This window comes from Haliotis rubra, unplaced genomic scaffold, assembly GCF_003918875.1.
Source record: "Haliotis rubra isolate DU_JTF1 unplaced genomic scaffold, ASM391887v1 Scf185, whole genome shotgun sequence".
In the NCBI taxonomy this organism is placed as follows: Eukaryota; Metazoa; Mollusca; class Gastropoda; order Lepetellida; family Haliotidae; genus Haliotis; species Haliotis rubra.
The window spans coordinates 1390895-1535073 of NW_025765836.1; the positions used below are offsets into that span (position 1 = coordinate 1390895).

General features: G+C 39.9%; 4 protein-coding genes and 1 pseudogene across 10 annotated transcripts; 4 read left to right on the top strand and 1 right to left on the bottom strand.

Annotated features, from left to right (window-relative positions):
* Positions 1–17070: 17070 nt before the first annotated feature.
* Positions 17071–37105, top strand: LOC124273875 (YEATS domain-containing protein 2-like). Of its 2 annotated transcripts, none has more exons than XM_046709215.1 (18): positions 17071–17309; positions 17895–18053; positions 19081–19178; positions 19338–19424; positions 20238–20423; positions 20918–21027; positions 21295–21456; positions 22031–22142; positions 22669–22713; positions 23275–24716; positions 30669–30745; positions 31507–31586; positions 32078–32216; positions 32670–32873; positions 33626–33744; positions 34347–34421; positions 35319–35386; positions 35509–37105. In XM_046709215.1, exons 2-18 carry the CDS (start codon positions 17960–17962, stop codon positions 35633–35635), a joined length of 3225 nt encoding a protein of 1074 aa, XP_046565171.1. In that variant the 5' UTR covers positions 17071–17309; positions 17895–17959; the 3' UTR covers positions 35636–37105. The 2 variants fall into 2 exon arrangements, with proteins under 2 accessions (XP_046565171.1, XP_046565170.1); XM_046709214.1 differs by having other exon boundaries at positions 17071–17242.
* Positions 37106–40167: 3062 nt separating this feature from the next.
* On the bottom strand, positions 40168–66511 carry LOC124273876. The gene is made up of 3 exons (XM_046709216.1): positions 66230–66511; positions 45944–46147; positions 40168–41781 (listed from the first exon to the last, which is right to left on the bottom strand). The coding sequence occupies exons 1-3, from the start codon at positions 66247–66249 to the stop codon at positions 41511–41513; spliced, it is 495 nt and encodes a 164-aa protein (XP_046565172.1). The 5' UTR covers positions 66250–66511; the 3' UTR covers positions 40168–41510.
* Positions 66512–71989: 5478 nt separating this feature from the next.
* Positions 71990–89755, top strand: LOC124273878 (NF-kappa-B inhibitor alpha-like). Of its 6 annotated transcripts, none has more exons than XR_006897764.1 (4): positions 75476–75612; positions 76316–76475; positions 82077–83392; positions 89673–89755. XR_006897764.1 is itself a non-coding variant. In XM_046709220.1 (4 exons), exon 4 carries the CDS (start codon positions 82092–82094, stop codon positions 83124–83126), a length of 1035 nt encoding a protein of 344 aa, XP_046565176.1. In that variant the 5' UTR covers positions 75476–75612; positions 76316–76475; positions 77920–78011; positions 82077–82091; the 3' UTR covers positions 83127–83716. The 6 variants fall into 6 exon arrangements, 5 of the variants coding, with proteins under 5 accessions (XP_046565177.1, XP_046565176.1, XP_046565175.1 ...); XM_046709220.1 differs by lacking the exon at positions 89673–89755 and adding an exon at positions 77920–78011 and having other exon boundaries at positions 82077–83716; XM_046709219.1 differs by lacking the exon at positions 89673–89755 and having other exon boundaries at positions 82077–83716.
* Positions 88847–91016, top strand: LOC124273877 (NF-kappa-B inhibitor cactus-like). The gene is given in 3 exon segments (XM_046709218.1): positions 88847–89147; positions 89661–90480; positions 90483–91016. Coding segments are annotated over 3 exon segments (1173 nt in total). The 5' UTR covers positions 88847–89099; the 3' UTR covers positions 90788–91016.
* Positions 91017–93018: 2002 nt separating this feature from the next.
* Positions 93019–112047, top strand: LOC124273840 (annotated as a pseudogene).
* The last annotated feature ends 32132 nt before the right edge of the window (positions 112048–144179 follow it).

A 144179-nucleotide genomic window follows, 5' to 3' on the forward strand; every position in this document is an offset into this window, starting at 1 on the left:
GTTTCTCAATTTGTTTAACACAATGTTTCAGAGAAAATTCTTACTCCTTCTCCCAGGGAACTATACAGAGTGGATATGGACTCACAAGATAAAGGTATGAAATTCTTCAGCAGCTTTAATCAAATGAAAGACATGAAGAAATAAATGTCTTAATCAACCTAGGTAATTTTCACTCTTCCGGGCTTATTAATATATCATTATGACTCTCTGAAATCTAATGAAAGGTTCATTATAAGGTATTAGAAGCTTTGTTGAGCATTGCAGGAACCTCATCTTACATCCAAGGAAAACGTAACCATTTTTTTCTAGAGATAACAGAAACCATGTCTATTAGGGGTGTCGTGATACGCAAATGTATCGATGCATCACTACATTTTTACTGACGATACGATACGCGATACATGCTTGTGTGTATCGATTCCTATTTTAAAACTTTATCGATTCAAATTTTTATGCTATATCCATCTCCTTCAAAGTCTTGATAGTAAAATTATACGAGACCGCTCCGATAAATAGATGTAGCTAGCTTTACTTAAAAAATAGGTTGGAAACTAACAGCTTTTGTGACTGGCTAGACTATTTTGATGGACCAATCAGCGAGCGCGTACGTTGCCGGTAAGGTAATGCTATGAAAAGGTGCGAAAATTATGTATCGCGATACATATCGTATCGTGACCTTAAAATCGTGATACATATCGTATCGTGAGATTGGTGTATCGTGACACCCCTAATGTCTATGACATCTTTCAGAGTCTATCATACCCTAAAAACCATTGTTAATTTCGGTCATCAAACTCAAATGCAAGAAAACAATCAGAATCAATCCTTGGCTAAAAGGAGACTCTTAGAATAAATTGCCAGGCTAGGTTTACATATCATAAGTAGTGCCCTGTGAGACATTTACACAATGTTCTTGTACTAATTACTAGTAATTAGTGTAATAATTTATTCACAATCATTGACATCATGAAAGTTGTCAATAAGTGAAGGCTGGTTTTATGAAAACTTCCTAAGACAGCAACCTGACCCAAGTCAAGTGCTCCCTTGAGCTGAAATTTTATCAGGTATGTACTAAGTGTACTTATAGTTTATTCATTATTTTAAACGTTATCTATTTCATTAAATTGTAAATTAAAGGATCTAAAAAGTGAAACAATAATTTTACAATTATACACCACTTATGATTAAAAAGTACTACATACCTCATTATTCCATATTCATTGTAGAACTTGTCGGAGACTACTTGATCGTTAATGAAAATATGCTACACGACACAAACTGTAAATATGGCCACTGCTGGTTCAACACCAAATGTATCTATCCAATTCTGTTCAGTAGGTATATCTTGTGATAGCTGATTGGACACTAATTACAAACAAGTCAAGCGAGACGAATTATTTCTCGCAGAACAATATCGACTCAATTGTAATAATATTCGATTTCTCACCGTTGTCGATCTCGCGGGCACCTGTTTTGATTAGCAGCGAGTAACGTTTTATCGCGTCCCTAGTAATGGAAACAAAATGTCTCTGTTTACGTTACGACACGATATACTATACATTTCATCGCTACTATACAACGGAACGGTACAAATCCCATACGTGAGGAAGTGTTTTAAAAGTTGTAACTTACTGTCAGCGTTTCAGAAGCAAATATCCATAACAACAGGTACATATATCCAGACCGAACTTCGCCATCTTGGTTGCCCCGACCCTCGACCTTTACATTTGCATATTGTGAAAAGGTCATATCCGTTCTATAAATTGGTGATTGATCAGTCTATCGTGCTGTCAACAGCAGTGATGTTAATTTTTAAGTACAAGTATCTTTGGCTAATAACAATTGACTACATTTAATGGGTTCTATTTTTGTTCATTTTTTGTAATTGCTTGATCGGAATTCTGGAAGTTGGTGAGTCAAAAGTGAAGCATACGGCTTCATTGATAACATCTTCATGTTTATTGCTTATTGCTTTGAACAATAAACTAGAAGCTTTTATCCATAAAGTCGTATGATTTATTCCTTAGTTGTAGTTTATAAATAAACATGCGCAGTTAGATACATAATAAATGTTTTGAATTTAATTTGAAGCTTCAGAAGAGTTGGAAAAATATTAAATTCCAATATATTATAGTTTAAAGAGGCTATGCATGGACGTATCGTCTCTGGTATTCACCAATTGAATACGTCAATGGCCTATCACAGAATACAGAAACAATGGAAGGCATATTGAATATAATTTTCATGACATTGAATCAAATACACATTTTGCGAATGCCAATGTTTGTCTGTTAAGCAATAAATATGTTCATCCTTCGTTATTCCAGCCTGTTAAGCATTTGGTCCGATGTAACCACGTTTTTTACCCAGTCTGTTGTGACACACTTTCGTTCATGTTCTTTCTTTTATTATGTCGCAAAATGAGCACAGCAACTTATTGCATAACAATAAAAAAATCCCATATTCGTGATCATATGATTCACTGTTAAACAAATGCATTGCACAATAGAATCTTCATCATCCAGGTTACTTTTAAGTAAAGGTAATGGCGCGTGGGGAAGACTGACTGACTGAGTATGGTTTTACGCCGTTTTGAGCAATATTCCAGCAATATCACGGCGGGGGACCCCAGAAATGGGCTTCACAAATTGTACCCATGTGGGGAATCGAACCCGGGCCTTCGGCGTGACGAGCGAACGCTTTAACCACTAGGCTACCCCACCAGCCCGCGTGGTGAAGACTGACATTTGATGTAGAAACAGAGACAACTGTGACGTCAAAATCAACGTGAAATAATACCTATTTGCATGAGGCTGTTCATCCATTCATTGGTGTATTATCAGCATTATTTCCAAGATTATTGTTACGTCACAGTTGCATATGAATTCTAACTTTTTGCTATTGTGACGTCACACAGCTGACGTCATAGTTCACTGGACATCAAATAGGGCATCTGTTTAGACGGTTCAAGTGATACCTTGGATCTGGCCCCGATTTCTCGAAACAAACATATAAGTTTGTACTCAAATTTCAAACTGAGTTTGACAATTTGAAACAGCAGACTGTCTAACTCAACTGCATTTCTAAAATCAAAAACCCAAAACAACTCAAGTATTCTAAAGGTAGGCCAAAATATCTACTTAACTTAAATTGTCTTCTATGTTTGAGTTAAATATTGATTTCAGTTTATCCTGGAAAATGTATTTTCTTGCGTTTTCTCAAATTTGAGTAAAAACGTTAACTTAAGTCAAAACTCAGACTTAAGTTTGTTTCGAGAAATCAGGGCCTGATCTTACTCTTTGACTGCGTCACAAATGGATTGTTAACGTTACGTAACTAAAGCGTCAGTTTTTTCATGTGGCGACATCTCTCACGCGAAAAGTATAATTCCCATTAAGTTATTGAAAAATGTTCACCGTATTTGATGTCTCATGGTATTACGCTAATCAATATAGCATATGTCTTTCTAAACGAAGGTATCCTATATCTCGTTTCAACGCTCCTTTAGATGTAGTAATGTAATTTTACTAATTTACACCCACAAAACAGCTGATGAACATAGGCCTCGGTGCCAGATTTTTTAACAACATAAATTCATACAAGCGGTGATGATGTCGATTTACTCTAAATCAGCTGACTTTATTTGAAGAAGGGTAGGTCAGCGTACGTCCGTCCCTGTCAGCACACATGGAAGAAGGCTGTACTGCATGAATCAGCACAAACACGTTGCATAAAATATTATAACACGTGTTCGGTATTACAAATACACCAGTATTAAGCCGAGTAAGCCGATACTAGCTAATCTGTCTCAACTGGCATTCGTTTGTATTTTGTACCAGTAAAGGTCTAATGATAATGAAAAGGTAATGTTGATTTTAGACGAAAAGTGGGATGTTAGTTAGAAAGTGTTGAGTGTATTAAAGACACGCTTGTTTTCTGCAAGCATGAGAAGATACCTACACATCGCTTACTACGAATGTCGCAGTAATCAAGCTTGTGAATGTAGCAATGACTTACACCATTTTAAGCCTAGAAATATTTATACCGTGGCTATGTATACGTTTGCAAAACCATTAATTACAATAATACAGTGACAACAAGAAATAAAAACAGAAATTGTTTAATATTAGATATTAATGTTTAATATAGCAGTGCTGTAGAACTGATTTTGATATGCTAATCTTCCGTTTTAAGTCAGCTGCTTAATTTTCCTCCCACCATTGGCTGCACAACAATAAGCACAAACGCTGCTAACACTGCACTTTCCCTGAGACTGGTAACTACGCTTTGTCCTGAAAGAAGACAAAATTGTTTCCCTGTCACGAACGGCTAGATGAAAAAACGCTGCCTAGATGATAGATCTACATACATTCCATGCCACGTCCCTCCTCAACATATTGCCGTCCAAATGCCGAGAACGGTGCCTGACACGACGTCGATTATGTATTGTACCTGACGGATTCAGTTGACAACGGAAAATCAATAATAGATATCGACTACCTGAGGCAATACCCAATTAAGGAATATGTGGCAGTGCAGAATGGCGCCGCCGCGCGGAAACGCATCTGTATAATGTATAAGTGAAAGCTCAACCATTCCGCCTCGTAAGAAGCACTATTTATCTCTTTGACAGACCTGATCGACCGCCAACATTAATCATTACGTCACCCAGTGTGTTCGTACGGGTGAATTTATCTCACAATAGGTTAGATTAAAATTGCCTTGAAAAGAAAATCAAGGCGCATGTAATTATTAATCAAAAATGGAGCTCGCCGAGAGTCTGTTACAATTAAGGGAACTCAATGCAGACTTGTTACATGATGTTCAGTACCAAATATGGAGCGAAGAAACTTAGTTTGAAAAGTTTCATGATAAATACACACAATGTAAAAATTCTCAAGACGCCTTGAGTGAGCGAGCGAGCCTGAACATCGCTTTCAAGACTGGGCTACCCCAGCAACCGATGTAAAGTTGAAGTAGGGTGTCGAGATGAAAAGACAATGTTCAGAGTCACGTCCCTTTAGCAGTCTGAAGCGTCAGAAGATATACAGATTTGACGATTCTTTGAGAACAACGATGAAAATACACAGCAATTTAAACTTGATCCACCATGGTGGATATTTAAGAGAGAATGGATTTCACTGCCAGAAGTGGCCAGATATACATGTATCTGTGTTTTATATGGGTATAAAAATATATCTTCTTCTATAATGTGCATAGATATTCTCACTGTGATATTCTCAGAATTTCACGTATTATTATCCACATATGATATGCAAAACACAGAGCAACAATGGGGATTAGTTGCTGACTTATGTTACAGAGTATTTAACCATGCCTTGGGAAAGCCATTTCAATGCCCTGACCCTTGTGGCATACAGTTTTCATTTGCCATAAAACGTGTCACACCAGGTTGTATACCGCTTATAAATTTTTTAACGGTAGATTTGCATTCACAAAACTTACTGTCGGTTTGAGGAAGCACGTATGCCTTATTATAGTAAAACCGAATCACGAACATGAACTTTAAAGGGGAAGTTTCTCAATCCATTTATATCAGTACATTCTTATGTTCCCATGCATGGTATAATTACATGTAAAATACAAGTACCGGGTCGATCTCTCAACGCTAAGGTTTTGTAGTTCAGTAATTTATCGTAGTGCTATGTGCACATCAAGTTGTGTATAAACATGAAGCACGTGGGCTGTGACTCATCGGACATGCCTGTGATTTGTTTTGTTTTAACGAAAATATAAAATATAACGAAAATTCATGAATGACAAATGCCGGTCCAGATACATTTTAACAAGCAGTTTCTAAGACATTCCCCATCCCATGTTCATCGATATTTTCAACACAAGGATATGTTTGCGATTCCTTTTATTGTATTAATTCATCCAACATAAATGCACTCCATGCTGCTACATATATTTATATGTCATTTCCTGATGACAGATTGGTAAACCAAACAACTTACCATATTAAAACGGCGCTACGGGCTCTGCAGAAAGTGAATTATGCTGTGTAGCCTGCTGGCGATCAACTTTAATATCTAATACAAACACCATCAGCTTACTACTCATGGGCAACACTGACGAAGATAAAGTACGTGGAACATGTAAAGTGTGAGCTTCGGGTCTCTTTGTTGTTTGGAGGAAGAGGATATCTCAAACAATCCCACACAAATACATAGGCGTAAAGATCATAGCAAGGTCAAATATGCAAATTAGATATGACCCATGCACTCAGTTGTTAGAGCAGACGGATGACCGGACGCCGGATTGCGTGCCATGCCACACGCCTATCGGGCCTTTCAGGCCTGTGGAGCTAAAAATTAAATAACATGAACCATAAAATGAAATTTCCAATCCCATTAGTGACTTAACTTTATTCACCGAACCTTAAACTCATTCAAGAAGCGTTTTTTTTTATCTATGTGTTGAGCATTTAATTAAAAAAACCATGTAATTATTGCCTACAAAATTTTAACAAACTCATTTCTTATGGAAACATAGGAGGCTAATGACTTCATTGTATTTTACCTTAACCAGGAAGCTAAATTGAAAACACTAAACTGATCGATGTTCCCTACAAACATGAAAAAGTTCGAAAAGCAAGATCAGCTACCTTTTAGCTCTCAAAACTTAATGTAAATACAGTAAGGCGAACCAGAAATGGTTTAACTTTTGTTTCCGTTATGTTAACGGAAAAATCAAGTTTTGTCTTTGTCAAACTGTAAACATTTAAAAATAAACCTAACGCTATCATTCACAATGTTATTTTCGACATGGGACATTGCTATTCATTCACAGCAATAGGAAACATGTACGCATACATTATTTGAAAGCACACTCGTATACAGACTAGATTTTGATGTGCTCCAAACATAATAACATTCTCAAATCAAATAACGGTTTCCTCAAAGGAGAGGGACATACAGACGCACGGTGATATACTGATATTTTATCTCAATCACTTTACATCTTGGTTTCTAAACAACATCCGAATGATATTAAACGTTCATCCAAACATGAGTTTACTCAACCTTGCACACAGCAATCACAAGCTGAAACTATCATACCTCATCCTTAGGTATATTTCATAACAAAAGATAATAATAAATTTATTTTTCATGTGGTGAAAATTATCATCTAAACCAAAAGCAAGCATAAGCACGGCTTCTTTGCATTCAGCTCTCCTACCCAACCGACATCAACACGGAATTGCTTGCTTGAACAAAAATAAGTCTTAAAACAAGACAATATAATTGCATTAAATAGGCAAACTCATTAGATGTCAAAACATTGACAGAGCATATCTACCCCTCCAAAGAATAAAACTGTTAACCATAAAGACAAGAATACAAAGAAGCAAACTACCTGCAGTAGTACAAATTCTTTACTTTCGTGGTTGAATGATGCGAGTCTCAAACCCACATCTTCGCCACCAGGGCTCACTGTGGTCATAGTTAAAGTCGAGGTTAAAGTGTTGTAAGGCTGAGTTCTGGCGTGAGGTGTCTTACTGAGTTTTAGCCCCTCCTCGAATACAACCACTAAAAGTACAGGAATTTGTACTCTTGCAGACAGTGTAATCCAGAAGTCGGCTCCTGTGCATTTGTTCCATTAAAGAGGAGAAAAGTTTTGATATTATGTATGCCAATAAAGAAACTTGACTGTCGGCAAGAGTGCTATATCATGTAGCATATCGCGGCGAGGAAACATCAGACTTTTAACATAATTCTTACTAGTTAAACTTCCTCCTCTGCATGTTAAACACTTCTGTGAGGTGAGACCACTCAGTCTACGTCACTCGAACTAGCTAGTAGTTAACTGTGTGCCAGTTTTCATTTTGACCCTTTATAATTCTCCAGCAAGGTGATTCGGTTTTGCTTCTGGAGTATTTGTTTCAAGGACGTTTTTCCATGATTACTTGCTCTGAAATACTGTTTAGTTACGATATCGTTAAGTTTTTCTAGCCCCTGCTGTGTAAATCCAATCAAATTTCCATGAATTCCAATCAGTTCAGGAACATGATGCTGAAGGATGTGAATATACGGGGTAACATCACATCTCTGATACGCATCTACATACAGCTTGATCCATGAATTAATCTCAGAAGACACTTCATTCACATTTGGTGCACTTGATTTCACTAAATCGTTTATGGAGTGAAACCCATCCCAGACGGATTGTATAACGCCTGCCCTCTCTTCATCGTCAAGTAATTCAGAGGCTTTAAATACCTTTGAGAGTTTCAATTTCTCGGGACCTTGCAAATCACGAAACTCTATTTTCCGTGTATCTTTGTTGATAAAAATTCAAAGTTTATCCTGCTCCTTTTAATTGTTTCTCCAGTCTAGACATGTGTTTAAGCTTATTTCTATCAAGGCCAGCTTTGAAACAAGTGTTTGTCTTTACATTGTCCAACAGTCTCAATTCACACACAAGAAGACTGAACAGCTTATCTGTAACCCTCAGTAAGAGATGCAGTTGGTCAATCACCACGTTTCTTAGAGGTATGTTAGGAAACAAAGGATCGTTTGATAAAGAATAATCAGTTTTTGTTTTTCTCTGCATTTTGTCACTATTCGATGCCTTATAATCAATTCGCGCCCCTTTGTTTGGATCCGACATTGACCATTTTTCTTCGACACGATAACGTTCCTGTTTTGAACACTTGCAGTATATACATGCGTGTTGAGATGCAATAGAACTTATTCCTACAGCAATGAGCAAGAACTTATAATCTCCACCTAGATAAAGAGTAAGTTTCAACTGTACACCAGCTATGGAGATCCACGTTCCATTTAATTCATCTGTTTCCTTCCTTAAATTGGAAAGGGCCTGAGTAAGTTCATAGTGTCGTTTCCTAGTGCATACAATGGCTAGAGGGTAATTTCCCAGCGCAGAACCACATTTACTATCGTTAAGGATAGTAAAAGCCACGTTTATCACATGTAAGTGTTTCCCGATCCGTGTCCCATCTGCCGAGATTTTTACTTAAAGACATGTCCCGTCAATATAAGCATCTGGGTCATTTGCGATCAAATTTGGCACAACAGCATGTAACCGCTCTCGGAGTGACTGTTCATATCCTAATCCGTCTGGAGTTTCCTTTATGATAAAGTTACTGTTTAACTGCGAATATGTCTCTTTACTTTGTGAGATCTGGGGAAGATTTTTGAACAGCATAGTAAGTTCATGATAAGCATTGTTGCTTACATTAAAACACATCTAATACATACAAGAGTCTATTCAAGCTGTCTTCCCTTATTTCTTTGTCTTTTTCAAGGATAATTTCATCGTGTTTGCCAATTTTCTATTAGTATTGACAAAACTTGGTGTTGTCCTCTTCAACAAAAGATAGTGCATCCTTACACTGCTCAATTTTCCTTTTCTTTGCATAAGAGTGAGTACAGTCAGCTAGTATTTTCCTTTTCCGATCTCTGTCCTGGACCGTCTGGGAGCCTTTACTTTCAGTTTACATTCGGGTTTTAGTGCTTCCACTAGTTTAGTTTCTAACTGCTGGTTTTCATGTTTTAAATTATCAATGATGCACTCCAAGTTTTGTTTTATTTCATTAACTTTTAATTCACTGCGATGTCCATCTATACTTACATTCCACTTGTATTCTTTTTTTTAGAAAGATTGGCTTAAAAATGTCTGAACTGCCTTCCACCTTTCCTTTTACACGTTGCTGCTTGTTTCTGAGTCTGAATAATTCTGATTTCATATTGTCCTTTTCCTTTCGCTGACAATATAAGACACACCAATTTCGTCCTCTAACTTGCTAATGAAAGATTCCATGTTTTCTTTGGTCAACTGATTTTCCCAAAAGTTACTCTGCAATATGTTAAATAACGTCAGTTTTGAAATGACTACCATGATGAGACGTAAACTGTAACTTTTCATGCTGGACTCTTGCCTATATGACTATAAACTGGTGGCATTGAGGAGATCTTTCAGTCGGGACACGTTTCCTGGGGCTTTGACAAAGGTGAATGAAAGTTGATAGCCTCTATCGAGGAAACACTCCTCTACGTGGTCTGGAAAGACTGTGAAATCAACCAGTGACCTCCGCTTACCAAACCAAAACTTGACTGTGTCAGTTTTGACAAAAAGTTATCACCTTGAGCATTGATGACTCTGTAATCCCACCCGACCCCAGTATGGGCTCTAAACATTGTCTGAGGAGGATCACGTACACTGTTCTGTCTCTCCTGGTCTGGTAAACCTCACCAATCTGTTTAATTACCTCGAAATCATCACTGGTTATAGGTACTCGAATAAACAACTTGCTGTCTGTGTGTGAGTTATTCAGTGCTTCTTTATTTCAATCTGTAGTTGTCTAAGTGGTAGTCTGTCTGGTGGAGTAGTGTCAACGATGTCCTCAACCTTAATTACTTCGTCATATGAAGTGCTCCATCCTGAAAAAGTAAATCTCTTAAGTTTTGTGTAAGAAAATATTTTGTGATTTTTATTGTGATTTTAAAAAATACTAAAACACAAAGGCCCATTTTGGGCGCAGAAATTCAGTTTCAGAAACACAGTTTACAAATATCTGTCGGATAAAGTACGTTTTAGAAGTTCCAAACATCTTCAAACAAAATACAGTGGAATCTGTCATATTCGGACCTTTGGGTAATCTGGTTTTCTTTACAGTTCGGACCTTAGTGCTGGTCCCAGCAGAACTTAGTTAAACTATCATTACACAAACGCTGAATAAATCGGTACTAGTGTTTTGTAGAAATTCTACACTTTACCACTAACCACTAGGTTATGTCATTCAATTAGATACCAATGTAATGAACCCGGCAAAATCCTGTCCTTGGTCGGTCGATAATTCTAATGGGATACAACCCAGGTGTCCATGTTTTTGACTGGAGGTACTGGCCTTACCACAAGTCTACGCCCATCAGCCAAGTCTCTGTAAATGATAAATCTGTCAATCAGGATCTGGATGTAAAGGAAGAATGTTTTTTAAATAACGTTTAATCTCATGTGTAGTAATGATACAAAAATAAATTGAAGATGTATTTTTCCCCAACTAAAATTAAATAAGTTGAAACTACTTTACTAAGTTTCACGGGGTACAAATTCAGGCGTCACCGGTGAGTTTGCAACGTGCCGTCCCACGTGGAATCTTTATTAACGTTTCTACCAAATAATGCTTATATCAGAGTAAAACATCAATTAAAACAAAACGTAGGTTGTTGTTAGATGTTAAGCTTATTTACCTGTAAGAATTGACTTTTGATCCGTCGATATTTATAATTTGTCTTTGACGCAGACGTCTGCTTATTTCTTTCGCCGCCATATTTGTCAGGAGCGACCGAGGGAGATAACTCCTAAAGTTTGGATCATGAAATATAAGCGTTATGATCAAACGTCAGAACAATGAAACATAGGCGTAGGAACTGGGGGGACAGGGGGGTCAGCTGCCCCCCCATATTTTTACAAGCTGGAATTTTTTTAGGGACCATAATAGAGAATTAAACACCAATTCAAGCCTCTGGTAACGTTGAAAAAATAACATGATCAAAAATAAAATTTCCGCTAATGATAGAATCCAATTTTTTTAATTCATGTCACTCAAAAGTGAAAGTAGAGGCAGTCAGGCTGTTATTAACAGCCAACATGGATTCGAATCAGCGGTAAGTTGACAACATACATTGACATTACAGTGCAGTCTATACAGTAACATTTAGTTTACAGTAATAACCATATTTTAAGTATAATAGGTGCTGTTTGATTTATTTATTGAAAATCTAAACAATAACAATAAGACACGATTTCAAACTCATACATTGGCAGTGAGAGAGCTGGTTTTATCTGAAAGCCGAATGAATGTATGAAATAAGAATAGCTGCATTATTATACCCCCGCTACGACGTAGTCGCTGGTATATAGCGCTAAGCCCGTCGGCCCGTCCGCCCGTCCGCCCGTGCGTCCGGAATGGTTTCTCTGAGCATAATTTAGAAACTGTAGCACTTACAAACTTCAAATTTGGCATGGTACTTACCCTTATGGTGCCATTGTGGGTTTTGGCTTTCAATTGCATGATGCAAAAATTGAAAGTTTTCCTAAAATATTATTTTGGTATTCAATAATGGTATTGAAGGCGATCAGACTATAAGCGGGGGTATGTGAGCTGTGCTCACTTCTGCCTTGTTATTGAATGTAATTATAATATATTTATAGTATAAAACTATTGTTTTTCAGTACCCTATTGTTCTATTTGTCAGCACCCAAAATATGATTATCATAAAGAAAAAATGACAGTGACTCCAATTTCTTATTTTTCAGATATTTAAGACCAAGTATAAAGAGAATAAGTTATTATAAAGACCTTCTTGTGAAGTATTCTAAAGCTGCAGACAAGGGCTGGGACACTCTTTGTGGAGAAATTGCAAAGCAAGTGAACTCGTCTTTCCTTTTCATATATCTCCTCTCTCCACCCCACCCCCGTTATCAATTTCGAAATCTTGCCCCCCCAACTTTTAAACTGTTCCTACGCCTATGTGAAAGCTATAAATACTGACTGCCAGCGCGTTTTCGAACTACATCCTGACGCCTAAACACACCCGAAAAGTGTATGTCGACCAGGCCATTCTTCCGTGAATATTGGTAGAGTGTCATTCTTGATACGAAAGTTCGAATAATCTCTCTGAGCTATATTAGTAGTGTTGGTTTTCATTATCCATTCGATCCGTGAAGATCCGGGGTAGAATAGGTCTTCAGCAACCCATGACACATGTCATCGGTTCCCAACTGCGCAGATCGATGTTCATGCTGTTGATCACTGGATTATCTGGTCCAGACTCGAAGATTTACAGACCGCCGCCATATAGCTGGAATATTGCTGAGTGCGGCTTAAAACTAAACTCACTCACACACTCATTATCCGTTCGTCAGCTCATACTAGCCCACACAACTAATTAAGTCGCTGTTAACTTGAGCCAATCCACAGGAGTTCAAGTTCATAACGATTAGAAATATTCCACATGCACTGCGACAACGTCTTGTACCACCGTCAACAAATCGACACAGCCTATCTAGACGTTTGTTCTTTACAGACAGGAAACAGTGGAAGTCGTCGATTGTAACTTTTTCAGATGAAACCAGCTTCTTTCTGGACTTGCTGGATAGATAGGCGTGGGCGTTTTGGGGGACGTCCTACTAGCTAACGTCAACGTGGCAAATTTGGGGTTGGCTCGGTAATGCTTTCTGCCGCTCAAGAACTTCCAGAACGCGACAGCATGTTGTTCATTGAAGAGTCATTGGAAGTAATACTGGAACAACATACTCGCGCCAACTTTGCGTAATGCGCGCCATATTGGTGTAGCTTTTCGGTGTTTCAAGACGATAACGCATCAACACGGTGCCCACCGTGAACGTTTCGTAACTGACTACCCCCATAAAGGCGAGAATCTATGGTAGTCGACCATAAATTTCTTTATTTAGCAACCCTGAAGTTAGAGCGGGTTCGAGAGCGACGTTCTCAGCAGTATATTCCATGCCGACAAACCATAAGAGATTGCGGGTTCCATTCACGCCCATGAGGTGTTTTATTCAGTAACGAAAACTGGGTTCGCATAGCAGCCTGAATTCGTCTTTTAGCGTTCTAGCAGCGGGTTCGTGTGGAATATCTATAGCAGTGCTGTTATTCATGTAATAAGAGATTTGTACCAATCGAATAACGAATAACGTTCTAAAATGCAAGATAAATATAGCCTACCATAGCAGAGGGTTCGTGTTTCGTTATTCGTTATTCAGCAACACTCTATATGGAATATCTATAGCAGTGCTGTCATATATATACATTGACACTCATGTAATAAGAGATTGCGGGTTCCATTCACAGGTGTACCAAATGAGCATGAGGTGTGTAAGTATTCAGAACCTCTGAATAACAAAAAACCAACCAGCACTGGGTTCGTTGTTCAGTGTATGTGTGTCTACGCGTTAGATAACAAATATATCGTATGTTTCCTTAGTCGTCTTTAAAGGGTGTATATCAAATAACTATAGTAAAGTCGTCAAATCGACTAAGATTAACACATCAGCTTCATCTTAAAGGTGTACCGTTGTCCCAAACCTGCGTAGTTATTCGGTTATTTAGAATTACGAAAACCTTACTAGCATGGGTTTTTCATTTTGTTTATGTCTAACAATCTGACCAAATGTAAGGCCGTCTAAGATGTTTCCAATCAGTTGTTAGTTACTAAGTGTTGTCCAGTAATTGTCCAGTAAGAAAACCAAGATTTACTATTTGGGAAGTGGTTGTCTAGGTGTCTAGATAAATAAAATCATTGCATCAATTCCAGTTGTGAGACTACGATCACAGTTTCCAGCAAACACTAACACATTCAGTGAACTAGCAGTAGACATTGTCAGTTCGGAGGGCAATGAGATATCCTACTTCAGCTCTCGTGTCACCATCACCTGACCAGTTGTGTAATTCATGAAAGCATAGACACATTGTTACACATTGTCTGTTAACACACAATAAGGCAGGGTCAGTATTTTAAAATGTAGACAGCATGCTCAAGTTGGCCATTCACCTGTGAATGGAACCCGCACTCTCTTATTACATGAGTGTCAATGTATATATATGACAGCACTGCTATAGATATTCCATGTAGAGCGTTTGAATAACGAACCCGCTGCTAGAACGTTATTCGTTATTCGAAAGACGAATAACGAAACACGAACCCTCTGGAAATATGGTAGGCTATATTTATTTTGCATTTTATAGAATTGATGGGCATACAGGGAATAACGAACCCAGTGCTGATTTGTGTTTCGTTATTCAGAAGTTTTGAATAATTAAACACCTCGTTCTCATTTGGTACACCTATGAATGGAACCCAGTTTCAGTGTATATATGTGACAGCTCTACTATAGATATTCCATTTAAAGCGTTTGAATAACGAACCCGCTGCTAGCACGTTATTCCTTATTCGAAAGACGAATAACGAAACACGAACCGGCTGCTAACTTCAGGCTGCTTATGTGCATCACGTCTAAATGCCATTGAAAGCCCCTGACTACCCCCAGCAGCAAAGCCTCACCAGATAGCAGCACATGCCAGGCCGTGAAAACGAATGTTCGACAAATGGTGGGGGAATAGCCGATTATTGATTGAGCTATCTTTAGCATTGATGTTTTTGCGACACACCCTGGTCGTCTATCGTGGTCGCACCTACAATACACCGCCCACGTGTTCTGTCGATACCTCTTTGCGTATTTCTGTAAATATCTGTTATTTATTTTCGCAAATATAAAGACAGAAAAAGACAAGATCCAATACATTGTTGTGGATGTCAGTTTTGTCAGTTCCGAAGCTGACAGTGTTCTCTAATGATAATATGAGACATTTTGGGATAATATCATCAACGGTACGCAATTATGTGTTGATTCATGCAAAATCATGTGTTAGCCTTAATGTTCCGTCACCATCAAAAGTCTTTGATATCAGTCTGAAAGCACTAAACGTTCTGTTCTGTGTCATACAAAGGTAACAAATTGGTATTCCTTAAAATACTCCACATATTCACACAAACATCTTTAGCCTGAGAAAATGAGAGCATAACTTGAGGCTTTGGACACATTCTTCTTCTGGCTCAGGACCGGAAGTTCTGCGCGCTGGAACACACACTTTTATTATTGCGGCTACCCGGTCCGACGCCCTTCTGAAGATGTAAATCGATCAGTGGATCCAGAGCATAAATAATCCACTAAGTAATCACCACGGGTTGGTTTATCAATCAACCATACACCCAACAGGTGTCTGGTGTTATTAATTGTATAATCATGACAACACAGTGTGACTTTGATTACTGTGGTTCGGACGAGACGTAGGATCGTACAAAATGTCTAAGCACTACTGTCAGTGACGATAACAAAAGCTCGCACTGCCTTTTGGGGGACAAGTCACTGTGTTATGTTGCGGCGTTAGATACAGTTATCGTCCCGTTGTCATCAGTGATCCAGTGTATTATTAACTTGTGTATATGGCAGACAGACAGACAGAAATAGTTTCTTAACGTGTCACAAGTTAAGAATGCAGTATAAAATCATGATTATAGCGTAAGTAAAAAATCTTAACAACCATGCAGCCAGTTTGGGGCTTATAAGACACTATCATAAAATCACAGAAATAATTGACGTCTAAAATATACTCATGCCAATAATGGTTGTCACCCACCTCCCCACCCCAACCCCACACACACCTCACACACCCACCCCACAACCCCTCTCCAATTAAAAAAAATGAAGGGGGTGACAACCATTATTGGCATGAGTTCTAATTACAGTACAAATACATTTAATATTTTTGGGGTTATTTTCAGTGAACAATTTGATAAAGAGATGCAAGGGGTTGGTGGATGGTGTTTTGCCCTGCAGTGAACAATATCAGGATCTAAATAATCAAATCGAGACCAGACGAACCAGTGTGCAATCGTCCATGAAAACGGCGATGTTCAACGAGCCATTTCATACAGATATGTGCCATGAGTTAGTCGAATAGCTATGAAACTACACGACCTTCTATATTATTTCAAGTATATCTTTATTAATATGCACTGTTTGAACTAACATTTCACAAGTTCTTTAAGCATCATCAAAGATAAACTATCCGTGTAATATGAAGAAAAAAGATAACCAACACCTCTACGCCTTTACTTCAAAACCCATTTCTTGTGTCCCCCGCCTTGATATTGCTGGAATATTGCTAAAAGCGGCGTATAACTAAACTCACTCACTCACTTTACTTCAAAGAGGCTTTGTGCACTGGCAAACAGATATAGTTCACAAATATTCTACCATTTCAAAACGAAATATCAAATCATTAAATATTAACCATTAAGAAGAAATTAATTTGATTAATATTCCCAATTTTGGTGCATGAACAACAATTACAAACAGTACTTATCAGTGGTGCACTGAGTAAGTGAGATAGCTAACTTTTTGTATGGATAACTGACAGACGTTATTGTCGCACAAACTGACACAAATATGTGGGATAGGGGAGATAACTCTAATTTTCAAAGTGGATTAATTTTCACAAAATGGCGGCACCCACGAACAGGTGCTCAAGTGATTTCATAGTACCACGGAAGAGCACTGACGCCCCCACCACCCTTGCCATCTAACCGACAGTATTCTTAACTGAACGTTACTTGTCTCTTAACGCATATGTTTCAGATTTGAATCATTCGACAGAGACAAGCTGGTGGTAAAGATCCATACGTTTTCCAAATAATCAAGAACTCGTGTTTACCATGTTTACAGACTCCAACGATGTGTGTAAATATATATTTTGAACAAACTGTAACCAACATAAAAGCTATTATGTATTAAGATTTAAAATCTGTTTCAAAAGTGTAATTTTCAGTTAACTAATACACTAATGTATATGAACATATAAACATCTTATTCGGTACCACCGGACCAACTTCTCGAGGAAAAACGTACAATATTCACTTCCTTTCTGATTTGACGTGCTACATTGTTTCACATCTATGAAATATTTAGCATGATATATACAATTATTGCATTTTCGTTCAAACAGCTAGAGGCTTTAGTCATTTCCCGCTGTAATAATACCTTTCATTTTCGCACTATATTTCTGTTTCATAGTTTTCTTGACCACATTTTAGACAAATAATTCTAAAATGGTATCTATAAGTTAAAAGTGATTGCATTGAAATACAATGTGGCATCAAAAATATTTCTGTCATGTAGGGGAAAGTGTAAACCATAAACGTTTTATGTATTTATTATTATGGTGAAAACACTTTATGGTAGTAAAATTGTCAAGCCATGTTTTTAATATTTTATGGAATCATAAGTACATAGTGACTTAAAAGTGATGTGTTACTTTTCAGCCTGGTAATTGTGACAATGTTGCTGAAAGAAAGGTGCAACTGCCCTGAGTGAGCTGAGAACAATAATGAGTAACAAGCGGTCTCACATCGACATTGACCCGGATTACGAAGATGTCACAGACCAGCAGGCTAAGCGACAAAGAGTGTTGGAGGAAGATGGTGAGATCCTAGTGATAGGGTATAACTAACTCTGCTTATGCTGAAGAAGGTGTTTTTATTAACCAGTTTTATCAAACAAAGCACAAATGTTACTTTGATGGTACACACTTTTGTGTGCTACTCAGAAATTACCAGGGGTATGAAATGTTCAATATAATAAAGCTTCAGCCTGTATCATTTACTCTGGGAATAGTCTGATTAACTTTCTTTCTAAGGTGCAGTGATTTGATATGCTTGTCTGAATGATTAGCTCGTTCATGAGCATTTATGCATGTTAAAAGCCTCACAGTTGTTGGCTCAGTCTTAGTTTTACGCCGCTCTTAGCAATATTCCAGCAATATCACAGTGGGGAAACACCAGAAATGGGCTTCACACATTATACCAATGTGGGGAATTGAACCAGGGTCTTCAGCGTGATGAACAAATGCTTTAAGGGACCGTTCATAATTTATGGCTAGACAGGGGGTGAAGATGATTTTTATGGAGAAACATGTACAATGTGAATGACACGCATGCACATACACACACACTAAAATTTATGTTGAAAGTAAGTTAGCCCCCTGCATGTCATGTACAAAATCAATGACTCTCCCTCCCCCTTCCCTTAATTTTTAAGCATATCCCCTGGTACATGAGCACACAATTGATGACCTACCTTCAAAGAACAAAATGGGTGGGAACCCCCCTCTAAAATCATCATCAACCACTTAAGCTTCCCTACAGCCCCCTCAGTCTTTTGAGGTGCTCTCAGGTCCTCACTCAGGCAGGGGTCATCTCTGAGTAAAGGTATGAATTTAATAAAGATACTGAGATCAGCATTGCTCCAGCATTATTCACTGGCCTCCAGAATTCTTTCAAATATGAAGAAATGGGTCATATTTAGTGTTGGTCACAAACTGTATTAATATATGCAAAACTGAGTTGATATAAGTAATTACTGGGTTGGAAGTAATTACCACATGCAATTTTAGTTGAATATCTTATACTCACAATGAAAATTATGTTTTTGTGTTGCTTTCTATTATAGCCAAGGAAGCCACCATTAAGAAGATTGAGAGCATCATTAAGGCCCAGTTTGAGGCTGAGATTCGACACAAGGAGGCGGAGATCAGTGTTGCAGATCAGGTAGGTCAGAGGGCTCATGCTTATTGACACTCATAGTGTTGTCAGTCGAATATTGAGCAAAACTGTTGACACAATGAGACTGTTTACATGTGATCACATGACCTGAATATTTGCATGATAGGGAACACAACTGTCACAGGTTGTCTGTCTGTGTTTCAGCAACTGAACCAGTCCCGCCTAGTTGTAGACAGACTGCGAGCCTGCATTGTGGCCTGTCACTACTCCACATCAATCCCAGGAACCAAGGTAGCTGGATATGGGGTTTATATAATGACTTGGTTATTACTTAGATGTGGGAAAATGATTCACTGTTAGCAATTATGTTAAGGGGTTCCATGATCCACTGAAAGAGCAGGTCAAAAGATGGAAGTTGGATGAGAACAACTAGGATTTGTAACTGACAAGGAGTTCATTCATCATGTTCATGTGGTTGAAAGGGTAAAGAGTTTTGATGTTAACCTGTAAGTATGAATTCACTTCTAATCCAACAGTTCACTTCTTTGAGAATGTTTGACACTGAAATGTGATCTACAATATGAAGGTTGCAGTTTCTGACTGACATGTAGAACTGGCTGATGAATGAATTGAAAAGTAATGACAGAGTGCGTTACTCGTTGGTTGGTTGTTGTTTAACGCCGTGCTGAGCAGTATTCCAGATATATGGCGGCAGTCAGTAAATAATCTGGACCAGACAATCCAGTGATCAACAGCCTGGCCACAGAATCCTGTTAGTGGGCTCTTACGACAAGCATGAGTTGCTGAAGACCAATAGTAACACAGATCTTCACGGGTTTAGTGCTTTATTCACCTCACTCACTCTGATGTCAGGGTAAACTCCCCGGTAGTGTTCGAATAGGCACCTGCCGGAGGTCCATGGCTGGTAAATATTGTGTAGGGCAGGTTGTTTCAAATCTATAGTGGTCCTTATGGCCTTCTGTAAACTTATTTGTAAATTCATTTTCACAATAAGCTGCATATTTTTTATATGAAAAAGCATCCACAGCTTGTGGGTCTTGCTTGCAACCTGGCGACACTGCTCCCATTTGTCATTTTGTACAGGACAAATGCCAGCCCCCGTCTATCCATCCTACAGTGAAGACCAGGCTTGGGAAGGCCCCGGCTACAGTCACCAGCAACACAGCCCATGATGGGGAGTTTGAAACAGGATCTGATGTCTGGCCCCAGGATCATCTCATGGAGAGTGAGAAAACACCTTCAGCCACTGATGGATCCTCATCTGTTAAGGTGTGCTCTTTAGTAGGGCAGATAATGGAAAAATCGTTCACTTTGTGATACAAGCAACAAAATTTGCATGCATGTTCACTTTGGTACACTTACTGAAAAAATAACGTTGGCCACTCAAAATTCCAAGATGACCACCATTTTTCAAGATGTCCGCCAGTTACATTACACTATCTTTGTTTCAGCTCCTAAAAACAGAATTTCTCTCAGATTTTCAACGTATTTGTGTCTCAGTGTGTTAATTAAGATATTGTCCATGCTATGTAGCAAAATATGAGTGCTTCCAAAATCCAAGATGGCCACCAGTTTTCCAAAAACAGTAAAGTTTTGAAAATATTTCTTCCATTTTGAACTCAAAACAAGACAGAATCAAAAGTAGTCTCCATATTTGACTTTCATCATAACATCTCTAGAATGGATGATGTAATAGGCCAGAAAACATATTGATATTTGCTTGCATTGTTCAGGCATGTGTTTAGCCTAGTGTTTTGTTGCAGCCACTGGAGTCTGCTCCACCATCTATAATTCTTTCCCCTGACAAGATCGTGGATACCAGGGGTGCACGCTTCAAGATCAAAAAGAAAATCATTGTTGGAAATATCTCAAAGTAAATCGTTTGATACATACTTATAAAATTCTTCTTCCCTGATTTTTTACACATAACTTACCTGAGATACTGTACATTTTGCTAAGCCAAGAAGTTGGGTTTAAATCCCTGTTTGGTTCAGATTAAAGAAATAAAGTTTACACTAGTCCTTCACTCTCTGTGCTAGCTGATACCCTTATGTTTGCTTCTGAGATAACTGTTGGTGTAGTTATAGTAGTGGTTGTCCGGGATATACTTTCACTTGGTTAACATGTGTCATGTGTTCAGATTCATACCCCTGGAGCGTAGGGAGGTCAATGACCAGTCAACTCACAAGTGGATGGTGTATGTACGCGGACCAAAGGACAAACCAAACATTGACACCTTTGTGAAGAAGGTGTGGTTCTTCCTGCATCCCAGCTACAAGCCAAATGATCTTGTGGAAATAACGTGAGTTGTCTTGTTGTGACTTTTGCATATATTTCACACAAAATTCTCATTATATGAATAAAATCAGAGTAAAACCTATTGACAGTGGCACTAAAGTACTGGCAGAACTAGAATGAACTGAATTATTTTTTCATCCTGAGCCAACACATTGCACTTTCCTCCTTCACTTCAAGGGGGCAGTGGGGTAGCCTAGTGGTTAAAGCGTCGGCTCGTCACGCCGAAGACCCGGGTTCGATTCCCCACATGGGCACAATGTGTGAAGCCCATTTCTGGTGTACCCCGCCCTGATTTTGCTGGAATATTGCTAAAACGGCGTAAAACTATATTCACTCACTCACTCCTTCACTTCAATCATATTACTTAAAATCCTAAACATTTCCACCTCATGAGCATTTTCCCAAGGGAAGAGAGTTAACTGACTTGAAAAGCCCAGTTTTCACCTTTTCCGTAACAAATTTTGGTGTTATTGATTTGATTAACAAGTCTATGCATTGTCCAAAGTTGTGTTATGAAATCAACACCTGGTTCTGGTTCAAGACCTTTCTGTGGTTCATGGGTTGCCCTCTCCTTACAGACAACCCCCATACCACTTAACTCGCAGAGGTTGGGGGGAGTTCCCGGTCCGTGTCCAACTTCACTTCCTGGACCCACGAAACAAGCGGGTCGATGTTATCCACAACCTGAAGGTAATACACCCACTGTTGTGACACCGGAAGATGTCATAGTCTGGGATGTAGCTGCAGCAGATTCTGAACAAAACTCTCTCTAGACATTTGCTTGTATTTGTCTTTATACAAGATTCTTTATTTCCTGTGCTTTGAACAGTCAATTTCGCCAGTTTAGTACTTGTACATTCTGTTAGATATTGTGAATAAAGAGTCAGGAAAACTACCAAACAGCTCTGGATCTTTGGAGATCCTGCTTTACATTTGATCCTCAGCAGCCCATGCTTGTTGTAAGAGGAAACTACACTTGAAGTATGAGGTGGCTGACTGGATGAGGTGGCCGAAATTCACTGACTTTGATGCTGTATGTCATCATCTCCCGGTAGGTCAGTACTGACAATGTCAGCCACTGGTTTGTCTAATCCTGACTTGGTTGCTTACAGAAAGCTGTCATATCATGTGTGGCAGGAAACATCAAACAAACTAAGGAATGGTGATTACTAATATCAGTTAGGTTTGACAAATTAACTTAACCATTTTGTTTCAGCTGGACAAAACCTGCACTGGTCTACAGACGCTTGGTGCTGAAACTGTGAGTACACTTCCTGAACTTCACTGCCTTCATGGTGTAGTGGTTAGAGTGTCTGCCCATAGAGTGGAAGGTCGCAGGTACTACACCCGGCCGCGTCATACCTAAAGACATTAAAATATGGTACTTCTTGTTCCCTGCCTGGTGCTCGGCATTAATGGGTAAAACAAGGACTGGTCGGCTCGGAGTCAGTGTTATGTGTCTGAGTGGGATATTCCTTTCAGGTTGCTTTGATATAAACAAATCAAGCGAAGTTAAAGAGTACCCTATTCTTTGATATGACAGATTAACGATTGTCAATTTAAAGAATAGGTGTTCTTTCATTTCTTTTAAGTATTATACAGGGGCGGTGGGGTAGCCTAGTGGTTAAAGCATTGGCTCGTCACGCTGAAGGCCCGGGTTCGAATCCCCACATGGGTACAATGTGTGAAGCCCATTTCTGGTGTCCCCCGCCTTGATGTTGCTGGAATATTGCTAAAAGCGGCATAAAACCAAACTCAATCAGTCTGTTTGAGTATTATACATTCAGATACTTAAGAGTTAAATTTGAGTAATGTATTACAGATTGTGGAGATTGAGTTGGAGCGAGAGACATCACAGAATGAAGTTCCTCTGCCGTTGTCGTCTGACTCAGGCCGTCTGCATAGCAAACAAGTATCAGATGACTTCAGTGACAATGTGAATACGACGATTGAAAATCGGCCTGATGATAGTGTGTTCAGTGCAGATGTTAGGCAGAGGACAGAAGTTTCAATGGAAGTTGATACAGAGAACAGTGTCAAATCTAACTCGGTAAAGACTGAAGTGGGCAATACAAATGGAAACAAGGACAGTTGTATTCAAAATGGTGCTCAAGATATGAATAGTCCACCCAAAGTCAATGGTAAAGCCTCTATGGCACCCAAATGCAATATAACAACAAACAGTACTCCCAAAGTCATTCATCTAAAAACTAAGAGTGTTTTACATAGTGACATTATCACAAGTCCTAAGCAAGAAGATAAACATTCCACAGTGTCTCCTACCTCGGCCGAGCTGACTCCACAGCCTGGTGTTATGTACATGCGATGTAAGGACCAGCAAGGTCACCTCCTGCTGCTTCCCTACAAGCTGGGCACCCCACACGGAGCTGGCACACAGCAGCCCGACCCCAGTGCCTTGAACAAGTCACCTGCTACACCTACCTCAACTCCTAAGACATCAGGGTCAGTGTCTATACCTCAGCCTAGTGCATCTCCTTCCACAAAGACTACAAACCTTGTCCTGAAGGTCACACCAACAGGGTTAAAACTGGTTCCGTCTGAGAGTGAGCCGAGTTCCACGTCAGTTGCCAAGCCAACTCATATTCTTCAAGGGTCTGAAGCTGGTGGGAAACCTAAACTGAAGTCTCTACTTAACGCTGGTTCCTTCACACCCAATACAAACTCTGTACTTCAACAGAAGGGGACTGGTGGAGTCAAGCCTGGTGTACTGAAACCCTCCAATACATCTGTGAACTCATTGTCCAAATCTCATCCAAATCTCAAACTATCCAACCAGACTGTGCCAAATCTAACTTCTAAAATGCCTCCACCTCGCTCAGATACCAAATCAAACCAGTCACTTGTTTTAGCAAATATTGGTGACAAACAGATTTTGTTGAAGGTCGTACCAGGGGCAGATAATCAGGTTCTCCTTGTGCCAAATCAGCCATCTTGTACACAGCAAACCAGTCAGTCCTCAGGGATTGCCAAAACTCCCACTGTATTAGGCCAGCCACAAAAGTCACTTCTCACAACAACCTTGACAAATCCCACAACACTCCCACAACAAATAGGACAGAAATCTCTTACATTCTCTTTCGGATCATCTCCCTTTAGCATGCAACCAGCTCACCAGAAACAAGATGCCACAAATTCAGCCAGTCAAAAACAGTGCTCAAATTTCGACCCTGAGAAGAAGATTCATGTGTGGAAGAAGAAAATTAGAGATTTGGCTGGATTTAGTGAAGAAATCCTGCCTTTGAGGTAAGGATGCTTCTTTCATATGTTGAAATATTCATAGTGAGGATGGGTTGTCCTCTTGTCAGGAACTGCATTTCACTGTACAGAGTTTTGTCCCTTTGGCACCCAAAAGTCCTATGATTATGGGTTTGAATTCTGCTTTGCCCTAATCATATTTCTAGGTTTGTCAGCATCATGCAATGCTCGTAGGTTTCACCTGAGTGGTATATGTCTGAGACCTGCATCACTTACTGCTTTTATTCCCCTTTTACCTGATACACTGTTGTAACAGGAATACTAAGTGGCATTTAAACCAACTCACTGGCTGTTATTTTACAGCAATGCCTTAAGAATATTTTCACTTCTACCATTTGAGAGAAAGTGGCGACAATGGTTAATTTTTAACTAATCCTGCACTACTTACTTCCTGCACTTATTGCTTATCGCTCGAAAAGCGTGGCTTGCCAGATGATGTTAAAAGACGTAGAACTGCAATCACTTCCTGGTCTTGGCTGCTACTCGTCTGCGCATGCGTCACTGGAAGGTGACGTCAGCCACCTCAGATTATTGCTTTTCGCACGCCTCGCTAGACGTGTGGGTTGCCAGCTGTTCATTGTTTCCTATGGGATTTTTTGTGTGTGGTTAATAAACTGACTTTGTGTGTATTATTTTCTTTTTCTTCTGTGAGAAGTGTAGGTATTATCTTTCACTTTCTCTTATTATTTTAGTTAAGTAGTTCTGTTGAGTGATGTCGTTCGTTTATGCACGGTCCCGTCATCACTCTATTACTTCACCATTTCAACACTTCGCCGTATTTGTAGTTGTGTTTTATTTGGTTCAGGCTTATATACTATACCATACAGTAGTGGTATATTTTATTATGTCTGTATTATGGTCTCTTTATCATTCAGTTCTTTGAGACGTTGTTCTCAATTATGCTGTTGTATTCATTACCATTGTATGTAATGTTTTATGTGCGTTCACTGGGTTTTCTGCTTCATTGCAGATCCATGTACAGCGCAAGTTGTATACATTGTAAGGGTGGGAAGTCTCGTAAAGACCCTCATCCCCTATGTTTGAATTGTACCAATCAATGTTCCCCTTGGCCATAAATGTGCCAGCTGTGCTGTTCTTTCACCCAAGAGTTTCTCCATTTATCTCCAGGTTTCTAGGAAGCGCCTGGGGCAACAGCGATGGAAGAATATGTCTTCTACTGCAGGTAGTGTTACCTCGACGCCGGTCTTGATGACCGCTACATCTACATCCAGTCCACAGCTTCCACTGTTTCTCCGAGTGCGTCTGTCACCAGCATCCAGATGATGACCTCGCCTCTTATGTCACCGTGCGTTACAGCGTTTGGCGCTTTGATGCTTGGAACTTCGGCACCTGGCGCTCCTTCGCCTCCTACGTTGTTGCCGATGTTATCACCGCAACGGCCGATGGGTCAAGAGTTTGCGCCGTGTCAGGCACCCCAGGCTCCTGTTTCGCAGTCCTTTTCAGTGTTCCCGGGGCAGGCGCCTTATGCATATCAACCGTCTACAGGTTTTCCAATGCCTCAGGCGTCTATGATGCAGACCCTTCACCGCAACCTGATGTTGCAAAGTCGCTTACTATTTGGGACTCGCCTTCCTTAATGTTACCGACACATGAGGCAGTCAGGGAGATTTTATCTACACTTAATGAAGATTTTCGCGGGGATGTCTCTCAACCCAACTATTAACGCGCCTAGAGTCCGACTTGATGACTATCCTATTCATGGCTTGGACTTTGCCCAGACAGTGACTAAGATGGATGAGGAGATAAAACGTGTGACAGGCTCTTCCTCTGTCCCCTCCTATAAAGTTCAGGACACAAGGGTAGCTGCTTTGGACTTGGAACTTAAGCGTATGCTCCGCCCTATATCGGCATTGGCGTCAGCGACTGATGCCATTACTCAGGACCTTAAGGAAGAAAATCCTGATCGACTGGATCATCTCTCAACTATGATGATGTGGCAGGTCAAGGTGCTCACTGACCTTCGTGAGCACCTTCGGTCAGCGCTTGCCAACGCATGCGGCATTCGTTGGCAAGGCTTCCTCTCCTTTTCTTCATCGGATTCGGAGTTTCAACCGAAGTATTCAACCAACCCTGGTCGTCGTCGACACTGTTTAACAACGCAATTCATGACATTTATCGGGAGGTGTGTGAATTTGCCAAAGGGGAGACAGCTGTGAAAGCTTTTCAAAAGGGGCAACACCCTTCCTCCATGCCATCCAACACCTACCAACCCCGCCGACCGTCTGTTTGGCGTGCCAGAAATCCAGCGCCGTCTTGTGGCAGGGGACGTGGTGCCAAGTCTAGATCAGACAGGGGAGGATATAAATGTTGCCGTGCTCCCGCCTAGGGCGATGGTCGTAGAGGCAAGTAAAGTGAGGGACATGCACGACTGGACACTCCCACCTCCAGTCGTCCCAGTTTATCCTACACCAGTAGGTGGGAGAATAGGGATTTTCTGAGAAAATTGGTCCATCCTAGAGGATCCATACGTCACCGATATATTGAGGCAGGGGTTTCGGCTCCCCCTCCTCTCTGATCCACCTCTGATGCTGTTCCCGCAACGGCACAATCACTCCCAGATTCAACACCACCTCTTAGCGGAGAACATAGCTATTCTTATTTCTCTATAGTTATTCTTTATTCTCCAATATTCTTAGTGCCAAAGAAAGGGTCCACGAAAATGAGGATGAATCACAATCTGTCCTATTTCAACGAGACTTTCCTGGAACGTCCTCCGCACTTCTGAATGACGTCCCTTGAATACCTCAAATCCATGGTATGCGTCTACGACTTCCTCAGGATGCATACTTGCAGGATGCATACCTCCATGTTCCAATACGCCCCAGCGACAGGAAGTACCTGCGATTTTATTTCAACATTCAACATTTCCAATGGGCTGTCCTCCCAGTTGGAATTTCAACGGCCCTGTGGTTGTTCACACATATCACAACTCCTATTTCCTGGTATCTTCATTCAGTGTTCATTTTAGCCTTGATAAAAAGTCGGCCCATGGCCCACCAGCCCTCAGTTATGTGGGCCATTTAGAAAATAGTGTGAGTCATGTCAAATTGCTATGACTTGTTAGACATACAGTACTAATTAGTTACTAATTTGAGTTCACTTACTGGTCCGATAATTGTCTGTGCCATTCTCTGTAAACACATTATTTTTGTGATGGGTAATACACACCGTACATAGCATGCGATTTGACTCTTTTTTCGAATGATACCCATGGGTAAAGCTGCAACCACGTATTTTGAAAAACACGTGGGCATGATACATCGCCCTGGCATTTCTCCTCAGACCCATCCTCTTTTTGGTTATCATCGTCGCTGTTGGTTGTGCTTTCTGTATCGTCATCATGACAAGGTTTTTGCTTTTTTCGCAAAATAAGAAAGAATTTTCGATTGACCAATCGGAATCTGTTTTACAAAGCGCATCAGGCCACCAGATTACCAACTGTTTGTAGATGCCTCCATGCAGGGTTGGGGCGCTCACTTACACGATCAGACGGCTGCGGCCTTTGGTCGGGTCAACACCAAAGCTGGCACATAAACAGTCTGGAGTTGGAGGCTGTGATCCTCGCTATCCATCACTGGGCGCATCGACTACGAGGAACTTGTCTTCTGGTGGCCACAGACAACACCGCGGTGGTATGGTACATCCGGAAGCAAGGGTCGACACGCTCATAGTTCCCCGATCAGACTTTTCGTCCCTTTCAACTGGTCGACGATCTCCACATTCTGTTGAGAGTTCTGCATATTCCGGGGTGCCGAAACATACTAGCAGACGCTCTCTTGAGACCCGACAGAGTTGCTCCCACGGAATGGATGCTACACAAGGAGGCCTTCTCTCTCCTGAGTCACGCTCTGAGTTCTTCAAACATAGATCTGTTTGCCACCAGTCAAAACCATCAACTGCCAGTGTATGTGTCCCGAGTCCCGGATCCAGAGGCTTGGGCGATGGATGGTCTCAGCCTATCGTGGGAGGGGCTTCACGCGTATGCTTTTCCACCGCTGGTTCTACTACCCAAAGTTCTCGCAAAAGTCAAGGGACGACTTGCCTTCGACTGATTTTGGTCGCGCCTTGGTGGCCAGCCAGGAAATGGTTTCCCGTTCTAAAAAGTGGTATGAGATCCCTTTCCTCTATGTGGAGGAACGTTCTCATGCACCCTCACAGCCGTCTTCCGCATCCTGCTCCAGATCGGTTCAATCTGCACGCATGGACCAGAAAGCACTGAATGCTAAGGGGTTTTCAGTCAGAGCAGCCAAAGCCATTGCGACGGCGCACAGAACTTCTACTAGACACTTGTACGACGACAAGTGGCAGTCGTTTGAACGATTTTGTGGTACCAGGAAGCAGGATCTGCTGAAAGCGTCGCCTCAATTCATAGCAGATTTCCTACTTTATCTCCGAATGTCCAGGCGTCTAAAGGGAGTCACCATTGCCACGTATTTGGCGGCAATTAGCTCAGTTTTAGACCATTGACTGCGTCTGTGGTACACGAAACAGTTATTTCTTCCCCTATCCCGGGCGTCACAATCAGATGTCAGCAAAAACACAATTGCCTTATGGTTGAGAATGACGATTCTTCAAGCATATAAAACGGCTGGGCTGGACCCTCCTATATCCTCTCATCCACACGAGATTCGACGAGCGCTTGATTCGACTATGGCGCTTGACAGTAATTGTACTGTGTCATCCATTATGAAAGGTTGTTTCTGGAGGTCGGACACAGGTTTTGCCAGTCATTATTTGCGTGACATGGCTGTCAAGGATGTTAACGATGTCCACAGCTTCGGACCATTGGTGGTTGCTCAACAACTTGCCATCCCCCGAAGAAAGTGACCCTCCCACGGACCACCATGTGGGGAATGAGTTGTTTTCTTCTGAAACAACTAGGTATGTCAGTTAAGGAGTTATACTTGTGTTTCAAGTCCATGCTTTTTACTGCATTCCTTAAGCTTCGCCAGCTTTAAAATTAGTGGTTCTTTTCATTAATGACTCGGTCTTATTTGCAAATTACCACTGCCTGATCATCACTCGCTGATTCGCTCTCTGTTCTAGGCGCATTACCAACGCTTACCGAGCATGGGATTTACAGATTGAGCTGGCTGCTATTATATAAGCGAGGCGATCCTTCAAATGGCACGCCCACCTTCCAGCCTGTCGGATAAAAGTGCAGGAAGTAAGTAGTGCAGGATAAGTTAAAAATTTAGTAAAATCTTAAGTATTTTTTATATTTGTATCCTTATCCTGCACTACTTAGGATAAGGGCCCACCCTGCACTATCAGCTACCTCTTTGTTTGCCATCTGTGGGACTTCTGGCAATAATCTGAGGTGGCTGACGTCACCTTCCGGTGACACATGCGCAGACGTGTAGCAGTCAAGACCAGGAAGTGATTGCAGCTCTATGTCTTTGAACATCATCTGGCAAGCCAAACTTTTCGAGCCGTAAGCAATAAGTGCAGGAAGTAAGTAGTGCAGGATAAGTATACCAATCTATAAAAATATTTAGTTTTTACTCATTTTGTTCACTCATTAAAAATATTGATCTTTGTAACTTTGTATGACAAAGTGACAGTTGTTACCACTGATCAATATATTGGATAGTGTGCCTCAGTGACAGTAGACAGAGGCTTGTACATTTAATCTTATACAGGGCAGTGGGGTAGCCTAGTGGTTAAAGTGTTTGCTTTTCACACCAAAGACCCGTGTTTGATTCCCCACATGGGTACAATGTCTGAAGCCCATTTCTGGTGTCTGCCATTGTGATATTGCTGTAATATTGCTAAAAGCAGTGTAAAACTTCACTCACTCGCTTTTCTGACGTAATGATCAGTTACAGACTGTGATATAGGTGAAATATTGCTGAATATAGCTTAAAACAGTATTCCATGTACCATGATTGCTTCGTTACATCACATATTCAACTGCAGATTAGTGGACTATCCAGATCTGTTATCAATTATCCGAGCTGCAGTTCGAAGACATCCTGTTGTCAATGAAGTTGTAGGTAAGGGATTCATAAAACATGATATTTCTTCTCAGAATTTCCTGTGTTTAATGTGTTGTTTTATCGTTTATGGTTGGCATGACGATGCCATTTCCATTCTGTTATCTGCATCCATGATTGTCCAGGGAATTGTATCTTCTATTACAATCAGTATGTTTGAACCATTTGCCTGGCTCTGTTTTGGAAGCACCAACTCCGTCTGTTTTAGAACAAACATTACACATGATTTCTCTTGCTCATGAGGTTGTAATCAACATCAAATAAAACTACCTCTTTTGCATTTGTTGAATTTGAGTTTGTCATAGATCTATTTTCAAAATCATCCAAGGAACTCTCACTGTATCACACAACTGTTATAAATGGTTTTATCTTACCTCCGCATCAGAATGTTGTGATCTGATTCAGTCATGTGATTTTCATGAAATAGCTTGTATCTTGACTGTGAGGAAATTAGATTTTTAAGCAGGTGAATAAATCCTTATACCTATACATGAAGAAAAGAGAAAACAACCTGCACGTAGATTTCTAAGGTGAGGTGCGATGGGGTAACCTAGTGGTTAACGCTGAAGACCCTGGTTCGATTCAGAACATGGGTACAATGTGTGAAGCCCTTTTCTGGTGTCAGGTGTCTGATATTGCTGGAATATTGCTAAAACCCAATTCACCCTTATCAGGAGAATAAATCCCTGCTACCCCAATGTGACTCCCCTTTGCCTTGGTGCCACTATTCAGTGATTATTTTGTACTAAATTTTTCCCCAGACCGCAGTCTTCACCCATACTGTGCACATTCTTCAGAGGAATGGCTCGGCTGGAATGTTGGCAAGAGACGGGCATCAGAGGTATGCTCAGTCATATTGTACCTCCGTCACTTTGCAGTGGCACAAATTCTGAGCATTGAGCACAAAGTGATGAAGTCTGGATATTGGTGGTTGATATAATTCTTTACAAAATCTCATCAAATTTATCATATCTCACTGACATTGATCTGAATAATTGTGAAGTCATAATAGTTTCATTCAGAGAACTGTAAACAAGCAGCAATATTTGTTTCTTCCATCCATGCTCATGGTGGCTATATGGATGAAACAGTGCTGATGATTTTATTTTTAACTCACTTTTTCCTGCATAATCGAACCAAGATCCTTGAGTTGATATGATAATTTATAGTTTAGTGAAAGTAAACAGGCAGACATGATAAGATTGTTGATACATTGGCCTTGCTAATGTCTGTGAGCTGAGGTTTTCGGTTTTCTCTTTGTGTATAGAAAGATGTATTCATGGTTTTATCAAACCCAACCCAATATGACTAATGCTGCTTGATGTTTTCCAGTGGCAAAGAGCTGCATCTGTCAGGAACTTCATTTTAGACCATCTGAAGGAGGAAAGTTCGTTCAAAGGGGAGCAACTCTGGACCACAAAACAGATCATGACTTGGTGTCGTCTTCATGCATTCAGCCCTCACCATCTAGGTACAAGTTCCTTACATTTTTATATTGTGTTAATTACAAGGGCAGATCCAACAGTGATGTACACACTCACACACAAACACTCAAGCATACACCTTGTATACTACTGCACCCTTTATGTTAACTACATCCTTGGCCACTTTGTGCAAAAGAAAATGTCAAAATCCGCCATCCATCTCTGAATATGTTGAATATTTATGGCCAGTTTTTACACGCGCCTAACCCTGTAAAGCTTCACTGGAGTTTCTGTGCATCATGATACTCTTAAGCAACAACATTCTTGGTATAAGGAGCACATGTTAGAAGTGAATTATAAGGTACTTTTCTCATGTTCTGAACTCGTGTTCACAGCTACTTTGGTTGATTTCTGTTGATGACGATTAACTGTAATATAAAGCCTCAATCTTGATGTTGTAACGAACATTGTTAAAGGAAAGTAAATCCACATTTTTCCAGAAAATGCAGAACATGTTGATGGTGTTGCGAATCCGCCAGTGTCTAAGTCGATGTCTCAAAAACATACTCCTGATAGCCCAGCCAAAAGACGACTGACCAGTCTGTCAGACCATGAACTATATCTTGACAAGGCAGACACTCTTCTAGCACAGATGGTACCCTCGGATGACAGTGAAGACAGTGACCTTGACATTGTGTCTGTTGGTAAGCTCAAATATCACCCTGGGAGTTCTACCCATACTACCTGGGATTCTGGAGCAAAAGATCCCCCCAATGCCATACTTGTTGTAAATGCCACTAGGGAAGTGAGTTGGTAGTCCACCGAAAGTAATTCATTTCTGGTTTGTTTGGTGTTTTTAGCTAAAATGACAGTGTGAGGCAGCTTCCTTGCTAAACACAATAGCAGGACATCAATATCTTGAAAACAAGTACTCACACTTAAGTTGTACACCCACTGACTAAAGGTTAGTTAGAGGAATACATCAATCATCTTCATATGTATGCTGTAAGCTTGTGAGAAGGAGGTGAAACTGGTGTGGGAAGGGAACGAAAACAGATTTTGGGGGTCAGGGTTTGGGGATAGGTATAATGTTTTCAATGTTGCTGTACTGCTTGAAACACAATTCACTGTGGCCACAACACCTGTCATAATGAGGACATGGTGTTGATGGAGCGATGGCAGTGCATTTGCTTTTAATGGCAATCTTCAAGTAATGGCACCAACACTCTAAATGCGCTATGAATAGCCTGAATGTTCAGGTAGTGGATTCCAGATAAACAACAGATTTTATAACAGCTTTTTCACTTTTCAAAGCACAATAATCAGAAAAAGTAGTTGCTAATATCACACGTGACTGCCTTTACTATAATAGTTTTTTGTTCTGATGTGATGACTTTGAACTTGTCCTCAAACACCATGATTTCAATCATAAATCATCTTTTTCTTTTCTGACAAGATTTGCCAAGGGTGAAATTAAAAGAGGAACCGCCTGTTGAACTTGAGAGTAACCATGACAACACTGATGTTATTCCCTCTGGTGATGAAGCTGCGTTTGTACAAGACATTGCTCAAGAGGTAGTGTATACTGCCCATGTTGTATATTGCAGTGTTGTTGACACTGGGCTCAGTTGTCTTCGGCAAAGAGTGGGACGGTTTCTTTGGTGTAGCCAACAGTGAAAAATTGATGATGAATCATAGATTCCTCCTGGAACAGGTGGTCCGACTTAGTTGATGGCTTGTCAGTGAACTCAATGACAGTGTATATCAATAATATAAGTAACTCAATAGTCAGGTCCAGATGTATTGCCGTTATCTGGCTGTAGCTCTCTCTCTCTCTCTCTTCAGTTCGTTACTGAAAACATGTTTGAAGACAGCTTACTCTGCAAAACATTGCCAGCTTTCCTGGGAGGAGCTCAGTTGTTTTGGTTTGAGAATTGAACCAGACATGAACTAAAGGTCTGACATCCATTTGAAAATGTTTGGATCCATTTTAGTACACTGTCTGAATGAAGCATCCATGTTAAACTCTAGCAGGGGATTTCAGTTTTTGTCAAAACTAGCACACGCAACGAAAAAACCCTCACAAGATTGTGTCAGATAACTTATGTTTGTATTTTTCTGCTCTGTGTTGCTGCAGTCAGTATGTTTGTGTATGCCATCCCCTGGTTGTATTTCAGATTGGAGTGAGGTTCCATCCAGCGCAGATTGAACCTGGTGTAGTCGGCTGTGTTGTAGAAGACACCATCTACACTGTGAGTGTAATTACCTCCATGGCCTCCATGGATATATGTGATGTAAGATAAGATAGACTCATAGAAGACACCATCTACACTGTGAGTGTAATTACCTCCATGGCCTCCATGGATATATTTGATGTAAGATAAGATAGACTCATAGAAGACACCATCTACACTGTGAGTGTAATTCCCTCCATGGCCTCCATGGATATATGTGATGTAAGATAAGATAGACTCATATTCATAACAAGCAAGTTGCACGAGTGACAACATTTGTATTTTCACTGCTGCCGAAATCCAAACAATTATTGATATGACATCTTATCCCAATTCTACACAAATGTAATTTTACTATATTGTATCAACATGTTTAAACATAATTATTGAACAGATTAATTAAATTTTTAACCCCCAACAGACTATTTCTTCACATTCTTTTACCGGGGCATGGGTGATCTTGACATCTAATCACTGTGCAGAGTTGCCTCCCTTTGGCCTGTGATTGTTTTTGATGCAGAGTTCACCCACATTGTGTTTGTCTGCACTATGCCTATACTAACAGGTTTCTTTTAAGTGATAAATTTCTTTGAGTGTCACTTTAAAGTTGGAAGTATTGACAAGCTTTATGTATGACAACTTCTTCAATTTCATGAGTGTGACTTATCAATACAAAATGGCTTGACAACTGTTCGCTAATCTGTATCATTGCAATCACAAAATAATCGAATTATGTTATCCATAAAGTTTGTCTGAGTGATAACTGTCTGAGACCTGCTGACACCTTTGATTGCCTTCCGACATTAAGGTGACATAATATAATGTCCAAGGCAGCATTAAGCCCCACTGACTGACTCACTCACTCATGCACTATCTGTTACCATGGTAACTCATGTTTACCATTTGTCTCTGCAGGTGATGTCAAGACTGGCTGAGGACATCTTGAGAGAGACGTTTTCAGTGGCAAAGTTGGAATCAAATGGGTAAGCAAAGATCAAGATCACTGTTGTGTAATGACCTTTTCATTAATATTCTCAGCTAATATCATTTTCCTTCAATACTAAAGATGCACGTAATATTTTGTGTTTATTTGTCTCTGTTCCAGCACTGTGGAAGAGCTATCAGCAGGCAACGTATTTAAGGCAATAAACAACATGGCAATAACAGATTTTCTCACTAACAAGCATCTTGGTATCCATGACAACACATCACCATCCTCTGGAGTCAGGTGACAGGAACCATGGCAATAAAAAGAAATTCCTAACCAGTTCAGATGTAACTGGTTGTTTACACTTGAATATTGTACAAGGCTAAAGTTGAACTGTGATTCAAAACAAAAATGGTATAAGATATATGCAGCCATGAATATAAATGAAATTGCTGTTATTTTGACCATACTCGCTTATTATACATGAAAATGTGTAGTTTATACACGCTCTAATTTAACAGTAGAAATTCCTGTACGACAGCATGTTTTAACGCTTAAAAACCAAAGTATAACACTCCAACGTGAGAAAAGGTTACCGGTGTCTCCTAATTTATTTGAAGTCATTGCCTGCGAATTTCTGGCTGATTTGTAAGAGTGAAATCTGACAGTTGAAACTAACCATGGATTAAAAATTATTCCATTTTTTTTGTTGTTTGTTGCCTATTATGAACGTCACTTGGTACTGCTCCAGATTTTTGGTCACACGATTTGATGGTCCCTTTTGGTCACACGGTCCACATGTTGTGACGAGTGCTTATTGTTAGACATAGACATAGTTTCAGTAAAATCAGGAGCTAGTGCTCAATAACGGTTCACAAATTTCTCAGGACTTTCAAATGACTGGTTACGACAACAACCTGGTGTGCGACCAGTCACGAGTATCACTTATGACAGTGAATGTATGTAGCTATTCAAGCAACCTTGAAAACGTTGACATTACAGACAACAATATACTTTATGTATCAAACAAAGACTTTCTAAATCCCATGGGAAAAACTCCATGAACTGTTAGACATTCCAGAAGTTTCTTTCTTCGATTGGAAATTTTGATTTGAACTTATGAAACATCTTTTAGAAACCAGTGGCAGAACGCTCAAGACAACAGCTATCTGAGTGTTTAATGTTAACTTCCTGTTTGTCATGTCATTGACAAGTTCTGATGCGGCCTCTATTCAAATATTTTCAGATCTTTGTGCACTGGGATCCAACACAGATCTGAGTTTGATGAGATTGAACTGAGACATTGAAACTGTTACTGGGTAATCACTGATTGTCAGTATGTATTGAAGAAGTTTAATCACACTTCCCAGGACAAACTCTTCACCTGAGGAGGCAGTGGGATACCCTCGTGGTTAAAGCGTTTGCTCATTACGCCTAAGACCAGGGTTCAATTCCCCACATGGATACAATGTATGAAGCGCTTTTCTGGAGTCCCCTGCTGTGATATTGCTGGAATATTGCTAAAAGTGGCATAAAACCATACTCGCTCACTTACTCACTCTTCACCTGAGGTCAGAGCTCAGCTGTGTTCAGGGTAGTGAATGCATGTCCTCTTATTTCTGGAAGGACAGGTTTTGTTTGGCAAATGTTATTGTTATTTGTTGAACAAATGCTAACTTTGTTAACTCATTTATATTCAGTTTAAAAAAAATGTAGTTGCCATGAAATATTTAATTTGTGATTGATGAAGATGTAGAATAAATATTGCTGCATTCATACTTGTTGGTTGTATCTGACATGAAACTGGAGTTTTTTGTTCTCTGTACTCTGCTTATTAAGAGACGTACACTATAACATGCAGATAGGTGTAGTCATCTGTAGTATAAATGACAGAGTTACTTCCCTTCTATCACTCCATTTGTCATTGTCTACAGCCTTTGGTTTCGGTGTAAGGGGTCTTTTCTCCTTATGTTGGTTGCCATAATCTGCTGTTGTAATCTGATCAAGACAGACCCTGTCTTTCATTTAGGATTTGTCAATTGCAGTATTACTATACTGGTTGATTCACTACTTGTAAGCTTCTGTCCTGCCCCTTACTGAAACACATTTAACATGTGTCATGTCTTCTTAGGCAAGTGAGTTTGAAATATGCCTCACATCCCACAACATGGAGGAGGCAGGGTAGCCTAGTGGTTGAAGCATTCGCTCGTCATGCCGAAGACCCTGGTTCGATTCCCCACATTGGTACAATGTGTGAAGCCCATTTCTTGTGTCCCCAACTGTGATATTGCTGGAATATTGCTAAATGCAGCGTTGATCTAAACTCACTCACTCTCACAACATGTGTACCCAGTAGTAGAAGACAGTAATATGACTGGTGATCCAATTATACTTGAAAAATCACAATGTTATGTCATTTCAATTTATTGTTAAATAAATCAGTAAACATTATGTAAACCTGTAAACATGATAGCCAGATTTCCTGAACGCGATCAAGAATGCAAGAATAGTTGTCCTGGACTCATAAACTAACTATGTTATCATCCCAAACGGGATTTCCTGCAATGTGCACTATCATTCAAAATTGCCACACCCATGTTAAGCTGTGAGGTTGAGCGTGCAACCGATAGGTGCAAAAATAGGTCAAATTGGTCAAATTTATCATATTTTCCATTAAATGAATCATGGGGAGCATCGTTTTATAAGTTTTCGTCGTCCCACAAGGGCACATTGAAACTATTTTATCCGTGCCATTTCAATATTTACTGTACAGTGGCACGCAAATTAAGCACTATTTCAAATCCCTGAAAATCATTTCCCTGTTTCAGCTTGAGTGTCAGATTAAGGACTATTATGATGATAAATTTGAACCTTCTTGGTAGAATTATCAGTTTGTTATTTTTTGGCTTGAAAATGCTTGCCAGAACTTTTAATGAAAAATATTGTTTCCCTCAGTGTAAATACTATTTTCCTCATATGTAATATAGTTGCATGTATCAGCTTGTGTTATGTATATTGAGCAGCTATTAAACTGAGAAACAGTTCAGAAATGATTACTGGAACAATTCAGGTTGATTCTAATGGGGTGGTGCAAGCCTTGTGGATAGAGTAGTTGCTTGTCATTGACAACAGAGCTCCAGATAAGATTTAGCTCATGTGGGTACTGTACCCAATGTATTTTTTGGAGTGGGTATTATGAATGTTGAGTGGGTATTTCATTTTCCGTTACCCACTGCTTTCAAACATGTGCGTATTTCAGTCATTTTACTCACCTAAGTATTATGTGACTGAGTAAGTTTACTAAGCAGGTATGTCCTGCCTTATGTCATACCTAATCAAAACCAACTTAAATATAATGGAAATGATTTCATAAAAAATCACTCATCCTATACTGACAGTACAACACTAGTCCTATACTAACAGTACAACTTGATAGCAATCAATGTCTTTTTCATTACGCAAGCGATTTTTATAAATATATTCCGTATGCATTTGTTTTAAACTTTTTGCGTATCTAACATTTTAAATGCGTAATTGGTACGCAACAATTATTTTTCAATGCGTAATTGGAAATTTTCTATGCATATTTTACCCGGATATGCAGCTTATCTGGGCCTCTGGACAAAATTCTGAATTCATTTAGCAAACAAATATATACAAATACAAACACACAAACACACACACACACACACACACACACACACACACACACACACACACACAGAGATTCCATGCTGAAAGTGGATTAAAACCAAACTCGCTGAGCCACAGATACAAAAACACTGATGGTATAATGATTATACATTTTATTTTATTTTAGTTTGTCTACAGTTCGTAAATAATAATGTAAATCATACAGTATATACAAGAAATATCAATAAAAATTGTACATTCGGAATGCAAACCAGAACTTTGGTGAGGCTGTGTTGACATATTGTTGGACTTTCATTTGTTTTGGATACCTAGTGCACCTATCTTGAAACAATACAAGCTTCATTGTGTTTTCCAATAGACTATAGTTCTGACACAGTTGAATGTTAATATATACACTTGAACGTAAGACTATAAACTGAAATGACCGTGTTTATCAAATGTTTATCCATGTTTATCAAATGGTGCACCAGTTACACTTTTGGAAAGAGCCCAGAGAAATACAGATTGTAACCCTTTCCATCAGCAAGCTCTAGCAGCTAATAGTCTACAAGTTCTGTTTCTATAACAGAAGAAAATATGTGATTATATGACCAAAATAAGCCCCATAAGAAAGGTCATGGAAAATGTCACCTGTAATTTACTGCATCACACAATGCATGTGTTTCCTATTTAATGTAAGTATGGAAGAAACAATTGAATTGTTAAACTATTAAGTAATAATGATAGATTAGTTATCATAATCATGATAATATGGCAATGATGTATATAGCATGAGAGTGGTGAATGAATGGTATTGTAATAAAGGTGACTGGTCCATGGCAATCAAGTGAGTAATGATGGTGGTAGATACTAAATGATTATCAATACAGTCATGATCTCAGGAATTCATTAGATGGGTAGTTCTCTCTCTCAGAAAACACCTATCCGATGAACCTGCAAATTAGTCTGAAATATTGATGTTATATTTAGTCACCACAGTGCTTCTGTTGGCTTTGTGGACCATGTTCTGTTGTTTCATATGCGAAACAGCGCAATATCTCTTAACCAATCTATAGACTAAACCAAGTCTGGTGGTTTATTTCTTGCGTAATCTATATAAATGACCAGTCTTAAAACTATTATCCGGTTTGGACCAGTTTGCAGTTTTAGTTATGGCCGAACGACATTTAGGAATCATCATCATTTTGGGAAATATAGGACAAACACAGCAACGAGCGATACTAGTTTTTAGACTGGTCATTTATATAGATTACGCAAGAAATAAACCACCAGACTTGGTTTAGTCTATAGATTGGTTAAGAGATATAGCGCTGTTTCGCACATGAAACAGAACAGACCATGTTCTGTCTGAGGAACTTTGTCAACATTAAACTGAGCATGATTGTTTTCCTGTTTCATAAGTATGATGGCTGGATCAGTTGTTCTGTTGTATTCAGAAAGTTTCTTAATGTGTCCATTTTAGAGAACATTCTGTGAAGAACTTTTTGCATATGTATATCATTAAAGACTAATTTGGTTTCAGTTGCAGGTTATAATCTAAATAAATGTAGTTTCTACAACCACCAGAACCACTTGATTTCAACGTGACACAAGTTATCTCCCTTGACATTCCAGTTTGCCATTTGTGTTTGCCAATGTTCAACCAAATAATGAAAAGGTTTCTGTCTATGGTTATACTTTAACATTTCATATATGTAGAGACAGAATCAAATTGACAAGCCAGGTGCTGTTTGTTATGTTGGGAGATAACCCAGCAGCAGCACCTTAAAGCCACTGTCACCAAAAGACTAGCATCACATTGTATCATACATGCACTGAACAAGTGTCAATATAAGGGTTATATACCAGTCAGGAATCCTTCCATGTTATATGAAATGATTGGAAAACATACAACATATCACTTGGTCCGATCTTCATTATTTATATTAATGACGAAGGTTAAATATGCAACAGCAACAAACATAACATATCCTGTTTCTTCATAACTGCAATACATTTAACCGATTTCTTTAAATGTGTATCTTATGCTGCCTGTGTTCTGCCGCATCAGTTGAAATTGCATTATTATGCACCTTAACCTGAGATCAAAACGAGTTGATAGTATGAGTTACGACACCCAACCTCCATCCCATTACATGAAAAAGTAAAAGTACATTACAAGACATATAATTGGCAGCTAAAGAACGTGATCACTATCTTGAACTGGTTCCCTGGTTAGGTGTGTATCTCGTACAGGCTATTGTGGTTATTGTTGTTGACAAGCTCATCTTGATCACTGACAACATATATACAGTCTACATGGTTTTGTAGTGAGATATAGTTACACTTTAATCAAACGCATAGCTATCTGATGCTCAATAAAACTAATAGTTTCCCAGGAAATCAACTAACTGTTCGAATGTAGTCGGTCAAAGAAATCCAATACACTTTAAAAATACCTCAAAATATCAGTGATATTTAACAGATCCGTGCCCTCGAATGCATTTTTCACAAAAATCAAAATCATGTCCACTTGTCACAGAAGTCTAGTGTGCCACCTGCTGATTCCTTGACTGGTGGGGCTCTACCCCGCCTCGGAACATCTTTATTCGGCATAAGAGGTTGATGAACTTGGGCAGATCAATCTGCTTCTCGGGGCCAGCAGTGCTCTTGATAAACATCTCCACCTCTTTCTCTTCTAAGGAGTTGCCTTGGCCAGTTTTCATATCTTTTATGACATCCCACAGACGCCCGATGTCCACAAACCCACTGTGGTCCTTTTGGAGTTCGTTGAACATGGCTAGGTAGGTGTGGGCACTACATGAAAAGAAAGCCATAACATATAATTAAAATTGAGAAATAGATGACAAATTGTAGAGGGTGCATTTATCACCTGCAAGAGGAACATCTTTTGTCTTGTCTAACTTCATAGTGTTGGTTAAGGGACCATGTTTCAAGTCAAGAGAACCGGTTCAATGTATGTATATCAATTCTATCCTTTAAGAGGCATGTCCAAATTATCATATAAACTATTATTCATTACCTTAGAGACCTGTGCAAGTATAGTGAACCCGATACCCAATACATTTGGCAAGACATGGGCTGACTGGTTGTGTGCCTTCCCACACAACGGGTTCATGCTCTCAACCCAATTGTGTCCTGGCCTTGGTGATATTGCCGAACTTTAATTGCTGACTACCTCGTAAACCAACATCCATTAATTTGATGTGGATATCACTTTGTATCCGATTTGCCACTAAGACCAAAAACACTGAATATTTCAGAGTTCGAGTCATCAAATTATCGTTTTACCAATAATGGTGGAGCCAGATTTAAGGAACTTGATTTAACTTCCACTGGGATTGAATGTGTGGTATGGTGAATTAAGCCTGGTGGTATAGCGTGTGTACAAAGGTTTAGGTGAGGACAGTTCAGGGTTAGCAAGATTTAGACAAATTTGATATTTTACAATATTGCGGAGTCCGTGAACAAACAAGCTTAAACTTCACAGATGCTGAAAATCAATGCACAGGATTAAGAAGGAATGAAGTGCATGAATTATTTCTGATTTCGAGAAATAGCTTATGTCGAGACGGTTTGAAATTGATCCAAAAAGCTTTAAGCCGATTGACTCGCTTTGTCAAACAGGCGTCAAAGCTTCATCGGCAATGACTACAGTTCGGAGTTTTTGCATGACACCTGAACAATTGGGAACACGATTTTAAAGTAGAAAATCTATTCCAGACGTGGGAAAAGGCAATTTTGTGTTCAGAACCTTTATTATGGCCTTGTTGAAACAGCTTATTCCAACGGCCAGCCTAACAAAAGATCAAATGCCTTTGCAATACATTATGGAAACAGGTCGACACCCAAACGCGCACTCATTAGCTGGTGGCTTTCAGATGGTGCATGTTAGGGAATAAATAACGCGCACGTAATGAGTACCAAACTTATAACAGCGATGGGTGTGTCACTGAGAGCATAACGTGCTGGGCCTAGATTTTCGAAGCTCTCTTAAAGATAGTCGTAAGTTAATGTTAATGAATGGCACTTACGACTGTCTTAGCGCTAAGAGAGCTTCGAAAATCTAGGCCCTGGAGATAATCAACGTTTTATTTTAAGGCATATCTGGTTATCTATTTATATTCGGACAATGAGTGTGACACAATAAGGCATGTCATGTACAGGTCCATCGGGGAATTGCTCTTCCAATGTCTTTGCTCGTAAGGATTCATGTTCCGCGGGTAGCAGAGCCTTAAACGCGTACAAATGTGAACTATAAAGTTTTTGTATAACTAGCATGTGACTTCTAACGATGTCATCCTGAAAAGAATACACAGGTGATGGTTGTAATGAATGGTATAAGATTCCTAATGACAATATACCATGGGAGAACAAAAGCCATATGTTTACTTAGATTGTTTATTATGTGTGTAGAACCCATAAAGCCCTATTGTTCTGTGGAGTGGCGTTTAATTATGGTAATAAACGTCAGGTGTAGATTAAGAAAGGATCTGCATTAATGTCGACTATACGGTCCTAATGGAATTCATATTCAGTGGGCGAAACCAGGTCGCCCCATGCAGTGTTATGGGAAGGAACCATATAAAACACGTGGTTCAGTGCACATACGTGAAAGCATACCTCGACAGCTCGTAATGCTGACTGCGTGCCTCACGTAATCCACGGTTAACCCTTTTGAGTCACTTATTGCCTTTGTTAATAGTTTAGATAAGAAAACACTGGATTCATGCTGTGAATTAATATCGGCGTCACATTTACACAAAACAATATTTTGATTAACAGTTTAGTATTAATATCTAAAAGTATGTAATTGTATAAATTCTGCGTACTACATTGATTCTAATATTTGATATGAGCGTTGTCACAATATCAGTCACTGATGTGTCCAAGTCCTCCGTCATATTATTGGAATTTAGCCAAATACGGCGAAAAACAACAAAGCAAACATCATCAGTACTGAACCTTGTGAGCATGTTTTACTTCTTCAAGTAGAGACTGGGCGGTGGGATAGCCCAGTGGTTAAAGCATTCGCTTGTCACGCCGAAGGACCAGGTTCGATTCCCCACATGGGTACATGTGTGAAGCCCATTTCTGGTGTATCCCGCCGTGATATTGATGGAATATTGCTGAAACCCAACTCACTCACTCACTCACTCTTGTCGCGACCTTTTCAGTACCACATGTTTCTACAAGGGTGGCCAGCTCAGAACTCGAATCTACTGGTTCCTGCCGGATACATACGAGAAACACTACATTACTATTATGTAAAGGATTAAATACTAGCTATGTCTGATATACCATCGCCTTCTCTGATACATGAACTATATAGAATAAAGCAGACTGATTCTTATTTTGTACGTTATCTGAAATTCTTCAGGGGCGAAGAGTCATGTAAGGGTACAGGGTCGCCAGACAACACGAGACTACTGCAAACCAGATTGTTCAAATAGCTTGATATTTCAGAACCACCATATATTTGTCCTGACGCTAAGCCACCATTGTATACCGAAAAGAGCCGCCAATTACCGAGTGATTACGAGACAGTAAACAAAGAGCCACGTGCTCTGGGTACTAGCGGCAAGCTCTGTTGACAAGGACGTTCAACACCTGAAAGTGCACTGCAAACAATGTCACCTCCAGCGCAAACGAATATGTCATGAAGCAGACTCGTGCGTCTGAATAATTTCTTCAGGAATACATCATCTTGACAGGAATGTTTACAGCGAAGACAGCTTTGATTAAATACCGAAGTGACCACATGTACGGTTTAAGGACCACTTATATTTCACTTATATGTTCTGCATTATACTAACTTTAATTTCCGAGGGAGTAAAAGGTCACAGTAGCAGTGAATTTCAATCTGGTTGTCGGAAGGGGGAGTGTTTTTGAGTCAGCGTTTAAGGTCATAGCAATATATTCTGCAAGAAGTATTTCAGAACATCTAAACGTCCGGGATTTATCCGGATATATCAGTTTAGGTAAACACCTAACGACCATTTTTTCTTCCTACATTTTCTGGCGCGGATAAGTTTTTCTAAAAGCGTTCTGAGGCCAGCCTCCAGAGTACCAAATGGAATTTGTGGTGAGTGTCCAAACTAGATATCTTGCCTAAACAACCATCCAAATCCCCGAAAGTGTTTCTTTCGTATGAATATATCCTCCCTTCATATTCGAGAAGAACTGAGGTAAAACGTGACCCAGGCAGTTAGAAGTCAGTTTACCTTCGCGCCATGTATAACATGTAAGGGCCATAATCCCCGTGATCTTCTGCAAATATGCTACCTGGTTCATGCACTGTTACTTCTGGCCTTTGTTAAACTGCAAGTGGGCGACTATTCTACGTTCAGACAAACAGTACTGAAGGCCAGGAGTTAAACGGATGATAAATGGTAACAAATAAAATCGACAGTACCTTCACACAAATATTCATGGATTGTTTAGTCCTATATATTGTTACTTAACGTGTACGTTATCACTGAAGTTACAATGAAGTTTAATCTGTATCAAATCCATTGTATTTCACCACAGACACATCTTTGTTATGTTTTAGAAAGTGAGTGATGTTGACGGGCAATATTACAGCTATACCACGGCGGCTAGTAAATATTCGGGGGCGGTGGGGTAGCCTAGTGGTTAGAGCGTTCGCCCGTCACGCCGAGACACGGGTTCGATTCCCCACATGGGTACAGTGTGTAAAGCCCATTTCTGGCGTACCCCGCCGTGATATTGCTGAAATATTGCTAAAAACGGCGTAAAACCATACTCACTAGTAAATAATCTAGTCCGGACAAGAAAAATCCGTGACGTGAGTCTGAGCCATGTGTACGCTGATACGTGATCACTGGTCATGACGTGATACACACATGTCGGTCTACCCAGTGACGTCTTGCTATATTGTTTAGAGGAAATGTCACAGAACAATCTCTCTGTGGCACAGTTGTTTTGTAGTACTTACTCTCCTCCAATCGTGTTGTAGAACTGATTGAACTCCCACAAGCTGAGCTCGTTGTTTTGATCCTTGTCGAACACTCCGAAGATAATGTCGGCTTCCTCTTCCGAGAGATTAAACTCCTTCTCCAGCATGGTAAGAGCGGCGTCTTTCTTCAGTCGACGAGTGAAGTTTGTGACGTATTTATCAAACATCTGCTCGACTTCTTTCCTATAACATCAAAAACACCAGAATATAATGCGACGTTCAATATATGAGAGCGATTTGAGATTTACGTCGCTTTGGGGTAACATACCAGCGATATTTGGGTAGGTGGGCACCGTGCATGAGCTTCATATATTGGACCCCTGTCAGGAATCGAACCTGCGTCTTACCACTAGCCCATAAATTGGGATATTTGGGGAATTTCTAATGACATTTGTTGCAGGATTTGGGCCTCTGAGCAGGTCTCGATAAATCCCTGGAGATATGTCAGTGACAATATTTATGGATTGGTCAACGAGAACATAATTATGGTTGTCGTCCTATACCATATACTATTTGTATGAGACGCTTTTATAACATTACAAGAGTTAAGATATACGACTAGAGATGTTCAACAAGCAGGTTATGGGTCCCTCGTATACCATTATTTGCTGTGTGCGAACTGAGTATGTAAGAAAGAACACTCGCAAATGTGAATTTAATGAACATACAGTGACATTACTTTCCTAACCACCATCCACAGTAGATGATGATTAAAGAGGCCAAACCCTTCACTTCACAGAGAGTCAACCATGCGCACAAGTGGAACAAAATGATGCAGAGTGGGTTATAATCATGTCATACCATCGGAGGACATGAAAAGACGCATTGAGTCATATTATTGTCATGATGAGCTCTGAACAAACTTGGATGGTCAATCCCGAGAGCACAGTTATAAGCATGTTCTTTGTAATATCATAATACTTAAAAAGAGTCTCAATGCCATAGACGAGGCTTGATTTGGCATAGATAAAAATATATCTAAGTAATATAACTTTAAACTGCTTATACATCAAAACCGCAATGTAGGGGAATAATCAGTTTCGAATATATACCTGAACAGACCATATTTGTTCATGAAAATTAGCCTATCAAAAGATATGCTCTAGATCTCAGACAATTCTGCTTCGTCATCTGTATGGACATACGAGACAGTACACGAGCTGTTCATGTATATGTTATTAATCTATTACACGTCACACCAATATGTACACAGGGTTATTGGGGTGTAAGGTGGCGATAAGATGCCGAGATATATCTACTGTGGTCGACAGAGCAGCACAGATGGCGTCTGTATACGTGGCGTTTGACACCAATAAGGGGTCCTTGTCCAGCCATGCAAACAGGCATGTTGATACAGGGGGACATAATCCAGCATGGTGGACTGGACATCGCCACCAACCATCAGGCATTCGGATAACACACTGTTACAGAAAAGTACGAATATAAGACTTCCAGTTCGATAGAACGCATTCGTTGAACGCATTTCGACTGATATATACGAGTGTCCGTTAAGGGACAATAGTTCCTTATAAGCATGTTTATTATAAACGTAGTTTACTGTATCTCTCTTATTTCACCATCATCCTCGTATAGTTGTACAATATAACTGGTGATGTTGGGAAGGCTGAGTAAACGGTACCGATGATTTAACATGTGTGCGTCTGATGTCCTCACTTTGTGTGTCAAGTAAAGATTGTTACATATCTATAAACTTCAACCATGTATGAACTTAGTTCCTGTGTAAGATAGTTTTAAAGTTAAGGAACGACCCCCAAATTCTGAAACAATTACTGACTCAAGACATATCTTGTTCAGTAAAGCTTCTCATATAGTATGTGAGAATTGTTTACCCAATGTGGCTAGTTACTGAATACAGTCACTAGCTTCTGTCGTCGTTCATTGAAGCATGCAACAACAGCCTGTCAAGCAAGCATCCCACAGGGACATCATGACCAGGACAGCCTGTTTTCGCTCCAGTTATGCTCGTATACGTATGTGTACTCACCACGGGTCATGACAACCTACGACCCGTGAAGATCCGGGTTAGAATTGGTCTTCAGTAACCCATGCTTGTTTTAAGAGGCGGCTAACGGGATGGGGTGGTTCGGCTCGCTGACTTGGTTGACACATGTCGTCGATGCTCATGCTGTTGATCACTGGATTGTCTGGTCCAGACTCGATTATTTACAGACCGCCGCCATATTGCTGGAATACTGCTGAGTGCGGCGTAAAACTCGCTCATGACAACCTACAGGTGACAGACACATGATACGGAGTATCCTGTATCAACGTTGTGAAGACCGGAACCAGTGTTATGGCATCCAGAGTATTCAGCACAATAAGAGGCCACGTGTCTGTTTACTTGCACGCTGAAGGGAGTTGATAATTTACATCCTGCATGATACGGATATGCGATTGTCAAAGATGAGTGGGACATGCGGTTTGTTATGTATATGCCGTATTGTGCAGTGACGCCCTAACGGGCATACCTACATTTTAACTTTCCTGTGGTACATTCTTCAGATACACGCTGCGAGTTCAGTCTCAAAAGTAACACAAAATTTCAGTTCCACGTTACTTTTCGGACAGGATTGGGCTCTTTCTTGTAAAAACGCTGACGACAAACAGGCCAACTTTAAGATTTAACTTTATAAATTTATTTATCATTATTCAACCAATACCAGGAGTAATGCTTTATCATTGATAGTCAACCGTGATGCTGTTCAGATTAACACGAAGATATAGATATAATTATTATACCTTTGTATGATTGGGCCTTTCAACTATCAAGAAAGCGGATTTTTCGGGACTAACGGTACGATACCGTACAGAGAACATCCTAACGGTCGCTTTGTGGAGTTGGGTCCAGGTTACAGGTTCTCGTAGAGTGCAACCCAGTTAGCCCTGGGTGCCATTGTACACACAACCTTAGCGTTACGACAGTCGTAAGTCTATGTTAAAGTATGGGAGTTATGAATCGGGCCTTAATCTGGATGAACGAAACATGGCTTTAGAGTTGCACATTCACACTGCATATAGAAGTCCAACAGGACGGGTTGCTGGACAACCGGGACTTAACTGTACAACATGTGGGACTCCCACGATAGCAGTATTGTTAGTGAGTGCTGTTCCTGAACGCGAGCAGTGGGTTTTATTTACAGTGGTGCAGCGGTGTTGTCATTGCGTGCTGTCTTTGTGTAATGCCACTACGGCCTTGAGACTTGGGAGCGTCATTATCACCGACAGATATCACTGGTAAACATGTGAAGAAAGCACTTCGTGAAAGTAAAGATAAAAGGTTAATATATAAATGAAAGGCTGTGTGTGTTCCATGTCAAGTGATGATCACAGAGAACCACGGGCACTTCACAAATAACAAGTGGAGGGACTCCATTGGTATCTCCAACTGAATATACCATGTTCCCCAACTGTTGGTGCACGCCTCCCGCACCGCTCTCACACAAGCATCCTCATTAAACAATGAACTGCGAGACATGTACTGCTTCTCTGAACTAAGGGTCTAAAGACACACTTTGTCGCGATACCACACGTACCTTGACGAACAGGCACTAAGTGATACATGGCAGTTGTGCGACAGTTGTCATCGCAACCAGAGAATTTTGATTACCTTCATACAGTTTCGCTTTACTACTTTCTCATAATCCGTAAAATGTTAGTATTTTATGCTCATAGTATTGTGACGAATATTGAGACACGACCTTAAGATGCGTTACCAGCGCCTTGGGACCAGGTATGGTCCAAATTTTGGGAATGACTGTACAGCCAGACACTGAACAGGTATTGGTGCCCAAACATAAACTGATATGTACTGTTACTAAAGATAGAAGGTTACTTTAAACATTTTAAATTTTTGTTATATGTTTAGAACATTGGCTTATCGAATGCACAAAGTCGATGATTTGACATCCCTACACAGTGGGTTAGTCGATTTACTTACTGATAAATCGAGACTATTAATCAAAGGTTTCCTGTCTAAACATATGGGCCAGATGTTTAGGAAAGTTTCAGTTAACAGTGTCAAAATACACGCACGCACGCACACACAGCGGTACATTTTCTGAGAGGGCATAACATGTAGCGTCGACATACCCAACATTAGGATCAGTATGGTATGAGCAATCAGGTTCGATAACAACGATGGTTGATACGCCATAGTGATACACATGTGCATATTGTGATTATTAAACAGTACACATTTGAATATCAATAATGCATTTTGGTGCAAGTGGCCAGGAAACCAACTGTACAATACTCTGTCATGTACAACGGAAACTAGCACAAAACAAAAATAAATAATGACACAATTTTCAATTTGATCCTTCGAAATGTATGCCCGTTAACACACTTGTACGAGTGTGTGTTTTCCTCTCTTTAAACAAAACTTAACACAAATAAGTGCTGTGTACTTTGTGTGAAGAAAATATACCACTCGATTCGTAAGCGAAAACATTATCCAAATACACATGTAGCTTACGCTTATGCTTTCAGATACCAGCTGGTCCTCACTCATTTAACTACCACACAAAAACCACGGGAAGTCCACGTTTTTCTCACTGAAGACAGAAGTGTGATACCGCAGATGTAGCTGATCAATAAATGGGGATCACCTAGGCGAATTAAGTCTCAACACGTGTACAGTGATAGCGGAACATAAAACACACGTGTGTGACCATGTTGTTTTTATAGCTTCATTGATTTCATATGCTAATGCTTCATAAAGGACATATCTCATGGGCATGGATATTGCAATATTATTCCTGTTGTTAATGTATTAAAATCGTGTATATTGATTTTTACTACATTGTATTTTGTATATGTGTGCACGTGAATATGATTGGGTGGTTACGTTTATCGTGCATCAGAACTGATAAAAGCATAACATGGGATAATGAACAAAATTTGTAATTCCATGGTTGTCGTGATATCTGGACACTGATATTGTCGATCCTCCTAAGGTTGGAGCAGGATTGAATACGTTTTACTGTATAACCGTACATGTATTCTACTTCAAGAGATGAACGTCCTCACAAAACATTCAACATCATAACCTACATTCTCATAGCGCTATGTCACTCGTACACAGACAACTGACGGTAATTAATTGCTACACATTTCGGACGGGGACGAGGCACTAGCCACCCAAGGATCCTGCGGCGGCGATGCCCTATACTGACATTATTTCTCAAACCCGATTTCTTTGTTGTCTTCGCTAGTCACGCCGAAGATCCGGGTTCGATTCCCCACATGGGTATAATATGTGAAGCCCATTTCTGGTGTCCCCCCGCCGTGATATAGCTGGAATATGGTTAAAAGCGGCGTAAAACTGAACTCACTCACTCACTCTTTGTTATCGCTATACTGTCACATACTGCTGAAAATCCGCATACTCGATAAACGTCTGAGGGATAGGAACAATGCTACGAATACGTCGCTTCGGCCTGTCGAGTCTGAACCAAGTAAACTAATGGTTGAAACTAAGAGCACCTATTCCTGTCGGTCATGCTGTGTAATCACATTCGTTAGTCGTCTCCTACCTGAGTTACCTTTCGTCATGTCACCGGAGGTATTTCACCAGTAAGAAGCATTGTGACGTATATGGTCAACCAACTCTTCAGGACGTGTAGCTTGAGTTCCATGCTTATGCAATATTGGAAATTATTACATACGCCTATTCGTATTTTTAAGTTTAGAGCGTTCTCTAATTCGTAGACCAACAATTGCAGGTAATTAATTGGCACCACCGATTACAATGCCTTTATACTGACAATATAACGATCCGAACGCGATCGGATGAAAGATCGTTCTGACGTGATCTGTAATGGGTTGAACTTAGTGTAGCGGGAGGTCTGATTTTAAAGAAATTGTGATATATAGCGGCGCTTAAGCAAACTTGCTCACACAGCTTTTCAGTATAAAGACGCTTGACTTTCACATACAACTTCCCTGCAAATTCCTAGAGTTAATGATGGACTAAACACACACAACAAGAAGATCCCCAGTTGGGAAAGACACCAGTCAAACTGAACCCTGTCCGATACATGCTTGTTGGCCCACAGCGTGTTCAGTTTTAAGGATCACAGTCACATTACTTTGAAAATCCCAGTCTAAATACTACTGGAGGTGAGCCAATATTTGCAGTATCTGCTTTTAGCCTGCCGATGTTGTATACAGAGGGATGACCGACCCACATGTCAAGCTACAACCGACACAGTTTCTATACATACTTCGAACTGGACTTGTTATCAAGATGTCGTTTATATAATCTATTTACTGCAACGATGTCCTGAATTATTGTCTATTCCCTCCTTTCAAAAGTGACCATTCTTTGAAACAGAACACTTTCGGCTCCGAAACACCTTATACCGGAAAAACAATGAGACTATGATTTGCACGGAAGATTCCTGATGTATGAAGTGGGTATGTTAAGATGTAATGAGGTCTAAGTCCGCGCGCGCGTGTGTGTGTGTGTGCGTGTGCGCGTGCGCGTGTGCGTGCATACGTGGCTCAAACTGTCCTAGTCCAGTCCTTGGTCTATCCCCTTTATGTCGAGTTCCAAATAGGGTACCACGTACCATCTTTAAACGGTTTTGGTATGACGAGGCTGGGGATTCGAACCACCGACCTTCAGCGCTCCGGGAAGACGCTATTACCACTAGACCAAGGATGTTAAGAATATGTTCCTTTGCAATTGATTATCTCTCAGTCTCAGGTCCTCAGCATCGAAATTGACATACAAATATAATATGAACTTGAAAAGAATGAGTTCAGTAAATGATTAAAACAGGCAACTTAACAAAACTTTACACCAAAACATGTCATGCTAACAGCAATTTGAAGCATCATCCATGCAATTACCTCGAAATGGTGGAGAAATTCATCTTCGATGAAACATACACATCATGCATTGTATAACTTTTGATGGGTAGTATATAACAAATTAGCTCAGGAATACGTTCATAAGTATTGGCGAAGGCTTTGTCAATGAATACGATGTGTTCATTGCACAAAGACATGGACACATTGCAGTAATCTTATCACGGCCAAAGTTTAAGTCTGGTGAATATGACAAGTTGTAGATACTGTTAACGCTTGACCCGTCCGCCATGCCGTACATCAGAGACCTCCTTCTGTTCCCAGCGTGCACGGTGGACGAGACTTCCTGTGAGTGATATGACGGAGATAAGCTAAAGATGAACTATATGTGATTTATACCTAGATATAGTGTGAAACGTTGGAGACGGGCTGACATATATATCTCGATGTGTCAATCTGGTGCGTATCGCAATGTTTATAGATGGAACGACATTCTCAGTTGATAATGATGTCAGGAAATATTAATTCATTATGTGTTGAACTTGAGGCAAATGGAATTTTTAAAAGGTTTTATAAGTATTTGTATTTAGAAAATCAATTTCAGCCAATTTTCCAAGAAAGGACATATCAATCATACCGTTATCGTGTTACTTCCTATGACACTATAGTATATATCATGATATATAGCCTAATATAGTCACTAACAAAACTAGGAACTCTTGCAAAATTAAAACTATTTCTGTGAATGCCAGCAGAGACCATATAATAGATGTCAGCAGAGACCATATAATAGATTACGGTCTCTGATGTCAGGTGCATATTATTAGATGGCCAAATGATTAATGTTTCATACTTTGGTGATTATAAGGTTTAGACAGATATTAATAATGATATATTCTTCTTTGAATTTATATAGTACAGAAATCATATGTAATTCGGCTAATATTATAGGTATTACATATATGATAACTCATTGCACTATTAGCGCCGTGTCAGTCAACGCATTTGGATGCTATAACTATACAACTGACACTGATTGTCAGGGTCAACCTGTCCGGAAATTCCAAAGGAAGAGAGAGTGAAGGAATTGTGACAGGGAAAGGCAAGGCTTGTCAATTAGTAACATTTAGTCGACAAATTGTAAGTGGGTTACACAAATAGCGGCACGGTCCTGAGACGGACCGAGAGTGAAAGTGCATTACATCGTCCAAACAAACAAGGCGGAAAAAGTGAAAGGATGCAGAAAGCGACGTGTGGGATTCAATGGGATCTCTATATCAGTGGTGTGTGAAATGTTACACTGTCCCATGGGAAGGTCAGCTTCCGTGGAGCTACTTATAAATCTGGACTTATGGCCCCTTCTTATGACTCACTGGTCATTATCAAACACGTCACTGGGTGTATGTTGGCCGGGTGTCGGGCATGGACATAGAATAACAAAACCCATTGAATAAGGGCCCAAGCTCGAAACAAGGAATGGTTGGAATCAACGAAGCATGTTAAACCTTTTGATGACAGACTCTTTCAAATGTGGACATGATAGAAGGAAGTTAAAGTCTGAGAGTACATTGTAATATTGTATTGTTTCAGTCATCTCTTGAAAGTAAATCACTTCGAGATGTGAAGTTGTGTTATGTTTAAGACATATGAGTACCTCAACATAAAATTGTCAGATTCACCTAAATACAACAGGTAGCGGGGCATCGAACGAATCTTTCCCTTCCACTGTGAACATACTCTATGTCACTGGTCATGACTGTCGGTAGTTAGGTAGGTGCATGGACTGTGGACTGGGAGATGAGCGCAATAGGACAACGACCATGGTCGTGAAGGCATTAGGACGTTCTTGTGCAAACAAATATACCACTAAAAGGAATATATATGTGAACCGAGAACGAAGAAGTAACTATACACTGTCACTTAACTACTGTCAGGGAGACAAGTATTCGATAAAGCTACACAATCGAAGGTATCTATTCCTGTGAACATGTACAATTTGGAGAATCAAACATCCTAATGAAGGTTACGTGAATACACTGTACTTGTAAGTTACACGACAATCCAGTAAATTCGACACGACTGATATCTGAATGACACATTGTCCAACCTGCTATTTGAAGAATCCGAGATATCTATAAACAACTTTGACGACGTTCCAGCCCATAAACCTGACATATTGGTCCGATAGAGGAATACCTACAGTTGCATATCAAAAGCTAAATGTGATTATTAATACGAATGACATTAAGTACTTACTTGCACAGATAAGGCTACCGTTTGATCGGAATTTACACTGACTCCCTGACCTGTCGGCATCTTGACCGATAACGTATAGTGTTTTGTAATTGCCATATACCGGCAAACTTCGGATCCAAGGGCCCGTTGTTCTTGATTTATACTGACATGAACTCACGCAAAATAGGTCTAATGGACATTTGAATTACTGTATTATGAGATTATAAATGCATCAGATATCCCATATTACTATGCATTGTCAATGTTTATTAACCTCTTTGACATCGGTAATGCCGTCATCTTATTACACTGACGCGTTTCCCCTCTGTAGTCAGATTCACAAGCTACAGCTGAGAAATTACAGAAGCGACATTATTACACCTGTAAACCTCAAGGTATATCTTATTCGCCATTCAATGATCATTTCTCAGCTTAAACGGAAATTGTTTTACCGACCGACTAACAGTAAAGATATCCCTAAGCTTGACTATAATGGATATCTTCTGCATCTTCTTCGTCCAACGCTTTATCGTAGAATGCTATTCTTAGAACGTGCTTAACATACAGCAGGGAATCGCTTTCGAATATTACAAGTGTAATCAATGACATTCATAAACTATATCAAACATCGTGTCTGATCCTACATGCCCTGTCAGTAGATGTTGTTTATCATGCCGTTTATTTGTTTTGCCATTTGTAAATTATCCGGAGATAAAACAAAAACAAAATATTTCAAATTGTCGTGGTCGTAACGAATCTTATTGCGGAATAAGGCTCGAAGGTGTTCAGCTCGTAGGCCCATATCACTAGAGTCAGACAGTGTGCTGAAAACTTTCCTGGGGAGTCATATATAGGTTAATTAGCTTTCTTCGTCACAAGACCCGTGAAGACCCGGGGTAGAATAGGTCTTCAGCAACCCATTCTTGTCATAAAAGGCGACTATGCTTGTCGTAAAAGGCCACTTACGGGATCGGGTGGTCAGGCTCGCTGACTTGGTTGACACATGTCATCGGTTCCCAATAGCGCAGATCGATGCTCATGCTGTTGATCACTGGATTGTCTGGTCTAGACTCGATTATTTACAGACCGTCGCCATATAGCTGGAATATTGCTGAGTGCGGCGTAAAACTAAACTCATTCACTCTTCGTCACAAAACACACGGTACTGTACGTATGTAGGACACGCATCGAAAGTGACATTAACATGCCACAGGACATTAAGGTTCTTGGTTGAACTCCATAATAGCATGTGAACCCGAATAAGATCGTATCAGCTGGTTATTATTTGATAAATATACAATCTGGACAAAATATATGTCATATTGAAATACACAAAGTCATTAATATTTGCCCATTGTGTATCCGTGAAACCCAGTCATATTCCAGGCCCGGCAAGATCCTGTCTCAGAACTCCTCTTAGGACTTATGGTCTGTTGTGCATGTCCACAGTTATTATGAGGAAACATTATATTGCTATAAGTGTGTACTGCCTAGTGTGAAGGCTTAGCTGTGGAATACCTTCAAACGGCAAAATCAGTAGCAGCCTTGTGTTACTATTTTTCAACCATGGGGCAAATTGGACCATCGTAGATTACAGGGATTAAAGGAGGATTAATGGAAATCCCTGATAACTATTATCGAAACGATACTGACATATAACATGCTACATGTGACAACCAGGTAAATAAAGTTATACATTGTACAACCACGTACAGGTGGCTTGACAAAAAAGAAATACACGAAATAACACAAAACACTTCAAAGTCTGGGTTTTCATATAGCCTGAGCTATTATTCAACACAGGCATTCATATATAAGAGACATATAATTAGGTCATAATGGATTATACCGAACCCATTTGGCATAGATCTCAAATAAAAGGCTTAATTTGACATTACGGTCTTCACGAGAACAAGGCAATCCTTAGTGTGTGAAGAGAGTATTTTGTGCAGGACAGCGTTAATCTGCCAAAGGACTATGTGACCTGCCGTCCAGCCTGGTTCCCTGGGTCCGTTGCGCCTGCGCTACGCTCCGACACTGACCAACGGACCCAGGGAACCAGGCTGCCTGCCGTCCCTTACACCTTATGTATCATGCACTGACACAAGTAGGTGGGCCTTGTGTGACTGTGGTAATTGTTTCGCTGACAGATCAGGCGCCGCAACATGCATCACTTGTGTAGACAGAGACGCCCCTGCTCTGTATACATTACACAACTGGGGGCATGGTAAGAGGGATTTGGGGGTATACCACCATTTACTGCGGAACGTGTTGTAGAACACTCCAGTAGCGTCGGAAACGTACGCCTCTTCAATCGCCCATGGAATTTGTGGATTGTTATAAACTGGCAACGATCTCAGAACTTTGCAGCCCTTGATCTAAGCATGGTAACCGCCAAAGACCTTTGCAGGTCTTGATCTAAACACTGTCACTGCCTCCGAACTTGGCACTTCCTGATCTAAACATGGTAATCGCTTTACAAGTTTGCTCATCTTGCTCTTAACATGATAACCGACTCAGAACTTTGCTCTAAACATGGTAACCGCCCAAGAACCTTGCACGTCTTGCTCTAAACATGGTCACCACATCAGAACATTGCAGGTCTTCTTCTAAACATGGTCAATGCCTCAGGTCTTTGCTTTGCTGGTCTCAGAACCTTGTTTTTATTTTTGTACCAGATCCCTAAACACATGACTGCAGCATACGCGTTCCCCATACGTAGATACAATACAATACACTTTCACAACTTAAAAAATCAATACAGAGCATCAAGGAAGTTTGCGCACACAGCCAGTGTCAATGCTAAGAAATAGCCAAACACATGCATGTAATAAATTTCTATTGATATCGATTTTTATCACGAATTAGGTCATACTGCACATAAACATATATTATTAATATGTTTACACGCATTCGAGCACAATCAACTGAATGAATATAACCATAACGTAAAGGGGTGACATCGAAGCAGCACATAAACAAACCGGACGGCGATCCATATGCTTATAGTCTACAGCTCGGCAGTCATACCACCGTGAAGCCCATACAGGTGCTGTGTTTGCCTGCATCGTATGAATGTATTGACAGTCTGCGTTTGTAGACCATGAGATTAAATGTGTTTGCACACAGCGTGTGTGTCTCATCAAGTGTGTCTCGTATGGCATGGCCCAGGGGCAAGGACGGCTATGTCAAGAGCGATGTGTATCAAGATAGCCATGGGTTTTTGCTCATCAGTGAAATGCTGTACGCCCATGCTTGTAACTAATTTCAATAACGCCCCGAGTGATGAATATGAGGTGGATCGCAGACCTGTAGTATGATGATATTTCACAATAATTAATGGGAGAGGGCACATGCGTGTGGTGAGGTTAATACTTGTTGACGCTGGGTCCCTGTCGTTTTTGTTGACCTCTGTAAATAATTAAAGATTTGTAGATTAATGTAATGTAATAAAATCGGAGAATATATTTAAATAACCTCAGTCAATCCAAAATATTTTCATCCCTAAATTAATGTTACATTCCATAACTTGTGTTATAGGTTCAATTTCTAAAATCTGAATTCTCTTAATATTGAAACATATTATCTCATTGTACCTGGGCGCCTATGATCCCGAGTATTCCATATAAGGACATACTTAAATTATAGTAAAATGTGGGGATACCTTACGTCATTGTGTAGGAACGCTTTGAAAGAATGTCAAATATGACGTCTTGTTTTAGGATTTGTGAATGGACGCATTCTAAATTCATATACATGGGTTCGCCCCGTTCTATTGTGATGGAGAGGAAATGTCACTGTGTTTGACATAGGTGTATTTCTGTTTGTTCACATGATGTCTTCCTCTGCACTGTCGACAGGAGAGCGTACCACGCTGCTCCACTACTTTGTCCGGCAACTATAAACGTGAATCATGAGTGGGCTTTCACGTTATTCAAATGAACATCGGCGCTGTCCCTATATTGTCCGCACGGTAACAGAGGCATGTTAAACGCTGAACAGATAAATGTATGTTTGCAGTATGTACCTTCATGAGAAGCGTCTCCCATGATTACGGCCGAAATACAAAAGAAGAACTTTTAATAAAATTCGTTGATAACAATGTGAGTACATCTCAAAGTCAAACCACCAGAAAAATCAATATTACAAAAAGGATATATTTGAGGATCGTAATAACAGGTCGCTATCACTGCCTCAACGTAGTCTCCTTGTCAGCAACTCAAGTCCACGAAAGCATTACGAGTATTATATTTGGGGGATATTAAACCAAACCACTTGAGGACAGTTTACAGATGTGGTCTAGACTGTATGTGACGGGGTATACGGTCTGCTAAGTTAGGAAGCCTGCCCATCCGATCCCCATTTTTGTGTGTTCTTACTATTTTGATTTGTTGTTGTCATCTAGCACTCAGATAAATGACAGCAGTTTGTAAGTGATCCGGTCTAGACCAGACAATCCAGTGACTGAGATCATAAGGATCAATCTACACAATTGGATACAATGACCTGCATCAGCTAGGACAGTGAGATGCATAAATAATGTTACAATGTATATATCACAACAGGACATTTCTGTATATTCTTCACATGACGTTTTCGCTTTTATTTGTCATCTATATTCCGGCTCGGGCGGTGGTGTAGCCTAGTGGTCAAAGCGTTCACTCGTCACGCCAAAGACACGGCTTCGATTTCCCACAAGGGTACAATGTGTGAAGCCCACTTCTGGTGTCCACCGCCGTGATATTGCTGGAATATTGCTAAAAGCGGCGTAAAACCAAACACGCTCACCCGGTCTGTAAATAATCGTGTCTGGACCAGACAATCCAGTGACTGATATCATGAACAACGTCCCGAGTATGATCGCCATTATACACCCTTTTACGGACATCATGAGTTGCTGGGAACCTGTTCTCACCTGATATCCCAACGATGCATCTTACATTCTATCACAACAGGATGTCCTTAATCAAGTCATTGTAACCATGCTGGAGGGTGTCACACCGCCAGCTAGCTGCACAGTGACACATGCTGGGGTGACGACAATGTGACATTATTCCCGGGCATTGTCTGGTTGGTGCATTACAATAGACACATAGTGTGCACGCTGACTGCAGTGTGTGACCTCACAGTGGGTCCAACGTGCAGCTCAGACTGGTCGTGGGTGGTGAGCGGGAAGTACATCGTTGGGTGCTACATTCCCCATAGCTGGGCGACAAACGTGCGATGTTTTTGTCATTGACAAATCTGTTGGTTATGTAAACGCCCCCACAACAAGCTGAAACTTCACCTATGTCCTTACTTAATGCTTAGCTAGCAAATATATAAACAAATTATGAATGAAGCCGATTGGGTCACGTAACACAGTAACACTTTCCTCATTGTTTAAGGTATACTTTTCTGGAACAGCGTTGTATCATGCGTATCATGAGTTCGAACGCAGTCTTCACGTAAACTGATGCTCACATGTCATCGTATCCCAATTGTGTACATCGATGCTCATGATGTTGATCACTAGATTGTCTGGTCCAGACTCGATTATTTACAGCCATATACCTGGAATATTGCTAAATGCGGCGTTAAACAACAAACAAAACTGAATTTAGTCTTCATATCCAGCAGTTTTCTTTTCCTTTCGCCGCAAGAGCATACTTATAGCACTGGAAATTAAACCCACAGACGTCTTCTGTATGGTCATCTGTATGGACAGATGTTTTATGTAAATCCAGCAAAACATTAATCTTGTCCGTTTCATCTTATCTCCTCCAAGCACTGGCTAACCAAACCACGATGTCTATCTGTTAAGTAATCTATCACACATGCACATATAATCCCACATTTTTACAGTACATTTTTTATCTGTCGTATAGAGAGCTCTGTGAGAATCGTTACACATTTTATGTTAATATAGTACCAAAGCGAGGACTAAATAATATATGAAATCGTTTACCAAATAAATAACATGTTAATTTTTGCCAGGATGTAAGGTTGATATAATTAATACAATTACTCAGAGACATGGGATACGATATAAATTCGACATTTGTTGTATTATTGCTTATTATGTGTTTGTAGGGCTTTGTCGGGGTACATGGGTTCGGGGCACATGTAAATATGGCCGCTTATCTAATACGTGAAGGCTTTACATTATCTGGTGATGTCATGTAAAGGTCAGCGTTTATGTAATCTGTCATTACAACATTTGTCTGCATGCCTGGGTTGCCTGGAGGTGAGGTGAGGTGAATTTGGGTTTTACGTCGTGCTTGAGAATATTTCGCTCATATGACGACGTGCATGGGTGTGTGTGTGTATTAGCGGCTGCTTGTACTAACCCAGACTTAAGCTAGTTTTATAGTGCTAACCCACTGAGATACCATGCCGCAGTGGAGCATGAATACCCCACTCAGACTCATTATACTGACTCCGAGCCGACCAGTCCTTGTTGTACCCATTAATGCCGAGCGCCAAACAGGGACCAACAAGTACCATATTTTAACGTCTTTTGGTATGACGCGGTCGGGGATCGAACCCGCGACCTTCCGCTCTCCGGGCGGACGCTCAAACCACTACACCACGGAGGCGGTCGGGTTGCCTGGAAGGTAAATGTGCATGTGGCGGCTCCGAGCGCTGATGATCATGCACATGCAAGTGAGTGTATGTTCTAAAAAACGGCATATTGAAACGTCGACACTATTTTCCCCTACGTTGTCCCATGCAGAGAGAAATTCCAATGAATGAATGGATTTGTAATATATTACAGCTGTACCCTATTTCCGCCTACACATTGAAAGTTTTTACAATCCGGAAACAACATGACACCAGACTTGATAAAACCTACACGGCGCTAATTACCCATGAATGGCCGAACGTCGGCTACTATGAAACTGTAGATTCCGTTTCCCTCCTTGACTAATACGATCCGCTGAGAAGACTTGTGCTCTGCCCTCCGTCCCGTGTGACACCACCCTACTAAGCAGTGCTGATGCTCCGTTTTCCTTTCAGAGAGGTGAAGTACAACACTCAGGTGTGAAACCCACACAATATGAGGTGACACTTCAGTGCTGACCACAACACGGGGACACCAAACACGCTCACCTGACTTAATAATGTCATGGGATAGAGGAGGTCAGCGTTCGTTCCACTTCGTTGTTCAATACATTTACCACCCGTTATCAGATTATGACAGCTTAATCAACTGGCAACGTGTTAATGCGTATTAGAATCATCCACGTGGATATATACAGTGTTTAATCATAAGCCTATATGATATGTTAGTAAACAGTTAAACAGCCATGCCCTATGTGTTGAAGCTGATGGACACGGGGTGGGAGCTTGTATAATTAACTAACATTTATGGGGACAAAAGATCATATTGATAACAGCCTGTTTATATACAAAACTATTCAGGGTTACTTTATGCCCATATCTTTCTTTGCTACATGTATCCATGCATTAAGCATGTTAAAGATACGCCGTACATGTGTTTTTCAAGGGAACTGATATATACAGCATGACACATACGTGTCTACACGTGTGACCAATTCTCTCTGTATATTACATGCCACATATCGATCAACTGTGTCACATGCTCGGAATATTTCACATTCCTACAACAGGAGTGATTATAGGCCTCCGGTTCGGTGGACATCTCACCTGCCACCAGAGTACCACAAGGTTTCTCTCTCTCTGTGTGTCTCTCTGTGTGTGTGTGTGTGTGTGTGTGTGTGTCTCTCTCTCTCTCAGACACACACACACTACATATGATACAAGTTGACACATTAAAACATAAATAGGTCATAAACATTACAGTTGATGGGCGTTATGCATGGTAGGTCCAAATCTGTTTTTGCATTAAATGAATACGATGAATCATAATTTATACTTCCGCGTATAGTTATAGAATTGTATGGATTAATAATGTCATTTACCCATCATCACCCAAACAATCCTGTTTCCGCCTTAGTCAAGCTTACATCAGTGTAATTTACTGACTCTTCGGGAAACATTTATTTAAGAGAACACACCAACGCCGTGGCGATTACAAATGTGCGTCTCTCGTTATCAGAGGGGTTTCAGCAAGTCTATCGGGGCGAGTCGCCACAGATGCCGCACACAAGGGGGAAGTCTCAATGAGATCAACTATTCCCGAGCACAGGAAACTCACAGAATGTGATTACGCTTACCCGCCCTCCACTTACGATTTCTCATGACTTTACACACACGAGGGAATCATTATTATGATGTCACAATCATATCGGCGCCTTTCATACATAATTACACAGTCGATAATAATAAATTGATTGCAACAATGTATTTATCTGGTACTCGAGTCGTCATGATCAGTGGGCGTTGGGCATTGTGCGCTTTAATGATCTCCCTGGCAACAAAACATGTATATGATAAGGTCTGCGCGCGGCTTTATTAAGATTACGTCCATAAATGGACATCGAGACGACATTCGTAATAGGGGAACATTTGATTAAATATTATGAGTACGCCTCGTGGCGTTGAAATACATAAATTTATGGCGATATGTTTCGCTTCAAAGGCGTGAATACAATATCAGGGTTCGGTTCATAAGTATTTTTTCCATTTAAACTATGATATTTGCCAAATAGTTAAACATTGACTATTACAATTATGTTCATAATATAGGTTTATAATCACATATTATGCTTAGTAAATCAAATGATACACAGTCAGGTACATAATAAAGATTCCCGAAAACGCACAGATAATCTGTATACATCGTGCTGGTGCTACACGCATACAACTACATTTCATAGTCTCATACATGTGAGAAAATGCACAGTAAACTATTATCCAGAATATACTGTGCCAATACTTAGATGATATTATAACTGGATAATCGGTCCAGTGACACCCCGTCAGTTTGTTCCCAGTAACATTATCATCCGGATATATAAGTGTCCATATTAGGGAATCACAGGAACGGCGTAGTGCCATTTTCATTATGTTCTGTAGAAGTTACAGGCAATAATCGCTCGGAAGGCTACGTTTCCTGAATAAAGGAGTCTAGTCTAACGGGGTTTCCCTGTACAATACATGTAAACCCATTCTACGAAAGACCATAGACTGACCCTACCTATAAACGCGACAGACAAATGACGTTAGATATTTATAGCTGAATGCACGGCTGCACCTATGTAGGTGAGCGTGATGAGTGTAAACATACTAGATGCAGTGTATATCCATTGTTACACAGGCCCATCCTCACACTGATCCCCTAAATGCACAGAAACTACATGCAACCAACGTTGATCATTTAACTGCTCCAACGCACCTGCAGAAACAACAACTCATCTAGTACAGGCGAGTAACTTGTATGTCCGATTACTAGGCGTTTTCAATAACCGATCACAAACTCATCTGTATGCTAAAGCCTGGTAGGCGGTGACATTGTTAAGTTCTTCTCTAGGTATATGCAAACCAGTATCGAACTCATGAAACTGAGGTAGTCACATCCCCACTGAGCTATTTAATACAAATGCGTTGTAAAAATACGTGCTTTACTGCACAGACACATAGTTTCTAGAGGACAGAGAAAGAGAGCACTAATCTGGGTAAATGGTCCATATATGTAAGTTTGTAAAGTTACCTATCCTGTGTATAGTGTATATTGCGTTCGAATTCTCTGGTGTCCTCTAATTAAAGTGAGTGAGTATGGGTTTACGCCGCTTTTAGCAATATTCCAGCAATATCACGGCGGGGGACACCAGAAATCGGCTTTACACATTGTACCAATGTGGAGAATAAAACGCATTTCTTCGAGTGAACGCTTTAACCACTACTCTACCCTACCGCCCTCTAATTTAGAGACATTTAATCTTCACATGTATTTTGTACAACAGTATACCATTCCAGCACAAACTGAAGTTTGAGTATGTAGCAATAAACAAGGTATGAGATGTATCTAGTTTATATACACCTGCATATTCTTTGACATGCTGCCAAGCCTTTCTATTCTGTAACTTTCCACGCATTACCGTCGCTAATACCACTGATAAGATATGGAACAAGAATTTTAAAAATCAAAACCGGTTTGCTTACTTTTAAATTTGATATACGTCAAAGCCTAAAAGTGTTCTTTTATCACGTGAGGTACGCTACTGCATACATAGAATATTTCAGGACAAAGGACAAAACAACACAAACATGCATAATAACATGTAATATACCCTGTGAATAAGAAGCAAAAACATTTTTTCATCTCGTATTTCAAATTTCCTAATAATGCTGTCATACAAAATGCGCCACATTTGAAAACCACCTGTCGTGCTAGGCGGAACAAAACGGCTCGCCCTCTTCGTCCGGCGCCAGTGGCAAATGCAGCTCAACAATATATGAAACAATAACCATACTCTCAAACACACTGGCCTTTTGTCAACATGGCGTAACAGCCTATAGATGAACCATACAATACACAGTACGACAATGAAATGTTACTTTTGTTTTATAGGATGAGCTATAGGCATTAAGAGCAGCTAACGCTGTGTTAGGAAGTTCGACTATGCTTTTTCACGTAGATCTAAAGCAGATTTCGGTAGTGATGATACAAGGTTACATTGAGGGCTGCACTGGTAATCAAGTAAATGTGTAACGCCACACAACATAGTTATCTTTTAAGATAACGTCTTGTCATAGGTCACAGAGAAACCAATTTATGCCCTGTTTCTCCTACACGTTGCTCGTATTTCCCTACAGCGCATTCAAGTCACGACATCCAATTATCAAATGTGTATGGCGACAACAGAAAGCCTCATGTTTAGTATATGCATTGTGTATGCATGATTGAGCGATACGAAATGAATTTCTGTTGATTACATACGATATTAATTTTACAAATATTTGATAATATCTGATGCTTAAAAGTACATGTGAGCTCGTCACTAACAACATATCGAGGACAGTAATCTTTTGGACATCACACTGCACAGATAATATATGTTATCTTGAGGTTATACTTTAAAAGGTCAAGTACACGCCTTGTTAAATGTCACTTTAATAACAGGATACTTTGAAACGCTCCTTCATGACAAGTTAAATGACTGGGTTTAACCTCCTCAAAAAATTCAACACAGCACTCTCTCTGGAGTCAGCCTGGGATATTTCACGCTGGTGTGAGCACATATTCTATTGAACACATACAAAAATCGAGAATAATAGAAAGTGACTCACGGAATTTTTCGGATGGCCATCTCAATATGCGCTCAGGTAACTCAGGTTAAAAATGTCGTCTGCTACTGGCGGTGACCAGGTGAAATATCAATCCACAGCTATATCACTAGAATTGTGACTGTCGCTAACTCTCTTCACGTGAGGTAGTTCTGTTCACTTGTTGTATAGCCCTACCAGCTGACTGAGTCCGACTCCACGCTTCCTCACTCCCTTAGTTCAAATGTTCATCTTCTGTTGAACACCGTCTATATCACAGGACACACCTAATTTACATTTCTACTGGTGACTCACATGCGCAGGCTCCCGCGCAGCATGAATAACTAATGTCAGTATTCAAACCTTACGAATCGTCAACTTCAAATTATCGCCTCTCTTTTCAACGTAAAAAGTCATTGACACGGGGTAATAATCTCGAAAAAATAGCAATCAAGGTGTTAACTCATCACATGAGAGAAAACAGTTCACGTGAATTAAAACTCTCTCTAACTATTCGGTTTTAAGACAGATAAAGGGAAGTAACTGCAGTATGGCATTGTATTTACAAAGCATTGGGAAGGTTCCGTGCGACTTTCAATAAGTCATTCTTTTGAGTATAAAGTAGGGGTATATTCGACAACCCTACACCCATAAACAGATTAATACTCTATTCACGAATCCGAAAATAGGTATGTTGTGTGGGGGCACATGCATTTAACCAGGGACGTTACTCATAGTAAACTTTAACCCCAGCTTTTCCAACACTTCAACATACGATAAACTGCATGTCATATCAGTTTCCGGATTGTTTACATTGTTTAAAATCGAAAGAAATTTATCTGAATTGCCCCCGATACTAAGTTATTTGGAATGTCAAACACGCGTTAAGGAATTTCATTACATGTGTGGGTTTACACGCCAGAACAAACACTACAATCATTATTGTAATAACACTTTTGATACCAGGAAACATGTAATGCATGTGACAGCATTAGTTCGTTCAAACACATTTTGACTAAAACACACAGCAAATGCCCAGGAATAAATAACCACTTCGTTATATCCTTGTTCGTTATAAACGTAGTCTACTGCGATAATAATTTCAGTAATTTCATAGCAACTTTAACATTATTCACCTGTATGCTCCTCTCTCTATTAGGGGTGGGTATTGCAGAGAATTTTCATATTGCGATATATTGCGATGCGAAAGCATGTATTGCGATATGTATTGCAATATATTGCATGAACTATTTTTAAACAAAAACTACTTATAATCGAGTTGATGCTTGATTTATAGAGCAAAAACACAACAAAATCACTAGGCTGGATTAAGCTGTAATAACAACTTTTAATCATGATAAAATAAAACGTGAATAATATTTGGCACAAATGAAACAAGGACATATCCGAACATTTCCGAGTGTTACGAAGTTTTCCGAATGCAAGTCGAAATACCGGTTTTCGATCAGCGTATCGCAATACGTATCGTTTTCATGTCTGAACCGGTAAATACCGGTAAACCGGTTAAATTGCGCAGCCCTACTCTCTATACTCGTTCTTTTGCACAGTATGCGAGTATTGATTCACTGCTACAGCTACAGATAGCCTGCCACGGGAACACTGGGCTGTAGGGAACTGACCGGGACTTTGACGAAACGAACATACAACTTAGCGACCCCGTACTGAAATGTATGTATAATATGTGTTTCCAACCGGTGACAATATCTCATTTAGAATGTTTCATTATATCTGTAAATGTATTGTCGATTCATGTATTCATACAACTAAATGTCCTGGCAAAACAAAATACTGGTGTACTATAAACAAAATCGTTACGCTCCACTCAACTGCATATTGCCACCATGTACTGCCACAGATGTCAGATAATTCTTTCGCCAACAGCGGGAATGTTTCATTATCTATATCATTCTATGCGGTATCAAACATAATGAATTCCTGTTTAGCATGACGTCTTCTTTAAAAAAGCATTTGTACCGTAGACACAAGTTATGTTAAATGCTTTTAGACCAGTTGTTAATCATCGACAATACTTCACGACAACGAGTGAGTGAGTGAGTGCGTGAGTTACTGAGTCCGTTTTTCCTAATATTCTCAGCAATATCACTATGGCGAAAGGGGTACCCGTACTGAGAATCAAACCCTGGCCTTCCGCACGACGAGCCAACGCTTTAACCACAAGACTACCCCATCAGCCCCGGTCATGCGTGTCTGTTTCAGTCAGAAATGAGGCCGTTGTAATGGTATGGCGTGCATATTGAAGTCAAACTTTGTGTGAACCCTATCATTGCTTGACACTGAAGCGATGTGTAGAGCAGTTATCACAAAGCTATGGGACATAGTGCACAGCCTGTTAAGTGGGATACATCGATGTGTGCGATGCATGTGAACGCCGGGTTTTTCTCACAGTCTCTCATCCATAATATTTTCCGTCCACCCAGTCCACTTGTAATGCAAAAAGCCCTTACAAAAATATTGGTCCTGCATGATTTTCCTCTGGCATGAAAGAATACATGATTCGTTGGTTACAACTTGTGCCTACCCACAAACATAAGTGCTTTGTCACGGGTTATGGAGGTACGTGATGCATACATACATACCCGTGAAACACTGATGATGGTTCTTTCATAATGTTTCCTTTGGGTTGGGGTTTTAAAACAATGTTTTAATTGTTTTTTCTCGATGTAACACGTTTTTCCTAGTTTGGCCTTTTCCCCAGGATTTACGATCTTCAAAATTGCCCTTTATATTATGTGATACGGTACTTACATGTATATACGTGCGGTAATTGCGTTTACACTTTAAACCTTTACCGTACAGCAGCTGTGCTGTCTGCTTTTTACCGCAAATATATAGCATACTATTCAAACACGTGAACCCTATAACTGCATGCACATACCATATGTTTTAATGGTAAAAATCCACGAGATGTCACAGTGCCCTAGCCATGCAGTTGTGCCCCAATAATACGATGCTTTGTCAAATAAACATGTCACTTATCAGTCGTTTACTACAAGCAGCCAGTATGAAGCTCATGTGAAACAGTTTGTTTTCAAAAAAACTGAAAGTGCACATGTACTGCTAGACTTGCACAAGTCTCTAAGGTAAGAATTAATAGTTTAAATGATAATTTCAACAACAAAAATATCCCTCTAACAGACTGGCACTGTACGCATATATAGACTTGCCTCTTAAAAGGATAGAATTACTGTGCATCCAAGGACTAAGCCTTCAGTACAGCCATGAACAAGGCTAATGTACAGCTTGCAGAGCAATTAAAAACATTTGAGTTTATACTTGACAATACGTGTATAAGTGGTGAAATTACACATTTAATGTGTTAAACTCAATATTCACCTGCAAATACCCGCATATGACCGACTCTGGCATCTAGATGAACGAAGGTGCACATACATTTCAATGGACAGATTGATCCATGTCCCAAACTTAGGAATGGAACGTGCGAAAACAGCTACCTTAATGACCGTACTGAATACAGATTACGTGTTACTGAGCCCTATCAGTTCCAGTGCCTGTAATGATTTCTCCCTGCTCCTTCTTCGACTAAATATATCTCAAATAAAGGCCGCAATCATCTAGGATGATGCCTCCGTGCATCTGCATGTTGACAGTGAAGATTTTATAAAAACACTAAAAACCTAACTACTGTTTACAGTACTCTACGGTATAGTCATATTGCACCAATCACTGTGAACAGATTATAGTGAACTACTGTATATATTATGGTAAAGGATGATAGTGTAGGCGTGTACAGTAACATACTGCTATAGTCCACATGCTGCATATCATGTTGGCTTGATAGTGTTACTTTCATGATTATCTTCAAGTGAATGTGAAGAAAACTAAGGAACTAAGAACACCAAGTTGCCAGTTATAATTAAAAAGGAACCTGTTGAAACCGTTAATGAATACAAGTATCTTGGTACATATATTGGTAACAAACTGAATTTTAATGTAATTACAGATGCTATATTCAAGAAGTGGCGACAAAGGTTACACTTCTTGCGCAAATTGAGATCTTTCAATTTTAATCAATCACTTATGTGTCTTTTTCAGTGCTTTTTACAGAGCGTTCTGGCTTTTTCTGTACAATGCTGGTATGGAACCTTGTCCCTTAAAAACAGAAACTGTCTCACCAGAATAGTTTTATAAGCAAGTAAAATTGCAGGCGTATCTTTTGCTAACCTAAATGAAATATATGAAGAAAGAGTTCTCAAGTCAGCCATCTGATCCAGATCATCCCATCTACTATAGGTATGAATTACTGCCTTCTGGGCGCCGTTATAATTTACCCCGTTTTAAATCCAATCGTGCCATGAAATCCTTTGTTCCTGCAAGTATTAATCTTTTAAATGATTCCTAGTGTTTGTCTTACCTTGTTAGCGTGTTATATGTGTGTTATTTATTGTATGACAATAATTTAATCATTTTATCAATGTTTGAGCTTTATACTTTACACAAGAATTCCTCACGGGTAATAAAGTATTGTCACTGCCATTGTCATTCTTAAGTATTCACATTTAAAACGATTTATTGACCCTGACAAAAGAAACTTGTAGTAACACAATATAACATTCTGACATTCTGCTTGATGAGAAAATATGATCTTTTTCGTGTTTATCAACTAGCTGCATTTTACAGCTTGTTATCAAACTTTGGGCAAACGTAAAATGCGTAAAGGTGATACTGTGGCTATCATATCTTTTAGAATATGAAATTGCTGGTTAATGTTCGCATGAAACATAGTTAGGGTTGGCGCTGCAGGCGACACAGGTTGATCACACGACACAGGTGTGGACGACCCATGTGTGTTCACCGATGGCCAACATTGATTGATCGGCGCTTGTCCCTGGTACTTGAAATGAGCCTGTCATAACGACACGAGCACTAAAGATAAAAATAAACCTATCATATAAAATGTTGGTGGTTTTGTTTTTAGATGTACACGCACATCTTGGCATAAACACAGATTGATTTAATTAATCAGTTACAATTAATTTCTTGTTATGTGACAGCGATCTAAGTCTACCTAAAATAGCAATTTGTTTGAAAGTGTACTCGTACCAACCATATGCACCAACGCATAATAGGTATACTAAGTATAATGGGTATAATCTGACCTATAAAAGCTCATTTCTGTTGTCTCCGAGCGTGATACTGTTGGAATACTGCTAAAACTGACACCCACTTATTAAACTATCAACACGTATATGTCGACAGCTGAAATAGCTCATACTGATGACGAAGAAATACGTTGAGTTTAAACTTCTTTAATTGGCTATACAATACACGATAAACAAATAAACAAAGACAGCGATGAGAGGATTTTCCTGTTCATACATAAATGAGGTGAGCGGAGTTCCAGCTCAACCTCAAGGCGTTTCCTTCGTGGTCGTCCCTACACAGGCAGTCGGAATTTGCAATAGAGTCACACATGTCTTGGCTACATAGGTTTTGGTATTTGGAAATATTTGGGCAATGGCTGACCTGCATGACAAATATACAGTTCACTTAACTGAGGTTTAACATAGTCATATCAGTTGATGTACTTTCTCCTGTGTTTGTGTAACCTGGTAAAAGTGTATCTCCATAAAACTATTTCACCATTGTTGACAACGCCGTGTGTGTTGTGTGTATCGTGTGTATCGTGTGTCAGCTGGCTTTATTCCGATCTTCCTGATTTATACTCCACTGTTATCTTTAGACCATCCTTCCGATCTGATGTCATTCACACGTGTGTGTTAAATATACTTGAACAGGGATCCTGTATGCAATTGACAAGACATGCCTACGGCGATGTCTTCATTATACAAGAGACATTTCTGAATAAGAATCGAATGGTGATGGAGGTGTGCGTGAACAAGGGTGTAAAAAACACAAACAGGTAAGACTATCGATACCGAAACGTCGTTAGTATCGAAACTCTCTTTTCCAGACATACCGTTGTACTCAAAACACAAATTGTTCAAGATTCATAAACCAGGAACATGGTTAGCCCGGAATTTCACGGTACGGTCTGGATTGATGAGGTGTAACTGTTATCATGTGTTACGAGTAATGATCTCTAGACACTGTAATAAACTAAAACAAGCAAAGAAGTAAAGTATGACAATGACAATGACAATACTTTATTACCCGTGAGGGAATTCTTGTGTAAAGTACAGAGCTCAAACATTGATAAAATGGTTAAATTATTTTCATACAATAAATAACACACATATAACACGCTAACAAGGTAAGACAAACACTAGGAATCATTTAAAAGATTAATACTGGCGGGAACAAAGGATTTCATGGCATGATTGGTAGATTAGTAGATAGAGTACAGGTAACCCATATCACGTTACCTGTACTGCCAGATAAATTTTACTGGCAGCACCACCGACATCATTAATACAACCAAATCTTTAGTCGTTGTTAAGTATAAACATTTTGATAGAGACTTCAAAACTGATATTGAGGACAGGGTCAGTTAACTGAAAAAGAATAGCAGTAACATCACCAATGTTTCTAAGGACTTGTACACCTCTAAACGTGAAATAGGAAATGTGTGCGCAGGTCTAGCAAACAATACGGCACCAGGAATCGACGGAATAATCTATGAACATCTCAAATATGGCGGATCGAACCTGCATACATGCCTAGCTAATATATTTAATAGTATCATAGACTCTGGCATAATACCATGTTCCTGGAAACATGGAGTTGTAGTACCTATCTACAAGGGAGGTGGGAACCAAAGACTTCACCGGACTCATACAGGGGTGTGTCACTCTTACCAGTAATCTTCAAATTATTTGAAACCATTATAGACAGGAGAATACAACAGTTTCAAGGCTACAGAACATTTCCAAATACACATCAATGCGGATTTTATAAAAGGTCTGTCCTCAACTCATTCTTCATTTTGTATCCAAGAGGCAGCTGTTCACTACATAGAGCAGGTGATTCACTGAAAGCTGTGATGCTGGACAGCACAAAGGCCTTTGATACGGTTTGGCATAGCGGGCTGCTATGGAAACTGCATGAAATAAAGATTCAAGAACCTATTTGGAGGATAATATCTAACTGTTATGAAGGGATGAAGAGCTGTGTGCTAGTGAATGGTAAGAAATCCTACTGGTTTAATCTAGAGAGAGGTGTCCGGCAGGGCGGAGTTTTATCAGCAAAACTCTATTTAGTGTTCATCAACGACTTGCTTCGAAAGCTTACATCATCTCATAAGGGGGCTATGGTCTTGGACGTACATGTTTCTGCCCCAACACAAGCAGACGATATCACACTGTTGAGTCCTCTGACAGCTAACCTGCAAGCTATGACAGACATGTGTGTTCAATACAGTAGCATGTGGCGCTTCATGTTTCGGCATCAAAGTGTACTGTGATGTCATTTGGTAGAAGGGAGGCAGCCCCAGTGTAAATATCTCTGTACGGATCCAATATCCCTAATGTGACTGAAACCAAATATCTTGGCATTGAGTTGAACAGTAAATCAAATTCTTGGAACAGAACCGTAAAGACCTGCTCAAAGCTAAAATCAACCTCAATGGCATTAATTAAACATAGATTCCATTCACACGCCCTAAATCCACTAACCAGCTTAAAACTCTTCCAGTCCATATGTTTACCCAAATCCCTATACGGTTGTGAGCTTTGGTCTTGTCTGAGTAAGGGTGAGATCCTAGCAATCGAGCGTGCACAGAGATTCGCGATGAAGCTGGCACAAGGACTTCCCAGATGCACAAGGACTGACATTTGCAACGCTCTCCTTGGTGTCCTTCCTGTAGGAGCATATATCGACAAACTTCTTTTCTTTGGGAGACTTTGTCGTACAAAAAGGCAGAATAAATCATCTCAGTTATTTCTCGGTTGCATACCCTCAGATATAATGTAGCGTCGGGCTTCATACCTACTCGTCGACTTGTACATAGATATGAGTTGCAAGAACATTACCATTCCTTTTAGCAACAGGAGTATTCATGACGTACATGTCCTGGAAGAAGAAGGTTAAAGCCACTATTAAGCAGCACGAAGAGAGGCAGTGGGTGACCAGAATGGATGAAGATCCCGACCTGGAGCACTTACAACTGATTCACCCCCATATCCAACCTCACATAGCCTGGTTGGTAGACAAGAGTTATCCTTCCTTGAAACCCTTGTGCAGAGTGGTCGTCCAGCTGCGTGCGTGTTGGAGACCTGGCAAAGTCAAGGGACAATGTAAACTGTGCCATGAGGACTACTGTGGTCTTCTGGTGCACACTGTGTGCTCCTACCCTGTGACATCTGACATTAGAGCGAGTCTCTGGTGCGACATCATCAACTGCAGTCCAATTGAAGTCATTGTCTGCCTTCGCAACCAGTGTGACATTGGACTGGTATCCATGCTGCTATCCTGTAGACCTCCGTTACAGCTAAGTGATGACGAGACATTGCAATATGCCAAAACCATCATAACTCACATTGCGTCCTTCAACAAACGCCTGGAACTGTGATGGATCTGTGTGACAGTCAAACTAATTTTTCTTTTAAAAAATATGAATAAAATAAAAATACTAAAAAAAATGACCAAAAATAATAAAATGTATGTATGTATAATGTTATTTAATGTATATGCATCTCATTGTACTCTCCTTTGGAGGAATAAAAGCTTATATATATGGCACAGAGATGGGGGGTTATTACTGTATTACAGTCATCACGTTGCCGGGGAATTCAATCCTGTAATGAGAGCACGCGTGAACTTTGTAACAGCCGTCAGCCAATTTTCAGTCGTTGTCAACCTGCCAAACATTACAAACACCGACATTCATAGTCCAGTCAACCGAATTTTCCAGATAGTTCAGTAAAACATATTAGAAAATACACTGTAGTTAGTATTTCGATGATAATATTGTATACATATAATATTATCACAAATATGATACCGTGAACGTCAAAGGGATTCAGTTGATCTGTACCACGGAAGCCTGACAGTTCCGACAATAGGATTTTACAGGCGCTTTTAAAACATATGTATATTTAATGTCTCCTCATATACTAGTATATTAATATCTATTTTCATAGAATAGTTCATAATGACAGCCCGGATGTTATTTCTGCGACTGACATAAATGGTGATACTTTATTTAAAACTCGAAGAGTGTTTCGTGACAATATGAGTTATTATAGTACCTTAGTCAGAGGATTTATTGACTCAAATAGCTGTGACAGTTGATGACTAAACCTTCACCCAGACTTTCACAACGTGTTTCCAGTCGAACTCTACTCATGTTTAGAATGTATGATACCAGTCTGTCTACAATTTCATTGTACACGTTCTCCCAAACAATAACTTGATGTCACAAGACGTAAGAAAAAGTATTTTGCAAGGTAAGCAGAGTGTTCTCCCTTTACACTTCAACCTCAGCCCAAGGCAGCAATAAATTTTGTTATCAATATATATTTACTTAAGTCCCACTTACAGCGTTCTTCTGTCTAAATAGTGAGGTGTACATATGTGAATTAGATTTATCAGTCTTAACTGAAAATATAAATTATAAAAATTATACAAAATATAAATTGAAATTAATATATAAATCTGTACGTTGCGAAATGATGTCTACGTACGTCAGTAAAGTTCTACCGTAAAACAATGCCCAAACTTAACCCCACCCGAAATGGTGGAGATTTCACAAATCCAGTATTTGATTTAAAACAGACAATACATATATAATTAAAATCAAATCTTATGTAGTATTAGGGCGATGTATACCAGTTTGATATTACCAGGCTATTTTATTTTAATCCTTTTGGAAAGTCAATTTATTTGTCAACATGTTTTCATGTTTATATATTAGCACAACCTGTAATACACTGTTCAAAGTCCCTACCACCACATAAAGCATAGACTTCAGAGAAAAGTGCATGTTAAAAATTCTTAATCCACGGGTTAGTTTTAGTTAAAGTAGATTAGTGCAGTGTTACATTTAAGTGTGAACTCAAGTGCCATAAAAGTACATTTTGATGACCGAATATGTATAAATGTATAAATAACACTCCATGTTGCCCGGATTTTACGTGTCTCTATAAATAGATATCGGAAATACCTCTGTACCTGGAAACGAGTGGATGTTCTTCGTAGCCTAACGAGTGGGATTTCCAATATGCGCAGACAACAATTTAAATGAATGCTCAGATGTTGGATGGCACTGGTCAGCTCTCGCTCTACTTACACTGGTACTGTTTCTATGGTGGTATGTATCCATTCTCAAGCATTTGTACACCCGCAAATAGCCCTCTTCAAATTATACAAGAACGATACTCACTTGAAAACATTTTGCTGTAGTTTCATAGCTTGTAGATAATATGCAAAACCTGTTACTGCAATTGTCCCATGTATTTACAGTTGTGTGCGTGTTTGAATAATATATAAGACTACGGTATGTGTGTAATTTATACAGTATATGAGACCGCCTCTGTGGTGTAGTGGGTAGTGAGACCGCCTCTGTGGTGTAGTGGTTAGTGAGAGCGCCTCTGTGGTGTAGTGGGTAGTGAGACCGCCTCTGTGGTGTAGTGGGTAGTGAGAGTGGGTAGTGAGACCGCCTCCTGGTGCAGTGGGTAGTGAGACCGCCTCTGTGGTGCAGTGGGTAGCGAGACCGAGTGGGTAGTGAGACCGCCCTGTGGTGCAGTGGTTAGTGAGACCGCCTCTGTGGTGCAGTGGGTAGCGAGACCGCCCTGTGGTGTAGTGGTAGCGAGCTGTGGTGTAGTGGGAGTGAGACCGCCTCTGTGGTGTAGTGGGTAGTGAGACCGCCTCTGTGGTGTAGTGGGTAGCGAGACCGCCTCTGTGGTGCAGTGGGTAGCGAGACCGCCTCTGGTGGTGTAGTGGGCAGTGAGTAGCCGCCGCCTCTGTGGCAGTGTAGTGAGGCCTCTGTGGTGTAGTGGGTAGCGAGACCGCCTCTGTGGTGCAGTGGGTAGTGAGACCGCCTCTGTGGTGTAGTGGGTAGTGAGACCGCCTCTGTGGTGCAGTGGGTAGCGAGACCGCCTCTGTGGTGCAGTGGGTAGTGAGACCGCCTCTGTGGTGTGGGTGCAGTGTGCAGTGGGTGAGTGAGACCGCCGTGTAGTGGATAGTGAGACCGCCTCTGTGGTGTAGTGGATAGTGGTGTAGTGAGACCGCCTCTGTGGTGTAGTGGATAGTGAGACCGCCTCTGTGGTGTAGTGGATAGTGAGACCGCCTCTGTGGTGTAGTGGATAGTGAGACCGTCTCTGGTGTAAGGGATACAGCCTCTGCCGGATGGTCGGTGCTGGTTATGCCAAATGTTCCGTGGTGTTTTTGCTGCAAGGACTGGCATTAACGGGGACAACAAGGACTGATCGGTGTCAGTATAAGGTGTGTGAGTGAGGTATTCATGTTACAATTGTGGAATGATCCATCAGTGATCTAGGACTATGGCACCTTCGTTTGGCAGACTATTTGTCGCTATTGAACTCTAATTTTCAAATTCGGGACATTAAACCCGATTCACCTCACCTTAGTCTCTCATACAGACCCTGAAGCAAATATATCCAAGAAATCCCATGCAAGTCCAGAAAATGTGGCAAGTCTAGATCTGAAAATGAAGAAAGTCTCAGGGCTCCTTTTCATTATATTTTATTATTTTTTCACTTTGAAGCTTTTTCTGTAAAATATATTCACTTCAGAGACCAGTTGTTAGTCTAACCTCACCTCTGATATAGTGAGAAGTATCTCCGTTGCTAGCCATGCTTGCTGGAGTGATCCAGAACTATACCAGGTAATAATATTCATACGTATCACTGGGGTTAGGTCGGATTGATTGTTTAATCGGATTAACGTCAAGCGATCAGCTATTACATGAAAGGATTTGAACTGCAGACGGATTTACCACGAGGGAGCCATCTATTTCTGAAACAACACTAAAAAGTTATCTGAAGCTTTCAGCACACACAGATGGATATTGTTAGGTTACAGTTGACATCTGTAATTCGTTTAGCATTTTATAGCAATATGGAAACAATGCAGATATGTTTTTATCTGGTGCCACTCGTTCCTTTCCGTAACCTGCTTGTCCTGGCATGCTACTAGAGGCTACGATAACATGCTCTATATTCTCCAGTCACTTTAAGGACATGGAACCTTTGGCCAAGGTGTATTTGGGACAGTGAAATATATGAAGTGCGATCTTTGGGTTACAGTTACATATGTTGTGTATATGACGTCTATTTATGAAAATTATTAACTATAGTTTTAAGGCTTTCAAAAGGTTTATCCACAACGATGAGATGGCCATTATTGTTTTCCCACTTAATGCAAGAAAACGGAATCTATTTCACGAATGTTTCAGTGACTAATGTTAGTGAACGACTGCGGTTTTACGCCGAGTTTAAATAGCAATATTACAGCAGTATCAAGGTGGCACCAGAAATTGGCTCCAGACATTGCATGTACACATTACAAACAAAGACAGGTGTTCGCCTTCACGAACAGGAGCCTGGAGGCCACTGTCTTACTATTGAGGACATAATGAGAAGAGTTTACTTTCATGAAATGCTGAACAGCCACCTTTTGTAAATATACATAAACAACAAACATTTTACAAGAGCATATTGTCATTTTATTTTTGTAAATGTATGAAAGTTTAAAAGTTTACAGTACTTGAAAAGGCTAGACAGTCACCTTGTAACGAAGTGATGATATTGATACATCATGAAAACATATATGATGTGACATTTACACAACACTTTCATGTAATTCATTTGCTGTCTCACAGATACAGTTTTATGCGTACATGTCTCAAATATGCTATCGGAAGATCCTTTGAAACTGTCACATTGATTACTTTTTTTAAACTTACACCGCAATGTCTCTTCTTTGCGAGTGTGGATCAGGCGTCTGTTGACAGATCTACTGTCGGTGAAAGAAAAGGGAACTGGCTGTGGTAATTGCCAAACATATACACACAAATGACTGTTTCAGAGGTTTTCCCGTGCTCCAATCACTTGTTAAAATAATTATTATACCTGATGTATTTAATTATTGACCCTCTGCATTACTAGTTTCATGAATTGATTGCATGACATCCGTGGTTCCTTCCGCATTAGTTGATAAAAGTAAACATCAAACACAGATATCTTTCCCATTCACATACTAGTGCGGCATAGCCCATAATCCCCAACGTACTTTCATAGCAGAAGAATACTATCCGAAGGTATGGTGCTCTCAAACCAAGGGAAAATAATTGATCATCCATTCCATCCTGGTTCCTGGCAAGGGAAGCAATTCAGAATACATTCTAGATATTTGGAAGCATAATTCTTTTCAAGCATTTCATATTTGTAAAGTATTTTAATCCAGTTGTATTATGCGCAATTACCGATCTATGCCACTAAAATACGTCATGTTTAACATGAAGAAAATATATTTATCTATATTTCTTTATACGTTCGGACCAACAGTGTGTTGTTGCTAGAACGTACGGCGAAATGAATCTCTACTTCTGCATTTTCTGGATTATGTTATTAGTTAGAAACAAAAGGGTTCTGTTTTAATATTCGAAGTTGCCAGATATTATCGTATCATACTGGCAGTCACGTAGGGTAATAATTGCTATGTCATCCTTTATGTGAAACGGCAGTTTGCTGTTCATGTTATATATTTTAACATTGTTATATTTTTCGACAATCAACACTGACAGTTAATGTATACAATATTGACGGTCCAATAACAGGAAGGAACTTATGTCAACAAAACTAATTCTGTTATTGTATCCGTGATAGCGTGATCTGTTCAGGATATTTTTAGCTTAGGATTAAATAGTAAATCGGTGGATGAAACTGTGGTATTATAACCGCCTCATGTGAATAAACTTGAGGGAGTGCCACCATCACTAGAGAGTCAGCAGCAGGGAATATGGTGACAACTTGTGTCAGCATGGTATTGTGCACAACTGCACATTTACTCAAGTCTCGAACAGTCTCGCCTGACCTCGAATGCGCTTGAAAGAGCTCACGTGATCAACTGGGGTTTCCCCATTTCCTAAAACGAGGACTCAAAGCTTTTGTGTGCTTTCTTTCGTGTGGAGTTGACACGTGTATTTGTACAAGTAGAATGTTAAATGACTAATGTATATATGAAGAAATCAAGTGCGTCAATCATTGACATAACGTCAGCAGGTGATTCACACTGGCAAAGATACAAGTACAGCCACAGAACTATACAAAACAAGTTACGTTTTGCTTTCAATATGATGTACATATACTGTCATTTTTGGCTGAACCAGTTCTTGATAATTTTATAACAAACGATTTTATGTAACAAAAGAAGTGTTTTGTTTGTTTTAACATTGATATGTGTTCTTTTTCTGGTAACATGTTTTGTTGCGTGCCCAGTGGCACAAGTTTATCAAGTAACGTCAATTATTTACCGGTTCACTTGTATGGCCGGACTCATCCGGGTGAAGCTGGAACTACTGTGGTATTTCCACATGCGTTGTATAGGTAATTACTAACGCTAGTATAAATTAGTTTAGTACTGAAACTTGGGACAATGCTGTACAAGACACACATGAGTACCATGTGATGATATGATGATTGTAATGATGCCCCGTACTGCCGTGCATCTTCCGATGTCGCTAAACTCGGATGATTTGATGTTAAACTTTCACTCACTCACCAACTGAGGATGTCACCCCTTAAAGCTTTATTTCGTGTTCATATATATTCTTTTGTGACTGCACACACATACATCCACGGCTTTGGGATAGCTGTTGTTCTGTGGTCAGGTGACACCGTTCCATCTGTGGATCCACAACACCATATTCCATGATGGAAACAGTGTGACTGTAGTCTCCAGTCGGCGTTGTTAGGCCTGCCCTCTGACGCCTGTCCAAGTGTCAAGTTTCGACGGTGCTAGAATGTTATCGAAAAATAAAAGCATATGCTGGAAAAGAAAAGGATAGTATTCTTTTGACGAACAAGAATTGTCACCCTCAATAATATGTTGTTGCACGATACAGTTAAAGGAATAATAGTTAGGCTCATAAGTTTTGTTATGTATAAAATAAAATATCTCCAAATGCCGGGTTTTGTTATATTTGTTACAAAATTTTGATGTCCAGGGTATAATGAATGGCATTAACATCCCCTCGACTATTTGGCTGCTGCAGCCTGAGCATAAGCAATTTAGAACCCTGGGGCGCGGTGGGCGAGCTGGCTAAGGCGCCAGGCTAATGATCCAGCGAGGTTGAGGTGTCGGGATCAAGCCCACCTGTGACCGGGTGTAAAAACCTTGGAGTCAACTTTGTGTGCAGACTCTTTCAGTGTTGTCACAACCCCTATATAGTGTACATTACACAACCCTGTGCACTTAAAAGAACCCATGAATCCGTTGGTATTTGACCAGATAGTGGCCACATGAATATGTGCAAACACGTAGTTGCGGGTACAGCAACGTGCAGTGAACATGGACAAAATAATGTGACTATGTGTCCCAGTCCACCCAGCTGTGAATGGGTACCTCGTTAGGATGAGAAAGCCACAGTAACTCGGTGCGCCTAGTGGCTGCAAGAGTTGTATACTCCCCAGGGAGTTGAGATTGATAATGCGATGTGCCGTTGAGATTGACATCCAATGATCGAAGGAAAAAATACCAGCGCCTTGAGCATGCACTGGTGCGTGGATATGTGCGCTACATAAATATCCTATAATAATAATAATAATCATATTTTGATCTGTACCTCTGTATATATATCGTGACAATGTTCATCTTGGATTGTTTATGTTTCATGTAAATGGTAAACTTTGTAGTTATACCTCTTAATTTTCATTCGATTGTATTTCAGACTCGTCCGAAAAATATGAACAAGGACTGCAAATTCGAGAGGCCTCCCGGTCGAGAAGCAAACACGAATCTTGATTTGGACTTTGGTAACCTCAGTCTGAATGACACGTGTGAATCTGGGGTAGAGGTGGGGGTTAGCACATGTGTCCGACCTGACAGTGTCACTACAATCACCTGCCCCGGGTATGTTTCTACAGACGAAGGATATGCAAGCAAGTCAATATCTTTCACAGACAGAATGCCCGTTCAGGAGACCGACAACAACACACTTGTGACATCCATGAGATCAGTTGATATCTTTCAGGTGTATCATCAAGATAAAGATGGCGACACGGATCTTCATACTGGAATCATTCAAGGACATTCATCTCTGGTGTTGTTATTTATATCGGCGGCGCCCAACAGTGAGTGGTTGAACATTACAAACATGCTTCAACAGACGCCCCTTCACTTGGCTGTTATTACTTGTCAGGTGAATATCGTCCGGCGACTAATGACGGCCGGAGCAAGAGTTGATGTTACCGATATCCATGGCAACACACCACTTCACATTGCATGTCGCGAGGGCTACCAGGAGATCGTGGAGTGTCTTCTTCGACCTGTGTATTATGAGGAGACACTTCTGAACCAGCATGAAATTCCGTACCAAAGGATACCCCAGGACTTGGAGAAAAGGAACTTTGATGGACATACATGTCTTCACCTGGCCGCCATGTCGACACATCTCAAAGTTCTTGAGCTTCTCCTGTCAAAGAAAGCTAACATCAATGTCCGTGACGCCACCAGCGGCAGGACAGTTCTCCATTACGCTTCTGAAACGGGAAACAGAATTCTTCTTCACTTCCTGTTGTCACAGCGTCATCTTGACATTTGTTGCCGAACATACGGGGGTCAGACTCCTCTCCGTCTCGCAGCAGGGAGGGGTTATGGGGATGTCGTTTCCATCCTCCTCGCCAACGGTGCAGACGTCACAGACATAGACGGTTCCAATCAGTCGGACGATGAAATGTTTGATGATTTTTGTATTAATGGACACATAGTCGCTGTGTAACAACCGTGAAGACGGAATGTACTGTCAGATAGATATTGTGTATATCTACCTCAACTTACTGTGACTCAGACCAAGCTACACACTGTGGTTCTTTTGTTTTCTTGTTGGAAGCGAGATGATTCTCCCGTGCGCTTGCGTCCATGGGTTAGTGTCCCGTTTAACAATCCCGTTTCAACAATCACGCAAACTATATAACTGGTCCATTTATATCACGGAATTCCTCGTCTCAGAAGGCAACGTGCAAGAACAACGTCTAATGGTGGCTGGTATGAACATCAGTTGTATGATATTGCTAGCGTTATAGTTTTGAGTGATCTGTTATGTTATTGTAATGACTATGGTATTTGTTGTTGTCCAAACAAGATTTACTTTTGCTTTTAATGATCTCATACATTCGTAGATTTAGTAGGTGAGGCCATCACGAAGGTTGTAGAGCTATTAACGCACTCTAAATGTTAAAGGATATGCATGCCTGTATATAATCGGTGAGCAAGGCATATTTCCCATTTGTACTTTTATGGTTATATGGCTAATCACGAATTTTGTCAAACTCAGCCTGTTTTCCAGATATATAGGTGACTGAATTTTCACGTTCAATGTTGTGAAATCTATTTTCGTAAGAAGATCATAGCAGTGAACTACCATTATATCTACAGTCAGTATTTCCTTGACACTTGTTCGGGAACTACATATGAGAACGCATTCTGTGTGTCTAGGCCTACTCAAGTACTGAAGGCCTGTGATCTCCAAATAGTTCTCAATAACCGTGCTTCCTCCTTCTCTATTATGCCTGCAGAAAACAGCCACGTCTTTGATAGCCAACGCATCAAATTGTTGATTCCATCACGTGTCAGATCAGTATTCATTCATACAATAATATACACCGGGACGAAGCTAATTCCAGTAGATCAGCAGCTGAGAGTGAATATATGTTACACGACCACGGGATATACATGGTGCACGTCCGACGGACGGTTAGAGAGCCGATTGGAACCACTGAACAGCATATTATCGGACTACCTGTCAACGTCTCTATTTGTAGTGAATGGTGTCGTCCAGTGACATTCGTTGTCGGAGGTTGGTACATCAATTCACAGTTCGAACGTTCCAACCAGGGCAAACATTTCATCTGCAGAGTTTGTGATGTAATCAATTGTCGTGCATCCAAATTGACAATATTACGCTCATCATGCATGTAACACCTTAAAGTAGCGAGTGGTATAACCTCTCGTGTTTGTAACACCTCAATATGATCATGAGTAAAACGTGAATATGAGTAAAACGCGAATATGAGTAAACGTGAATATGAGTAAAACGTGAATATGAGTAAAACGCGAATATGAGTAAAACGCGAATATGAGTAAACGCGAATATGAGTAAAACGTGAATATGAGTAAAACGCGAATATGAGTAAAACGTGAATATGAGTAAACGCGAATATGAGTAAAACGTGAATATGGGTAAAACGTGAATATGAGTAAATGCGAATATGAGTAAAACGCGAATATGAGTAAAACGCGAATATGAGTAAACGTGAATATGAGTAAAACGTGAATATGAGTAAAACGCGAATATGAGTAAAACGCGAATATGAGTAAACGCGAATATGAGTAAAACGTGAATATGAGTAAAACGCGAATATGAGTAAAACGTGAATATGAGTAAACGCGAATATGAGTAAAACGTGAATATGAGTAAAACGTGAATATGAGTAAATGCGAATATGAGTAAAACGCGAATATGAGTAAAACGCGAATATGAGTAAAACGTGAATATGAGTGAGCCGTAAATATGAGTAAACTGCAGCCTGCCTTGCATGTAACATCTCAGTATGACCACTGGTGACTTGCATCATGCCCTATACAACCAGACGCGTTTCGTGACATGTCTTCCTGAACAGCATGATATTTCTTGGCATTGTCAAGAAGAAATAAAAACAAAATTGGTTTTGGTAAACATATTTGTAGCCGATCAACATGCGGTAATGTTACAAGGATCTCATTAATATAAATAATTAGCTGGTACTGTCCACAAATGTTGCTATTGTACAATTGTTTAACTGGTAATGTCAAATTATTACAAAGCGCAAGAAATATATCCAGACCGCAAACCAGTAGGCCTACTGGAAGGGTGGGTGGGCATCAAACAGGCGTGCGAGCCCATTGCATGCACGAGTACTACTGTGCCGTCTAACAAAACAAAGGAGATAACTCTCGTCTCCTGTCAAACAGTTTGATCACTATAAAATATTACTTTGAGACCAAGATATCGACAATGCCTGAATTTTTCATTCACATGCCTATAATCCCTAATATACTTTTGTTACAAGTGAAGCGTAGTTTTCGTGCAGGTGTCGCGGAGGTGTCGCGCAGGTGTCGCGCTGTCAAACCAAGAGACATAATGAGGACGAATCTTTTAATTTGCAACAAGGATAATAGGATCCTGGATCCTAGGTAGCCCAGATGACACAACTCTGACTACAATGGTTCACGTATAGAAAATATACCGTTTCATATTTCACTTGTACCTTCACCCCGCATCAAAAGGTTTTGTTTGCAGAACCTATGTCATTTATCGCTTTTCTTCAAATCTAAAATATATCTCGTGTTCCTCATTTCAGTAATTAACCATTTATTATATATTATAACTCTGCTGTATTATATATACAAACGTCTTCGTGATTTCAACTGATGCTTCTGAGCCGAAAGAAATATCTATGAATGTCAGCTATGATGAAACTCACAGTGTCTGTTGTCAAATCCTACTGAGCTGACGCCACACAGACATTCTCACAGCATTGTTGGAGCGTCAACGTTCTGTTATGGTCTCTGTTAAGTATCTGTTATGGTCTCTGTTAAGTATCTGTTATGATCTCTGTTAAGCATCTGTTATGGTCACCATTGACCTGTATCACAGTTCTGCCACGCCTGCCCGCTGACTGAATGTGTGGCTCAAGTCGATCCCAGGGTATTTGTGCCCATACATTCAGCAATTCCAGACGAAGTTAAGAGTGAGTGGGTGAGTGAGTTGGGTTTTACTCCTGTTTTAGCAATAGTCCAGCAATATCACGGCGGGGGACGCCGGAAATGGGCTTCACACATTGTGCCCATGTGGGGAATCGAACCCAGGTGTGACGAGCGACCGCTTTAACCACTACGCTACCCCACCGCCCCACACAGTTAAGAAAGTGTATGAAGCGGTGGTTGACATTCCATAGCTATTCACATGTGTTTAAATAGGGCAACCTTGACGGCCACGGATTTCCAGTAGTGTCCTAATTCTGCAGGATGTCCATAGCAAGACGTGCAACAATAGGTTGACATGCTGAAAAGTCCCCCGTATAGGTTAGAAAACCGGAAGCAGGTGACGTTGGGGAGTTTCATGTTGGTACTGAATTTCAGTCATATAGGTTTACACTAAACGCAAAAAAGAAACGTTTAATACCCTCCTAACTTTATGAATTATTTAAAAACTACCATAGATATGTTAGAACAAGAAGGCTTAACAACACAGCTTTATGGAAATCACGGAAACAGATTCTCAAATGCACTGATATTTAGGTGAAATGCAGCTTTTTCAGAAGAGTTAAATTGTCCTATTAAACCATGCCGAAATAACCCAATAACACTGATTTGGATGTCCAAAAGAAAGGTTGAAATAAAATTCTTCGTTGAAACATAGATAAAACATTTAAAGTCACCATTTTTCAACTATTAAAACAAGAAACAACTGTTGTAGAGTGTGTAAAATTGTAAAGGAATCATTCCTGTGATTTCAGTCTTTTAACACATTTTCTGCTGATTTGCATTAGTGAAAATAAGTAAAACGTGTCTTTGATATTCTGAAAGGGTGTTCAGGAACATCACAAATGATCTTTGTTAATATGTTTGCTTGCAAAGTAACATTTTTCCATTTTCTGTTTACACATAGCAATATCAATCGCTAAAACGTAGCAATATTCAAGCAGTGTTTGCATCAATTTCACCTATAAAATGACTCTATAGAGTATAAAGAGAGACTAGAATGCATGATATGATACACAAGTACGAGAAATATGCCACTATTAACAGCTGAAGAGAGAGAAAGAGCCACTGGGATGGTGCAGATGGGGTCGACATACAATGCTGTTGCCAACGTCATTAAGGAAGGAGGGTAACATTTGTTATGGCGTTTAGTGCAGGGGCGGATACAGGATTTCCGTTGGGGAGGGGAGGGTGCACCCCAATCCTCGGAACCCTGGGCATAAAACATGTAGTACATTTGGAACACTCTTGGGGGTGGGGGGGACGCACCCCTGCACCCCCCCTCTGGATCCGCGCATGTAGTGTATATTGTAACTGCCACTTCCGACTCTATAAATTACGAGATAATAATTGTGTTTTAGCAAAATATTCATTTCTACCACTGAAGATATTGGTTCGCCAATCTCCACGCTGAACTGAACACAATCGGGCACACAACCTTCGGTACTGTCGCTGTCGAATAGCATTAAAATAGGGTCTGAAGGCTAAAAGCCCACGAATACGATTGCATATTGATTGTACCGACACCCTACGCAGACCAGGCACATTGTTAATGGTAATGGCTGGAACGACAGTACATGACGTCCCGATGACGTAGATGGAAGACCCGGGTGTATAGGTCCTGATGAGCCACAGTGGTGATCATTGGTTGGTGGGGGCGGTGGGGTAGACTAGTGATTAAAGCGTTCGCTCCTCACGCCGAAGACCCGGGTTCGATTCCCCACATGGGTACAAAGTGTGAAACCTATTCCTGGTGTCCCCCGCCGTGATATTGCTGGAATATTGCTAACAGCGGCGTAAAACCAAACTCACTCACTCACTCTTTGGTTGGTGAGGCCTATTGTAGACCCATGCAGTTTACTTCTGCCCCAAAGACGTAAAACTGTGTTGTGGTGGACGATCAAGTGACAGGCAGCGGACGGTATGTCCGATTCCGTTAGTTCGATTTGTTGTGAGTGAGTTGGTTTACGCCACACTCAACAATATTCCAGCTATTCTATTCTATTCTATTCTATATATGGCGGTGGTCTGTAAATAATCGAGTCTGAACAATACAGTGATCAAATATTACGATTTGTAGGTTCCAGTATTGGAACACTGAAATTTACTCTCTCTTCAAAAATAGGAACTAGTTTACAGAAATAATACCACCCTTTTATACACAGCACCTCTATCGCCCATTTCCTTGAAAACCATGAGCAAATGGTATGCAGATTGTATTCAAGACATGCTTTTTTCTGACAATTTCGAAGGGAAAAAACCTTTTAAAAGTCATTACATTACCAAACAGTGCATTTGGGAAATGCATTCCAAATAGAAACGACTGTAAAGTAGCATTTGTGAAATATGCAGAATTATATTTACAAAAATCACACGTGTGTTTAATTTTGGGAGAACACATAAAGAAATAAATCGCCGATATTCAATTTTTTTATACATAAGAGTTATTTTGTTGTATTATGGATTATCGTGTGATATCAATAAAAAAGATGTCGTAACGTCATATTAGTAAGTATAATCTGATTTACATTAGATAGTAAACCGACAGTCAAACAGCTGTCTGTCAGCAAGTGTCACCGCAAAAGTTTGCATCTCTGCACAAACGTCCACAATTCTGCCACACTCCGCCAGTTCCATCACTGCGCCGGAGTGGGAGTCACGCCTCTCCTTGAATGTGCTGGAAAGAGGTCACGTGACCAACTGGGGTTTCCCCATGTCACAACTTGGACTCTAAAACGTCTGTATAATTTCTATCACGTGGCTAATGACTCTTTTGCACATGTTCAAATTCTAAATTGAATGATTGATAATGGGGAATGTACGGATGAACAGTGGTTTCCTATTTCATAACGATATGAAAGCCGACGGGGTGGACTATAAATAGACCGAAGAACACAGTGTATATATAAGCATACGATTATAAGAGTAGCCATTGACAGAAGTGATTAACATGGCTAAAAACGAACAAGCAGACAACGGACAACCTGATACAACTCAAGTAGGTTTCTTTACTGTTTCCATATACCATGTATATTTTATAAGTATTGTGTTTTGACCATGACATGTTTCTACTTTCGGATATGTTTTGTCACGTATTCAGTGGTACGTGTTTATTGACATTCATTTTACTTGTTTACTTGTTTACTTGTCTGGGCTAGATTGAAACGGCTGAAACTGGATCTCATATGGTTATTCCACATATAATGTATAAATTACCTCTATCGCGTGGATACATTAGTCACTACTAAAACGTGGGACAATGCTGCACCAGACACGTGTGAGTACTCTGTGATGTTATGATGCAATGGTGTTCGGTAGTGATGTACACATCAACTGATGTCACCGAGATAATGCTGATGTAGGATTAAATGTTAACCCACTCACCTGTTGATGGTATTTATATGTGTGGGTGCATATACATGTATGTATTTCTATTTTACATTTCTTTTAACTACATACAGTGAAGTTTTGTAAATGTTATTTTGATCTTACTGTATTTTGTTTTTTTCAGGCTCTTTCGCAGAATATGAACACGAGAAGGAAAATATGTACATTTTCCAATGCAGGCGAAAACACTGATATTGATGTTGATGTTGACTACAAGTTAGAGAGGCCCCCCGGTCGAAATATAAACATGGATCTTGATGTGGACTTCGGTAGCCTCAGTCTTAAAGAGAATGAAATGGAGACTTGTGAATCTGGGGTAGAGGCGGGAAAACCGATCAACACATGTGTCCCACTTGACAGTGTCACTACAAACACCTGCCCCGGGTATGTTTCTACAGATGAAGGATATGAAAGCAAGTCAATATCTTTCACAGACAGAATGCCCGTTCAGGAGACCGACAACAACACACTTGTGACATCCGTGAGATCGGTTGATGTCGTTCAGGTGTATCATCAAGATAAAGATGGCGACACGGATCTTCATACTGGAATCATTCAAGGACATATATCTCTTGTGTTGTTGTTTATATCAGCGGCGCCCAACAGTGAGTGGTTGAACATTACAAACATGCTTCAACAGACGCCCCTTCACTTGGCTGTTATTACTCGTCAGGTGAATATCGTCCGGCGACTGATGACGGCCGGAGCAAGAGTTGATGTTACCGATATCCATGGCAACACACCACTTCACATTGCATGTCGCGAGGGCTACCAGGAGATCGTGGAGTGTCTTCTTCGACCTGTGTATTATGAGGAGACACTTCTGAACCAGCATGAAATTCCGTTCCAAAGGATACCCCAGGACTTGGAGAAAAGGAACTTTGATGGACATACATGTCTTCACCTGGCCGCCATGTCGACACATCTCAAAGTTCTTGAGCTTCTTTGTCAAAGAAAGCTAACATCAATGTCCGTGACGGCACCAGCGGCAGGACAGTTCTCCATTACGCTTCTGAAACGGGAAACAGAATTCTTCTTCACTTCCTGTTATCACAGCGTCATCTTGACATTTGTTGCCGAACGTACGGGGGTCAGACTCCTCTTCGTCTTGCAGCAGGGAGGGGTTATGGGGATGTCGTTTCCATCCTCCTCGCCAACGGTGCAGATGTCACAGACATAGACGGTTCCGATCAGTCGGACGAAGAGGTGTTTGATGATTTTTGTATCAATGGACACATAGTTGTTTTGTAATAATAGGACCGAATGGATAGATGTGTAACACTAACATATGAAAACATATGTTCAGAGATTCTGTTTTTATATCTTAATCTAGTCAACAAGGTGAAAAGATTCCATTCCTAAAAGGCCTATTCCTGACAAGGTGTATGGAGATATTTGATGCCGGTCAATTGCCTGATCGATCAGTGTTTCATGTTAACCAAAGTGCCAAAGAACAATGTATAACCCTTTTATCTGTCAGACTCACAAATTGTATAATGTTTTATATTTTGAATCGTTTGAAGTAATTCAATAAACGTTTACAGTTTTCTAAGGATTAGTTATCTGTTATTCTTGTCGGCCCCAGGCATCTTCTTGAAGATGTGAGTTCACCGACTGTCTAAGCCACACTTACACAAACATAAATTCTAAGTATAATCTCAGAGCTGACTGAGCATTCACTCAGTTGATTTGTCATCCTCTATTCAGTTCCCTGTTGTTTTGTAACTGTTTGTATCACGCCTTGTCCTATCGGCTGATATAGCACAGCTTTCATCCTTAATACGCTACCTTGTGCCTTAAAACGGTATTTTGTGCTATAAACCGGTATCTTGTGCTAAAAACCGTATCTTATGCTATAAAACTGTATCTTATGCTATAAAAACTGTATCTTATGCTATAAAACGGTATCTGATGCTTTAAAACTGTATCTTATGCTATAAAACGGTATCTTACGCTATAAAACGGTATCATAGGCTAATAAAGGAACAGTGCTTTCATTCTCCTGGATTTCCCATTACAAAACGCCTGTCTCTGGCTACATGAACATATCCACAACTAAAGCAACATTAAACCTTCAATGTAGATTAGTTGTTTAACAAATCCTGAACATGCTTGTGACAAGAACAAACGCAATATTAACTTGTACATGTTCACCACGAAAACAGGTGACAACAAGTCAACTGAGCAATCTTTTGTTTTGTTTGCTTGTTGTTTAACACCACACTCAGCAATATTCCAGCTATTATGACGACGGTGTTTAATAAGCGAGTCTCAACCAGACAATCCAGTGATCAACATCATGAACATCGATCTACACAAATGGGATATGATGACATGTGTCAACCAAGTTACCGAGCCTGATCACCAGATCCCGTTAATCGCCTTTTGTGACAGATATGGTTCCGAAGACTAAACCGGATCTTCACGAGCATCAACTCAGCCATCGATCATCTAGTGACACTAATATAGCATGACTGAGGAATCAAGGTTAGCATGAGACTGTGGGCCCCTCCAGAACTACTTTCTCCATTTATCACATTTAAATTATCATGCTGCCGTCCTGCTGTACATGTCACATGATGCAGTCTATACTGAGCTAGGAATTCAGTGACCATTCGATTTGACAAGTAAAACTGGCACAACTTATGTTATTGTGCAGTAATAGAGATATTATATATCAACCAATTGGGTTCAAGTCCGAGAAATTACTCGAATTGGGTGATCGATCGAAATTTGTGATTTAATCTGGAGCATTTTATTACGTATTGTTAGCTGATGCTACTTTTCACAGCACATAATGTTAGGTAATGATCACCAAAACCTGTAAATTGTATGCTTCTTGTGAGGATTCAAAAGATTCATGTGACAGTTGGGAATTAATTGGAGTTTAATGGATTTTACGACACTTCGTGAGATTGGAAAAAAATGTTCCTGACTTTTTTTTTTCATAAATCATTCATATACGTTATTTCATCAGAAACACTCATTATCATTTCAGAAAATTCACATTGCCTTGAATTCCCAATGCTCCATATGCCCAATGCTGAATTTTCAATGCTGGTAATTTTAGTTACTTAGTAAGCATTGCATGGGGAATCGTTGACGAAGATCCAAAATAGGCATACTATTTATAAGTCTCACATCAGCCGGTCCGTACTAAGTTCTCTGACAAGTACGATTTTGATGACTGTCACAAGTATCCCTTTCAGTGGTATACGTGTGTTATTGCAATCATATCGTTCATCATGCGAGTCACACGTTAAACAGAGTTATCTTTCTTGAAAAACCAATCAAACGCTACACATGTGGTCCTGTCCAAGGTATACAGTTCATATGTCTGATTTATATTAGGTAGTAAAACGACAGTCAAACAACTGTCTGTAAGCAAGGTTCACCACAAAACTTTGCATCTCTGCACCAGCCTCTACTGTTCTGCCATAGTCAGGTCTCACCTCGAATGCGCTCGAAGGAGGTCACGTGACCAACCAGGGTTTTCCCCACATGTCTTGTTTACATGTTTATGGTCTTGTCTGGGCTGGAATAAAACGGCTGAAACTGGATCTAATACATATAATGTATAAATTACCTCTCTCGCGTGGATACATTAGTCACTACTAAAACGTGGGACAATGCTGTACAAGACACGTGTGAGTACTCTGTGATGTTATGATGCAATGCTGTTCGGTAGTGATGTACACATCAACTGATGTCACCGAGATAATGCTGATGTAGGATTAAATGTTAACCCACTCACCTGTTGATGGTATTTATATGTGTGGGTGCATATACATGTATGTATTTCTATTTTACATTTCTTTTAACTACATACAGTCAAGTTTTGTAAATGTTATTTTGATCTTACTGTATTTTGTTTTTTTCAGGCTCTTTCGCAGAATATGAACACGAGAAGGAAAATATGTACATTTTCCAATGCAGGCGAAAACACTGATATTGATGTTGATGTTGACTACAAGTTAGAGAGGCCCCCCGGTCGAAATGTAAACATGGATCTTGATGTGGACTTCGGTAGCCTCAGTCTTAAAGAGAATGAAATGGAGACTTGTGAATCTGGGGTAGAGGCGGGAAAACCGATCAACACATGTGTCCGACTTGACAGTGTCACTACAAACACCTGCCCCAGGTATGTTTCTACAGATGAAGGATATGAAAGCAAGTCAATATCTTTCACAGACAGAATGCCCGTTCAGGAGACCGACAACAACACACTTGTGACATCCATGAGATCGGTTGATGTCTTTCAGGTGTATCATCAAGATAAAGATGGCGACACGGATCTTCATACTGGAATCATTCAAGGACATATATCTCTTGTGTTGTTGTTTATATCAGCGGCGCCCAACAGTGAGTGGTTGAACATTACAAACATGCTTCAACAGACGCCCCTTCACTTGGCTGTTATTACTCGTCAGTTGAATATCGTCCGGCGACTGATGACGGCCGGAGCAAGAGTTGATGTTACCGACATCCATGGCAACACACCACTTCACATTGCATGTCGCGAGGGCTACCAGGAGATCGTGGAGTGTCTTCTTCGACCTGTGTATTATGAGGAGACACTTCTGAACCAGCATGAAATTCCGTACCAAAGGATACCCCAGGACTTGGAGAAAAGGAACTTTGATGGACATACATGTCTTCACCTGGCCGCCATGTCGACACATCTCAAAGTTCTTGAGCTTCTCCTGTCAAAGAAAGCTAACATCAATGTCCGTGACGGCACCAGCGGCAGGACAGTTCTCCATTACGCTTCTGAAACGGGAAACAGAATTCTTCTTCACTTCCTGTTATCACAGCGCCATCTTGACATTTGTTGCCGAACGTACGGGGGTCAGACTCCTCTCCGTCTTGCAGCAGGGAGGGGTTATGGGGATGTCGTTTCCATCCTCCTCGCCAACGGTGCAGACGTCACAGAGATAGACGGTTCCGATCAGTCGGACGATGAAATATTTGATGACTTTTGTATCAATGGACACATAATTGTTTTGTGAAAATAGGACCGAATGGATAGATGTGTAACACTAACATATGAAAACATGTGTTCAGAGATTCTGTTTTTAATCTTAATCTAGTCAACAAGGTGAAAAGATTCCTTTCCTAAAAGGCCTATTAGGTGATATTTGATACCGGTCCATTACCTGATCGATCAGTGTTTCATGTTAACCAAAGTGCCAACGAACAATGTATAACCCTTTTATCTGTATATGCTGATGGTACTGTTTTGGCATTGACTTCTATGTTTTTGTTTTCAGTCTATAGTTGTTTATCATATATTATGTCTCGTAGTTTCTGTTGACGGTTCTGTCAGTCTGCCCGAGTCCACGTCCGAGTAACGCTGGCGTTAGTCACAGTGGTTGGACACGCCTAGTTACAAGTGTACAGTGTTGTTGTTTTTCTTCTTCTTCTTATTTTTGTTGCTGTCTAAACAAGACTTACCACTGCTTGTAATTCTATATGCAATATTACGTTCGTTACACTAATCATTTCTCAGTAGGGGCGGTCGGGTAGACTAGTTGTTGAAGCGTTCGCTCTTCACGCCGAAGACCAGGGTTCGATTCCCCACATGGGTACAATGTGTGAAGCCCATTTCTGGTGTCCCCCGCCGTGATATTGTTGGAATATTGCTAAAAGCGGCGTAAAATTTTCACTCATTTTCAGTATGCATGTACACAATGGACGTCATTTAATGGAAGCCATTCGTTTGATATTCAATGTATCTTGGCTTGCCCACGTGGTTGTAATCATGATGTATTAGTCCTAGTAGCCTGCCGATGTACATGTATATGCAAGTTCGTACAATTATGTCAGACTCACAAATTTTATATTATTTATTTTGAATTGTTTGATGTAATTCAATAAACGTTTACAGTTTTCTAAGGATTAGTTATTTGTTTTTCTTGTCGGCCCCAGGCATCTTCTTGAAGATGTGAGTTCACTGACTGTCAAAGCCACACTTACACATGCATAAATTCTAAGTATAATCTCAGAGCTGACTGAGCATTCATACAGGCGAAGTGTCATCCTCCATTCGGTTCGATATTGTTTTGAAACTGTTTGTATCAAGACTGGTTCCTTCGGCTGTTATTGGACAGCTTTCATCCTTTATAATTGGGCTAACGGAAGAGTGATTTAACCCTCATGAATTTCATATGGCAAAACGTCATGCATGGATGAACATATCTCCTAGCAAATACCGTCTCACAACAGGTACTTAAGTTTAAAACTATATGTAACATTACATCTCCAATACTGACTTAGCCATCTTGTTTGGTTTGATTGTTGTTTAACGCCGCACTCAACAACATTCCAGCTAAATGTCGGCGGTCTGTAAATCATCGGGTGTGGACCAGACAATCCAGAGATCAACAGCATGAGCATCAATCTACGCAGTTGGGATGCTATGATATGCGGCAACCAAGTCAGTGTGTCTGACCATCCCGTTAATCGCCTCTTACGACACACATGGTTGCTGAAGACCAGTTCCTTCCCGCATCTTTACGAGTATAAGTATAAAAATAGTATAAGTTATATTTCTTGTGACGACTCTCTAATCTCTGATCTACTCGGCACTTAATACAACGAGTCACAACACGGACGGGAGATTCATGTCACTGTTTGGAATTAATTTAGGCGCTTAGTGGATTTTAAGGCACTTCGTGAGATTGGTAAAAATTCGTTCCTGATTTTGTTTTGTTTATAAATCATTCACTATACGTTATTTATCAGAAATACTCATTTATTATTTCAGAATATTCAAGTTGCCTTGAATTCTCAATGCTCAGTATGCCCAATGATGATAGACTTTATTTATATGATTGATAGAATTTAATTATAAGATTGATAGACTTTATTTCTAAGATTGATAGACTTATTTTGACTCAAGCCAATCCTGGTCTCTGGTCATCTACAGAAGATGGTGTATGGCGTTATGGGGGCATAAATATTATCATTATTTGTTCAGAACTTCGAGGATAGACAATAAGTATTAAACTGTTATTTTGCCTTTTATCTATAGATTCTCAGAGATATCTGGCTAAATTTTCTTGACAATTACTACATTAACGCAAAATTGCGTCAGCACCATATATAAATGAAATGTGTACACCATATTTAAATGAAATGTGTATCTATATTTAGAATCAAGAATAACATCGCAATACCACGTTGTTTGATGTTATCACGTGCATTGATTATATAAGTTTTTTTCTGGGGCTTTCCAACTCATGGATCTATTTAACCTTGAACCAAGAGAAAAGTAGCCAGACACCCAGTCGAGGTTGAGAGTCGAGGTTGAGCGACGGCGTGTGAAGAGACAACCTTTGCAGTCTGCCTTCTCAGTTGTCTTCTTCGGACATATCGGTAAACATCTTTTGTAGTACCACTGCATGTACATGAGCTTTTACCACAAGCATGTTGCCTTTGGTGTTTAGTTTTTAATAAACTCATTAGCGAACACTTATGACAGCCACTAACAAAATGATAGGCCAGTTTTTAAAAGACAATTCTTTTTCTGGTGGTATACCTTTGTAAATATAAAACTGATTAGAAAAGCAAAAAAAAAAAAACCAATTGGAAGCATTTTACCCCGATGAATCTATGTTGATGTACCCGTGAAGGTCCGGGTTAGAATGAACCTTCAGTAACCCATGCTTGTCGTAAGAGGCGACTAACGGGATCGGGTGGTCAGGCTCGCTGGCCTGGTTGACACATGCCACCGGTTCCCAATAGCGCAGATCGATGCTGTTGATCACTGGATTGTCTGGTCCAGACTCGATTATTTACAGTCCGCTGCCATATAGCTGGAATATTGCTGAGTGCGGTGTAAAACTAAACTCACTCACTCATTCACTATGTTGAAGTTACAGGTGAATAGTCTGTCTGTTTATAGAAAAAGGTTTATGGCATGTTCTATTCAATCATGCGTCGACTGATATATGAATAAGGACTGTGTTAAATGTGTTGCGTAAAGCGTAGATCATGAAAAGAGTAGTAATAAAGCTTTGCAATAGAATTTCAGCTGTGGCCTCAAAACACAAAGTAGTAACTATTCACCTATCTAATTGTTGCTGTATTTAAAAAATACATAATCACATTTGAATTCACAGTACCTTTTAGAAAGTGGTGAAATGCAGCATGTCATATTTGGGATAACACTTTCTCAGTAAAGATTTTAGTATTTTGGGGGATTGAGTGCAATCCGAGATTCGAACCCCCAATCTCAGAGCGAGACAACTGATCACAAAGTCAGCGATCTAACCTACTCAGCTACCGCGGCTTCCTGCAAAATGGCAGTCTGACAACTGTTCCTCAAGGATCTGACAACTGTTTCTCAAGGATCTGACAACTGTTCCACAAGGATCTGACAACTGTTCCACAAGGATCTGACAACTGTTCCTCAGGGATCTGACAACTGTTCCACAAGGATCTGACAACTGTTCCACAAGGATCTGACAACTGTTCCTCAAGGATCTGACAACTGTTCCACAAGGATCTGACAACTGTTCCTCAAGGATCTGACAACTGTTCCTCAAGGATCTGACAACTGTTCCACAAGGATCTGACAACTGTTCCTCAAGGATCTGACAACTGTTCCTCAAGGATCTGACAACTGTTCCACAAAGATCTGACAACTGTTCCACAAGGATCTGACAACTGTTCCTCAAGGATCTGACAACTGTTCCACAAGGATCTGACAACTGTTCCACAAGGATCTGACAACTGTTCCACAAGGATCTGACAACTGTTCCTCAAGGATCTGACAACTGTTCCACAAGGATCTGACAACTGTTCCACAAGGATCTCTTTCACATATAGATCTTTAGTGTTTGAGGGTTTTGCGCACGTAGCACCGTTTCTATTCCGGGGTCATTACAATCATACCAAATGGTCAACCATAATCAATATTGACTGAGGAGAAATAGCTAAAATAAACTAACTAAACGTTCCTGTTAATTTTTCAAAGGGTATTGGTTATTTGATTGCAAATTCATTTCTTCAATTTAAACCAGAAATTACCAAGCCTTAAATTACTTTCTTTAACAATTGGAGGAATGAGTGATAGTTAAAAGGAGCTGGTTAAATTTACAGTTCATACATTTTCATTTACATGAAATCAATCTTGGTATATTTCCCCCAGTGTTAATAGTCATCTAACATGTAATTGTAAAACGGAGGAAGACATTTACAGAAACTTTAGAACTTTGTTGGACGACATAACGATTTTGTTGACGTTGATATTCTGATCGCTTTGTATTTCCCGAAAGCGAGAGAGGGAAATAATTGAGTTCCGTAAAATCACTGTATATTACAGCGAAAGAATAAGTCATGACTGTGATAATATATACATAATACATTCTTTATTAGAAAACACTTCGTCACTTCGTCACGGCATGTGACTAACATATGACTGTGACGTTTAAAACAATCAAATCTAGCCACTTGCTTTGGTTAAATCCCACTCAATATGAACACGTGAGGAAAGTTTGAATTGCTGGAATAATCGGATTATAAAATGTATTGAAAAGGTTGCCTTGTTTAGTAAAGTACAGCAATTGGGTGTTTTTCCCTATACTTTGCAGTAATCATCGTAACAAACTCAACTTAGCTACAGGTTGTTCAGCTTGACCTGATCAAGTGAATACTGATTAATGCATTGCGTGACCGTGTCACAACTGGCTGGGTCCATTATTGTGAAGGGTGAGCCTTTGTCATCTGATTGTCAACATGTTCGAACAGCAGAGACAAGGTCGCCGTTTGACATCTCAGTGTCGAGAAATCGCCAGCAATGTCCTTACTTTCTTTACACGGTCACACAGGAATCAGGCTACCTCCATACCACGCAGATCTGAACCCAATCGAACTTATATGGGCCAAAGTGAAAATTTTGTAGCTGCCAAAAATGTGAAGTGTACTATTTCCAATGCTAGGAAATTCGCTGAGGCGAGGTTTCTTGAAATTTGTGTAAACGAGTGGACTGATTGCTGTGCCCATGTTGAAAAATTGGAGTGCGACTACTGGGACAGAAATATTGCAGTTGAACATGAAATAGAAAAAGTGATAATTGAAGTGGGTGGAGAGAGTGATAGCGAGAGTGAATCGGATTCTGAAAGTAACTGACTTTACATTGTAAAGTTAGTAAACCAAACTAGATAGCATATGACTGTAAAACAATTCAATTAAAACATGAAATGATTGTTTTTTCAGAAGTGTTGTTTTCCGGGACAAGTTCTGTAACGAAACCATGTATGCATGTTTCGCACGAACGCAACAATAACATTCTCTGCTCCCCTATTTAATGAAGTTAACTCGACCAGCCGTTTGTGCCATTTGACCTTCCGGGTCATGCATATGTAGAGTAGCTCGGGTCAAGCTGAACAACCCGTAGCTTATGAAAATAGACATTATTGCGTCCAATCTGTTCAGTGGATTCAGTCAGGGAGACTATATAAGGTTTTGTAGAGTAAGGTGTTGTAGAGTGTCGCTGATTCAATGCATTGCGGTAAAAAATGTTTTTTTATCAGTGACGCAAAACAAAACCACGAATTAACATCAACAGTATCAAAACCATATAATGACGGGAATGCTATACGGCCTCATTATTCCCTAGTAGATCATACAGGGAAAAAAACCCGTTCTGAACTCAAAGTGAATAGATTCATACATACGTTTATCTTACCGCACACATAAATGTCGTTTTCTGATTGGCTGAGCGCTCTTCTGTTATTTTCAATGTACCGTTCTTACAAGCGAGTAACATTTTCTATGTTACCCGCTGGGACTGCCGAAATGTGGGAATACATTTGGTACTTCTTGTAAGTAATTCTTTGTCTCAAATAATTGAGTCACGAAAATTACCGATATTTTGGGAATGCAAATGGATGGAAGGGAGGTAACTCTAAGTGTGTTTTTCTTGTCGTTGTCGGTATTGGCTAATTGCCTAACTCTGGTACTTCTTATTATGATCCGATATCCGTGCTTTTAAAACTTCAAGTAACATTGAAGCGTTCGGTAAGATACATACGCCGTTCACTGGTCACGATGGGGGACATGGGTTGTTGTATACCCTATGTTTGTTTATGTAACCTGAGCCCGAAGTTATAATATTTGCCTGAAATACACAACCGGCATGTATTACACGGGATCTCTCTCTCTCTCTGTCTCTTTCTCCTTAAATTTATGCCACATCATTTAATTAGGATCTAGTCGTAATTGGTCTAAAGGTAGTTATATGGCGAGATGACAATTTGCATCTTGGAAGTCAACGGATCAATGCTGAGTAGTCTCCCTTACACTGTAGACGACGCGTCTTGTCTCATCAAAACAGTAAGGCCGCTGCAGGGTTGACTAAGAGTGAAACCGAATAGACTTCATTAACAGTCATTATTGGAGATAACTCGTGTAGGCCAACGCAAGAAGTCGAGCAGAGAGCTACCAAAATATCGCTGGTAAATGTAAACACTTTAAAATGAAATAGATACGTACACTTCAAACAAAGAAATACTCCCCGTATAGTTTACACTGTGATGATAAGAACCCGGCACATTTTCACTGGAACTAAAGGGTCTACTCCCATTTGTGAGAACTCCCAGTTGTGAGACTCCCAGTTATGAGACAGTGGAGTAGGTAATTAACAACGAAAACACACCATACTCCCCTGTCTGATAGAATGGATTCACCCTAGTTAATTACTGATTTTGCTATGTAACTGAATCTTAAGCAGTAATATAAGCAGTAATACTTCACCAATCCCAATTCATTTTCATAAATAATAATAAAATATGTTTATACCAAAATGACTTTCAAACTTCATAATAGTCAATAAAAATGTGTTATCATAATTACATATTCTTCTGGATAAATAAAATATTCAATGAACTATTTCTTCTGTGTAAATATAATCTTTGATAATCTATTTCATTAATCAACTCATCAATGAACTATGCCTCATGTGGGTACTGGGCTGGGCTGATCCTACTTTCATTGTAGGGATGTGGAAACACCACCTACGTGCACTGAACCATTAATTAATGTGTCTCACAACTGGGAGTTCTCACAAATGGGAGGACACCAACTAAAGTGATCCGCCTGGTTTCACAATGAAAATACCCTGTGTTGTCACATTTAAATGAATTCTTTCCATGGTACTTAGGGACCGTTCATAATTTATGGCTAGGGGGTGATGATGATTTTTATGGAGAAGCATGTAGAAAGTGAATTTCCCCCCCCTCACTAAAAATGTATGTACAAAATAAGTGACCCCGCCCTGCATGTCATGTACAAATTCAATGCCCCCCACTTCCCATAATTTCTAAGCATAATTTTAAACATGTATTTATGTACAAAAATGCTGACCCCTCCTAATACGCATGTACAAATTGCCGCCCCCCCCTAGCTTCTCAGAACTAAATGGGTGACCCCCTAAAATCATCACAACACCAAAAAAAAAAAACCCACCCCCACCCCAAATTATGAATCGAAGTGATCTGCCCCAGGCTCATTTTCATTACCTGTCTACCTGAATGAAAGTTAAACCCTATATTTATGCTTAAAAAAGGGAGAATTGTCAACATTAAATGAAGGATGGTTATAGAAGTAATCCGGTCATTGCCTTACTCCTGCGTTTCGTCTTACTGCCTCGCAACAAACATACCGGCCTGTAGCTCTGACAAAACTGAAACCACGTTTCCTAGTCCTGGTTGTGAGCTCTTCTTGTAGAGGCTATATCTTCCTGTTAAAGGATCGCAGAGTTACTTTCATTTTCACACCTGAAGTTCATTGACTTCGTTTACCCCGTAACGATTGTGGAAGTATTAATCATTTGAGAAAAACTGCGTCATGAAGGTGCTGCACTATAGCTATGCTTGCCTAGGAAAAACCTATTCACGTTGTATTTTCTGTGAATAATTATAAAGTTAGTGTCAGGTGTTATGGAAATCGGTAACACAATATAAATATCACAGTGAATGAGAAACCTTGAACAAAGGATATATGGTACAGAACAATTGAAAAACTACGACAACAAGTGTGACACATGACTGTTCAAGCGCAATTAAAGTTCATATAAGATTTGAAGCATACGTAAAATAGTCTAGCAAACGGCGATATGATTGTCATCATATCCGACCTGTGAGTATGGAGACACATTATGATTGTGAAATTAACTACCTACTCTGTAACTAATATGTCATGTACATATTTACAAGGTATCTCTGAATAGTTTTCTTTTTCCTTTCCAGGGAAATTTCATGAATCTGTGTGTGTATACGGCGGCAAAGGAACACGCGTATATTTACTTCCGGGAAATCACAGGAGGCACTTCAGTCGCGGTCTATATATACCCATCAAACCAATGTGTCTTTACTCTTCCAGGTTTCAAAACACAACAGGTATATTGGCAAAGGTAGGACAGTTTCATGCTTTGATGTGTTAGTATTCCCTCATTTGAGCGTAAGTAAATGAGTGAATAATATTATGCTTTTAGACCACTCTTTGCAATATTCGAGCAATATCACGTCAAGGTAAACCAGAAACAAACACGGGCTTTTGGCGTTGAGCGAGGCGACTGATTCCAGGTGCTGCCGACCCTGCTATGTGCTTTTAACGTCCGGAGGTATTCCTTTCCGCGTAAACGCAGGAGCATGATTCGTAGCGGCGGCCATCTTCACTGTAAACTACATGGTACCCAAGGATATCAGGGAAAATGAGAAAGCAAAATTCTATGTTTCTGTGCGTTGTGTTCTCTCGATAAAAAGAAAAAAAACCAAACATACATTCTGATTCAAAAGTCACTGCCGCATTGCATTATCAATGGGGATTTCCCACACGCAGTATATAGAAAACGGGGCGTGTTATTTTGTGCGGGATAGCTTTACGATGTGTCTAAATATACAGCAGGGAAATCCCCTATCACGGTATATATGTTCTCGCCAGTGGGGCAGGTGAACACAACTTTGAAGACAGTCAGCAAGCACTAAACATGGCCAAAGAGAAAGACATAGTTACTGAACGCCAGACCATGATCTTCGTGAGTTTTCATGTACTAGCAGAAATAGAATCTTCATGTATAAAAACGTACAATGCAGTTCATATATATACCCCTACTGAGAACTTGAATTGTCTTTTTTTTTTTCATTCCAAAGAATAACATCTTCTGCCACAACCAGGTCTTTAATAGTTCAGCTGGCTATATTTGTTCGCTAATGGGGATAGGGTGAATTATTTATATAACGGTAATAAATGATTCGCGGATAAGCGTTTTGATTGAAACTTACGGATTAAATTTGTTGTAGCCTAAAAATGATTAAATGGAGGTTCCCTGTGAATATTGTGTTCGGCACTTCTACTTCTATATTGTTACATGTTACGTTTTAACCTTGTGGTGTCACAATTTTTGTATCACAGCCTCATTGTGCCACTTGAAATCTATTTTTTAACTGAATGTTCTTGTTATTACAGTTATTTGTATATTTTTTCGAGATTTCGATTTTTCTCGAAAAAACCCTCAAAGTTTCGAACAAAATAGAAAATTCGAGAGTTGTTTTTGTGAAAACGATGAGTTTTGGTTTGAAAAGGAACATTTATAGTACCAAAGTGTCACCATTAGGCTTTCGAAGTTATCAACTGGACTTTTTATGCCTTATGAATTTGTTTATTTTTGAATTTAGGATGAACCATTTGTCAATAAAAAAATTAAAAAATTAATCGTATGCTTTCAGACACCTGTGGAAAATATGAACAAGGACCGCAAGTTAGAGAGGCATCCCGGTCGAGGTGGAAACATGGATCTTGATATGGACTTTGGCAGCCTCAGCCTCAATGAGAATGAAATGGACACAAGTGACTCTGGGGTAGAGGTGGGCAACGGGGATAGAGTGGTGACTACGTGTGTCCAATTTGACAGTGTCGCTTCAAACACCTGCCCCAGGTATGTTTCTACAGATGAAGGATATGAAAGCAAGTCAATATCTTTCACAGACAGAATGCCCGTTCAGGAGACCGACAACAACACACTTGTGACATCCATGAGATCGGTTGATGTCTTTCAGGTGTATCATCAAGATAAAGATGGCGACACGGATCTTCACACTGGAATAATTCAAGGACATATATCTCTTGTGTTGTTATTTATATCGGCGGCGCCCAACAGTGAATGGTTGAACATTACAAACATGCTTCAACAGACGCCCCTTCACTTGGCTGTTATTACTCGTCAGGTGAATATCGTCCGGCGACTAATGACGGCCGGAGCAAGAGTTGATGTTACCGACATCCATGGCAACACACCACTTCACATTGCATGTCGCGAGGGCTACCAGGAGATCGTGGAGTGTCTTCTTCGACCTGTGTCTTATGAGGAGACACTTCTGAACCAGCATGAAATTCCGTTCCAAAGGATACCCCAGGACTTGGAAAAAGGAACTTTGATGGACAAACATGTCTCCACCTGGCCGCCATGTCGTCACATCTCAAAGTTCTTGAGCTTCTCCTGTCAAAGAAAGCTAACATCAATGTTCGTGACGGCACCAGCGGCAGGACAGTTCTCCATTACGCTTCTGAAACGGGAAACAGAATTCTTCTTCACTTCCTGTTGTCACAGCGCCATCTTGAAATTTGTTGCAGAACATACGGGGGTCAGACTCCTCTTCGTCTCGCATCAGGGAGGGGTTATGGGGATGTCGTTTCCATCCTCCTCGCCAACGGTGCAGACGTTAAAGAGATAGACGGTTCCGATCAGTCGGACGATGAAATGTTTGATGACTTTTGTATCAATGGACACAAACTTGCTTTGTGACCAACATAAACTCGTGTGTCACATCATGTGGACAAATCATGCTTGATAAAGGACAGTGCTCTGTAATTTTGGAAACCGTTCTAAAGTAGACTTATTCAGAGGTGTTAGGTTTATCATTTTCTTTACCTTTGTTATTTTGTATGCTAACACAGGAACCATATAACTGACATCAGTCGAGTAACCCAACTGAACAGATTCCAGTCTGCATGGATTCATGTGTGTATCATATGTTGTGACATTATCTCTGTCTGCCAACTACCTCATGTCTGTCGTTTTGATGATTCATATACAAATGTGCCAAAAAAGCAAATATTTGTGATATGTGTGACTGTCACTTATGTACATTTATGTAGTTATCCATCGTGGTATCTGCTATACTTGAGAATATGCCTGTACATGGTTGCGTTAATGTTATACACAGGCTCGTCAGAGTGCCCAATAATGGCATCTGTTGCTTTTTGTTTGCATATGTTTGTATAATCTGTATTCAAAGGCAAAAGTTACAAATGGTAATAATGGTATTGTTATTTTATCTCTGAAGATTTCAAGTAAAGTGATCTGAAGATATTTTGCAAGATTTAAATATGTATGGAAGTGTTAGGAAACTTCTTGTGTTTTTTTTATCCCCTATCAAACTTTTGGAAGTTGCAAAAGTTGTGTTTTTGCTTTAGATCAATTTGTGATCACCGGTACTTTGCTTTTGAATATAACTTTAATTTATGTTGATACTTTTCGTGGTAACTGTTCTTTGATACTTAGAACAGTTACACACCTTTATAACGGAGCTTTGTTTGTCGGAAAGGTCACATTCTTTTGTTAATGCTTATTATGTTGTGAATGTCTTTATATTTTGATAGTTAAGTTTGGTTGTTGTTGTTGTTGTATGCTTTTACTTGCATACACAATATTTGTTTGGTTCAGACAATATGGATGTTATTATTATGTTTATATACACGAATAAACACGTACATCTTGATTAACAAATGTTTTATTGTTTGTGAGTCTTCCCTTTGCCAACAAGAAATACATTGCACGATGACGGGAGGGATTTCAACATTGTTTCTTATTGGATACACTGATATATCCACCAAAAGAAATCTCTTCCTCTGTCTTCTCGTATATATTCCCGTATCCCATTTCTTGAATCTGTACAGTGCTTCATAGAAGAATATAACCAGGTGGAGTAAATTATCTCTGTGTCAGCCGCGTTAAATACAAACTGGTAATTTGAAGTCAGGTCGTGTTAGTGTTTGATGTGTTAACCTTAAGTAAGTAGCATCTCAGCTGTATCACGGCGGCCGGGAAATAATCGAATCGTGACCCGACAAACCAGTGACAGATAGTATGAGCATAGATAGACTCGTTCTTCGCCTCCAGGGCACAAAGACATTCATTCAGTAAAGTCATCAAACCTCACCACCCGATTCATTTAATCTACCTTTACGAAAGGTACACTAGGACCAGGATGCACTCTTACATGCTACGGATCACTGAGTAAGGCAAGCAGTCGTGCAGATTTACACGATCTAGAGGAGTGGTTAGGCTACATTTTAATCTGATACCGCAGAAGTGTTTACGGAAGAACACGGCCGTCACGGCATACGTGCTTGACATACAGTATTATTCTTACCGCATGCGTGCTTGAGATACCGTATTACTGATACGGAGTACGTGTTTGACTTACAGCATTACTGTTAATGCGTATGTGTTTCACTTACAGTTTTACTGTTACGAAGTACGTGTTTGACATACAGTATTATTGTTACGACGTACGTGTTTGACTTACAGTATTACTGCTATGGCGTACGTGTTTGACATACATTTTATTGCTGTTAAGGCGTACCTGTTTGACATACAGTATTACTGCTACGGCGTACGTGTTTGACATACATTTTATTGCTGTTGAGGCGTACCTGTTTAACATACAGTATTACTGCTACGGCGTACGTGTATGACATACATTTTATTGCTGTTGAGGCGTACCTGTTTAACATACAGTATTGCTACTGTATTGACAAATATTTGATGATAACAAACGTTCAGTACAATCCGATTCATTCTGTTTTAAGCACTATACGGCGCAGCACCTAACGGTGATATTCGTGTATGTACTCTGCAGGTCCCTGTGGTGAACGTGAGATGACTTCGTAATTTGGAATACATCGTCATCATGGTCTTTATCGTCAGGCCACCCTCAAGGATGTACCGTCCGACAAGGCGCAGCAGATCTAGGAATACATCGTCATCATGGTCTTTATCGTCAGGCCACCCTCCAGGATGTACCGTCCGATAAGGCGTAGCAGATGTAGGAGTACTGTGCGAGTTATCGCGTAATTCACAAAGTTCAATTCACTATGACCTGAATTTCCAGGCAAATTTCCAAAATTTTCAGAATTTATTTGACAGATTACAGGAAATGCGTTTGTGAATCGGTTCACATGAGAGGTAAAGATTTACTGTGCGCATACGTGCGTCCTCATCGTGTTACCTACTGGTAATGACAATTAGAGATACCAGTAATGGCACAAACAATAACAGGCCATATTTGTCTGTCTGTCTCTGTTTTCTTACACTTTTATCTCTTTAGAGGCAGCTAAATTCCCAAATGTATATTGGTGGGAGTTTTTGGAAATACGACTATTACATTGAGGAAAGTTAGGGTCTACAGGTTAATTTGGATAAAACAGAAATAATGGTATTCCAAATTCAGATTTCCTAAGCCATCATAGGCGGATCCAGAGGGTGTGTGTGTGTGTGAAAGTTCATTAAATGAGCATTGAAACTCTCGTAAAAATGAAGTGTGCACCCCCCTTTCTTAAAAAGCTGTATCCGGCCCTCGGCATTATGAAAAATGTTTTGTGGGTGAATTTTAGCACATTTGGAAAGAAGCAAGCTGTATGTAGATTATCATTGCAAGTGTACTAAATATTGGCGCAAACGTTTGCGTATGGGCGATATTAGATATCTTAGAAAAAGTGGATGGAGCCGGTCTTAAAATGCGGTTAAGTGATGTGAAATACTTTCTCTTCAGTTTCAGTCTTGGTGACCCCACAACATGGTTGATCTAATTTTCTTTCGTGGTATTTAATAAATGTTTGAATGAGTGTAAAACCCGTTTTTGATTTTTAAATAATTGAATTATCTCCATAATGCACCAGCTTACGGAATTATGTTCAAGTTAAAACAAAGTCAAATAATAAGTGAATATGTTATAAATATAGAAGATAGGAGATGCAGAAAGTTTCTATTTTAATTGAGATTAGACGAGTTTTTTAAACAACCATTGGATGTTGTTTCCGGGTGATAATTAACATTCCTCTTAATTTTGGATGTGTACGTTGACTTCACAAGCTGTGCGATTTTGTGGTTTGTGGCTGACTGACTGATGTGAAACTCAACAGGAAGTGTTTTCAGTCGGGAAAATAACCTGTTTCCTCGGTAAATGCAAAGCAAGGCTGAAGTAATATCACCAACGGTGTGGGACGGCGGTGGGGTAGACGTATACATCCCAGGTTACAAGTAGTGACAAGTAGTTATTGGTAATAAGATAATATCAATAAAAACTGATGGTTAACACTTCTGACGATGTGTGTAAGCAGATAATTTGCTGCCAATTTTCATTTTCAACTTTCATTTTATTTTCTGTCATGCATTTATAAGACATACAATTAATCCATACTTCGGATTTTGAAGTTCCACCAAAAACAGTGCAAATCTGATACCAGTAAGAATGATTGATGATCTGATATGTTTTTATGCCCAAGGTTCAAATGTGAAGGAAGTGAGATTTTCTCACTGTGAAAGTATGGGCACTGTCTCGATTAACAATTGTTGATCGGGGAATGAGATTACCAGCTGATGATTGAATGTGAATGACGTAACAGTGTTTTAATGCTATTTCTGTGTGTTGTTGTTTATATCCGCGACAATATTCCAGCTCATATGACAGCGATCTGTAAATACTCAAGTTTGGACAAGTCAGTCCAGTGCTTGACATCACGAACATCGATCATCGCAATGGACTTACTGAGTTTGGTTTTACGCCGCTCTTAGCAATATTCAAGCAACATCACGGCGGGGGACACCAGAAATGGGCTTCACACATTGTACCCATGTGGGGATTCGAACCCGGGTCTTCGGCGTGACGAGCCAACGCTTTAACCACTAGGCTACCCCACCGCCCCCGCAATGGATATAGGATAGCATGGACCAACAAAGTCACCGAGCCTGACCACCCGATCCCTTACGTCTAAGCATTGGTTGCTGAAGGCCAATTGTAACTCGGATGTCCAAGGGATGTGTAGTAATGAATCGAGGAAATGAATAACCTAGCTTCGGCCCACGTAGTTTGTATTGATATATAACGTTCGTACTACGCATGTCACTGAACCCGTCGTCTATTATTGCACCTGATGTAAGATGTGGGACTCAGGGATGATAGAGTTATCTATTTTTAGTGTTCTATATTCCATATATATATACTCACCACATTCACGATAATTATGTTTACAAGTACAACATTAGGCGTGAGCATGTAAATCAACACCGATGTAAGTAGGCATGTGGTTAAAATTGTGCTGACTGATTTATTTATAATTTGTTTATAAATTGATGCATGATTTTCAACATAGATATATTACAATCTGCATCTAATCACCGCGTCAATATAACTATTTTCTAAGTTGAGTTTGTTTATATAGAGTATTCTTCACATGTTGAGCGATTATTTCTAAGACTCTATTCTCACGTTCATTCTAGCACGGTGAATGCGGCCCCGTCGCCAGGTTACATTTTGGCGGGGTTTCAAATTAATATTAATACCGTTGATTGCCGAACCACTCTTCAACTTTATTTCGGTCTTGCACTTTACGTTTTCTTGTTTTCTATTAACACAGAACTGAATATAAACATGGATCTTGATGTGGACTTCAGAAGCCTCAGTCTTAAAGAGAATGAAATGGACACCTGTGACTCTGGGGTAAAGGCGGGAAAACCGATCAACATATGTGTCCAACGTGATAGTGTCACTACAAACACCTGCCCCAGGTATGTTTCTACATATGAAGGATATGAAAGCAAGTCAATATCTTTCACAGACAGAATGCCCGTTCAGGAGACCGACAACAACACACTTGTGACATCCATGAGATCGGTTGATGTCGTTCAGGTGTATCATCAAGATAAAGATGGCGACACGGATCTTCATACTGGAATCATTCAAGGACATATATCTCTGGTGTTGTTGTTTATATCGGCGGCGCCCAACAGTGAGTGGTTGAACATTACAAACATGCTTCAACAGACGCCCCTTCACTTGGCTGTTATTACTCGTCAGGTGAATATCGTCCGGCGACTGATGACGGCCGGAGCAAGAGTTGATGTTACCGATATCCATGGCAACATACCACTTCACATTGCATGTCGCGAGGGCTACCAGGAGATCGTGGAGTGTCTTCTTCGACCTGTGTATTATGAGGAGACACTTCTGAACCAGCATGAAATTCCGTACCAAAGGATACCCCAGGACTTAGAGAAAAGGAACTTTGATGGACAAACATGTCTTCACCTGGCCGCCATGTCGTCACATCTCAAAGTTCTTGAGCTTCTCCTGTCAAAGAAAGCTAACATCAATGTCCGTGACGACACCAGCGGCAGGACAGTTCTTCATTACGCTGCTGAAACGGGAAACAGAATTCTTCTTCACTTCCTGTTGTCACAGCGCCATCTTGACATTTGTTGCAGAACATACGGGGGTCAGACTCCTCTTCGTCTTGCATCAGGGAGGGGTTATGGGGATGTCGTTTCCATCCTCCTCGCCAACGGTGCAGACGTTAAAGAGATAGACGGTTCCGATCAGTCGGACGATGAAATGTTTGATGACTTTTGTATCAATGGACACATAATTGCATTGTGACCAAAACAGAACTCATGTGTCACATCATGTGGACAAACCATGCCTGTACGTGTCTGTAATTGGAAACCGTTGTGAAGAAGACTTTTTCACAGGCGTTAAGGGTGTATATATATTTTTGTACCTTGGTCACTTTATATGCTAACATAAAAACTATGCAAGTGATATATGTCGAGGAATGCAGATGGAAAGATTCCACCAGTCTCTCTGAATACATATTTGTGTCATGTGCTGTACATAATCTCTGTCTATCAATTACCTTATGTCCGTCTTTTTACAGATTCATATACAATGGCAATAGTCGTGACTGCTGTGAAAATGACTATCACTTACACTCGGTTGTGTGCTTCATGGTATCTGCTATATTTAACAATATGAATACACGTGGTTGTGTTAATGTTATACTCAGGCTCTTCAGAGGGTCCAGTAATTGCATTGTATTTTGCATATAATTGTGTGATATTTAAATAAAGCCAACAGTTGCAATGGTATTACTCGTTTCGTTATTTAAAACGTATCTTTAAAATGTTGACGTGATCTGGAGGTTTGCAAGGTTGTATTATGCATGGAAGTATTAGGAAATTTCACAGACTTTGATATAGGTTCAGATCAGTCCTTGTCTGTCAATTAATTAATCAAAAACGTTTCTTTCATTTGTCCATTTTGTACATTCCTGCATGCTATGAATCGTGTTAAGATGTGTTTTGAGCACTGCTTGGTGCATGTGTGACCCGCGTACGTGCCCTAATACTGTATTTGTTCAAATGGTTACATAAAGATATATTTACAGACTTTGGTGAAGTTATATATGAAGGGTTTATGGCTTTGTATTTGTTTGTACACTGAAGGGTATAACAAGAAAGGATAATGCAATTCAAGAAGACTGTATGTAAATTAAATTAAATATCTCGTCTTTCATTCACACCTTTCAGATGTCTCATTTTGGAACCATTTCTGTAATATAAGTGAATGGGTGAGTGAGTATGTTGTTGCACAGCTTTTAGCAATATTCAAACAATATCATGGCCGGTGACACTAGAAATGGGCTATAAACATTGCAACCATGTGGGGAATCGAACCTAGACCTCCAGTGTGACGAGCAAACGAGGCTACTTTTGTACACGATACAATAAATAAGAAATCTAGTTCATTACAAATTCGGATCAGGGGTTTCGACTCGGGATCGGAGTCATGATATTAAGGGCTTCAATTTTGCGGTCCTTTATAGTTGATTTAAGACCACTAAATGTAATTTAAAAACGAACGAGTGAGCGTTCATAACCATGCTACTATTCCCAATTTGGATAAGATCTAACATGCCAGCTTTTATGTGGGAACATGGAAGTGGAAGGACTGGGCATTACGGCTGGGATGGAATCGGACAGGTTAGGACGTGTGGGCTGACGTGTGTTCTCGACGTCATGCCCGCTAGATCTAGACCCGGAAATTTTGAGCTGCTGACGAATTTTCCTGCTTCGAAGTTTCTTCAATGCGATTAGACTCAAGAAATTCTTCTTTACACCATTTGCTTGTTACTTCCAAAACATCAAAGATGCTGCCGAGGTAGAAATCGCCGATGCCCGACATGTTTGTTTACAAACAAAAGGGTCAACCAGTTCATTGTATTCATACGCGGTCAATCGGTCACTTTAATAAACAGCCCTTAAACTGTCATTTAAGTACGGTTTTGATGAGCTCTTAGCCAATCAGAATCGAGTATCAGACAATGTCGTGCTAGAATTAAATTTATATGACGGCTTTGAACCCGCGAGATTGACCCCTCCCATCGAGTCTGCGGGACACATGTTAAGGGTAGGGCCTTACTATTATCCGGCAAATATAGACACAGGATGCTCTGTTGTACCAACAGTTTTAAATTACAAAAGGATACAGTGTATTTGATTCACCGAATTCTAATTTCTATTCAAGAAAATGTTATATCCGTCTGTCTTCGCAATATCCTTATAGCTTTTTCGCGAAGGACAGGTGTATACGAAATGGCCCAGACCCAGACTCTAAAAGCAGATATGTGATATAGCTACAATACTGTTGTCAAACAACGTATACATTCTGCCGAAATGCGCCATTGACCTTATTGTGGTTTGTCCAAGAACGGTAACATAATTATTTCCTGAGAAATTTCAATCGGGAGTTCACTTGGTGAGTTAGCGTTATAAGTATTAGTCGTGACTATGTACTATATAGTCATACTTCCATATTCGACCAATCAAAATATAATGTGAAATATACTCGCTAACCCTTCACTACTTATAACGTAGTTTCTCATAGGATATGAACTGATATTCCCCTGGAATCAGTTTCATGGTAAAATGTTTTCAGATAGTCAAATCTGATATAAATATGTATTAAACATACATATTGTATGTCCCGACGATGTTTATGTTTGGCTAGGTTTATCAACACCATAGCGTGGGTGTCGGGAAGATCCGGTTTAGAATTTGCCAGTATGCCACCACTACCACACGTAGTACCAGATCCATGACACATAATCTACGAAATGTGGCCAAGTATGGATTATCGGGCGTACTAGACAAATTTATCAAAACCGGAGAATTCCCATGTAAAAGGGCATAGGAAAGCACAGTGCAACGAACCTTGTGTAGATTTGAAAATATGAAGTGGAGAAACACTTTGCAACAACGTCATGATATGCATAGCTTTAGTGATATTCACACCCAGCTTGCTCCACATCGTCTCTGGAATCTGTGTATATGGTATGATATAGTCTGTCTCACAGTCCCTGAACCACATTATGATCCCCACTGCCAAGCCCTCGCTGCAGTGCTAAAGCCCTAAATAAAGCAAGTCCAGATTTCCTCAGGTTCTGAATGTCTGGTCTCCCTGGGGCTCCTTTTCAATTTAAATGGGCTTGTTTGTTACTATCAAACTTATATATATTCAGAGACTAAGCATTAGTCTAGGTATGATATTGCATCTCCTCCTGTATATGCCCTGGTTAAGCGCGACATATTACCTGTAACATCGGGACAATGTCTGCTCTGTGACTGCGAAAGTGAAGACATTGTTATGCATCAATTGCTTTACTGTGAAAGCCTCGTTGAACACAGAAATGTGCTAAGGGAGTCGTTGTTTGATAACCTAAACCTTGACACCTATCCCAGACTCGAGGACACAGCTAGTGATGAAGCTATGGTCCTGACATATGACAGATGTGGTCCCTGATATGGCACTTGATAGCTGGGCAAAATTCATGAGTATCGTGGCTTAAAATGCCAGCTCATGGAACTTAAGGTGTATATTATATCTGTGAAATTATGTCACACACCATGTATATACAGCTCTTCATATTCCTCTTCGGTGTGAAAACCCTGTTTCCTTGTCATATGTATGTTTCTATTGTCAGTGCGACTGACAAGTAATATAATGTAATGTACTCTCCAAACCATTCGGGGGAAATAAAGAGTATTCATTCATTCATTCATTCATTCATTCATTCATTCATTCATGTCATCGTATCCCAATTGCGTAGATCGATGCCCATGCTGTTGATCACTGGATTGTCTGGTCCAGACTCGATTATTTACAGACCGCCGCCATGTAGCTGGAATATTGCCGAGTGCGGCGTAAAACTAACCTCACTCGTGGGTGTCACTAGGGTGGTGAACGTCCAAGCCCATCACTTGGGGTTTTCCTCCTACATCTGACACGCAGTTATAAAATTCGAAAATATTAATAGTCGAAGGTGGTGTTGTACTCAGTTTACACACTCTTTATAGTACTTCTTGTTTCTGCAATGTTTCAACCATGTATTTGCCATGACGTAAACAGACCGAGTGGGTGGGTGGGTGGGTGGGTGAGTGGGTGAGTGAGTGACATCCAGCAGCTGGGTTATTGGTAATATCCTTATAGCTTCAAATCTCTGTTTCCTTTTCGTCAAAACCTGTATACCCATTACGTCTTTAATACGTACTGCACCAATTTAATCCTAATTTCCAAACTATTATTCATGGTTACACCCAGCTCTATTTCGTTACTCTTTTCACCGCTTTTCTCGATAATTCCCCTCGGGATGTTGGGGAGGAATACATAAGCGTGTCAGGTGTATACAAAGTGGCCCAGATATGTGATATAGCTACAATACTGCTGTCTGAAAACGTATACATTCTTCCGAATTGCGCCATTGACCTTATTGTCGTTTGTCCAAGAACGGTAACATATTCATTTCCTCGGAATTTTCTGCCGGGAGTTTCACTTGCCGAGTTAGCGTTATTAGTATTAGTCGTGACTATGTACTATATAGTCATACTTCCATATTCGACCAATCAAAATATAATTTGAAATATACTCACTAACCCTTCACTACTTATGACGTAGTTTCTCATAGGATATGAACCGACATTCCCCTGGAATCAGTTTCATGGTAAAATGTTTTCAGACAGACACATCTGATATAAATATGTATTATACATACGTATTAATTAACGTGTATTTGATGGTTCGTATATATTGAGAAATTAATAGAGTAAGAGTAGGACACAAGAAACACGTGATCGCGGGTTCGAATCCCGGTTCGTCCTGATTATGTTTCTAGGTTTGTCTGCACTATACCCGGTCTTGTGGTTGCCACCAAAGTGGTAAACGTGTATAATACATGTATAATACCCCAGTATTAAGGGTGTCTATACATCAATACAGAGGACGCGAATCAAATTAAAACCCCACTTCCTATAATGTTGAGTGGTCTTTCGTTTTGTGAGAGAGAACAGCTCTTGAGAGCTTTTCGCACACAGAAGCTTTCGTATATTGCTGAGGCCACACTTGCTTGTTGAACAGTATCATCACTTCTGTGATTAATACCTCTTTAAAAGCGTATCTTTGCTTGAACCAGCATTTTACGTAACTTAGCAAAATATATTAGAATAGTTTTCTAAAAGCTCCAAATAAAAATCTAATTTGTAACATTCACGCTTTTTCAATTAGTTATACTATATCTTTGCATACGTATTATAAATGATTTCGATGATTCTTTGTACATCCTTGTTATCTTGGTATTTATTGTATTTATTTACATTTTATTTGACTCTTGTACCACTTTGGTGGATTTTCGAGAAATGATGATGATGATGATGATGATGATAATGATGATGATGATGATGATGATGATGATGATGATGATACCGGATGTAGTTAAACGTGGGAGGTACAAAGTATGTCTTCATAAAACTTTCACGAGAAAATAATCATCCATGTGATAATCGAAATGAAAACGTTTAAAGCATAAGTTATATTCATAATTGTATTGCTGTCACGTGAACTAAACTGGGGCGAATATCAGCACAAAACTATTACGTCAGAATTAGACTATAGCATCCGACCTGTTAAAGCATAATGTCCAACCTTTCATCATTCATTGGTTCATGATCAACCAATCAAAAAGGAGAATGAGCGATAAACAACACTTTCGGGAACAAATGTCCCCGCTGCTATCACCTGACGTTGCTTTCATTAAATGTTTACCACATGATTGAAAATCGCATTAAGATATGAAACATCTACATTGTATTGACTGAATGCAAATAACAGTACAATTAGATAGTGAGTGAGTGAGTGAGTTTGGTTTTACGCCGCTTTTAGTAATATTCCAGCAACATCACCGCGGGGGACACCAGAAATGGGCTTCAAACATTGTACCCATGTGGGGAATCGAACTCTGGTCTTCAGCGTGATGAGCCAACGCTTTAACCACTAGGCTACCCCACCGCCCCACAATTAGATAGAGAGGCTTGACGAATCCTTTATGTGGATTTAAGTAGATTTGACATCATGTGTACATTGCGGAATACATAATTAAGTAATTGGATAACATTTGCATATCTTTGTACCTTTTTTGAAGAACAAAGTATGTATACACTATATGTTGTATATTTTGCATGTGTATGAACGTATTTGTACTGAAAGTGAACTCTAAAACTCATACAGCAAACAGGAATTTGAAACATCATCGTCGGCGCATACTTAGGTCCCATCTGACACAGTTCCAATTCCCGAGGAAAGGCTGTTGTCCGGTGTACTTCTGTATCTGTGGGAGAAGACTACACAGCAGCAGGAAACGCACACTTCCGCCTTCAGGGAAGACAAAACTTTCCCCGTAAACACAGCGGCCACATTAAAGTAAGTTCGTGTTTTCTCATCTGTACTGGATTAGTACAAAGCTGATGATATCGTAATATATATTTGAGAAAAGCACATTTGTATCGTTTGTTTTGACGTGTTTTCGATATGTATTCCATTTCGCTGAAATGTTTCTACGGGATATGCTTAATAGACTGACGAACAATCGTCTCGTTCTATACCAAAAGCTTTTAAATGTCTACCCAACAGGAACTTTGTCAGTGTGCATTGCTATGACCGATAACATGAGAATTATGTTTAGATGTTCTATAATTCTACATAAGTTCTTCTCGTGTATAGATGATAATGCAGATCATAATCCCCCCATCTTGTAACTCGGGGGCGATGGGCGATGATAACTCACAAGGTACGGGTATGTAACGGGCTGATAACATACTTATAGTGAATGTGTAACGCGGAGATAACTCACCAGGTACGATATGTAACGGGCTGATAACATACGTAGTGAATGTGTAACACGGAGATAACTCACCAGGTACGGGTATGTAACGGGTTGATAACAGACAGACAGACAGACATATTCAGTAATATATGGCCTTATGGACCATTTTACAGTTAACATATAGTGTATATATAATGTCATGTGGGTACAAATTGAAGTAATTTTCTAGCAATAAATATATGTTTTAACAATGCAATTGCGTATATAACAGGAGGATCGATTTTGGGAGTTTAATAATTTTACCATTAACATATTGTTTTTATGGACATGTTTAATATGTGGAACATATTTCTCTCTCAGATCTTTATATTTATCACAAACTAATAATACATGAAATTCATCTTCAATAAAGCCCAATTTACAGTTTGTACTTTTAATTAGATCAATATCGCCTTGTGTTTATATATTCTGGAAAAATTGACATTAAAATTGTGTAGAGAAACTCTGAATTTACATTGCTCTTATCAAATCTTTAGTTTTTAAGGATGCAAATATTTCTCTGGTTCTATAGCTGTCATAATCGAATTATAATGACATAAAAAGGATGAAGAAGAAATACTATTGTGCTAGCTTTGATAATACACATCTTGTAATCTTTGTTTTAATGAAAGTTTCATCACCACAGTCTTGTGCAATCCAAACAAAAGAATACCCACAAGTAAAAAGCAAAGTTCATGATATTTTGAAACCCAATTACAACCGGTCTTACCATTGTCATCAAGAGTGTTTAATAAATTATAGCAGCGATAAGATATAGTAGTCGTTCCATCTTTAGTAATTTACTAATATTTGACCACTCTAACTTGGCTGAGAATGAAAAGAGGATAACGCCCTGTAGCCCCTAAAATGGCCTTATTGGAAGCAAACTTCACAACCCGTAGAAAGCGTTTAAAATAAGATGATTGGACTTTCTGTAATGCCTCATTGTATTTAGTAGCCCATATCTCTGCACCATACGGCAAAATCGGTGCAATTGTACCATCAAAATGGAACATGCAGTAGAAAATGGAACATTTACAAGTTTTTTGGAAAAATGTATGACATACAGTGAATTGGTAACGCGGAGAAACTCATTAGTGACTCGTAACAAAACGTATAATTATATAACTATTTCGTGATTTAATGTCATTCTCCCATCGATTCGACCCCTACACAAGATCTGTAATCTCTCGAGTAACAAGCCCAGACTGTTTAAACTTATCCGTTAATTCATCGGGATTTTCCACTAATAGGTATTTATGGTAATCAAAGAAGTTTACGCAAAACATCTGTGTCTGTTTCCCTCCACCCATGTATTATATATATTGACGAAGAACGAGTGAGAAAGGGTTGTGTATTTCAGGCCATCTCAGAAACCATGTCGCAGTTTAACCAGGATCCGAATAAAGACGGACTGGAATATAATGAAACGAATAACACGCAATTAATGAAACCACACAAAAATGATTGATTCTGGGAATTTGTCCTTATTAGCCAAGGATATCACCACGGAAAAAATAGACAAAACCTATTAGCTAATTGCTTCGTGTATGTTTTATATTAGAAAGTTGTTGTTTGGTCATCAAGTACAATGAGATATTTGGGCACGTCATTGTAAACCCCGATAAGTATCAGATCTAAGGAAAGAAAATTACGGGTATCGTGGGTATTTATATACCCTTTTTTATATTCCGTGTTCCCGACAACTGTAACCTGTCCCCAAAACAACTTCCGGTAGTAATATTTTGTAAGGGTACATAGAGAAAGCGATAGCGACTCTTAAAAGAAACAACGGTACCAATGCACCTGACATGGGTATCATTGGCTGTGATTCTGACATAGTCGTGGCAAGATGGTCCCCTAAACCTGACATGTCTGTACTGATTGGTTGTTTCACGTCGACTGACACGTATTCCTTATTTTCCCAGGGAATAGATGCACAGAAGAGTAGGAAGCTCATTATATTATTAGTCACATTATGCTTCATCCGTGAAATATTCTAATCGTTGTAATATAATGTTATCAAGAACAGAACACAGCAAGAATAGAAGCAAAAGAGCAGCAGTGTAGCCATGATAGACCCAGTGTCACTTGATAATATTTTACGTATAGGAGCCGGAAATGAAGTATAATTACTATTTTTGCGAACTAATAGACCATATACAATAATGTTTTCTTCTTAGATTTTTAATAAATAATAGTTTGATTGCATACATTAACACGGTTATCAATCGACAGTCAAAGATTTGTCCCTATTTTCATGTACGGCTAACTGTCCAAAGTTGCCAGAATTCTTTTTATAGACTGTCTCTTGATGTGTATGTGACATAAGAATTGTATTTATATTTATAATTTATCACAAATCTATACAGGAAAGACACAAATAGTATGATACTCTTTTCTCCGATGGTAAGGAATATTGCTACAATCTAAATACTTTTATGCATACGTGCTTGTTTTTCCCCTGAAATAGTGGCCATCTTATATGTGCGCAAGTCATATATAATAGTACAATGCAAGTTTCCCTATCTTCAACTTATTCAGACTCGACTTTCGACATGCAACACCAAGTCGGTAGTACTGGTCACAGGCCAGGTATGTATCTTAAATAACACCCCGTTTACATGGACACTTTTTCCTCATGTGTGTATATTTGCATATGGTGTATATTTGCATATGGTGTATATATTGCAGATATTTGATACTGATTGAAGCCCATGACGACAGGGGGTGGTATCCATTATTTTGCTAGGTGTATGTGACAACAGGTTCACAGATATCACAGTTGGTTGGCCTGGCCAGGTACATGTTCACATATATCACAGTTGGTGGCCTGGTCAGGTACAGGTTCACAGATATCACAGTTGGTTGGCCTGGCCAGGTACAGGTTCACAGATATCACAGTTGGTTGGCCTGGCCAGGTACATGTTCACAGATATCACAGTTGGTTGGCCTGTCCGGGTACATGTTCACAGATATCACAGTTGGTTGGCCTTGTCAGGTACATGTTCACAGATATCACAGTTGGTTGGCCTTGTCAGGTACATGTTCACAGATATCACAGTTGGTTGGCCTGGCCAGGTACATGTTCACAGATATCACAGTTGGTTGGCCTGGCCAGGTACATGTTCACAGATATCACAGTTGGTTGGCCTTGTCAGGTACATGTTCACAGATATCACAGTTGGTTGGCCTTGTCAGGTACATGTTCACAGATATCACAGTTGGTTGGCCTGGCCAGGTACATGTTCACAGATATCACAGTTGGTTGGCCTGGCCAGGTACATGTTCGCAGATATCACAGTTGGTTGGCCTGGCCAGGTACAGGTTCACAGATATCACAGTTGGTTGGCCTGGCCAGGTACATGTTCACAGATATCACAGTTGGTTGGCCTGGCCAGGTACAGGTTCACAGATATCACAGTTGGTTGGCCTTGTCAGGTACATGTTCACAGATATCACAGTTGGTTGGCCTGGCCAGGTACATGTTCACAGATATCACAGTTGGTTGGCCTGGCCAGGTACATGTTCACAGATATCACAGTTGGTTGGCCTGGCCAGGTACATGATGCTCGAGTCTTTGATGTTCAGAACTTATCTATAGAATGGAACAAGACTCTTACAAGCCAGGGCAAAGCAGTCACCATGGTTTTTAAAACCTTATCACCTTCACAGAAAGATTTCTACTTTGAGATTGAGTCGTGCCAGGATGACAATTGAGAACTCATTTGGAACAATTATCAATTTCTCTCATATTTATATAGGTATGCAATACTGTGTTGCGTTTACATGGACACATTTACATAGTGTGCAAATTTACATATATGCAAATTTACTCCTAGTGTAAATGTGCACACGTGAGTACTTGCGTTTACATGGACACATTTACATACGTGAATAAATATACTTACGTGTGTACATTTACTCATATATGCAAATGTGTCCATGTAAACGGGGTATTATATGCATGGGGGCACATGGTGATTCTAGATGGAACGAGCGATGCACTTACACAGTTTAAAACTTGGACGAGCGAAAGGGTTTATGAATTCTCCAAAACGCATGGATTTGTGTGAATGCTGGCTGAACAGAATCAAGTTCAGTTAACCAGTTGCCTTTTCAACTTTGTATGCCACCGTCGCAACAAACAAACTACAGAAAAACTTCCTTCTTTGATCAATGGGGTATTTGTCACTAAACGTGGTCACCATGGCTGTAGTTACATCTCTGTCGTACAATCTAGCTTCAAAGGTTAGGGTTATTTTGTCAAAATTGCTTGCCTTTTCAACTTTGTATGCCACCGTCGCAACAAACAAACTACAGAAAAACTTCCTTCTTTGATCAATTGGGTATTTGTCACTAAACGTGGTCACCATGGCTGTAGTTACATCTCTGTCGTACAATCTAGCTTCAAAGGTTAGGGTTATTTTGTCAAAATTGAAGTCAAATGTCACTTGAAGTTTACTGAGATGCAGAGCTTCCTCAAAGGTACCAGAGAAATTATCAATGTGAAACTTTTGTACAAGGCAGTTTTGCAAACGGCCGGCATCCTCGTGGACACAAGCTGTACTCCTCTCCCAATGACGGGTTACTTTTACATTCGAGTAGGAATTTCTGCTCGGATCTGCAAAAACAAAACACGGGGATTTGACTCAGTAGTTTTCCCTGAATTTCCGTATATCTATTTGATATTTGATAAACATGAAATAGCTAGTTTGCTTCCGAGGATTTAATCATCAGAACTAGAAATGAGTGAGTGCTTTATCTGTTCTATATTTTGAATTTTGCATAATATTAACTATTGTGACCAAAATGACAACGATCTTTCCACAAGAGTGTTGGACCCGAAGGATGACTTTAAGGTTCCCTTAGTCCACTTTATCTGTATGTCGAGCAATATTCCAGCAGCTCCAGCCATTGGTGTCTTGATTTCACAAACGTTGAAGTACAACCGCACATTGTCTATCTCTGAAGATTTAGAAGAGCGTCATATGACTATTGCTGAAATATTGTTTGATCAGGGTCAAAACCTTCAAAGCAAGGAAACAGTGAGTGAGTATGGTTTTACGCCGCTTTTAGCAATATTCCAACAATATCGGAGAAAAGAAAAAAATGAGCTTCACACATTGGACCCATGCGGGGAATCGAACCAGGGTCTGCACCGTGACGAACGGTCGCTTTAACCATTAGGCTACCCCAGCGGTATTTTTCGGGAACAACTACTATCTACTATTGATATTGATTCATAAACACATGATCATGATAGATCATGGAATCGCACGATGGACTTTGCCTTTACTAGTGATTTCATACTGGGCCTTTTGTTTCTTAGATTTATTATGATTATGATAAGGGTTTAATCGATTTTGTTAACATGGTCCTTGGTATATTAAATAGCGAAAAAAGAGTGAGTGAGTGTCTTAAACCACAGTCAGTCTCTAGTGTAGTTATCAAAGCGTTCTGCACATGATTTAATCATTGACTAATGGGTATTGATAACAATGACTGATTGATAACAATCACGAAGAATGTCAAGCGGAATGACACACAACCATAAGCATACACAATGCCACTATCATATCCTATTAGTCAGCTGGAGCCGACTTTACGACAGAATACCCTCACGGTAATAGACATATACTATTACATCGCTTTTATTTAATTTGTAATTTGTTGTATTCGGCTACAATGTTTTAAAAAAAGGTGCTACTGTAATTTACATTTTGAAACATCATATGGACGGAATATAGCATATAAAAAGCTTTTCCATAAACCAGTCCGCTAAACGTGCCTGCATTATCTGATACATATGCCAAGCAGCTTCACATAGCATTCGTGATGCCATCATTCTGGAAAACAAAAACGCTTTAGAAACGTTCTCAGTATGTTCGACATAAGCTTTCCAATGTCGCACCGAAAAACGTATGACACTATATATGATAAACTCATATGTTATATTTCATGCACGGTTTTAAACGCTTCTTAATTGAGTGATATTACATGTTTACTTCATATGCAGTAAACATGTGCACACAGTTATTTTGACGACACCTGTCTATTATAGTGATTGTTTATTTGCATGAATCTGAACGTACCATAGGTGGAAGTGTACCTGTTCACATTGTAAACGTTGATTCACGATTGCGATTTTAAAACCAAGTTTATCTTTGAATAGATATATTTATTTCAAGCATATGTACGTATATGCTATAAAATATTTTGAAAACGGCATGTTATGATGATGACATTATTCCATGCGTTATGGAAAATATCATTTAATAAGAAAAGCACGAGGCTCACATAGCTCAATTGTTATCCTCATACGAAATATTCACGAGGCAGAAATATTCGGCTAGTAATGCTTGTGTATCCAGTTGTGCTGCTTTTGAAATAGAACGACTGTTGATATACTCCTACACCCAGTGTAATCCGACTAAACGTCCCAGTATGTCAGCAAAGTTGATCAATTCCTATGCCCTTACCTTTCCCATATACATAATCGATATATTTTAAGAGCTCGTACGTATTTGACACACTTGTGCAATATAGTGAACAATGGCCAAGTGAGTCAGTATGATATGTTGTATCTGCGCCAGGGCTCACTTGCGTCATACAGGTATACCCAGGTGTATTGCACAATAGGCTTGAGGTGACGTCTCCCGTGGGTCGAGGTGTATCAGTACAATGGCTGAAATGCTTGTCAGAGAGATGGCTTTGCATTACTGACGTCAAACGTGCGTAGGTAGTGTCCTCGTCAATGCAAACTGTTTACAGTTAAATTATTTTAATGCTTTATATGCATTAAACATGTGCACACAGTTATTTTGACGACACCTGTCTATTATAGTGATTGTTTATTTGCATGACTCTGAACGTACCAGAGGTGGAAGTGTACCTCTTCATATTGTAAACGTTGATTCACGATTTTAAAACCAAGTATATCTTTGAATAGATATATTTATTTCAAGCATATGTACGTGGTTTTTCCATATATTCTATTAAGAGCAATATTGCATTTGGAAAGGGCGCATTGAGAAGTGCTTACCTGTGGAAACCCTGATGCTATTAACGTGACAAGAGAACTTACCAATATGAGTCTATCGTATTTATGCATTACCACGTGTTGACCACACCTAGGTAATACCCGAAGGACAGATGAAGCTATTAATGAGAACGTGACAAAAGTGTGTTTTAATGGGACTATCCAAAGGTGGTATGGCAGGTAAGACCAGATGGGCAGAATAATTTCATCATTAGTATTATCACTCCTTGATAATGATTCATGGACACATGCTCGCGCTATAGTCGGAATGGAATAGACGATTCCACCCTATAACCATACCCCCATCCGTTATATTTGAGGGACAGCAAAGTGTATCTCTCATCCCTTGGGAATTTTAAATCAATATGTCCTAAGTGTGACGATGAAGTGTAACCTGCGTTTGTTATAGCAGTTTACAGAGATAAGTATTGTCTAAAAACAAAATGAAATTTAAGACAGTTTGTTTCTAAACATTTGTCAATGGTGCATTTCCTTTATTTGAATGTTATATGTAAGCGTGAGTGCAGTTGTTGAGGCACATATGTATATCATGATTTATTCAAAAATACTCTGTCAACTTGGTCTCCGGCCCAGGCGTTGCCCAGTCGTCTCGGGTGACCACACACCGGATACTTCCTGTAAATGTGCCAGAAATGTATGATCATGGGTTCGACTCGGTGGTTTACCTGCATTGCCTCGGGGGTTCCTCCCATATTTAACTGATGTAACTTGAATAGAAGCTAATAGCGGTATCAAAACCTACCCACTCGATTCTGAACTTTATAACAGATAAGTTATAATGCCAAACAAATATAAGTGTTACAGCTACATAGTGCTCAGAAAACCGTGTTAGTTTATCTTGCATTAGAGGAAGTATATTAGCTTATATACTCTTAAATTAGTTATTGTTTAATATAACATCTGTAATGAAATTAAAGCGATAAAACAATATAAGAAACTGTAAGTGTTCACTGTGCGATTCCTAATACCCCCTTCACACTTGAGGCGAAATGAGCCGGAGTGCTGTCGGAATGAAAATTCTTGGAGATTCCTGGAAATTCTATCTGCATTCTAAAACTTCTTACTCCATTCCGAATGCACTCCAACTATTCGTGTCAATTCTTGTAACATACCCGAATGTTTTGAACATGTTCAAAACTTTCGAGGTACATTCGAAGTGGAAAAATATCGAACAGCGTTTGAAGTGCATTCTAACTGCATTCTGAACGTATTCGAGGGAGAATCGAAAAGGCAAGCCACTTCAAATCCTGCAAGAATGTCCCGCATGCGCCTCGAATGTACTTCGATTGCTGCTGGAATTTAGGTTGAATATTCTTCAAATGTATCGGAATATTTCATTGCACTTGGAATACAGCTCAAATGTACATCGAATACATCTCGAATACAATCAGAACGTCCCGAATGCTCTTCGAATGAGCCCTCACGTCATCCGAACGCAGCCGAATCCCATAAAAACGTAGCGATGAAGTATATGATATCATTGTTTTTAATTGAAAGAAAAACTCCCGAGAAGGAAAATCATTCAAACCAAGCTAAAAGTACATTTAATTGAACGTTGAGAACTCAGGGGACACAAATGGACTGGTGATATCATAACACATTATTATGTTAGTGTCATATTTTTATAAGAAACCTTATCAATGATAAAAAGTCAGCAAATCGAATGTCCATGTCACTTGTCCATCAGGCAACCTGTTCTGTCAGGGCACAGCTCCAACTGGGTTGTTGCTTGAGGATCTCTCGCAGCTTCTTTCCAGCCTTGATGTCTCTGTTTCCTCCTGCAACATGCTGCACATCTTCAAGCTGCGCAAGTTGTTTCCAGCCTCCTGGCACCACGTTGTGCTGCTCATCTTCCTCATCCACATACCATTCTGGAGATTAGTATAACGAATCCTCATCAAGTTGTGCAGGTAGACACAGCATTCAATGATGTCCTTCACAACGGAGGGCTTTGGCAGCATGGTGGTGAGGAGGACTTGCCATATCTGGGCCATGATTCCAAATGCATTTTTCACTACCCGTCGGACCCTGCTGATCCTGTAGTTGTAGATTCTCTCGTCTCCCTGGAGAGTCCTATGACAATCCAGTTTCATCAAGAAGTTCCTTATTCCAGAGGCATCATCTTTCAGAATAAAGCATGGCATACGCTTGTTATCTTGGGGTAAAGGGAACGGATCAGGAAATCCTATGCTCCTGTCTTCAACAATACTCACACTCTTTGAAGATCTGAGCATCAGACATACTTCCGTAAGCGCCAAAGTTTACCCACAGGAACTTGTAATTTCCATCCACAAGGGCCATGGGGACCACAGAATAGAAGCCCTTGTAGTTGTGGCATAATGGGCCGCTCTTGGCAGGTTTCCTAATGGTCACATGTTTCCATCAAGCTCCCACAGCATGAGGAATATTCCACCTGTTTGTGAATACCTCTTCAATGGGTGCTCATTCTCCTGGAGTGGTAGGGCAGATGATTAAATCATCCTTGTATTCCCCCAAAATGGCCTTATATACTTCTGGGATCATCAGGCTGATTCTGTTCCTTGCCATGATGCTGTACATGATGGGGAACCTATGCTGGGGTAGCTATCACCTGAAGGAACCTCAGTGTGATGGCCAGCTTCAAGCCTGGAGGTAGCGCCTTTCTCATATATGTATCCTGCTTCTGTATTCTTGGTCCCACACTCTGCACAAACCTAACTCATCATACATGGCAGGCCCCATCCCAAAGTAGCTGAACAAAGACTGCGTGTCCTCAACTCTGAGCTCCTCCATCAGTCTTGTGTGATGTCCATACAGCCGTTTTCTTTTTGTTAGCCATGGTCTGGTTTGGAATCCCTTGGGCCTTCTCCTGTTTCGTTTTCTACATGTTCTGGTCTCCTCCACATCTCTTTCAATCAGGTCTTGCTGGAGGACAGCAATCTGGAGCAACACAACATGGTCCAGGTAGTCCATACTGTATAGGAGTTGGGCAGAGACTGATGAATAGTCCAGATTCAACAGGTTTTATACCCCATCATGGAACATTCCGGCAGCATTCCTGATGCATTTCGGACATTTGTATTACATTCTAAGTGCATTTGAAATATTCAAGCTGCATTCTGTTTTAATTCTTTAACATTCTATCCATATTCGGGGGTCATTCCAAGAGGGTTCTGAATGCATTCTATGTAAATTCGTGCAGCATTCGGGGTACTTTCCAACTGAAATTCGAGTGCTATTCACGCAGAAATCGAACCGGACTCGGTCGGCAGTCGAAATTTATTTTAAGTATTCTTAGTGTATTCTAACGGCATTCTAATTATTCCTACTGTATTCCGATTCATTCGAGCTGCATTCGTGATCGAGTACATTTGGAATGAGTACGAATCATTCGAGTCGGGTTCGAAGTGCGTTCTAAGTATTCCAACAGCATAATTACAAAGCTTGAAAAAAAAGTTTATTTTGACATTCTCTCCCGAATGCAGTTCGAATTTTGAAAATATGTTTTCCTGGCTGACTCTCCTTGATTTCTATCAATTCGAAATAAGTGTGAAGGAGCCTTAACTATATCTTATGTATTCGTATGGCAGGAGTACTGCTGGGTGTGGCGTCAGTCAACGGAAAACACGTACTTTCCAAGCAAATAGATAAAGGAGAGTACTGTCGGAGCAGGAAATGGTGTCCTTTAAAGAAACATTTTAATGATCCATTCCTGTAATTTTCATCACTATTTTCCTTTTCATGACCAGTGAGAATCCTTTATATCATTATTGAAACTGGTTAATCTTTGGCGTTTGACATTTGATGTCTATGAATCACTATCAAAGAGTTTTGGTCCTATAATCGCCGCGACATTGCTGATGCGGCGTTCAACAATACTCACTCACCTGTAATCACTAAGACTTCTCACAGACCATATGCCGTTACATCATGCCACACATTCCACATGCTACAGGTTACACCACGTGTGTAATGTTACGTAATGTTACAAATTTGAATAGGTTTGTATGTAGCTACAGTCAGCCCTACCACATGTGAACGTATCATGGCCTTGTCTGGTAGCATACATATCAACACCATGTGTACCAGTATGTGGAGGTGACTCAGCCACGATAACCTCAGATCAACTTATAGCAGTTGGCGTGCTGTGTTTACACTCGTGCAAGTCTGAACGTGTCCGTACTAGTGGTGTCCTTTCATCGCACAGTGTGATGCAATATATGAACACAGTGTGGCCATACCGTCACGTACTGGGGACATTCACACTCACATATTTCATCATGAAGGGTCAAGGTGTTATATTAATACATAATGTGGTATTTTGTGATCATGTGGATCCCATTTCTCACTCACTCTCCCACACACAACCCCCCCCCAAAAAAAAAACAACAACAGACAGACAAACAACAACAACAACAAAACAACTAACACACACACACACACACACACAAACACTATGAAAATATATAAACCAGATAATTACAGAATATTTCGTTTTGATATTAGTAGATTTGTTCCTGTTTTAGACTGGTAATAAACATTATGTGTGGCTTGAGTTTTGTTTTCGTTTCAAGGAATTGCACTTCGATGTGTAATTTTCTCCCATTAGAGTGAGTTTAGGTTTACGCCGCTTTTAGCAATATTCCAGCAATATGTGGGGTCACCAGATATGGGCTTCACACATTGTACCCACGTGGGCGTGACGAGCAAACGCTTTAACCACAAGGCTACCCCACAGCCCTTATGTTCAAATAGAACGCCAAAGCCAATCGGTCTCTATTACCTGTCAAATCTAAATAATAAGGCGCTGAAATACCTTCATCTTCCATCCGTTGATTGTCAACTACAGCATTAAGTGCTGAACTATTTCCCAGAGAAACAATGCCACATACACTGGTTGCCGCAGTCCCACCAGGATATCAATAAGCTTTTGTTTCCGTCAACATTTCATCCAGTTGAGGCCGTTGGCCAATATACAGATCCTGTGTTTACATTCCACTTGTTTTTCCCACGATGCGAACACAATGTACTGAAAGTGCTTGTAAAGTTTCCGTGTAATGGCATTACACAGTAGAGATACAGGAAAATATACACGATGTGCTTCTACAATAGACACAATTATGTCGTGTCTTTGAACTCTTGATCATTAAAGCGACAAGTACCTATCTATATGTATAAGAATTCTCTCCATAGTATATTTCCGACCAGATCATAGCGTGCTTTGATAAAGCATTGTAGAAAAGTTGTGATACCAGGTCAGTGGTGATACTCAGTATTAATAATACTAGAAATAAGCTGTTTCATTCTGTAACGATTCTTTGTGTTTTCTAAGGTCCCGTGAAGAATTGACTTGCCTCTGCATGTGTTTGTAACTGGTACCACTAGTGGAGCAGGATTATGCTCACCTTTTCTCGAACACCTGGAATCAACACTATTTGATAGTGATCGGTGAACAAATGCCCATGGTACAGCTGGAATAACACAATCAACTCTGCTTTTAGCATATATTTCCTATGACCCTGGAATGTATTTTGTCGGTTTTATTTACTGTGGATTGCTCGACTGATACTTTGGTGACTGTAACTGAATAGCGCTGTGAAATTCACATTTGGTAAAGAATGTCCTAGAATGTATGTCTACATTACCAATTGGGCGAGTATGAACGAGAACGGTAACATGTATTATCATTCGCTCGGGCCGGAGGTTGGAAAGTAAATTAGCAGAACATTCCTGTGATAATCATATCATCACAGGGGCTTGTAACGCTAAATACTGTCATCAATGTATGTACTGTCAATAACTTTCCTTTTCTATAGTGCTAAGACCCCGCTAGTGACAGTACATACCTTGTTGACAGTTTTTAGCGTTACAAGCCCCTGTGGATATGATTTTGTCCCTTACACGTATAAAGATAAAACAATAAATATATAAAAATAAAAATAATGACAGTAAAATACATACCAAAAATTCTAATAAATAAATACATCAATAAATAAAATGTATAAATAAAAACTAACAATGATATATAATAATAATGATAATAAAATACAAATTGAAACAAAAAGAAAACCCATCAGTTTTGGATCATTTTGTATACGAGGAAAACGATATTTCCATTTTATCCGCTGATTGATACCCCTGGACGTAACACATTCAGATATATAAGGGCGGGGCACCCTTGTTGACACGGACAAGTACAACTCAAACAAGAATTACTGGTGCAGGCAAATAGTGTAGTCGCCAGGACATAAACAGGACATATTCTCGGAAACACTGTTATCAGTTTTCACAGAAACAGACGTAGTCGAGGACAGCTTGTCCCTTGCCACGTCGACATCGACCGACCATTACATCGTATTTGTGCCGGGGAAGTAAATGTTATACAAACGTTCTAACTGAGGAAGCTTTAGGACGATTTCTTTGCATAATTTGTGATTTTTGAGCAGGCACACCTTAGTATATTGATATTGAAACCAGGTTAGCTGCAGTTGTATCCATTCGTACATCTGTGTGTATCTGCTAAACGTGAACGGTGTACATACAAGTAGATATGCACATATATAGTGGACTTAATTGACTTAATTTTAACTTCTGACTGCGTCAGTGTTGTCCATATGGAAATGGAATTACATATTTGTAGCTCTCGCACATACCGTTATATGATAGATGTATCATGAGTGATCAGATGTGTGATCACATGTTCAGATGGTGCCAGTGGATGCATTTTCTGAAGATGTGTATGTTATGGTACAACGTATACGAAATGCTGTATTTATGGTTCAGCCGCTGGGAAGCCAGGACAAGCAGGGAGTCACCCGGCTCTGTGTATAGACTGGCGAGTTTGTAACACATATGATCGTTTACAAAACTCTCCGACCGCCAAGTGAGATTTCCTGGTCAGTTAATTCGGTGTGGGTTTTGGTTTGGGTGTGTCTTTAAAAGTCTGCGTTTTGGTGTTGGTGTAGGTGTGATTGAGGGTGTGGGTGTCGGTGTGGGTGTCGGGTGTGGGTGTGGATGTGAAACCAGCCTAAATTGTGGGTTTGAGTGTGGTGTTGTGTTGTGTTGTGTTGTGATGTGTGGAAGAGCGTGTATTTGGGAGTTTGAAATGATAGTAGGTGTTGGGATAACATAGTCCTAAGACTCATGACGGTTTTCGATCACGGACATTTGGATTTTATGAAGTAACAATTCCCAGTGTCGGTCCCAATTCCATTTGTTGCCACTCTAACTGGGTTTTTTTTCTAACGTTTCAGATACGCACTTATCCGACTGGAAACATCTGTGGTGTGGATTCTCTCCTGGAACAAGCGGAATCCCAGCTTACGTGATGACTGGAACAGTTTGTAGGGATTTCTATAAAAGGATAACTGAGTAATCTTTGCGGTTGTCACTGTACACATAAAAAGTGAGTGAGTGAGTGACATTAATAGTTGAGCCATATCAATGCACGGGACAGCGTGAATTGACTTCACACTTTGTATCTATTGTGGAATCAAACCCGGCTATTCTGTCATTATCTAAATGACAGTAACATGACACAACAGCCACAACGAAACACATAAATACAGGTTAAACAAATCTTCCATGCCACGTATCAGTCCTTGTTGTCGTTGACCATTCTGCTGAAAGTGTCAAGTCGAAAGTTCATTTATCTGTGTTATTTTACAAATCAATATCCTTACTTGATAATCAACTGATTCTACATTTTCTGAAAGATCAGGGATAAACACGAGTCAGCTAATATATCCCCAGATGACTCAACCTTTATACCCCAAAGCTATATATGTCAGTCGTTTTACCGTGTTCACAGTCGTGTGAACGCGCCCGTGTATGGATGGAGAGATGGCGTCTTCATCGCCCAGTATGATGCAATCGTTGAGACGCGTTCCAGTATGATGATATTGTCAAGTACTGAGGGCAATTGAGACTAACATATTTTATCATACTAAACCTAGATAACCATGGCAGGCACATTATTGCAACTAACAACAGCCTGTGTAAATGTCAATGTCTGTTATTCCTACTTGTAGAGATGTAATTACTAATCGCTGTATAATGTACAGTTTCAGTGTATGGGCTTTGTATATATCTGTTTCTGTAGCGTCACATTTCTTACCCACGTTTCACATACAGAGTCGGTGTCCATATTCTGTATTAGTTCCCGTTCAGATTTATTATACATACATACACACACATTAAACATGGCAGATATATCGCTGCCATTTACCATGTTCATTTCAAATCTACTGTTTGTTTTATTGTAACAATGTTTATTTGTTGTTAGACGATGTACTTGACGGCCTGTTACGACTGTAAATGTCACCGGTTAATGCTCGACCAAAGTGGTCATTGTCGCACACATGTCATATTCAGAAATATATGCAACAATTACAGTGACAACTACCCTATTGGAGACTTTTCAATGAGCTGGTGTTTCCTGAAACCACTCAGTCAATAGAAATACGCCTGATAAGTTATCCGTTATCAAATCTTTAATCTCTATTCGTGGCATTTGTTGTTGTTTTTCAGGAATACAAAGAAAACCAAAACAAACAAACAAACCCGCAAACACCCAGTAGTCCTGTAATGTCTCCGTTTCTCTAAAACAATTCACCGATACGCACAAGTAATCGCTAAGATTAAGTACAACGAGTCAAACATGAATACATATATGATCAACAATTACGTAGTACTTTGGATATTTTCCCAAGAATAGACTCTATTGAGGGCACGAGTGGTGGGATTCGGGGCTACTATTGAAACCGAAACAGGTTAAACGGTGCCGTGAAAGAACATTCCACATCAATGACGCTGTAGCCTCCTCACTGTCAATCTATTTGTCTATACTTCCTAAGCAGCCGAATATATTATAGTGCTACATTAACTTCAAGTTTGGGTGTCACACTACAAAGGTTTTACTAATTGTGTGTGAGAAAATTTGTAAGGAATACTGGTCACGGGGTTTTCTTATTTAGAGAGTATTTTTTTTAACTACAGGTTTTGCACCATAGATACGACTCTACCCTTCTTGTAAAACTGTACCTTATCGATCTCAGTCTAGGAAATTATCAGAAGGATTAATGGCTATACCATGAAAAGAACATAAACTATGTGCTAATACCCCGCTAGTGACAGTACATACCTTGTTGACAGTTTTTAGCGTTACAAGCCCCTCTGGATATGATTTTGTCCCTTACACGTATAAAGATAAAACAATAAATATATAAAAATAAAAATAATGACAGTAAAAAACATACCAAAAATTCGGGTAAATAAATACATCAATAAATAAAATGTATAAATAAAACCTAATAATGATATATAATAATAATGATAATAAAATACAAATTGAAACAAAAAGAAAACCCATCAGTTTTGGATCATTTTGTATACGAGGAAAACGATATTTTCATTTTATCCGCTGATTGATACCCCTGGACGTCACACATTCAGATATGTAACCCTAACCCCACCAACGTCACGTGTTGTTACTATTTGAAGGAACTGCAATAACCGGAAAGGGAATGTGTTGCAGTGTAAAAAACAAACGCAGGACGGATGATCGGCCTAATATTGCCAGACTGAACTGGCAGCTTCAGATCTCTCAGCGCCCAGTGATATGCACAAACACAAAATAGTTCTGGTTAATATAATTATGTTAAACTTCATTTATATATATAGTAGAATCGCATAGAGTCGCAGAAATATTTGCATGTCCATCATTAATGCCAACCGAAAGTAAAGCCCATTGTACGGCTCCTACTATATCATTTGCCTATATTATATGAATGACCACTAAAAAATTAGTAATGACACCAGGTGTTGGCAAAACACATTTTGATTTACCAAACACTAACCATCCACTTGTTGGTGATTTGGAAAACAAGGACATTCAGCAATGGTTTAAATCAAGTGCATCCGGCTGATTCTCAGCATGCAAACTTGATCGCAAAATGAACTGCCGACTGAGCGCAAATTGTAAGATGAATTATCAGTGCTGACAAACAGTGTAGCCGCCAAGTAAGACCTATTCTCGGAAACACCTTTATGAATTTCGAAGAATCACACGTCGTTTGAGAACAGCTGGGCCGCGTCGACCTGCTGTGCCTTGCCTGGACACCAGATCAACACTCTCTACTAGGAAAGCGTTAGAGCCTCTCCTTTTGACAGCCGTGACTTTGGATTATGCATAAACACATAAACAAACAGCGTTGTCTGGAGGTTCGATGTGTGGAACTTATGGATGTCTCGAAGTAAAAGCATGGTCCTTGTGTATTCCTTATTTAGTCATCATTTGAAGCCGAACCGAACCTAGGAAATATACGTAAGTTCCTTCAACTTGGACACAAGAGTGTTTGATTATTAATATTGGTAGATACAGTACGACATAGTGCACATGTATCCACGTGGGTTGTTTCAGTTTGCAGTGTGACATATGTATGATAACAACATATATGATCACAGATTGTTAGTTTGTATATTACACGATTACAAAGGATGATACACAGGAGGCATTCAGTAAGTATCCCAGCGTATAACAGTAAAGTCAGGTGGTTGGTGTTTGGTCGTAACACGTACTGGCATTTAAGCTCGTAAACCAGTCTTGCCGTTATGTTTGTAAGTATCTGTATGAATATTCATGTAGGATATACTGGCGTCATTTATATCATCTGCACGGATAAACTTTACATTGCATTAATTACATCGGGATGGCTACAGATTATTATAATATACAGTGTATATTTCATATGTTACTGCATGGAAAGGCGTTATACAGTAGCTGAATTACCCTGTCCAAATAGGATCCTCGCCATGATGATCTGCTCATTTGAAAGAATATGACAGTGTGTATAAATGATGGTCAAACAGTAACACAATTCAATTACTCGCCACAATAGTGTTAATCATCACGAAATGGTTAGCATAGTTAAAGGGAATGAAAGAGGAATCCAAAAATATCTTTTGCAAGTTGATCCGACAAAGACCCCGAAAGATGTGTAGCTGTTTATATAAGGTTCTACGATCATTGGACTATTTTTAGATTTCTTAGAAACCACTTTTTCTCAGAAAAAGGCTTAAAATGCCATTGGTTTCAAAATGGAAACGTTTCGGTATTTATAACATTTCGGCTGGATGTGTCACTGATTAGAATCATGTACGATGTTGTGTCTTCTTAATCCACGGGGAACCCAAGTGTTACGTACAGACAAATTCAGTTCGTCAACAACTAAAACTCTATTGTTGGTGAATAATGCAGTTGTTTTTGTCACCTTGGCTTTATTTGATATTTATAGGTATTTCTTTTACATAATAATAATTTTTATCATTTAGGTAGAATATTCCATGGGCGCTGTAAATACATAAAATGTATATTCATGTTTGTCGTAGAAAAAACAAGAGTTTATTGGATATTAGCGTACATAAATTATTGACAGATAATTACTTATGTTATGAAGTAACAGTCAAAATAAGGTCAGAGTTGTACATTAAACTGTGTGATAATATGCAAGGCACATGGGTGACTTACAGTCCGCTCAAGCTGAATTTTAATTAATCGATAAATTCAAATTATTGTATGTACACTTGTACCACGTTTTCTCGAAAGAAGATGAGTATCTTCCAAATGGTTTTTGCAGCTGTTCCATTTATTTGACGTGTTATGCGTGGAAATGTATAGTTGGTTATAATTTACATAATTATCAAGTAGTACGATTATGCACTTACATATACGAAACTTAATGAACGCCTTAAAGTTTAAGACACATTTTTTCCTATCATCTATAATTCGGGAAACTTTATCCAGATGTCTCGGAATATTGACAGCAATCATAGTGAGTCGTGTAACAAAGCCAATAAATTAAACGAGAACATTTGGGTTTAACCTTTTTTCGGCAATGTAATAAAGAACACATGATGAAATAATGCCTGGAAGCCAGTAACATACAGTATACGACGAATATAATGTTTTCCATAATCCAACTTCCCACATACATCCATAGTAATATACTGGGTATTGAGACACTGACCAGCCCACGGGTCTTATACATGTATTATAGTAGGGGGGCTGGATAGTAAACCAGGGCTTAGTTTATCGATTTTCTGACCCGCAGTGGGGGCCTGTGGACCAGCCATATATCTCACTGCGATGAGATCAGCTGTAAAATCCCATTCTACTAAACACCAGAGTCCCCTGTGATGATGATACCCCTGCCCAACCAATCAGATAATCGTCATCATTGTTGTCCATATTGTTTGGGTTAAACTTAAGCCACATCCGGATACTAGGCTTACAACCATCAATGTAACGTTACTGCAGTGTCCGTTATCCCAACAGAGACCTTAGTACATGTGTTACATACGTACAACAAATCTATATCTCGTGGTAATTGTACCTGTTTGTTTTTACTGCAAATGGTATAATAGTATCACATATGTGTATGTGTACAATCGGCATGCAAATCCATGATGAATGTTTACTAGGAAATAAGTCTTCCGTTGAGCAAAGTCAAAAGTCAGAAAGAGTTTATTCGTAATGAGCCCAAGAGCCAATATACAAGATAAGCAAAACGTAGTTAACAAAAATATACAAGTGAGGTTTAAAGTGTTTCTAAATACACATTTCTTTTATATAGGAATGGTAATAGTACATAGTATGTTATATTGTTAAATCAGAAAAGGGGGCAATTTATCACAGACTAGTGAGTGAGTGAGTGAGTGAGTGAGTGAGTGAGTGAGTGAGTATGGCTTTACGCCGCTTTCAGCAATATCAATAGGCGAACGCTTTAACCTCTAGGCTACCCTACCCCATCGCCCCATTAAAGACTAGCATTCTCCTTTCATGTCTGATGATATCAGGACAAAATGGAAAAAAATTGTATGAACGATGATGATACAAAGTTCAACATTTGAATAAATCGCTTATGGTGGCTTATTATTCCGGACTCGATCTGCACAACACATTGACAAAGGGAAACATCCTCGCTCCAGCCACCCGCCTAATCACGCACTCTCGACTCACTCACCATACTAAAGCTTCGAGTGGTTTGTCATTGGGAACATCTTACACGGAAGTTGTATGTGGTTTGTGATTGGTGGGTGTGAACGGGCACCACATCCTGATTACAAATCAAGGCCACAAGACAGACAAAGGACCCCGCTGTGCCAGTACAAAAACAACTGTTTAGTTCTTATATATAGACATACACTTACACAACGGTCGTAGCTTCGTACGCTATGGATCGATTGGAGCCTCACAATTGGTCTAGCGTTTAAAAGTAAACTGTATTAATGAGCGGTGGTCTTGTCACCAAGTGGAACAGTGCCACTCCGTCAAGCCTAGTTTTTAAGTAGTTATTGCTTTACCTGAGTCGTTTGTGAACGAATAGATTAAAAATGAAAAAATGTGTGCTTAAAAACAAAATTTACACAAATTACAAAGTCATCAAAAGGCTACTGTGCTGGAAACTGTTGCTGATTCACTCCAGGAAATTACAAACGTTTTCTAAGCTAAAACCAACGCCGAAACACACCATAGATAAGGTTCAAAACATAACTGTGATGCCTGTAACAAGCCCACCGTCATTGAACAACCACATCTCGTTTGAGATATTTAGTCATCATGAAGCATGGGCGTATACGTTTCTGCCACCCGTGAAGATCCGGGTTAGAATTCCTCTTAGCAACACATGCTTGTAAGAAGGGACAAACGGGACCGGGTGCTCAGGTTTGTTGATTTGATTGACACATGACATCGTATACTCATGATTTTATTCACTGGATTGTCTGGTCCAGACTTGATTATTTACAGACCGCCGTCAGGTAGCTGGACTATTGCTGGGTGTTGCGTTAATGGACAAACAAACAAATAAAAAATCTTTTCTGCGGCAGTTTATACATCAAAACATCAAATCCACAGAGCATAGGAAACGAAACAGTGAAGAAACTAAATGCAACAGATAATAAAAGTAAGTGATGATACCGGGTACCAGCTCAGCCAGTCGTGGGGAGGTGGGGTAGCCTAGTGGTTTCGCTCGTCACGCCGAAGACCCGGGTTCGATTGCCCACATGGGTTCAATGTGTGAGGCCCATTCCTGGTGTCCCCCGCCGTGATATTGCTGTAATATTGCTACAAGCGGCGTAAAACCGGACTCACCCACTCAACCAGTCGTACGCACCATCACCATTCAGTATATTTCTGCTCAAATTTCCCCAAAAGAATTTCTATTTCAAACAAGACTTAACACATGTGTTTGCTTGCGATAAGATTTAAAAAAACATTAAGACAAGGAAGCAAGACAGATAAATGACTTTCCACTTTATGACGCACATATCAAGCCATATGAAAAAACATACTTGTTAGCCTGCCATCTCTTCCTGAATAGGTCCGATATATGTTTACGGCCAGCTAATATCCGTATAGGATTTCAAGTACATATGACGTTGAGATTTAGTGGGATATAGACACTTTACATGTAGTGCATGTACACTTGTCGCTGTGTGTTATGCTTGCGTGTATTGTTTCCCACGGGCTGATGTGGAGTATGATATTAACATTGTCATACAATATCCGGCGGCGTAAAACTAAACTCACTCACTCACTCCAATCATCATAAACGATTACGAGCACTGCAATGCATTGTTTAGGCTTAGACCTGTTATAGTTGCCCGTCAAATAATGGCCTTCTCCCATTTTTTGTATTGGTTGTGATAGGGCTGACATGACGTCGACCATTGTGTAAAACATTACAATATTTAGGCCTACATATCTCTCGGGAATAGCCAGAGCACGGAGAATTAGATCATAAATACTCCAGTCGACCATCGATCGCTACCTTCGACTTAAGCAGTAGTTCGAGATAGATGGGTTGCAATATATTGTACATCATGTGTCACAGCGCGTGCCGATGACGTCATAGTTTTCCACCCTGCCCAGAAGGAGAACTTTGAATACATGTGAGTGAGTGAGTTTAGTTTTACGCCGCACTCAGCAACATTCCAGCTATATGGTGGCGGTCTGTAAATAATCGAGTCTGGACCAGACAAGCCAGTGATCAACAGCATGCGCATCGATCTGCGCAATTGGGATACGATGACATGTATCAACCAAGTCAGCGAGCCTGACCACCCGATCCCGTTAGTCGCCTCTTACGACAAGCATGGGTTACTGAAGATCAATATTCTAACCCGGATCTTCACGGGTGTTGAATACAATAAATTTACAAGCCACATAGCTGCGTGCGTGCTTGCATGTGTATATGGGAGGAGATGCGTGGATAATGTTTGTCAGCAATATTACAGCTTTATAAGTGCGTCCTGTAAATAAATCGAGACCAGACAAACCAGTGATTAACAGTTAGGCCAACGCTCAACGACCTCGGTGCACGATGTCGCGATCGTGTAAGTAGAAGCCCTGACCCCTCCATTCGGACCGTATCATACCAGGGATCTCACAACGGCGAGGAAAAAGAGGAGTTCATGTCCAAATGTTGGATTTTCAGAAACACTATAGTGCAAGTAATCAGGAACAATTTTGTTATGACACAAAACTTAAAGAATGAGTTTATACGGATTGCCCCGCGGGCGTGCTCACCAACTGGAGATATCTCGTACTGGTAGTGCGTCAGAGAGGGAATGGGCGATTGAGACAGGGTTTCATGGAAAACAACGAGGATGCGTGGTGACGGAAGCGGCCGCCTAATTCATAGATCGCTAGTATGGCGGTGACCGGTAGAACAAAGGTACATGTCGTACATCCGCTTCCTTAGGAATTCTCCATTTCCTCGGGTTACTGCTTGTTTGCTGACAGAAAGTACAACCCGAAAAACATTTTTCGTGGTAGTTGGCAAAAGTGACATAGGTTCTGAAGCTTGATCCTGTCGTGTACGATGTAAATCAATAAAGGTTTGTGAATCCCTATGAAACACTGATAATTATAGGTGTCATGTGTTTACAAACCGGGTGTGTCCTGCCCGAAAGGTGGCGCCCTTCACAAATCACCGGACATTGATGCTTGATTATTGCTCCACGTAAGGAAAAATTGTATTCATACCAAAGTCAAGCGTTTCACATACTTTTCCCCCTAACCTTCAGACGACGCTTAGGTTTTGGGCAACCTGTCCTCAACAAAAAGATGTTGCGCCTGAACATGACATTAAGTTGCCACCCCTTATTATAATAGCTGGTATAGCTAGTGCAGAGACCGACAGGGCTACTTTATACAAGCAATGAATTGATGAATCCTTTTTACCGGGTTCATTCATTGTCAAATTTACTGAGTTACAAGTGTTTATGTCACTTTTCTATACGATTAAAGGACCCGTGTGTGGTAGTCATGTAGTTAAAGTGTTTGCTCGTCACGCCTAAACCCCGAGTTCGACTCCCGACTGCTGTACAATGTGCAAAACCTATATCTGATAATATTGCTGGAATGGAACTTTGTTGAAAGCGGGTCGAAGCCATTACCAGTTAGAAATACTGAGTTACGCGTGACACATCAACACATAAAGAAACCCGAAGTCCTTTAGATAGCTGACAATATATAGTAGTGACTTTATAACATAGATGCCGAGTCACTGGTAGTACGGACATTTAAACATTCATGTCCATACACAAATTAAGTGACATGAGTTTACGCAGCTTTCACAGTATTCGTTCTATCAAGCATGTCAACTTAATGTGGGAGGAGTGAGTGAGGTGAGGTGAGGTGAAATTGGGTTTAAGTCGTGCTTGAGAATATTTCGCTCATATGATGACGTGCATGCGTGTGTATGTGTATGTGCGGCTGTTTGTACTAGCCCAGACTGAAGCTGGTTTTATAGTGCTAGCCCACTGAGATACCATGCCGCAGTGAAGCATGAATACCCCACTCAGACACATTATACTGACTCCGAGCCGACCAGTCCTTCTTGTACCCATTAATGCCGAGCGCCAGGCTCGCAGGTACCAACAAGTACCATATTGGGACGAATGAGTGAGCGTGTATGGTTTTACGCCGCGTTTAGCAATATTCCCGCAATATCACGGGTCTTCAGCGTCACGAGCGGCGCTTTAACCACTAGGTTACCACTAATGTGGAAGGAAAGCCCAGTGGATAGGGGTCTCTGACCTTTACACTTTGGTCAAGCCCATGAGACGGTAAAGAGAAATCTAGAAACATAATCAGGATAAACCGGGATTCGAACCCACACAATCACAGTCACGTTTCTGGAGTACCTCAGGGACAGCGAACTCCTCGCTTTAGACGACACAGCCACCCATGTCCATCTCACAACATAAAATGTGCCATCCTGTTGAAAACATGAACATCGACTTTGGCAGGAGATGGAAACAGCTTAAACCACTCTGAATTGATCTCGAAGAGAGTTCTGTCGAAGTTGAATTTGAATCGACGTGTATCTTCACACAGAGCTACCGACTCCCCCCCATTCCTTTATGCGACGAACCATCTCAAACTGACCTCTCAGGACCGTGATAATGAACATACATCCTTGAACGTGATACCTGTGCCCCGATAGCAATATTTGTCAAGTGTAGCACACAATGGAGCTGTATTCGCGTCCGTCTCTACGGTTTTTCTTTTGTGAGCTCGTCAAGAAGAGGTCCGGGTATCAGTGAAAAGTATATCCGGGTAGAACCTAAGAACACTTACGCTACCTTGGGTAGATTTTGATAACTCATATTAACCGATATTTTCGGTATTGTTGCAATGAATTGAGCGGGTTATAGTACATATAAAATATTCCTATATGGTATATGTATTGCTCTGATCAGTTGAAGTCAAATTTCACAGTATGAAAGATCAAATGCCTGTAAACATGTATGATAGCTTATTGAAAGTTCAATAAGTGAAGGCCTCTGTTCCCAGTTGGTCGTTGTTCTATATTATCTGTTGTGGCCACCATCTAAGTCCAGCTTCTCGTAAACGATTACGAATGTAGTTGCAGTTTCTGTGACAGTGCGGTTCAGCATATGAAGAACCCATCCATCTGCACCTATCCTGCGCCGTAGTGACGATCCGAGGTCTACCACTGCGATAGGCGATCTTGCGTATAATTGGGTAATTGATATCGGTCCCCTAAACGACTGATGGTACTCTGGTGAACATTGAGGTGACGTGCAACGGCATATTGAGACTCCCCAGCCTCCAGACGTCCAATGGCAATGATTTACATCAGCGTGTCGAGGCATAACGATATTGTTTAGCTAAACAATGCCACTGACCTTCTAAAAGCAAAACTGCCTTATACAGGCAATATCCCTCTATATTGCGAACCACTTATTTCATGGCATTTCATGCAAGTTGACACTTCCGAACAGAAAACGAGCATTAATGTTTCTGAAGGTTCGTGTACATTCGTTCCATGTACACAAACTAGCATTTTAATGGCGAAATTATAACAATCAAAAGTCTAATTTTGAAAAATATTTGAAAGGTCATATATTAATATCACCTATGCGTTTCTTTTTTATATTTATAGTTAAATATTGAAAGAACTGTTTCATTTGATTATTTCTATGTAGCCATCACATATTTCAGCAACATTATGTAATTGGTAATACGTGGGTGGGTAACTTGGTATACTGATAAATAGGTTTGATGTAAAGACTGGGGTAACAAATTAATTTACAGCCACGACACCTCTACCATGTTTGAAATGTTTGTTCAGTTTTTAAATAACATAAATCCCCAGACCTGTCCTAATCGAAATTTACCTTTCTTTTCACTGACTTTCAACACATAGAACACAGATTAACGATGTCGAATAGTTCCCCGAGACACGACCCCTACACATTATTTTCCTCTCCCTTTTCCCATAGCTAAATATGCCACAGACAGGTATACTATAAATTGCGAAATGAGTGTTGTATGTATGTATAACCCAAGGTTCAACACACCCATGTTGTGAAACGAAAAAGTTTAATCAAAGTTGCCCAATGTCCCAGCTGAGTGCTGTCCCCGGTATTTATATATCACCGTGTCCCCTCTGGGATACACCACACGCGCAGGTGAATCATCTGTCTACCTGCCGTAACAGGTAAGTATCAATATCTACATGACCTACTTTGGTCACGCTCGAGAACAGCGTGTACGGAGAGACCTGCGTGGCTAAATATGGACGTCTACACTGACACCCTATAATGCGGACAGCGTTTTCGACGAAATCACTCAGATTAATAAATACCTGGATTCACGTATCAAGGATTGGGTGTATTGTCACTTTGAGCATAGACAGGAGTTCTATGGAGTAAACGCTCGGACGGGGGATGGGAGGTGGTCGGGATAATCAG

Bases quoted from the DNA above. Each gene is read 5' to 3' on its own strand.
- LOC124273875 (XM_046709215.1), top strand. From the start codon at position 17,960: ATGAGTAACAAGCGGTCTCACATCGACATTGACCCGGATTACGAAGAT. The intron at 21,028-21,294 runs GTAAATCGTTTG...TCATGTGTTCAG, and splicing joins ATTGTTGGAAATATCTCAAA to ATTCATACCCCTGGAGCGTA. The intron at 32,874-33,625 runs GTAAGCTCAAAT...TTTTCTGACAAG, and splicing joins CCTTGACATTGTGTCTGTTG to ATTTGCCAAGGGTGAAATTA.
- LOC124273876 (XM_046709216.1), bottom strand. From the start codon at position 66,249: ATGGCCATCCGAAAAATTCC. The intron at 46,148-66,229 runs GTGAGTCACTTT...TTGATGTTATAG, and splicing joins ATGGCCATCCGAAAAATTCC to GAAAGAAGTCGAGCAGATGT. The intron at 41,782-45,943 runs GTAAGTACTACA...CTTTTCATGTAG, and splicing joins TACAACACGATTGGAGGAGA to TGCCCACACCTACCTAGCCA.
- LOC124273878 (XM_046709219.1), top strand. From the start codon at position 76,410: ATGCTCAGATGTTGGATGGCACTGGTCAGCTCTCGCTCTACTTACACT. The intron at 76,476-82,076 runs GTATGTATCCAT...ATTGTATTTCAG, and splicing joins CTGGTACTGTTTCTATGGTG to ACTCGTCCGAAAAATATGAA.